At 41.2% G+C, this 144,179-nt stretch overlaps 2 protein-coding genes across 3 annotated transcripts; both read right to left on the bottom strand.

The window, feature by feature from the left end:
* Positions 1-24,255: 24,255 nt before the first annotated feature.
* Positions 24,256-79,557, bottom strand: TTC17 (tetratricopeptide repeat domain 17; the record flags this gene model as incomplete). Of its 2 annotated transcripts, XM_084208442.1 has the most annotated exons (25): positions 24,256-25,312; positions 26,618-26,761; positions 28,937-29,056; positions 30,525-30,608; positions 31,086-31,245; positions 31,566-31,686; positions 34,062-34,227; positions 34,753-35,003; positions 35,356-35,526; positions 51,831-52,017; positions 54,171-54,395; positions 56,531-56,608; positions 57,100-57,274; positions 58,382-58,497; positions 58,938-59,078; positions 60,006-60,118; positions 60,429-60,589; positions 60,816-60,955; positions 61,310-61,454; positions 61,749-61,858; positions 62,547-62,678; positions 63,808-63,919; positions 64,919-65,088; positions 66,428-66,517; positions 79,342-79,557. In XM_084208442.1, the coding sequence occupies 25 exons, from the start codon at positions 79,555-79,557 to the stop codon at positions 25,181-25,183; spliced, it is 3,660 nt and encodes a 1,219-aa protein (XP_084064568.1). In that variant the 3' UTR covers positions 24,256-25,180. The 2 variants fall into 2 exon arrangements, 1 of the variants encoding a protein (XP_084064568.1); XR_014616272.1 differs by lacking the exons at positions 24,256-25,312; positions 26,618-26,761 and having other exon boundaries at positions 29,002-29,056; positions 31,086-31,214.
* A 1,700-nt stretch (positions 79,558-81,257) lies between these two features.
* API5 (apoptosis inhibitor 5) lies at positions 81,258-98,473 on the bottom strand. Its single transcript, XM_084207472.1, has 14 exons — positions 98,297-98,473; positions 94,640-94,801; positions 93,762-93,855; positions 92,721-92,786; positions 92,208-92,359; positions 90,658-90,864; positions 90,017-90,121; positions 89,237-89,326; positions 88,479-88,660; positions 87,208-87,301; positions 86,643-86,699; positions 85,508-85,584; positions 85,035-85,171; positions 81,258-83,431 (listed from the first exon to the last, which is right to left on the bottom strand). Exons 1-14 carry the CDS (start codon positions 98,363-98,365, stop codon positions 83,352-83,354), a joined length of 1,572 nt encoding a protein of 523 aa, XP_084063598.1. The 5' UTR covers positions 98,366-98,473; the 3' UTR covers positions 81,258-83,351.
* Positions 98,474-144,179: the final 45,706 nt, after the last annotated feature.

Genomic DNA, 144,179 nt, shown 5'->3' on the forward strand with positions numbered 1-144,179 from the left:
CTATGACTATTGGAATTTTCTAGAAGAGCAGGGAGTTACCACACCACCTGTGCAGCAGCAAATGTTGTAAACACTAAATAATAGTGAAAGGAGGCAATTCAGTGCACACAGTGCTGTATGGTTCAGTATAAGAGAGCGTGCTGTACACAAGGAGATTGCAGTCTGAATGAAGAACTGTACAAAGAAGAACAATTAGAATAGAGGAAGAAGGATGGACAAAGTAAATTACCAAATTTCACTGTGGGTGGGACAGATACATCTTGCTATTTTCAGCTTTTAAATCAAATCGGCATCCTGTATTTAAAGAGTGCTAGTGATTACTCCAGGACCTTCAGTCCTGGAAGAAGAACCAGCAGATTTTCAGTCTGGATAAGCTTCATGGCACATGGCTTTAGGGGCATTAGAGGCCACAGGCTACAGAGAGCACATGAGCAAGTGGCTGTATCTAGCCTCAAGTTAAAGGAAGATGTCTTTTTTTCCCATGTGTAGAAGGATTACCCTTGGAATTTCATGTCCAAAGGAAAATTTCTGGTCTGCATGAAGTGCAAAGAGTCAGATGGAGGATTTATCTGAAATTTAGCAAAAGCAAAAAGTACTACCAAAGGCCTGACAAACTGGTAATGTGGTGAGAAGTGACTGTCCTGCATCTCACCTAGCCAAACATGTCCCAAGGGCAAGCTAGGCTTCCCAAAGCTTTGCCCATGCCACACACAGGATGTTGAATGGCGTGGTGTTGCTGTCAACATCACGAATTAGCTTCTGAAAGAGACTCTTATGCAGCAGCCTTGGATATGATGTCCCAGGCTTTAGGCTGAGTTTATTTCTGCTGATTTCTCTAACAAATGTTATCATACACACATGCCACTGTTTTGTCAGAGGATCTGACATGTCAGAAAGCCCTTTGCAGCTTTATTTCTACCTCTGCTGCATTGTACTCAAAATTTTCAGACATGCCATTTTAGGAAATTCATTCAAGACAAAAATCTGTTTCAGACTACAAGTAAATCCAGCCTGCTTCCCCCTCATCTTTTTTTTTTTTTTGAGGGACCCAGAGGGAAATGTTACCTTCTGACCTGCCTAAATAGGCATTCCCTGCCTATTTAAAATGAGATGATGGGGCTTGAAGACTGAATTACTGAAGTTAAACAATGGTGGCTGTAGGCCTGGTTCTCCCATGCCTTGTTACTTGAGGAGGTGTTCCTTGTGACACACCAGTTTGTCAGTATGGAGTAATCCAGTATCTCCCCTCTGCACGCTGTAGGGACAGCACTGGTACTTCTCCTTACTTCCTGGCTTTCCCCCTCCCCCTCCCCATCAAAGAAAGGAATGGGAAGTGGGAAATAATCCAGGGACCAAGGGAAGATGCACTGTCTGCAACCCTGTCCTTTGTTTCAGTGCGGTCTGTAATGACTGGTAGAAGAGCCCTTGACTGTGCCAGCTGGTCACAGCCCATGGTGGGTGAAGGCCTGACAGCATTGCCCAGACACTTGGAACGGAAGGGCTGCAGAAGGAGGGCATGGGCTCACAAGGCAGGCAGAATGAGGGTTGTCTTCCTGATCCTGATATTGCTTAGGATCATCCTGATGAACTCACTTTTGTCAAATTCATTCTTGGCTGAACTCCATATCCTGGAAATTTATAAACTGACTCCCTGCACATCTGGCTCCATTTTGGATTGAGAATATAGGACTCTAAAAAGCCAATAAACCAAATACTTATTGTGAGGTCCTCAGACAGAAAAGCTTCTGTTCATCTCATATTTTCTTTTATCCATTTCATTGGGAAATTTGTTTGAAAGCAAGACTTCACAGTGGTCTTTAGCAGTTCCTAGTGCTTTAATTCATTAGACTACTCACACACACCTGAGACCATAGAAGGGCTGGGCTAAAGCATCCCCAGGAGTCCATGCTTTCTGTTCGGTGTTCAGTCCCTCTCTCTTCTTTCTACACTGGTTGGCCTTTGGAGAAACCACCCAAGCCCCAACACAGTGCTCTAGGGCAGGAAGAGACAGCAATAGGTGGGGAACTTACATGGTGAGCCACACCAAGCTGGAAGGTGGACGTGGATGTCAAGTTTGCTTACAAGTAAATATTCTGCTTGTAAATATTCTTCTTAGCCATTAGTCTCCCCTACTGTCACCTAGTGAAGGAATTAAAAATGTTTGGCAGCTGAAAGCATTTGTTACAAAACCTTAAAAAACCAACATGGCATTCCCAGAACCAGCTCGAGCCTGTGACTATCACTAAGATCTTACTGGCTTTAGAGTTGCAGATGTCATTACTTTCAGTGGAATCTGGGAGCAGAATTAGACTCTGACTCTCCCCTCACCAGAGCTCCCTGCTTCAGCAGGAGAGAGGCACAGAGAGACCCCAGGTGACCTTTAGGCCCACACCACTGCTCCCTATCTTTCTGTTTCCCTGGGCATAAGCCCCCTGGCCAAAGCTCCCCTGTCACTATCCGTGTGTTCTCCAGCAGCATTAACTTATGCACACACCATTCACCAATTGTTCAGCTTTTTTTGTCAATGAAGGCACATTTTATGAATTAGAAGAGCACATGCCCCCTTGTGGCTTGACTTCGCTCCCTGCTCCACGCCGCCAGCCCCTCTGCACCCCGGCGGGGGGACTCGGGCACGGGGAGGGTTCGCTCGAACCTGCACAGGGGTTAAAAATAGCACACGGCACCCGAAGAGATGGCCGGGGTGTTTAAAGGATGAGGTGGAACGACAGCATGCAAAAACAGAAAAGAAAAAGAATTCTTAAAAAAAAAGGAAAAAAAAAAAAAGCAGTAGCTTGAGCAATACAGGGATATCTATTTCTACAGGGTATTAAGAATAGTTTAGCTAATTGAACCTAACTGAAAAGTAAGGCAGCTGACACATATGCAAAGTGCAGTCCCCTGCTCTGCATGGAGCAGGTACAGCACAGCAAATGGCTTCTGCCTGACCTATATGGCTCAGACACTCGCTAGAGATCGTGAGTGGAGCTGATTCCTCACAGCCTTTTCTCTCCTCACCCCTTCCAGTCCCTAACACAGGATTTTCTGGGGTCGACTATGGTAGCAGTTTAATCACAAGAACCAGCTTTACTGAGAACTGAAATTAATCCCATGACCTAATCCACAGAGGGACTCCTGAGATGATCCGGGTACAACACTTTGATTTGGGAAATACAGGATTAAAGACCAGAGGAGAAGAAGCAAGACTGACAGTGCATAACTCACCCATAGACCTCATTTACAATCAGAGTCACATCCTGCAGCTGTTATTCATGGCAAAACCAAAGGAGATGAAGCCAGAACAACCCTCCAAAAGCCAGCAAGAGCTCTGGCATCATGGGTTGTGGGATTGCTGTCTCTGGGATTGTCTTGGGTTAGGAACTAGGAATGCTAGAGATCCAATTCCAGCTATCATATCACTCCTTTCCTGGGAAAGTCTCTGTAAAACGAGGATTTAGTTCTCCACCTTCTGGGAGCTATGTGGCTGAATTATAGATGGGGAAGGTGAAAAGCAATAAACAAGAAATCAACCAAATTGCTAGCATGAGGGAAGAACAGGTATTAACGTAATTACAAAAAATAAAATCTTTGTTTCTGCAAATGTAGGAGGGAGTGCTGTTTCATGGTTACCGGAGACAGGGAGAGGCAGGACTCCTGGACTGCAATGCTGGCATGTGTGCAGCATGTTCAGCTCAAACTAAGCACTCAGGGCAGTTTGATCCTTCCTTGCAGTTGCACATTCTTAGGTCAAGGATTTCCCTGTTATTTTGGGGGAGTACCTAGCACAGTGGTGCGCATGGGTGGCATCGTGAGCAGGCTGGATGCTAGACATAAACCACACAGGCACACTTGTGCATGCGTATATTTGCAACCCCTTTCAGTGTAACTGTCTGTCTACATCATTACAAATATTTTTGGGTTGGTATCTTACCTTTATATCTGTACACACAAAGACCTTGATCATGATTAGGACTTCTGAGAATGGACATAATAGAAGTTTAAAATACAAACAGTAGTGGGTGTTATGAATAACCTTTGTTTCCTCTGCCTTAGACAGAAAGCCTTGTTTTTCAGTAAGCCTTACACAGTCTTATATAGCTTGTGGGATGTTTTAGTTCATGTGACTGTCAGTTTAAAATACTTGTGTGGAATATTTCACTTGAATGCTTTCCACCTTCTTCTCTCGTACTTTGCAACACAAGTTTCTTCTCCTGAGTGAGCAGAGTGTCTCTAATACAAGCAGTGGCAGCTAAACCTGAAATTGCTGTGTATTCTCCTTCCTTGGTCTTGGTTCAAAACATTCAGTCTAGCAAATAAAGCCCATTCACATGTAGGGAGAGCCAAGCCAGTAAACTAGATCTCTCTTTCCTCCTCAGAAATGCAGAAGAAAGCAGCTTGTTAACTTGTCTTTCGTGGGTCAAGGGACCAGCTCCTTTGGCTCCCCAAATGAGAAGGGAACTCAACACTTGGTGAAAAAATTGTCATTGCCACCTGTTCACAGGAGCAAATTACCAGGACTGCATCCTAAATTTCTTCAATATGCTTTTCAAAGGTGATTCTATCCAGGAGAGAGCAAAGAGGCTTTTGTCTTACTAGATTTGGAGCTCCTGTTAGAAATGTCTGGAGGGTTAGTCCAGTTAGTGAAGACATACTAAGGATACAACATAGCCCAAAATATCCTTGCTTCTCTGTGCTACAAAGACATCAATTCCACTAAGTTGGCTGTGTCATGCCCAGCGAGCCCCCATCAAACTGACCTGATACAATGGGACCTGCTGGTGATCAGGGCTAACTCCAAAGGGCATTGGGAGCTCCCACCATCACTGGTTGTTTGCTGGGGGGAGATGCAGTCCTACTTCTGTGGCCACCACCACTCCCAAGTGCAGTGCAGAGAGCTCACCACATTTGCCCTGGTGTGGTCCAGGGATTTTGACCCCTGTTTGGTTCATCTGGGGTGGCTGAGAGTCCTTGCCTACCCATGCTGGGGAGGCTCTGAAAGGAAAACTGTTTTCCCCTGCCTGTGTGTCTGGCACACCTGGTGGTGCCTGAGAGGGTGAAGCTCTTCAGGTCTTTGCATCGATGCAGCCTTAAACAGGGAGTGGGAGGAAGATGGCTGGTGATGGGCTGCAGAGCTCTTTGTACTGACGTTATTTCTGCATGATAGAAATTATGAATCCAGGTGGTTCATTCCTGTTGGACCCAGTGTTGGAAGAGTGGATGGTAAGAAAGCATCTCATAAACCAGGCAAAGGTACAGGTACAGAGGATAAAACTGTCCTATCCATTACCCTGGTGTAAACCCCTGTGGGGTCAGAGCAGTCATATTGCCAGAGTTACTTGAGCCCACTGCAGCTACAGATGTATTTTGTATTTTACCTTCCCTCCTTTTCAGTTCCTTGTCACAGTGGGGATATGGCTGTTTGAGTCAGGCAGGGCAGGGAGCCTGCCGTTACTCGGGAATGGAGGTGGGCAGGGGCACGAAGCGCCGGGGCCGGTGGCGGGGAGGAGGGCTGCGGCGGGGAGCATATCCTGCCCCTCAGCCGGGTAACTACATTTACCTTGGGGATGTTCGGGTTTGTAACGGGTTTGTTTGGAGTTATTTCCCCCCCCAGCATGCAGGGCTTACGTGCCTGTGCCTAAAAATAGAGTCGAGCTCGGCAGGCCCTCAGTGCGGGGAAGGAGGGCAGAGGCTGAGCTGCCCCAGCGCGGTGGTGCCGCAGGGGCGCGCAGGGAGCGTGCCGCTGATGTAACCGCGTGTGTCCCGGCCAGGGCTGGGATGTGTGCCGGCTCCGCGCTGGGTCTGTGTGCGGGGCTCACGTGGAGCCACTCCCGCAAGGTGGTGGTGTGGGGGTGCCTGGGGCATGAGGAGGCGGGGGAGGGGGCTGCCGGAGAGGCCACCCGGGCTGTGCTCCCCCGGAGGGAGCAAGGGGCGGGGGTGCGGCTAAGCTGCGCTGAATCCCCTTTAAAAATCTGCAGTTTGGTGCCTTACTGGCTTTTATTTCTCTCTCCTGTTCCTCTCTCGCCCTGGAGTTCTGTAGTAGCCCTGAATTAGCATGTCACGTGTATGGCATGTGGAAATGAATCAGGGGCATGTGAGGAGGAGGAGGACGCCTGTGTCTGTGTTTGCATCCAAGGATCTCCTCTCACTCTGTGTTTGCGTAGGTGTCTAGCTCCCTTCTCCCTCCTCCCATCCCTGCCTGCCTCTCTCTCCCTGCCTCCCTCTCATCTCTCCATCTGGCCAGCCCAGCTCTCCCTGCCAGCTCGAGCAATACCTCAAGCACAAACTGCAGCTTTTTTCCTGCACCCCATTAGAAAAATAGGGTGGCCCTAGGCTCTGGACATGTACTCAGGGAGAGCATGAACACACACGCACTCCCAAATCAAGCTCTCCTTCCCACTCTTCACCTTCCCTGGATTTTTGCTCCTTAGTCAGCACCTCAAGCCCTGCAGACTGCACCAAGGGCAAGATTATTAATGCTAACAACAACAGAACACAGCTGCAAACTGAACCCTAGAGCTGCCTCGTCAGTAGGTACATTGCTCTCACCCCCTTTTAGGGAACTGCCAACAGCACACGTCGGCATATAAAGCCAGGCATGAATCAAATCCACCCATGAACAGGGAAGGGAAAATGTCCCCAGTGGGGCACGGGAAGCAGGCAGGATCCCCGAGGAGAGGGGCCAGGCATGGCGAGGGGAGCAAAGGCTCAGGGACAGCTGAAGGAGCTGGGGAGGAGGCACCAGGACCCTCTTGGGGGTTGCCATGCATATGCCATGGTTCTGGCTGTCCGCTCCAGCCAAGGTCAGAGCTTGGCACCCCAAAAAAGGGATGATGCCAGGGAAGGGTTGGGAAGCACACTCTGCACCCAGTCCCCTAAGTCAACAGGCCACATAAGCCCAGAATTCCCAGTCCCATTTATGACTCTCACTGGACTTGCTACCCCCTCCCATTGGGACAAACTCCTCTTTTTTTAGATTCTCCCTCTGTACTGGGTGAGATGCGATGTTCTGCATCCCCCCAAAAAGGGAAGTCTCACTCTGACCAGCTCCCAAGTACTTCCCCAGGCAAAGGTTGCCTCGAGATGATTTCATTCAAAGCCCCCATACTAACCAGGAAATAGCTACCTGACATCTCCCTCCTCAAATCTCTTCCAAAACAGCTTCTGTCACGCACTGGAGACACCTCTGCTTGTTCACCTCCCCCCAGCTCCTCTCCACCTTGCGTGCCATGGTCCCCGACTCTGCACACCTCCTCTGCTCTGCTCCCTGCCCCTCTTTGCCTTCCAGGCTTTCCCCTGCTCTCCTCTCCTTGCCCGGGTCCCTGTGCCCTGCCCTGCCCTGTGGAATGCCCTGTCCCATCCCCCCCGGGGGCTGCTGCTGCTGCTGCTGCTGGCAAGGTGCAGCCTGGTGTGGCGAGAGGCTATAAATAGCTCCGTAAGCTCCGCTCTCACTGACACCGTTTGGACAGAGGATGGAAAAATAAACAAAGGAAACTCCAGGCTCCAAGCAGCAGCTACATTCCTCATGCTAAATAATGTCAGATTTTCCTCCAAGGTGTGTGGGTAATATACAGATCAGCACTGGGGGGCTGGGGGGGAGGAAGAATCAAAACAAATTATACACACCCAGTGCATGTCAATATTTTGGTCCCTCTCATTCTGCCCTGTAGTAGTTAAGCACACACAGATTGCCTATATTTAGAAAAGGGTATATTTTTAAATACTCTGAAATGGAGATTGTTTCCATTAATAATGATGGAGCACATTGGAGGAGGCAGACCTGGTGAGGAGCTGTCGAATGTTGCTTTAGTGACATATAGAGGCCTGAGAGATAAAGGACAGGGCAGGAGCAGAACAAATATTTTGAAATCAAGCAGTGATTACCCTGAAGTTTGCAGTTGTGTTGCTATTTTTACACAGGGGACTGTTTGCATGGGGAGACTGTTCACAGTTCCCTGGTGCAGAGACTCAGGCAGTGGAAGAGGAATTATATTATTGGGGGGTTATTTTATTTTGTGGGTTTTTTCCTTTTTTCCCTTTTTTTTTTTTTAATTGGGGACAGAATATAGCAGAAACATTCAGCACTGTAGCAGAAAGATTCAGCTCAGAATGGATGAAAGAAAGGATGGACAGAAGGGATGGCAAAAAAAATGTAGCAATTATTGCCCAATTCTAGGATGCTAACTCAGCCTTGCTTAGGAAGGGTAATGACTGCATTTTAACAAAATCCTTTTTTTTCTCTCTCCATCCTGTCATTCTCAAAATAGCCCATCCCAAACTCAGTATTCCTACAAGGATATCTGAATAGTGAATTCTCATTTATGTTATGGGAGGAAGTAAACAACCAAATAAGATCTTCACCATAACATGTGAGGAGCTAGACATGCTGGGTATTAAGAGGCTGCCCAAGGACCTCAGTATGTACAAAGAGAAAAAAAAGAAAAATAAAACAATAAAAACAAAAGGAAAAAACTAGTTTCACTTACTTTATAGCTGGGTAAATAGAAGTTGAGTGACTTACCCAAGGCTGTAGAGATAGTCTGTGGCAATGCTGGGACACAAAGCCAGTTTTTCTGGATGAAGAAGATGCTTCCATTTTTTTTCTCCTAGATGTTTCTGCTTAGCTACTTCACAGGCAGGATGATGTACAAAAGCAGAAATCCCATCAATCTTCCTATTACTCTCTCATGGAGGCACATGTACTAGTCAGAGCTGCCCTCCCCATCGACTGTCCAGCATTGGGGGGGGAGGCAGCCCCAGCAGCCTCCGAGGCCCTTCCATGTTGCAGTCACTCCTGCGCTCAGTCTGGCTGTGGCAAGAGGGCATCTGGGGCTTGGGGTGGCAGCTGCCTGTGGTCACTGCCCTCCTGCTGGTAGAGCTGCCCCGGGGGGTGTCCCTGCTCCTGTCCTCTGCTGAGCTGAATCAGCCCTAGTCCAAAGCTTCCTCACTCCTGGGGAGGAGAGGTCAGAGGAGGCTCCAGCATAGCTCTTCATATACCTAGTGCAGGGAGCTTTAGCTCTTCTCTCCAAGGGCTGTCCTGGTGACACTGGGGAAATCCACTCCTGAAGGGCCATGACCTGTCTCCTATCTCCCCCTCCTGGCCAGGGTTCAGCCCCTCTCCCCACCCCTGCCACATGGGGAAGGTCATCTTCCTCTGTAGCTGCCTAGGATGGAGCTGGTCTTCACCAGCTACGGCAGTTACCTAACTTATTGGATCTGCACATGCAAGTATACTCCCAGTCTCCTGGGAAAACCCATTCATGCACCAAGTTTTCCTCCAACTTGCATGCAGAGGGAACAGAGGCTATAACCTGACAGGTAGGAAAGCACTGGGACCAAATGTTCCTCAGGCTTTCTCTTGCTTCTCTCATGGCCTAACCAGGATAAATCATGCTCCCTTACCCAACAGCATAGAGCAGGAATAGCTGGGTTAGTCACAGGGTGAGATTAATCAGTGACTGGTAAATGCTTCTAAACTCAGAAAAAAAATGAAAGTTAGGTGATGGAAGATGCTGAAAAGTTTGGGAATGTGGGAGAGCTCCTAACCAGAGTCTTTTTTAACCTGCCCTGCACACACACACACCACACTGCTGGGAAAGGACAAAGCCCTTCCTCAACTGGTCTTCACCAACATCAGGGTGAACCTCAAATTGTCAGATGGCTTAAGAGGATCATGGTAGTTTTTCAGCTTTGTTATTTTTTATCTTGGAGTGTTCAGCTCACAGCTTTTCTCTCACAACTTTTTTACAAACAGATATAGTGAAAGGCAACAAACTGAGCTGCCTCCTTTCTCCAGAGGGAGAAGGGTGGATAGAAGTGGGCATATCAGGCTAAGCCTACTACACTTGCTGAAAAAACTTCCCTTGAAATATATGTGTGGAGTTCAAATCTATCTTCAGCTAAACCTTTGAATGAAAAATAAGTCGACAGCCTCATTCCGCCCATCTGATGCACAGGCAGCACACCCCACACACAGGAGCTTGGGATTTGGGGGAGAAGCAGTGGAGGGATTCCCATTAAGGAAACCCCGCTCACTGTCTGCTCTGGTAAGAAGCGGGGGAGGGCTCCTCCCCTTCTCAGCGATATGAACATGAGATCAGTTGCTTCATAGTTGTGTAACGTCTTTACTCATTTGGGAATTCATGTGCTAGTCCCATTTAGAGCCAGTAAGAAGAAACCCCTTCTTTTGGGGATTAGGGCCTAATGATTGCTGCTGAGCAATGTCACCGGGCTTGTGTCCCCAAATGTTCATCTTGGACCTCATGGAAATTCTTCACTCTTCTAGGTTTCCTCTCCAAGGGAAATAGCTGCTTCACCTGGGACTGGAGGTGGGAGTGAGCTAGCATAAGCAGCTATGTGTGTTGTTTGACTCCCTTGGGGAACTGGGGGCCACAACATGGGAACTGAATGGATTTGACCTTTTAGCACAACGCGGTTGCAATGTCAGCACGCTGGTAAAGAGTGACGTAGCATAGGAGACCAGCCATTTCTGGAAAACTCATCTTGATCTTCCAACCTCCCTCTAGTCTGCTCCTTGGCAACAGAGGATGACATGGACCCTGGTTTTAAACTATGGCAGCTTACCAACTTCTGCAGCTGCGCTATAGCTGTATCTACACTATCAGAGGTTTGGAAGTACACTAATTTACTACAAGGTCTCTTCCCAAACCAAAATAGGCTCTTGTCTTCTCTTTATGTTTTGGTTGTGATGGCTCATCAAGCTAATGGTGGCACAGACTGCTCTCAGGGGGTTGTGACAGAATGGCAGAGCTGGAGGGCACATGGGTTGCTTTATCTAATCTATCCATCTAGCTGGAGCAGAGTCAGCCACAACCAATGTCATTGCTGACAGATGCCAGTTCAACCTTTTTAAAGGCTTTGCCAATACCCTTTACACACATCTCCTTTTGACAGAGGACCTCCTTGTGCTCCTTCACCCCAGACAGCAAGTGCAATGGTTCACTGGCCACACTTGGAGAACCTGGATGGATCTGATCAAGGTCCAACATCACATAAAGTGGACTGGACTGTCAAACCTGGCAGACAGCAACCAGCTTCTGTGTTAGCCCAGAAACGTTAAGCAAGCATAGGCTGAACCTGCACTGCAGAGCTGTGAATCTTGTGAACAATATAACTACAAGAGGAGACATCATACCTTCTACTCCTTCTTTTGGAAACTCTTGGAATCATGAAAATGAAACGGGGGTATAAAAAGAAATACAGCTATGAAAGACAGCTCCAAGGAAGACTTGCAATAGGAGGATGAGGTATAAGATGACTCTTAGTTGAGCTCTAGGACTAGGATTTCTACTGGCCTTGATGACAATAAGCTTCTAGCTGACAATGCAGGCTGCTGTTATGCTCTGATATAGCTACAGGGACAGTGGCACCATGCCAGCTTGGTGTTTTGTTCATATTTCGCTACTCTTATAAAGATAGGCTCAAGTGACTCATATGTCACTGACCACATATTACACAATTAAAGTCATTGCCATGTATTTGATTTCTGGGGGTTAGGTTGTTGTTCTTTCTTTGCCTTTTTTTTTTTTTAAGATATTAATTCCTTTCCCTCTGCTCTCCTCAATTTAATTATGGCCATGTAATCTGGAGATCTGTAAGGCTCTAGCATGAGGTCTCTGGCTATCAAGTTCCCATGTTCACAATTAGCAAATGGAGACAAGAAGAGCAACACTGGAAGAAAGGGGTTTTAACTTAAGATGCTTAAGAGGATCTGTGATCCTGTTGTCTCACTGACAGCAGGGCCATGGGTGAGGAAGGTTTTGTGTTTCAAGCCAAGATTCAGGACACTTAAACCAGTATGAAAATCAGACTTTGTTGGACTTTCTAGAGATAGACATTAGGAGGAATTCCTAGGACACAGGAATTAGGAGCATTAAAGGGATTTTAAGCCACCCCCTGTAGTGTTCAAGAAACATGGAACAACACTGATGTCTGCCTGATCTAAACTGAGAAGTTTTCATTTCCTCTCAAATGTCAATGAATGCTGGCTTTTGAGCAACACAAGCCTGAAATAACTGAAATTAATTTTTTCACATTCTGATTATCAGCAAAAGCTTTCTCCCTTTTCTTACCCATCTCATGCCATAACACCCTCTGAGATATCTCACTTAAACTTTGCACTTGCTCCTAGACAGATTCTTGCAGAGGGCAAGGGCCTTCAGCACGTCAAGTGGAAGACAAGAGGCTTGGAAAAGTCCAGTTTGGCACCTATGGTGCTTCCCCTAAGACTTCTACACTGCACTGATGTGTGGAGAGCACAAGCACATGAAACACAGGGCACACTGATTAGCAACATCATCCAGAAACTTGTTGGCGTGCTTTTGAGTTCAGTATTGGTCCACCATACTTTCCATGTCATGTATGAAAAGTTATGTCTCATACCACGCTCCTGCAATGCTAACTAGGCATCCTCAACATGGTTTTATCTTATTTTAGGATGAACTCAAAGTATAGATTCAGAATGGTACCATCCCAGAATTAAGAAAAGTAGATGTGGTGCTTTGGGAAAAGATTTCAAGTAAGTGATTGGATAGAGCTCATAAACATTTTCCATTTCTAGAACAGATGTGCAGACATGAGAAACTCCCTTCTATAAATCTCTTCTTCCCAAGAACCCATTTCCCCCCTTTCTTCTGAGTGAGATTTTTTTTTTTAGATTTTCCTCAAAGTGCAGTAGAGTGTAAGCTAGCAAATATTTTACACTTGGCTTGCTCAGAGAAAACACCATACCTGTTATGACACACCTGTCTCCAAGGATCTTGCCTCTGTCACAGGATCTTCACTGCCATCTCACATGCTATGGAGACTCTTGCTCACGTCCTGTGCTGTACCACAGTAATGGGTTGTCAGTGAGAGAGAATCTCTACACATCGCCAATACAGGCACCCCAAGATACTGGTTGTGTCCAGTCAGACCTGAAAGTAAAAAAAATGAGAGAACTCAAAATTTGCGGACCATGGTGAGAAGGACAAGCATATTTAGGCAATGCTATGCTTTAATTGCCATGGCTATGGAAAAAATTCTTCTATGGTGGTTCTTGCTGCAGCCACAGCTGAGACCTTCTGTAGGCTGTGTCCCTGCACAGGTGGTCTCATGGTGAGATTTTGAATTGCCCACAGATGCAGGGAAAAAAACATGGGAATAAAAGAATGTGGTACATTGGGAAAAATATCAGACCTTCTCATGGTGCTTAAAAAGGGGACAGATGCAGCACCTAAAGCAAGAGATTTCTGTATAATTCTCTCCTCAGTGATGATGCTCCATTACAGAAATGAAGGATAACACAAATAGCCAAAAGCATGAATCCCCTGGTTCAGCTTTCTGAATGGCACTCTCCCCAAAAGACAGGTGAGGGTCTGGAGGCTTGCAGCCTATGTGTCCCTCCACCCTGATGTGGTACCAAAGATGACAAGAAGATGGAGGATGCTGTTGCATGTTTGATACTGCAGTGGTTTGGCACTGCAGGTTTGGGAAAAGGAGGAAACCTACCTTGAAGGTTAAAGTCAGAACTGAGAATCCCACCTCCTAATTTGTGTTCCAGGATTGTCTGTTAGGTGACTTTACACAGACAAGTGTGGCTCACTGCCCCTCTTTTTATAAGCAGGTTAGTGATACCAGCTGTCTCCTGGGAGTACCTGAGTCTGAGTGAAGCAGTAGCTGCAAAGGGCTTTAGGAACCTGAGTTAAGGGGTGAGGGTAAGAAAATATTAACTGGCTGGTAGTAAACAGGCAATAGAATCCCTTCTGCATATTGACTACAAGAAAGCAAAGGGGAGAAGGACTCTAAGAGCTTCTCCTTGTTGTATTCCTTTAGACTTCTGCTGCCTGATTCTTGTTTCTGCTTCACAGGGAATTTTTTTTTTTTTTTTTTTTTGAATCTGTCATATAGGCAGAAAACTCCTGGACCAGGATTGTGAGGGTTTTTTTGGGTGGGTAACTGCAGATAGTACTGTAAAATGTACTAAGCCTGTACATTTTAATCTCCCTATCTGGCTAGATTAAATACATTTATAGCACGCAAAATGTGCTGCAAAGTAGAAGCTAGAAGGCTGGCTTTGTTGGGCAGGAGAGAGTTAATCCCTATGGGGTGCTCATGTACGTCAGAGCAGGTTCCTGTCTGTGCAGTGCTCAGCTAGGATTGAGAGCTTTTGTTCCTTGTTGTTTTTCATTATTTCTTTGCATTTAATAGTGTTTGGATTTTTTTTTAATACATTTTAAAGAGCATTTCAAGCTGGAAAATGGGGGGCAGTCTGAGAATCCTGTAGACTGCAATCCCCTATGTATCCTGAGATATTAAACAACATCATAGACACAGGCAGGACAAGTCTCCACCATGGCTGTGGCTTCTGTACTTCAGCCTTTAGTGCCTGTGCCACACCCTGCGTGGGCAAGTTCCCAGTTCATCTCTCATCACCTGCCAGGGGGTTGAGCAAGGACTAACGGTGGTGCGACTTGGGGTGCGGATGCTTGCACCACTTCTCCAGCTCTGCCCCTCTAGGTCTCCAAAAGGCAGCAATTACCTGTCCCAGCAGGATTGGTAACCATCGGGTGAAAAGACCCGATGTTTTTCTCCCAGGTTCCATGTAAAGTCCAGCTCGAAGCATGACTCTCCTGTTTGATTTTTGTCTGAATTTAAAACAGTTTGGAAGAAAGTGGTGTCATTCTCTGAGCATGAATCCAGCCCGAAAGGTTTGAAACTGACAGAGCCTGAGGTGCTTTGAATTACAGACATTTCAGGGCAGATGCAGTGCTGGATAATGTCTCTGCCCGCTCCAGAGGCAGAAAAGGTGAGCAGGGAACTCCCTGCCAATGGGCTGTCCCCTGGGCTCTGGGGAGACGGGCTGCTGTGAGAAGCTGGAGGGCACGCAGAGGTGAGGCACTGAGCTGGTAAAAAAAGCTGGGGAGGGTCATCTGGAAAGCAACGATCGTGAGATTCGTGAAATAGATAAAGATTAACCCAGCTGTGACTGAAGTTTTGGCCAAAACAACAACCCACAGTGAAAGGCGAGGGAATCACACACCGCAGCCCGAAGGGCGGATGGCGTGAGGCTGCACAAAGGAGCATTCCGAGGGCTGGGAGGATCGCCCGGAGAAACCTTCCATGGGCAAACCCTGCCCTGGCAGAGCTGAAGTGGGTAAACCCCTCAGAAGTGCAGTGCTGGACTCCACCTGCCCCGGAGGGGATCACCAGGGCCACCGCGCCGCCTCCTCACTTCCACCCCCGGCAGCCGCATCCCCCGGGTTTCAGACCGTGTGGGCGGAGGGAAGATTCCCCCCCGCCGCCGGGGCGCTGCAGTGCCCGCGGGGAAGCCGGGCCTCCCTCGGGGCCGTTCGGCGGGCGGGGAGGCGGGGACGGGGCGGAGGTTTCCCCGCAGCCAGGGCTGTCCCGGACCCGGGGGTTCCAGCCGGCCTCCGGGGCGAAGTGCGGGCGGCCCCAAGCAGGGGGGCTCAGGAACACCCCCCGCAAAACCTGGCGCTCCCACGGAGCTACCATGGGGATTCCTGTCCCCCCAAACCCAGAACATATCAGCCCCCTGCCCCCCATCCACCCCGCAAGGGGCGAACCCGGGTCGAGGAGGGAACCTCACGGCCGCACCTTGGGCACGGAGGGGAGCGGGGCGGCCCTCCCGGCCGCCCGGCGCCGCTCTCCGAGGGCAGCGCTCTCTCGGCTGCAGTGTGGGCCGGGGAGCAGCCGGGTGTCCATGGGGGCGATCCCACCCGGCTGAGGCCGCGCTCCGTGCGGGGGCAGAGCGCGGCGGGGGAGCCCCGACGGGAGCCCCGGTCCCGCGGCGGCAGCGCTGCCCCGCCCGGCCCGGCCGCCTCACGCCGGGCTGCGGCTGCCACCTGCCGGCCGAGCGGGGCGAGGCGCCGCCCGCCGCCCCCGGCTCCCCCCCGCCGCCGGGGCCGCCGAGCTGCGGCGGGAGCGGCTTTTGTCCCTGGCGGCAAAGGGCCGGATCCCCCCCTCCACGGACGGGGACAGACCGGGATATCTGCGGCAGGACATCCCCTTCCCCTTCCAGCATGAGAAACTCCTGTCCAGGGTGTTAGTTCAGCCCGAAGCTGGGGGGTACTGAGGAATCAGCGTCAGCCTCGGCGCGTTCCTCAGTGTCCATCGCCAACACTTGTCGCGTCGGCAAAACCTGGCCCAGAAAAGAATACAGGGGACAGATAGAGGGCTGCCATGAATTCAGCCCTTTGGAGGGCGGGAAGGGGGCTCTCAGTGTACCTAGGAGGCTCCAGCGCTGCAGGTGTGTAGGCTCAAAACTGCACTACCAGGGAGTCACAGGGCCAAAGCTGGCACGCAGAGAAAGGCAGAGCAAAAACTGGGCCCTGCAAAAGTAATTCTGTCAATGGAGACCAAGACTGCCGTGGCAGAGGAGGAGAACAGGTAGTGTGACTGTAACAGGGCACTCAGCTCAACAAACTTGGTGTGCCCAGACTGACAAAGAGTTGCAAGACCCTCGCATCACAGTGACTCCCCCCGGGTAGATGCTGGGACGGTCCGTGGGATGGGATAGGAGAGGTGTACAGGGATAGTACAATCTTACCTGCTCCTAGTAGGATAGACCATCCATCCAAGTCCAAATACGTCCCAAGAGGAGGCAATACTAATTTTGTCCTTCGCCACTTCACATCTTTGCTTCAGCTGCCCATTCATTAACTTGGAGGTAGAGAGAATAAGGTGTGACAGCGCTGGAGTGGTTCAGTATCAGTGACAGCACTTTTCCTGGCATGGAGAAAGACAGAAGCACGGCAAGGGGGAGGGTGGTGGTAGGCATTGCCCCACAGCCACTGCTCACACCACTACCTGCTCCTCAGCCCCTCTGGTGTTACCTCTAGCTGAGGAACAGAAACACAGCTGGAGGGGGCTGTGAAAGGGAGCAGACAGGCTGGCTCTCATCCCCCAGGTGCTCTTCCCTCTTCTTCCTCCCACTCCTCCCACTTTCCTCCAGCTGCTGGTGCTGCTCTTTTCCTCCCACACAGCAGCTCTAAGAGGCTGGAGGAGACAGTAAGGAACAGGGGAAGCACTTACAAGCTGACAGATGCCACTGCCTGGTTTCTTTCCAGAGCCCCATCTTCCCTCGACCTTCACTGTCTCTTGCATTTGCTCCAAGTTGGCAGCAGCACTCACAGAGGTGGCCGAGCTGCATGATGCGGATGAAATGGGGCACAGAGAAATGTGGGTGCCTGGGAACTAAAGCTCGTTACTGAAGCCCTGGGGAGAAGTCACTTTGCTGCATGTAAATGAGGACTAATGTAAACCAAAAAGAGTAAAGCTCATAGGTTCTCCCCCCAAAAACCAAGCCATGCCATCCAGGATCCATTTTGCTGGAGATCTCGTGAGTAGTGTGCAAGCAAGGCTCTGAGATGGTAATCAAGGGTTGCTGGTGATACTTTGAAGTGAAAGAGTCACAGGGATGAATTAAATTACATTTTATCTGCTGTGACCTTGCTGTTCGTTCTAGTAATACCAACTTTTAAATGAATATTGTGAATTCATTCACACTTCGTATTCCCCTCTCAAACTTCCTAGAGTCATGCTGACAATACTAGAAGGTCTTGTTCTTCTTTTTCACCCACTTGAAGGGTTGTGTGCTGAACAAAGAAATCACAGTAACCTGATATGCTAGGACATGCTATCCAGGCTGAAAGAACTACAACTGCCATGCAGTCAGTAAAAAAGACTAAAAACAACAACAAAAAAAAACCTCAGGGCTAAATGAATGCATAAAAAGATGGAAGAAAAGAAAAGCCCCGTCCCTGGATTCACAGACGTAATGGAACAGGCAGGCTGTACGCCTCTGCCCAGCACTGAAGAAAGTTGAAACTACAGGCAAACAGAAGGGGTTTGTCTTGGCTTCTCTTCTGAGAAGTTTCTTTAGAAACTTCCACCCATTTGGGGTTTTTTTCCTTATTTTTGTCTCTTGCAGGTCCTCCAACTGAAGAAAGCAAGACTTGCCTACACTAAAATACACCAAATTGTTTGTTATTCTGGTCAAAATGTCTTTGAAACATTTTAGGAGAAAGTGTTTCATAAGAAACACTGTAGGCATCTAAAGGCACAAAATATCTTGTTTATGAAAAGGGACAGAGGGTCTTTGTCAGGGTACCAGAAGCAGTGCTGCACTGATCTGATCTGCTCCTGAGGAACTGCTGTCACTTGGGTTGCAGCCACCCAATTTTCTAAGAGCTTTTAGTGACGCTCCTGCTAAGGTTGGTTATTGCATGCAGGTGTAGGGGGTGTTGCTATAGATGTTCAAAGGAAGGCTCGTGTAAACCCACAATGACAAGGATAAGAACTCTTGTAGAGCTCTTGCAACCTGATGTGCTGACTAAGCTGCTCCAAATAATTAAAATTGCCCTATGATGACAGTCAGGAATTAACTAGGGTTTGGAAGATCATTCACTTCACCTCTCTCAGATCACTGAAAAAGACTGTAAGGCACTACTGTATTCAAGAGATAACACACATATTAAATAGATTTTAGACCCAGTTCTCATTATGGCAGTCTAATAGTTAATAGAACTGGTTCAGTGACTGAGGTAGGGTACATGATGTACTTTTTGTTGTGCAAATGTGTGCATCCAGCCGTGCTTAGGGACATACACACCATGCCATCATGCCTCCCACTTGCACAGCAAACTTCCCACAGGCTGACAGGTCCCAGTGTCACACAAGACACAGAACTCACTATTTGCAGGTCCCCAAGAAAGAGGGCAAGAGGAGTGGGCCAGAAGATGCCTCCCTGTGTGTGAAGTGGTTTCCCTGGTGTTAACACATCAGTTACTGGAATCACATTCTGACCTTTTTTTTTTGAAAGGTAATGATCTTTTTTTAACACAGAAGTAGCAGGCTCAAAGGGAACAGATACTTCTTCACTAGAAAGTGGCCTCTGGAACTCCCAGCCATAGATGACCAGGGGAGCCTTCGTTCCCATGCTCACAGGACGTTTCTGCACTTACGCTTGTCCCTGGGCCAGGGAGGCTGAGCAGCTGTGGCCCTCCAAACTCCACGGGCACACCGATGGTGCAGGAATGCACATCAATGTCAGGTGCCCCACTGTCTGCAGTGGCTTTGCAACGTCAACTCATGCCTTCTTAGATGTCCTTCTCCTTGTTTTCTGATGCCTCCAGACAACCAGAAGGAACCACCCACTTAGGCCACTGCTTTGTCCTTTTTACCTTGCCTATTTGTGCCACCAGAAAGTCTCTGATGCTACAAAAAAGCAAGACTCTTGTCTTTCTTGCTACTTCTACCTGTAACTTCCTCTCTCTTCTTCAAGAGTGTCACCATTAAAGCCTGGTTTCTTTTCTGTTTTCACAGAGAAAACATTTTCCTACATTAGCTTCTAGCATAGTAGTGGGATAATACTGGCTCCTCCATCCATTTAGTTTGTATGGATTGCATCTGCCCACAAGTTGGTGTCCCTTAACAACTTCTATATACCAATTTTTTGCTCCTCAGCAAGAAGGCTCACAAGAAGGGCACAGCAAAACGCAGTCCAAAGACGTGGTAACTCATGCTACCATACTGTAATCTGTAACAGCTGCAGCTCTGGGAAATAATTTCTTTAAAAAAAGAAAAAAACAAGCCAACAGTAGAATTAGACTATTAGAGAGAGAAGACATGATTTGATTTAGATAAGAAGCAAAACAGACAAACATTTTCCATTGAATTGTAGTAGAATGATGATTGATTTGTCAGAGTATTATTCTCAGAGATATACGGATGGGTTGGATTTCAAAACCAGCAGTGGTGTCACCATGGAGGGACTGTGACCAGAAGATTTGACTCAACAACTGTCTGATCCCTGGCTAAGGCACCATTAACCACTGAAATTCTTCTGTGGACCAGTGTCTGGGGCTGTACACCCTTCAGAACAGAGACTGGCTCTTCTGTGAAGTACCTGGCATGCCATAGGCACATATAAACATAGGCACATATAAACATGCACAGCAATAGACTGTTGGACTAGTAATAACCCGATTCTGAAGGACTAGAAATGGAAGGAGAAGGCTGAAACCATATTAAAGAATAAACTCTACACATCAAAACACCTGCATTAAGAAAATACCCCTAGATTATAAATATCACAAAGCTAACTCCTGTTTACCTGTATTGGAAAGCATTCCTTTGGTGGCACTGTCATTGCATCTCCTCTGGGACTACTGAACTTGAATACTATTACTTTTGCTCTGGAATCCAGAAGTAGATCATTAAAAGTTTAAAAAAACAGCTACTTAGAAAAGTTTGAGGGAATGCTTTTTAAAGCAGTTAGCCTTATCAAAACTCCGCTCCTAATCAATCCTGAGCTTTTCAATACTTAAAAATAAAAAAGCTTAAAGTACAAGAACCCTCTCCCTTAATTCAGATTGTCACTTTTTAAACTTTGTGTGGAATATAGGTTGTACCACTCTTGTGCAGATTCCCTAAAAATGGTAGTGAAAACAAATTGCCTTTAAACTTACTGTTCCTTTGTAGTAGTCATTTGCACAACTTTCTGTTGGCCCTCAGAGATCACCAACCATTGAATTTCAGCAAGAAGACCACAAATTGATAGGAAAGCTACATACACCTCAGTGTTCATAGACTCAGATTGTTTTGTTTGAATAAATACTGGCACACTTGAGTACATTCAGCAAATCAAGAGTAAAAATAAAATAAACTAAACCAATCCCACACATGACAAAGCCTTCTCTTGGGGGATGTTTCTTTTAAGAGAGTCTCATTGACTCAAACATGGCCAGCTGGTCCTCTAAGAATCAAGACAATTTGCAGCACTACAGAAGGACACATCTAAGTAATGCTTGAGATGGGAGGATCAGCTGAACCTGCCACACAACATCCAGTAGCTCTGGAGAAGAGGAGCTTGTGTTTTTCTGAATAGCCAGGCAAGCCCTTCTAAAGCATTTTAATTCTTTCATTGCTGATACAGACTTAAACTCTCCCTATTCCCTGTTTCAGAGGTTGTTTTTAATTTGGATTGTTACTATTTGTAACCTCTGACATTACAACAGTTTCTCACCCAAATTCATAAACAGCAATAATTTCAGTCCCAACACTCCCTCCCCCCATATGTTCTAAGAAGACATCAGACAATGTGTGGGAGGGAGAGGTACAGCAAAGAGGGAAATGTGTTGCCCTAAAGTCATACAGGAGGACAGCAACAGGGTAGGAACATTACTGGCTTGGGTTCAAATCTGGGGGTTCCTAAATCGGTACCCAGAAAAGTTAATGGCAGCTACTGCAACAGAACTAATTATCATCTTCAGCTATACCATACTACTCTTAGGGAGAGGTTGTGAGTTTTTTGTTTGTTTTTGACCTTTTTCCTGTGAGGGATAAAGAGCGAGGGTTATAGAGTGGGGAGTGAAGGTTGTGAGCTGCATCAGAAAACTTTCTGATGGCCATTTTCTATCATTGGTGATGCAAGGCATCAACAGGTGATCTCAGTCTCAACTGCATTTTAAAACCTCTTGTTTGAATATGATCCTATGGTCACACTGGATGCCAATATGGTATTTTAGTGTTCCTTTTTCTGTATGGCATCAGTGCAGTCCTGACCAGTACAACTAAGGCATCAACAGTGAATCAAATCCAACCACTTTATAGATAGAAGTGTCTGATTCTTTTCCTGTACCATTTTCCCTCAAAAACCCCTGAATGTCAGGAGCTTTAAAGGCTATCTGTGAGGATGCTGAGGATTTTAAGAATGCTATCTGTGAACAAATGGAGACTTTTTTCCCCCCATTTGTACTTCATTCCTGGATAAGCTCTGAAAAAACTGAGAAAACCCAATCTTTTTGGAGAAGAGAGGATTTTGCCATTTACCTATGGTTATGTCATCCCTAAATCAGACTACTTTGGTGATATGTTAAGCAGAGCAGTCAATGTGAAATGAGTTACCAAGCCTCATTATTAGAAACCATACTGAAGTTCAGTTCCAAACAGTCAATGGAAAGGAACAGGCAATTTGTCACACTCTACAACAGGAAGTGCAGATCACCCTCTCAAGGTATTCACCTTTTCCATTCATGAAACACAGAGCCTAGACAACCACCTGAGCTTATTTTGAAATAAGTAAAATGGAAAGAGATGCATGTACTCTCTGAATAGGTAACTTACCCTGCAGAGAATCACACCTTTGCTCCTAAGAATTCAGTGGCCTCCATTTCAGCATGCTGCCCAACTTGTTTTCTGTTCATAGGATCAGCATAATTAACTTCAATTGACTAACATTTCAACACAGTCAAACCACTGAAACCCACCACTTCTTGACATTTATACAGAAGGGTTGAAGGCATGGAGATGAGAGTGTTCCATTAGCCTTCTCCAAGGGCAGAAGCCAGCATTCCCCACAAGATCATCAGTGGGTGAAAGACACACACTGTTTCTAGCATTAGGCCAAGTTTATGCTCCTGAGTAATCTTTCTACTTCCCTGCTTCAGTTGGATGTACTGCTTGTGCACTACACATCCAGGAATTACCTAAAATTTCAGGAAATATAGTTAAGAGAGAAGCATAGGCTATTTTATAATTGGCTGTATGGCAGAGAGAGCACACAGCAGCCAAGAACAAATGACAATCTGCACATACAAATTTTATGGGACTAAGGCAGTACACATTGAAGTACTTACCCAAGATTCAGAAGAAAAACCCCATCATCAGGCTACTGCAGTTTTCAAGAACCATTCAAATGGGCAAATTCTCTGAAAATGCAAAGATAGCAAGAACAGCAATGTCCTGCTACCTCCTTGTTGCCAATTTACAGTATGGCCACACACAAACTTAGTCTTCCTACATTTTGCTTGATGTCTGTATACAGTGCATCTTGATGGATTTCTTAAATAAATTAGTAAACACTGCAGCAAGAGAGATGTAAAGCTGGTGTGAGTATTAATTACCAATTTCAAGTACCCAGCAATATTCTCTATGAGCATAATCCTTGCTGATCCAGAAAAGGTCTATTTAAATTCCATCTTTTGTCAAAGCCGTGGATGACCACCAGTGCTCCACATATTGGTGCTTTAGGTTCTTAAGGACCAGCCTTACTCTACACTTAAATCTCAGCATCTCCCAGTAGCAGTGAGACAGATGCAGTAGAAAAGAGCTCAGCACATGGCAACCACTTGATTTAATCATGTGATACATTAGAAAACCAAGTTGTAAGGTACATGCTCTGTACCAAGCTAAGATTTCGCATACTACATTTTAAAACTATTATATGAAATGGAAGATTTACCAAATGTGTTTAAGTGACTCCCAATACTTATCAACCACTATAGAAGTGAAGCAAACCAGTTAACAAAACTGAATAAAAGCAGCTGCTCTGCACATTAAGAAAAAAGGAGAAGCTTTTGTTCTTTTTTCCTAAATCAAATGGAAATTCTTCCCATTTACTTGCACCTGCCTTGCTATTTTCCCCTCCCACAGCTCTATGTCAGAAATCTCTGTAATTCATTATCCCAGTCCATGATCCTAGTGGTGGTATTAGCCCTTTCAGGAAGAGATCTTCCTCTTGAAGTTTATACAGAGATACAGCTATGCCTGTCTCCAGCCAACAACATTCAGCTTTCCAGTAGCCTTGGGAGGAGCATAAAATCTGACATGCTGTTGACTCTGTCGACAAAAATTTGACAGGTTCACACACTTTTAATAAAAATCTACCCAACAGTAGTACTTGCTCATGCCTCTGTCAGGATTCCTAGATACAAAGAAATTACTTGTAATAAAACAGAAGTAAAATTTGAATTAGAACTGCTCATCTTCAGTCATACCTAAAAATATTCAAGGATCCTTTTATGAAGTAATAAGTTCCAGAATTATAAAAATTACACTGATGCCACAGTTTCTACCACTGCCATACTTACTCTTAATTTGCATCAATGAGACAGGAAAAATATGGGGAAGAAAAAACATCAAGTAAGTTCATAAGCCTTGTTAGTTCTTTAAAAAGAATCACGAAGAAGCATCTTTAACACTAGAAGCTGCAGAGTGGCTTACATGACAGCTGAGCGAGTTAACTTTTCCTTACTTCCTTTTGCCACAAACAGAGTCAGACACAGAGGCATGAGGAATTTTCCAAGGGTATGCAGGAAATCATTGGCTGATCAGGATTGTCCAAGACTTTCCTGGCTCCCAGCTCAGTCTGCTCCCCAGGAAAGGCTGTAGCTCCTCCAGACTAACCTGGACTCTTACAAGTGGCGCATGACATACACAGTACAGGAGAAGCTGTGAGTTGTTCATAAACAATTTATTTTATTTCAAGTATGTGCCCTTTTTGATTCTGGAGAATCGTGTCCTCCACCAACCAAAGACAGAACTGATTTGGAAATCTTCCATCTGACTTTTTTGCTGTTGATACCTTGACACCATGTCCCTCCTCCTCCTTGGCAGCTGAAAGTATGGCTCAGGGTGAGCATAAACTTGCACCTTATTCCAAAACGGCTAGAAATACAGTGAACAAAGAATTAGTAAATCAACCACTCAGGGAGGCAGAGGGCTATGAATATACAGACAAATATAAAACATCTTATTGGGATTTTTACCAATTTTTTTTTCCTGCAAGTATGATTAAAAACTACTTTGACTTTAGGGTCCTGCTGTTACCTTCTCCTCATTCCCCAGCAGAAATGAAGAATTCCAAAAATGCTTCATGTTTCTCATGTTTTTTAATAAATATTTAAAAGTCTGTTCCTCTCCTTCCAAAAAAGCAGGTAATGTGGTATGGAGTGAACAAGACTGGACAAAGCATGAGTTTCACATGGATGAATTGCTGATTATCTCTTACTATTTGGTATGGTTGTGCGCTTTGCATTTCCAGTGGCTTAGATTATAAGACATGAAGCAAGTTATTTTGGATGCTGATGCCAATCTGAGCATTACGGAAAAACTAACAGTGCCTAGGTCCTGTAATAGGTGGTCATGGACTCATGGAAGTTTCTTGGTTTAATATTTACACGGATGTTTTAAAATTATGGTCTGTGAAATATATTTTCCAAAGATGCTCCTCTATTTGACAAAAAAAAATAAAAGAACCCTTGATCCAAATCCCATCTCTTTTTAACAGTCTTGTTAAAAATTTCAATTCATCAATTTATCTTAGCACATTTAAGAGCAGAATAGAGAATAATGACATTTTTAAAAAAGAGAAAGATGCTGATCTCTAAGGAGACCGTCGCTCTTTTTTCAGAAGTAAATGACACTGAATGGTGCGGATTCGGTTCTTTGCTGGGGCAAACTCCGGCTGAAGCTTTAGTGTTGACTCATACCATTTCATGGCCTTTTCAAACTCCTCCTGTGAAGAAAGAAACCAGAGTGCAAAGAGTCAGATTCTAAAAACAGTGAACACATTTTCTCTGCCTTTCCCATCCCAACCAGTTGTGCAGCATGAGATACACAGAAGTAACAAAACCAATCCTTGTGATTTAGGACTTTTTTCCTTCTCCCAAAAATAACTGATATTTTCTTGGGCTAATGACTCAATTCTGCATAATCCATGGAAAGGAGTTGAGTTATTGCTGAGAGTTACTGACCAATGTTCTCGTGTTTTCTTTTTAATAGTACACCTCTGTATTCTTGCTGTGAAAGTTTCAGTCAGAATTTGAGTAGGTCAAAGCTTTAAAATAATGAACACTGCAAAGCCATCAACTTTTCTGAAAAGCTAACATTTTTAGAAACAATGTGAAATTATTTTTAAAAGATTACCCAATAAAAAGAGTAAACCTGAACAAAAAACCCCCCAAAACTTAAAGAGCATACAATACTTAGACAATTTCAATTGATAAGCTGGACTGCAGGCTGGTACTTAGAAGCATTCATGTGGAAATAGCATCTATTTTTGTATAGCAGAAAACTCATTACCTATGCCACCCTGCTTTTTTATTAACTAGGAAAGCATGCCAACATCCAATAGTGTATTAGAGGAAAAATGAGAGGAGAAAAGACCCAAAACATTCTGGGGCTTTCAGTCAGTTTCATCACTTATTTTTTTCTCTTAAGTTCTTTTTCTCCCTAACTTCAGTTATGAAGTAGAGATAATATGAATTTCTGGCTATATCATAAAGACTAACTAGATCAAGGTGAGTTTTAAATCTTGATTTTTTAAAAAGGTGTGTTTTAATAGTATATATAGAGTGTATAAAGAAATTTGAGTTCAATCTGCAAATTATATTGGGCATTAATAATCCAGATACTGAAAATGAACTTCCCTTGTGTTTGTTCACCACAACTGAGAGTTGGGTTTTACTTATTCCAAGCTTTGCTCTTCAAGATAAATACCAAATTCATCATTAATTTTCCAGTATTATAAAAATATCCTGTATTTAGATGGGTGGATAACCCAAATTACCAATTGTTTGCTACTGTCTTTACAAAGCTTTGCACACAGCATTCTTAAGCCAGCTTATAAAAATGTTGGCCTTAAAGTACTAAACGATAAAATAAGTAACAAAAGTTTTGTCTTTCTAAAGATACTGCTTCTTGATGATCATACCCAATTTCTTGACCGTTTCTCCTTCAAAATTATTTGTGAGAATAAGACTTGCACATACAGGTAAATAGTGCCCCAAAGACAGCCACACCGGGGCAACAGCACACTCACCATTGCTACATAGACATTTGCCAGTGTGAAATGATTCACCACGAAGTGCGGCGCTATTTCCACTGCCATGGTAGCCACAATGATGGCATCATTCCAGAGTCTGGCGTTGTGGAAGATGTTTGCTAGGCTTATTAGTGGTACATCCTGGAGGAGAAGAGCAAGCAACAGTTTCTTTCCATTGCAATTGTCTCAGGATCAGAAAGATAAACAGAAGAATCCAGCACCAAAACACACTCATATGGTTCCTAGCCACTTCCCTCTCTTTTGATGTTGAGAATAATGATCCAGACCTCTTTAAATACAAAACTGCATTTGAGCCTGAGTTACAAACAAAACAACCTCACATCCACTCACAATAGTGACAAACATTACTCTTGGACAGAAAAAACTCAACAATTAACTCACTTAAGTACATTTAGTTTTTAGAAGCTCTGAGACTATTTTTCTGTCCAAAGATGAGGTGCACTCTTTAGAGACAAGAGAAGCTGTTTTGTTTGAATACCCTCTTTCAGCTCTTGCATAAAAGGAAAGGGAATATGAACAAAGGGGACAGCAGGGAAGAAAACATGGTCTAACCATTAGTGCAACAGATGCATCATTTTTTGTCCTGCCTCTGCCACAGAATTGTTATTCTGATGCTGAGTAATAGCTATAAATAAAATTTTCTCAGCTAGACACTGATGGTATGTTCTTTACTTCCTGGATTTCCAGACTGTGACCTTGTCTGACTGAAAAAACTGTAGAGCCCTGGCAGCCAGACCAAACTCTCTGGGAGCTGGGTCTCAAACCTTCAAAGCACAAAATACCACTTAGTACCAAGGCTTAGGCGCCTTCAACAGGACAATAAAAAGTTCTGGATGCATGTGATCCCCAGTTCCTTGACCTTCACATGTCAAGGAATACCTGTGCTGGACAAGTTATTCATGTTTGCAAAGCAGATATTATGGAAGTCAGAATCACAAGAGAAGTTCACAGGAAAATTAATTATCTTTTATTTGCATGAGGAAAGTCAAGAGAAAGTAGCCAAAATGCATAAAAGCAAAGAGGAGGATAAACCAAAATAAACAAAATAGCTTTAATTCAGTGCTAACTTGGAGTAGAAGTTGCAGCTCTATCTTTACAAACAAGATCCAGAGTTTTCTCTGGGGGCAGCTTCAATATGGAGGACAAAAACAAGGCACAAATTTGGAGAGTCACACTGTCTCAAGCAGCATTATATCATGCTTCTAGAAAAAAGCACTACTTCACCATAATCTTGACAAACTGTAGTTTCCAATCCATAGTCTGACCCTTACAAATCACACAGCTAAGGACTCCTTTCCTGAGTAACCAATTTCATGGAAAGACAGGAAAATAAGCAAAAGCTGGATGTGTTAGGTCTTGGTTCCAACCTCGTTTTAAATGGATAATGCAAATAAATAGAATTATAGGAAACATACAAAGGATGTGCAGTGGGGATGTGCATTTCTTACTTGAGGCATTTCTGCTGTTAATGGCTAAATCTTCCTAATAATGTTTTGAAAGTGTGAATTACTTCATCTCGCAATTTTCAGAGAAAGGTTGAAGACCAAGATTCCAGTGGAATTTGCATTTTTCCAGGCTGTACAATTTGTTGCCAAGGTCAAAAAGAAAAATCTGCTATGTTGAGTAAGGAGCCTATATTGCATTTATCAGTTTGCAAGGGTGAGCTTGGTGTTTAAGAGCAGACATTACAATGCTCAGCACAGCACCTGGCAAGGTGAAGGGTACAGAGCACTTCAGCCAACTGAAACACTGAAGAGAAGACTGTGTCCAAAGTACTGCCTATTTTTTTGGAGCAAGGAATTGCTGCACAAAGTCAAGGACTAGTGTACAACTGAGATTCACAGCCCCAATACTTAAGATTCAAGCACTTAAGTAATTCCTTTAGATAATCACCTCCCACCCTCTAAAAGAACAACCAGAAGACATACTCCCCTCTCTAAAAGCATAACCAGAAAACATACACCCAAATCTTAGGTTAGAAGACTTGTCCAGACAAAGGCTGATGAAGACTCAAAGTCCTAACAGGAGGAAGTTCAAGTCTGGGATGCCTAGAGGAGATGTCACACCCACTGAACTGCAGGAAATTCCACAGAACCTTTTCTGCAGTTATCTTTTTTTTAAGAGACAGTCCGTACTAAACAAATGGTGAAAATCTTGGTTTCACATCAGCTATCAAGTATCCAATACATTACAGACACCTGATACAGTGTTGGCCTTAACAAGAGTCTGTGAAAGCTCTGCTGTGACAAGAAAAACATTCTTTCACCTGCGAGGAGGGCACACACGTGTACCCACCTTCATGTGATGGGGTGCATAGTGCAATGCTTGCCGTAAACAGTCAATTGCCTTCTTTCCTTGGCCTTTCACCCTCCAGTAAAGAGCTGCCATGCTAGAGAGGACCCATGAAGTCTGATTCTGGCAAAAGAAGAACACAAAAAAACTGTCATGTAAACTGAATACTCTTCCTACCTTTCACTCTTCCAATTTATTTGATATACTGAGGCAGAGGATGTTACATTTTAAAAGAGCATTAAACTATTTCAAAGCAGCAAAAGGTTTCTGACAACATATATGCAATAGCAAGGTATATGAGACTGCCAAATGAAACAAATTCCAATTGCAACATCATTTCCTTCAGAACAGAAGAGCAGTTAATAGCTTTCAACAGCAACAACAGTTTCAGCAGCCACAACAGCTTCTAACCAGCTCTCTGATGCTGAGCATCTATATGTGCACACACATTACCCAACATGAAGGAAAAAACTTAGCTAAATTAGCTGATTGGCCTGTAGGCTCCCTGCAGTCATTGGAAAGAGAAAGGATGCCCTGGGATGCAGCTCAGTCCAGAAGGCTGCCAAAGCCCAGCCTCTATCTGGCTGACTCCCATGCCCTGTGTTACAAAGGAAAATACTGAGAATTCTGTTTCTAATCTCTGCACTAAATATTCAGCTTATTTGGATAAATCTTGGCGCCTGCAGGGAAAACGAGCACGTAAGCGAAAAAGCTAGTAGGCCTCTAAAGTGACAAGAAACTAACTCTTGTAACATGAGGATAAGAGTAATGTCTTTACTTTCAGGGGATGGAAAAAATTATATTGGTAATAATTTCAAAGCACAGCAAGTACCTCAGACAGCTTTTGGTCCAACAGGCTAGGGGCACCAAACTGTTTTCATCGAGCCCTCTTTTCTATATGAGTTTGGGATACTGTCCCTACAAGTTGTAAATACAAAATAGTAATCCCTGACATTCCTGTCTGCTTCATGGATCCTGTGAAAATGATGTCCCTAATCCTCTCATCCTAGGGCTCACAGCTGAGGTCCTTTAGCTAGGAAGCTTGGATTTCTCTGGGGAGAACAGAAGTGCAGGCTTGCACATGGTACAACACCTCTGCCTGAACACATCTGACACTTCCGGCCAACACAGCACCAGGTAGAACCAGCAGGCTGAAACAGGAAGCCCCTTTGAACTGTCTGACAGCAGCATGCCAGGAGTGTTACTGCAGAGGGGAGACATGGCTTAACTCCACTTTCCATAAGCTCCAAGTGTAGCATAAAGAGAAAGAAGAGGGCTGAGAACTGTTGAAATAGTTTAATAAATCAATAATCAGCAATGCGGCTCACTACAGGGCAGGAAACACTGAGACATCTGACAAGCTTAGGTTTCAGCAGAGAGATACAGAAGACACTTGATGGTATAAGCATAGGATATACCTCCACAAAATACCTGTAAGGGCATTACAGATGCTAAATAGACACAAATCCCTAGTCCAAGTACTAATACGTTCCTTGAGCAGGATTTCAGACAAACGATTGGAGACCGGATTGACCACTACGCCAGTCATGAGCAGTAAGCCCAGACTTCTCATCTTCTCCTTTACACATACCTTTTCCAAAGCTTTGGCTATTCGAGTACCAACTTGTTCTAGCGACTGTGGTGAGTAGTGGTCTTTGCCAAGATTCTGTAGGACCTGTGGAAGAGGAAGTAAAAATGCTTAGATGCTGGAACCTGGTAAGAGATGTCCCCTTGCTTGCTGGTTGCTTTTTTGCCTGATGTTTTACAAATGCTGTAACCTGCTTCAATGTAAACATAACTGTCTATCTTGAGTTGATACTATCCATATAACACAGTGCTATAACTCCATGGCACCGAATACTAAGAACACTAGAAATTCTGAGTATGCTGAGTTGGACTTTACCTTCACTAATTCATCCACAAAGAGCTATAAATACAGAGACACTAATGGTGTTTTAGGATTTCCCTCAGGGCAGACTGTAGATGGCTGGGAAAGCATTCTGGTATAATTTCATGCTGCACTGTTCTTACAGTTTTATCCAGGCATTCACTCGCTGAAAGTCACCTCTGGAGACAAGGCACTGAGCTAAATGCACCTTGAATCTGCCACGGTATGGCCACTTTTGTGTGACGGCCTTCAGCTCTGGCATACCTCTTTCAGCTGACTTTCTCCAGTGTAATGCAAGCTGGCCCGACTAGAGACACCTTGCAGGTGGTCCAAAGTATGCATACTGGCTGGGAGGTTTGGGTTACAAAGGGGCTCCACGGCTGGTTCCTGCAGCTGTGTGGCAAAATCAATGTGTTCTGTAATGCTACAAATGTCATAAAACAAGTCAAATTAGTTAAGAGAACAGAATAGTCATTAGAAAGCTCTCTAATGAAAGTAAACTGCCCAGAACCTGGCAGAATCTCATCTGAGTAGCTCAAGAAGCAAGAGAAACTGATCTTTCATCTGCACTTGCACTTTTCAAGTCTAATTGATGAAATTCCACATGATGCTTTCAAACGTCTTAGAAATCCTGCAAGTTCTTTCTTACTAACATAAAATCTTCAGTTTACACACACTGAAGACCACATAACTGTCCTGCTTTGTGTAAGTAACTTACTTAGGGCTCATATCCAAGATACTCACTCAATGTTTTTAGCAGAAACAGCAAGCCATGTACTGGCTACAGTTGTAAGCTCTACCCTGCGGAGTTTCAGGCATTCATCAGGACTTGGCCAGCCAAGGCTCCGGTAGTCACGCCTTTTTCCTTGATAAAATAAAAGAAAAATAGAAGAAACTTTTTTTGGAAGGAGAAAGACATTCTACTTCAGTACAATGACTTAAAATACTCTTTGCCAGTGGATACATCTCCTCCATTATAAAAGTTACTGTCTTGCAGAGAGATTTCTTTAAGAACGTTCCTGAATCTAAATGGACTGAATGGGACTGGTAGCATGCACAGACAGAACCAGATTGGCACAAGACTGATTAGAAGATGAAGTTTCAAACCTGTTTCATTACACTTTTTCCAAAACTACAGATTAAGAACAATTGCCAATCTTGTTTACAGGTAATGTTTCTACTTAAATGTCCCTAAACCAAATTTGTGAGTCATCATTAATGTTCTACAGTGACTGTTAGAAACTAATAAAAGTTGACTGGTCTACCTGTTGACAATTCCAGGCAACAAATACTGCCAACAGTGTTCAATGAGTATTGTCTAAGACAGTCAGTGGCTTTTACCATGTTCTTACACTCAAGATAGAAATGTTCCTGAAACTATAACAATTACACTTTAGCTCTCTCTCACTTTGCAGAGGAGCAAAGCAAGGCAGGGAAAGGTTAAATAACTTGCTTTATGTTAACTAACAGATTACTGAGAGAAACATGAACCTGATCTTCACATCTGAACTAAAGCCTACTGAAATCTTTCCCTCAAATTTGGTGGATACTGTATCAAGTCCTAGGAAACTAGCCTGAGTTATATGTTAGGAAACATTTTCCTCTGGTATCAGAAACATCCAAACTATTTGGAAGGTTAGAAAAATTCACTACAGCAGTAGATTTGTACAGTTGGAAGCCAAGTTTAACAACATGACAGTCTATCAAACCAGCTACCTAGACAATATTTCAGTATTTATTTCTAGTTATATGAAATTTTGCCCATTTGGATGCAATGCCTATTTCTCATCTAAGTTACAGTAAACCATTTAATCATATTTTGCAAATAATGAAGAAACTGCAATACCATGAATTTTATAAAATATTGTGATAAAAAGAAAATTTATGCCGAGATATAAAGAGAAATTTCAAAGGGAAATTATAAGTTCTCATTACCACCACTGTGAACTATGTGACTGCAAATTCCTACTGGCATGAACAGAAAGGACATAAAGAGGTATGGAAATGCTACAGACACAGTTCAATAGTCTGGGAAGGAGTGAAACACAAGACAGATATCATCATTCCTCTGTTCTACCAAGAACTCCCCACGTGATCTTCAATTTGTTACTTAAATTTTGATGATTTAGCTCTTGCAAAGAGGATGCCAGCAGACCCTGCCTCACAGGAATGTTGGGAAGATTACTTTACATTTGAGGGATGCTATGTAATAGAGCCACAAAAGTAACTCAGAGGGAAAGAAGACATACATTGAGGAAAGGACAGGTGTGTGTTCACAAATGACAGTCTGTTTTCATGTATTCCTCCCCCCTCCCCATTTAAATATTTAATTCAATAACCTACATTTGTCAGTTGCTAAAAAAGGTGGCTGTTAAAGATTTAATGTAAAAGCCTTCAAAATGTGAAGTCACTTTCCAGGTCATCAAATCATCAAGAACTAAGATGCACTGCAGAACTTTGCTCACACATCAGCCCCACAACATTAAGATTTTAGCTCCATTGAAAGGTAAGACAAGAAGGATAGGGGTCAATTACTTGGGTTTTATTCTTTGGCACTATATTAACAGATTATCCTCCAATTCCTCTTATTCAACCAGCAAAAACTCCATCTGCCTCTCAAAAGCTCAAAATCTCATCTGTGTTGGTGCAGAACTCTACTCTTCTGTAGCTACACTGTTTCAGAAGACAGTCTGCAGTTTTCAGGCTGAATATAAGTTTTCTCTTATATTACTGAACAATTATAGCAGAACACTTGATTTTTATTTATTTACTTCATTTTTATTAGACTAAGCTTTCAGCTCTTTCTGTCTGAGTTGTATGTCTTCTGCTTAGCCAGAAGTCAGAAGTCTTATTCTGCATCCTGATAAACTAACTCCTCTGCCCATTAAGTTTATCAAAAGAGATCAAAGTCCCCCCTCTCTTTTACAACTTCTACTCACATTATCTACCTCTTTCATTCTCCACTCTCACCATCTCATCCCCAGAAGTTTTGGAAATTAGCTAGGAAGCTTTCATTCAAAAGATAAAGTTAGGCTGCACGTCATCAAAAAGGTGCTGCTGGAAGAGATTTCTTTGTTTTCCATGTACTCATCTAGAAGGGACATTTTGGTACGTAGTTTTTGTGATGCTTATTTTCAGTAATAAACCGTAATGAAGTGTAACATAAAGGCTGCACAGGAAATAAACCACAGTAATGTAAAAGCTACAAATTATTTGCTTTCTCTAGAAGTTGCAAGTTACCTATTGGTCCAGGAGAAGGTATCTTTGGTCCACTGATCTCTAGAGCAGTTTGGTAAAAGTTTTCATTTTCTGCATTAGTCCCTTCTTCCACATTTCTCCCAGCTGGCTCCTGAAGATCCAAGCTTTCAACTTTTGGTTTCTTTAAACGTTTTACCTGAAAAGTGATCTACCAAAAGAACAGTATCAGCAAGGTTAACAGTAAGAAACACCATGACTGTTTTGCACTACTTGTTTTAGCCCAAAGATGTTACAGATGAGACCTTTGTCTCTCACTTTTCCTCCCCATCTCAACTCCTCATTCTCAAAGCCTGCTCTCTTTCACTGTATCACACCATGCGAACCAAGTATACAACTTCTGACGCAAGAGAAAACCAATTTACCTGCTGGAGAACTGAAAGGCATTTTTGATAATATATTTTACTGGTAACAGGATGACAAGAGGGATTCCCGTGTTTTCCTGCTAACTAGAACTTTTGGTTAAAATATATTTTTTTTAACTGTAAGAAAGAAGTTGGTGATGGATTGAAATTACTTGTTCATTTCATACCAGCCATCAACAACTACATCTTTTAGGCTCATAGGATAACTACATAGATATGTATCTCCCAGTGCTAAGCCCCTTGAACTGTTCTCATCTTTCCCTTGTCCGTAACACTTAGTACAAGCCTTAAGTAAACTAACTCAAACTTACCCATTCAGCTTCATCATCATCACCACAGTCTCCAAAACAGGAGCTAGCTAGTCCATCCTGAGATCCCTTCTTCAGGACCCGGATTCCCTGCAAGTCCATCCGACGACCTTTTACTTCCAGTGCCCCTTCAAAAGCTTCCTGAGGCCAAGAATTTTCAAACTCATCCACCAAAGCCAGCATCTCTTCAGACATCTGATCATCTTCTAAACCCTCCACTCCTTCTGAACCATTGCTTTCTGCAGTGACTGTGTCTAAGAGGGAATAACATAAAAACCTTCAAAAATTATTTTCCCTGTGCTTTCACAAATTGTGCAAAAAGAATCTTTTTTCTGTGACCTGACTTTTCCACTTGCACAACCCAAGTATCACTGACAACTTACTGCACAAAGAGAGAACTAGTCAAAGCACACCTCCTCATCACAAATAAGCATCCCTGTTGTGCTTGGAGAAGAATGGTGAAGAGAACGAAACTAGTTTATGGTTACTTGTTACTTTATGGACAGAGAGGGGAAAACACAGCCTCTCAGTGGAAAACAGACAGCTCTTCTGAAAAATCTAGAAACAATTTTATTTGCCAGAACTTATTTTGTAAGGCTGACTTACTTTCCAGTCTCAAGAAAGAGGGATCCCTTGCTGAACTCTGAGTAAGGACTTCTGGATCTTCTGTACCTCCCTCAGAGTGTCCTTCTGTCACCGCTGTAACTGACTCATAATGGTCATCAAAGTATTTCTCCTTGCCATAACTGCCATCGGTATTTTTCTCATGACAGTGGCCTGAAAGAGAGAAATTTAATTATATACCATGAGATAAAGCTTCTCCTGGATACAAGTACAGAAGCTGTATTGTGGAAGCTACCATCTTCTAGTTTTCTGTGGATTTTCTATATTTTTAATCTATGGATTAAAAGAATAATTCTACGAAGGATGAAAGACTTCATTCAGTGATTAAAAACTGATCTGCCCACTGACAAGGGAAATAATGGAAAACAGTTACAGGAAACTATGCTATTAAGTATATACTGTGAACTACTAATGTAAGAAAAATCAGCTACTTTTCAAGGGAAAGTTGCACAAGAGATGAGAAATTACTGTGTGAGAGTACCCACTCCAGTGAACACTCCCAAGACACGCTTTAGTGACAATGCACTGTATGAGGTGTTTGCCTGCCACAGGAATTTTCACTTAAGACACCACAGTGGTCACCATGCTTGAGAGAAGGGCCAAGGCAGACTGATCTGGGAATGCCAGACTGACCTATGCCAGCATGTTGGTACAACCAGCTGATAAAACAGAAGACAAAAGCTAAGAGCATTATTCTATGCAGAAAATCAGAAGTTTATACAGCTGAAAATTAAACATCTATCATTTTGTACTCAGGTTACAAGTTCACATTCCACCAAATGCAAAGATCCAGGAATAGCATGGGAAAGAATCCAAAGGTAGAGTCAGTAATAAGCAGAAATAAAAAAAGAGCACACTTGCAACAGTAGCCTTTGAGCATCCATTTGTGCCACATAAGCATTTAGATACTTTTAAGGGTGGCCACCTGCACCTTTGTAACAATGCTTTTCATAAAAAGTACATTTTAAGTACAGATCTGCAATTTTCTAATACTTACTACTTTCCACTTAGGGAATACAGGCAATGACACCATTCTCCTCCACATGTGTGAGAGGCTGAGAACTGCCCTGAACCCCAAGGTGCAGCTTTGGGGCTGGGACACGGCCATGTACACAGCTACTGCTCTAAAACCCTTCCTTCATTTCAATCACTTGTGAGTGAAAATGGTATACATGAACAAATGAATTAAGAAGCCCACAGCTGAATAAAAGAAAAATTAAATGCATTAGATTCTCAAGTACATTCTCCATTCTACCTTCTCTGAGTGCAAATTGTATTTCTCCATGCAAATGGGAAGCATTATTTTTTTCAACCAAGAAGCATCAAATAACAAGAACGTGAATAAAGTAGATCAGTGACCCCTTTGTACTTCACACAATGATCCTATGGTACAAAGGATAATTCTAGGTTTTATGCTTTTATCAGGCCAGTGGGATGAGAGGATGGTTCTAACTCTCAGGTAAGGGTAACCTGTTCCACTGCTTCTCAGCAAAGTGAAACTACAGCTTTCAGCTCTCTACTTCTCCATCTGGGAACACTCAGGTGTCATCTTTGGAGGAGAAACAGACCAGTATTTTCTCTCTCTGTGTATGAGTAACCAAAATCAAACAAATTAAACTAGATTTATAAATCTTTTGGAAAAACTATTTCTTGTCCTACCTCATCTGCTGTATGTAAGAAAACAAACAATGTTATCAGTAAATACATAGAACAGAAGTAGTTAACTTCATAAACTCTTCTAATATCTACCATCCAGTTATACTCAGCCTTTCCTACTCTATCAGTCATTGATTTTTTCTTCAATCCCCTGCCCACCTCTCCCATTCTGCCAAAAAAAGAATCGGTTTCATTAAAAAAAAAAAAAAAAAAAAAGAAGAAAAAAAAGAAAAAGATAAAACAATCACTTCACTAAATGGAGAGCCTCACATTTAGTTATGAGAGATGGTGCACATAGAACACTTAAGCTGTCCCCACCTGACATCAACCCTGCCAGATTCCAATGCAAGCCAGGTGCTTCTCAGAAATGTGAAGGCCACAATTCCCTTTGCTGAAGACCCACTCATCATTAGTATAAAGAAATTATTACTCATCATCATTAGTATAAAGAAAGAAGCAGAGGGGCTCAAATCTAGACAACTATTTTTAAATGAAATAAAAATGCTAAAAAGAATTAAAAAAGCTGGAAAGCGCAAGCAGAAGGAAAAAAAAATGATGGCACTTAAAATTATACTTAACACCAACTCTGTTAATATTAATTTACAAACACTGACAGCTAAAAACAGGCTAGATGACTGTGCTGGCTCTCTTGGGATCTGAGAGCTGCTATATATAGAAACCTGAATGACCTAATTTTTTCAACTTGCTGCTTTCAGTTGTCTGATATTGCTGGAGACAAAAATGCTAGTTGAAAAACCAACGGAAGTTGAAGATCTCTAGTGAGTGAACCATGAAGATGGTGGTACTGAAACACTCCAAGTCAGAACTTCACAGTTTCTGTCAGCCAGATGCCTGAAACCCACCAAGTCCAGAGGGCAGGGTGTGAGACCAAGGGAACAACACAGCACCAAGCTGCAGGCACATTCTCTGTCTGTAGAACTTTGGCTGTATCACTGCAATACTTAGAGCACCTCTGTTACGTGAAGGACAAAAGTGACCACTGACCTAAAAATGCCCAGCTATTTATTATTAATATTTCACATATATTCTGGCTGTCTTAATCTGCATGTGTGAGTTTTAGGTGTAAATTCCTGACACAGTGATATTACAAAACTTGGAAGTCTAAAATTTCTATATTGTACTTGGTAAGTTCAGCTTACTTCACCTTGAAAATTTACTAGAGAAGGATCACTTTCTTGCTCATTTATTTTCTGAGAGCAGCTGTTGTCACTCTTCCCATTGATTCTGTAGAGCTAAGAAAGCTCAGTGGGAAGTGGATCAGAGTCTGCCTTACCTTATGTATTATGAGATCTGGTTACTAAATTCTAGACAGCGAAATAAAAATCATACAGATGATATAAAAAAGTGTCTGGGCCTTTATTTAAATGATGCAAATAACACAAACAGTCTGTACCAGGTTAATGTAGAAATTGGCAGAAAAAACCCACACAGTAGCTCCTAATTTACGAAGGAAATCTCCCGGAGAAAAAGCAAATACAAACTCCGTATTTGAGACTGAAGCCTTGAGACCTTGGATATTAAAAGCAGAACACAGTATTGTTTATTAAGGGACTCAATTCCGATATTGTTATAACTTGTAATTTTTTTGGCCAATGTGAACACACTTGTGCAGCATTAGCACAAACCAAACTTTAAGTATAGGAAAGATTTGCTAGATTATCCATCCCATTTAATACCAACCACCTTCCTGATTTTCAGGACTCCTCTCAAATGTCCACTGAAGTTGTGGTAACTACTGCAGTTGGTAGGGCAGAAAAAACCCTAGACAAAAAGTCAGACACAAGTTCTTCAGGAATGGAGTGAACTCTTAAGCTGAAATCCACTAAGCATAAGGAGGGAAGCACCCAGAGTGCTGACATCTGTCACAGGGATGGAGAAATATTAGGAGGGAGAAGCGATGCAGTAACTGAAGTTTAAGAGTTGCTCCATTTATGAATGGGTAGCAAATACTTATTCTGAAACATATTTAATGTTGCCACATTTCTCAAAAAGTCACACCTGGAAACCATTATGAACTTTCCTCATTACCTATGAACTTTTCTGGTGCTACGTGTTGGGGTTTTTTTTTGTCTAAGAGCAAATTTCTGTCAATTTAGGTGATCCCAGATGCTCAGATTGAAAGCCACTTGCCTAAGGCAAGGAAAGAAACGTGGGAAGTACGGAAAAGAGGAAAGATGAGCAAACAACACTCCCCGAGTATCCACGGAAGTGGTGCATCTTGAGTAAGGTCTTCAAAGTAATCAAACCTCACCATTAAATTAGGCAGTGTTTGTTCTAAAAATGAAAATTAACTGCCACTGTAGCTGTTTGTTTCTTGTGGCACATGTGGCAGAGAGAATAAGGCCTCATTAAATACTTTCACTATTTGATTCCTATATACCAACTAAAGATACATTGTTTAGTGTCATCAATAAAATTAGGAATAAAAAGTAAAATTATCTCCAAGTGTCTTTGGTCAGCACAAAATTTTTACTGACACTTAGCTCTTTGTCAGGGCAGAACCTGCAGAAAAAAAAAAAAAAAAAAAGCATTCCTAACTCCACCACCTATGTTCCAACATCCTAGGTTTATGAAAATTATTGGGTCTCCTAACTCGTAATGTTATACGGACTAATTCCCTTACATTTTTTTCGGTACATAATTAGAAATTACAGTGGCAGAATAATGCCTCAGAACTAAAAGTTAAGCAATTTTAAATTTAGGTACTGATTTTTTTCCCTACTGGTTGGAATAAACAGAGCTGCATTATCACCTGAATTATTACAAGAGTCAAGGACTGTTGCTGTAGTCAGTGACTTGCATTAGGTTAGGCAAAATGCACGTTATCTGGAGATATGTGTCACTTAAATAATTTGCCTCTTTATGGGTAAACACAGCCGAGAGAGAACTGTACTTAATACAGATGTAAGTCAGCCTAATACCTGAGTTGTCAGAGTAGAGAACAAACTGAAACCAAGCTGCTAACACAAGTTATTAACTCCATACTTATTTTTTATGAATGCTTAAAACTAGTATTCCACACAGTGAAATACAGTAAAGATAGGTCTTTTTTTTTCCTTTCTACAGCAGGAATGACATATCACTGAGCTTAATGGAAATAAGTTTCAATCCCTACATGCAGATGAACCAACTCATCTACAGAAATCTCAGTAGTAGTGCATCAATAAGGAGTCTTCTCTTTACTTTTGCACTGCTTATGCAGATGCAGAGACACATAAATAAAAGGGGGTGGTGTATTACCACTTTACATATGAGAATGGGCAATGATACTGCTTAGAGGTCCCATGAAAAATCTGGGTGTGCTCACTACCTGAGTGACATATATTTGCAATTAGGCTAAAATATATTCATTACAGAAATTAAACTCAGCACATTGTCATCCATCACTTTTATAGAAGCAACCTTGTTCAGTGCTTTGTGTCACAGGCAATATAATTTCCCAGGGTTTACAAAAATAATCTAGAATGAGAGAATTCACCTACCAGAGCCTTTTGTGGATCTAGAACTATGGAGATCTCATCCATCAACACTTAGGCTAAAATGAGCACCTTAAGAACTGTCTTAGTTTCTGCACCACAGCGACTTTGTTGCAATCTGACATCAACAAGCTAGGCAGGGTAACAGGGAAGTGCTCTTTGGGAGACCATCCTCTAGACAACATATAAACATGAACTTTGACTTTCATGGCAACCTTAACACTGGTGATTAACACACTGCATACTCTAATTACCCTGATCTTTCAAGGTGAACATGGTAATTTCCTAAAGATCTTCTGAGACATTAACAACAACCATGTTATTCCAATCACGTATAAACATGTATTTGATTGCAAAGCATTTGCTAAAGGAAAAAATCCAAGCCACTTATTTTGACATGAGTTTTAAAAGCAGTAGGATGAGCAGTAACTACAGAAGAGATCTATCTTTAGCAGCTCTTGCTGCTCTGTTCACCTTAATAATAAATTAACATGGTTTTATTTAGATTTTGCTCTAAAATTAATGCAGTCCCTTTCTTACTGTTTTAATAAAAAAAAAAACAAACATGTTTGTACTTCAAAATGAATCCCATGATTGAGCTCTGAAAGCAAAAACTGCAGAACACTTAGAACTAGACAGGATTGCCATTAAAAATGTTACACATAGGTCACAGGCCATAACTGCTTAAGTGCACAACAGTGCTGCAATAAAACTCCAGAAGCAAAACCAAAGGAATTTGTTGTTTTCCATACATACAAGCATAAAAAATACAACTAAAAAAATATCCACTTAATTTTTAGTGAAAAATGATCACCAAATGATAAGAGCAGGTAAGTAAAAGGAGAAGAAAACTAGAAGTTTCAACTAGAATTAGCTGGCTGCGCAATACTGATCTGTGAATGCTTGTAGGTCTGTATTTAGTTCAAGAGAAATACACCAGACCTACCACACAATCACTGTGATTTCAGCCATGCACGACTCAGCTCCGGAACAGTAACACCAGTGGACCTCCAGAGCCTTTTACAGTTGTAACACGCTGGATAAACCACTAAAAAGATGTATCTACTACCCACATATCATCACAGATTCTATTCTGGTTAACAAAAGACAGATGGCAGTGAGTTCCCACTCTGAAGAAGTTAAGTATCCATATGGGTACTGGAAAAGGATGAGGAGTGTAATGCCCAAATTCTGAACTAAGCTTTTAATGTGTTTTCTCCCTATGCGCAAACATTATTTGTTAATTTTTAGCTTTTTCCTTTAATATAAATCCTCCTTTGAAAAGCCAGAATTTACAGGACAAAAATAAACATTTTCAAAGGACAGGACAAACTGCTGATTGAAAAAGTGAAGTATGGAAAACAAATAATGAAAAGCAAAATGAAGTATTTTAAAAGTTGACTTTCATAAATTCCTCCCTTTGATAGCCAGTGGCCCTTCTTCAAAGATGATGAGAGGTGTGCTCATGAAGAAATAGTCAAAGAAAATACGACATAAAAAGCTTTTCATTTGATGCATAGCAAAAAGCAGGATGATAATTTATGCCATCAAAATTTAGACCAAAGCACACAAAACGAAGCATAGAGAAGTTCTTTCTTTTTTATTATTTATTCCAACAACAGTTTTCCAGTTAAGAGGCTTAAGTATATGGTAAAACTGTTCTCACTTGTAGGAAGTTTTAAAATCTGATTTGTAGCTCTAAATTGGTTATCTATTTGTCTCATCACAGCAGTTCTGATTAAACCTTTCAAAACATACAAATGCCAACAATACATAACCAGATTTCTTGATCATATTGAGAGAAATACCTCACCACTGCGTAACAGACCAGTCCCTGATGAACAGATACAAAAAATTTCCTCATGAAATATAAAGAAGTGATAAATAAAACATGGGAGAGAATTAAAGAGAAAGACAAACCTGTTTAAAATAGAACATAATGCAGTTTAATAAGGGACATGCATGCAAAACATCCTGAAGAATTAGGTAGGCTACTCTATAACAGAGTAGAAAATATCAAACTTCCTCCCTGCATCACAGAGGGAAAAATCAAAGAGAATGATTACCTAAAGCCTTCACTTTCCACCCACTAAAATAGGAACTTATTTTTTTCATGATGCACATCTAGAAGCAGAAACTTACTGTATGATGCCAGGAATAAGGCATAAAACACAGAAACATCTAAACATCTACATGTAGACCCCCCCGCCCCTAATCCTGTCAGTGACTAAAAGAAGTGTGGAAAATGTCTCTTTCAGAAGACCCTGTTTCTGTGTATACAGCAGAAAGGTAAGTAGCCCTCCAGTCTGAATTTCAGTCTGTGCCACAAGGGTAATTACTTTTTCTGCTTGTTTGTTTTGAGGAAAGAGAAAAAAACCCAAGAGAAATAAGAACATAAAAGTTCTGAAAACAAGGGCTTGTCCTCAGTGACTTCCCCCTGGGCCAGATTTTTTTACTGTAGTTAAGAAAACACTTACTTATTATTATTATTAATTTGTTAACAATAAATACTCACCAGCAGTGGATCCCAATATAAGGCTTGCTGTGAATATTAAATGACTAATATTTACATCCCTGTACATAACACAAATCTGAAATCAGTTTATGATTAAACAAAAGACATTTCTTAGTTTAAGTATCAATAGCATAAGCAAAGCCTATACAGTGGCCTGCTTTTTTTTGAGCTTTCTAGTCTTTCTTCTTTTCCACATCTCTGTTACACTAGGCATCACATATTTTGTAGATCCTGTTAGATCCTAAGTATCTATGAACTCAAGTCAAAAAGGACTTTAAGTACAACAGTAACCTTCTACTGAGAAATGGCATCATATAGTTGAACTCTATGAGAGTTAGTAACTCCACCAGAGGTTACTGTTAGCTTCCCACTTCTCTGAATGTGTATGTCTTGATAACCACTTTGTCTGTAAGATTTGCACCACGTACTGGAATTTAACAACATACCACAGGGACCTGTTTACATGTTCTTATTCTGAGAAACTATTTTGATAGGCTGTATTTATGGTTATCAGAATATCTCTTCACTAGGTATACTGCTCAGCAAGAGCAGATTCATAGTCAGACTTGATCCATGACAATTTATAGATTTGTTTGGAATAGATATCCATGCAACTGCTCCTCCTAACTGGACACAAAGCAGACGTACTGACACACCCAAACAGCATACCAGTGTTAACTGGTCAGGTAGGCCTGTCCCTTACTAATCTAAGAGAGCTTTTAAGTGCTTGGCAGTTTGCCTGACAGGGCAACAGTCTACACAAATCCATTAAAAAGCAGAACTGTTCTGTAAACAGGATAAAAAAAAAAATCCTGGTGTCGATGGCTGTGATGATCAAGATTAGCCTTAAGTAAGGAATACCTGCAGAAGGTTATGTTTGACAAGAATACTGCCAACCATTCGAGATTAGAATTCAACAAGAGAACACTCTCCTCACACTGCCTGAACAGTACAAAGCCAAAGTCTTTCTACAGAAAGACTAAAAATTTTTGCAAGAATGTCCCTTCTCCCCAAAATGGTTACATTCAAGAAGGCTCAATTTCTTCCTCTGGGAAATGCTGAACTGTCCTAGTTTCAGTCTCTAGTAGCCAGGACAGATGATAGATTTAAAGCTTTGAGGACAGTCAGAGCACAACACAAACTCACATGAACCAGGCAACCAACCTTAAAAGGAAAAAACAAATCAATAAAGCAGACAGATCAGGGGTAGTTAAGTGCCTGGCACTCCGTGGCTCAGCGTGCAGTGCTCATTTTAATCTGAGCACATGGCATTGCATGCTGCTTCCAGACAACCTCCACATGACTCATTACAGGCTGAGGCCACACATCACCACTTTACAAATTCTCAGATTTAGGCCAAGTGAATACAGCCTTCGAGGTCTCGGCCAGCTGCTAATGACACTAAACTACACATTGTCACTTTCCCATATGTGGTTCTTTTCCCTTCCAAACATGCTTTAACCAACTCACTAACTCAGTGTGTACAGCTCAACTATAAACACGTTTGTGAAACCACATCTCCCTGCAGATGTAGCTGAGGAATTACTCTTCCTCCTAAAAAGGCTGCTGAACATATGCTGTTGCTGGAACTTTTTAAAATAGGTCCAGTTCTAGGTGGTGCATCCAGTTAAGGTTTAGTAAGAAATTTTAGCAGCTACGCATAAGTAACTGCCACTGGCAAAGAAAGCCTTCAAGAGAGGAAGACACAGTCACAAATTTCTCATTTTCTCTATATTCTTGTCATAGAAAAGCACAGCACACACTGCAGAGAAATGGTAATACATCTGATAACTGAAGGTATCAACTTTTGAAAACTTAGTTGGAGAGGGAATCTTTTCCCTTTGAGCAATGCCTGATGTTTCTCCTCCTACATGAATATGTAGCTATTGCTCAAGTAAAGGAAAGATCCAGGTAACATATGAAGAATAGTCTTTTGCACTGCAAAGGCAGATAAAAATGGGAAATGTCATATTATATTTAGTTTAATACTGTACTGCTTTTTCTTCATACTGAACGGTTTTGCATCAGTAAACTCTCACTGAATTCTCCTATGGTTCTAAATTCACTTCCAGAGTGCAATTCTCATTTCCTCAGTTACTACAGCACCTGAGGCCATGATTTTATCCTCTCTCCTCTGCTAGCCAATGGCTTTCTGATCTTAGGAAAAGATAGAATGCATACAGAACACTAAATATTGCAGGCATACCATTCTTAACAGAGCATGATGCAAAGTGAGACTGATGACTGTTAGGAGAAGCTGTCAGGTACACTGCCAGGCATCAAATAAGCAGGCCATGTGTGTAGGATAGCAAGGCATACTCTGCATGATGAAAGAAGCTGCAGAACAAACTCACTCATTAGCATATTTAATGCATGCAAAAGAGAATGACTTTTGAGCACCACAGATATACTTAAGGAATCATGCATTGTTTACAGAAACCTTTAAGATTCTCAGTGGCTTTCCAGCAAGCAGCAGCTTGGAAGCAATGTGCAGAAGCAGTGGTTGCACAGCCTTTGGATACTGACGTAGCTAAAAATGCCATGTTCAACACAGTACCACATTCTTTCATTTTCAATTTAAGAATCTCTATCTGTACATTCTCTATATAGTTTTGACAAGAAAAATACATGGAAAGAGAAGACAGGTTTCAATGAGCTTGGCACAGCAGTATTAGGGCAAGGTCATTCACCTTCAACTTCCTTCAGCCACTCAAGAGACACTAAAGAGACACTGAAGACTTTTCAGGGAAAAGTATGATTTATAAATCAGGCTCCAAGGAGTGAAAAGTACCAAGAAGCCTGCATCTGGTCAACTATCTTCAAGATGACATCAATATTCTTAATATTCTAAGATTACTGCAGCAAAAGTGGACTGTGGGAACTGCTTCTTCCCTTACTGGGCTCGTGGTGCAGAAACATGAGCACAAACCCAAAATAACTGGGTCACATTATTTACACAGAGCACATTCTCACATGGATTTCTCCAAGATCTTCCATTCAGAAGCACATCTGACATTTCTCGACACCCTCACTCCCCAGGGATGATGGATTCCACCAGGACAAAAAGCAGACATTCTCCATGTCACCCACCTGCCTGTATTCTGCAAGATGTTTTCGCTCTACACAACTACAATTTAACCTCCTCTTACTCCTTTAGCACTAAAGAGCCCAAATATGGTGACCTAGATCCACCTGTGCGGCACCCACCAGAACTTTCACATGGACGGTTACTGTACGATCTTCAATGACAGAGATGCTTGGCTGCCAGAGGGAACGAGAATCCAGCTTCATTTTCAGATTCCAGGTGGAACTTGCAGGGTGAACAACAGGCACATGGGTGTACTCCTGTGCATGTATGGGGCACCAATAAACAACTGAGTATTTAATTTCAAAGGATAACAATGATCTTAGAACTGCCATTGTTTCACACAGAACCCACTTTCTCCATGCTACTGCTACACTACCAAGGCAAATGATTGCCCTGATGTGCTTCTGAGAGCTCTGACAAGCTGTTCATGTGCTTCATAGAATTCTGCTTGTTGTTTAAAAACCCTACTGGTGTTGACTCTTCTGTTCATATAGATGAACTTTACCACAAGGCGAGAGAGAGTAAAAGCAAGAGAAACAAATGGTCACAGATCCCACCCCTTGTACAAACTCTAAGATAAATAAGAGTACTAATACATGCAGTATTCTCAATAAGGTTCAGGAGCACTCATGAATGATGCCTTCTAATATGCAAATCAAGGTGAAAAAAAAGCTGAATTTTAAACATACAGAAGTGGTCCAAGAGTAAACACCTTAGGGAATGTTTACTCCGTTAACATTAATGTAACACCATTAACACTTTAAGTGATAAGCATTCCTTGGACAAACAAGATACAGCAGCTGGAGAAGGAGGAAACTACTTTTACAATAAAAATGTCTAAGAGGACCTCATTCTATAGGAAATGGAACAAAAATGTAGCTGTCTGTTGCTGGGACTATCAAGTCAGTCATAACTAGTAGGGAAAAACTGAGTTAAGTGAAAGGTGCATTTTAAAATGCAAAGTATTTCACATCCCTGTGTCTTAACATATTATTGAAAAGAAAATGATGTTATCCTTTTGCTTAATGTTTGTGCATCTCAAATCACTAAAGGGACCTGAGGTGGTTGCAGCTGTCAAACTAGTGTCAGATGCTTGCTTAAACTGAGATGTTGATTTAAGGAAGTTATTTAATCTGTCATAAGCTTACTATTAGAGTTTCAAGTAGAGATTCTCCTTTCAAGTCAACCTCTCCCCTTTGGGTCAATTTGCTTAAAGGTATAAGCTTATTAACTTTAACTTGTAAGAACCTAAGTGCTGAGGGATAAAGGGAAATCCACATACATATAAGCTGAAGCACCGTTTCCATGTTTTATTTTAAAGGGAAATAGACTGAATAAACCAGGAGTTTTGATTTCATGTGGCACGGAGCATTGGTACCACAAGAGGGCACTACAGCCACGCCTAAAGCGGATCCCCACTTCAGAACTCAGTCCGAGGAAGAAGGATGAACTGCTCTCACAAACTCTCCCTCTACATACTAGGATTCAGGTTTCTCGGTGGCGTACACATACATTCATAATGAACTCACACTCCCTCGACTTTGCACAGAGCAGCACAAAGCCTTTTGTAAAAGCACTATCCTACCAAGGATGAAAGACAGTGAGACTTGAAGTTTGAAACAAGTAATGTTTCATGTTTTAAAAAGCATCAGTCTATTAAAAAGATTTTGAATTTTGGTCTTGTCTGAAAGAATCTGAAGTGCATGAGCTCATAACCAGATGGAACTGTGAGTCAGAGATAGATACTTAGTCTGATAAAAATATTTTGGGTACAAATGACTTCTGTTTGCCCAGGCAACAATTCTGTTTACACACATAAAGAAAAGTCTTATTCAACAGCAACTAAGAAATCAGTATGTTTCAAGAGCCAGCTGACCATCACGCTAAAAATATGCTTCTCATACTCTGTAACCTTCGTAATATGGCTTGGCAACACCTGAATGTCCACATTAGCCAGTGAAGTACCACAGGAACAATCCCACAGCTGGACAGTCCTCTACAGACCTTAATACCTGGTAAAAGCTACTTGCAATATTTCTAGCCATAAAGTGTGCAAGACAAATCTCAGCAATACACCATTTAATATCAGACAAAAAAGATCCTGGTTTTCTCTGCTGGCTTAATAAGCAGCCCAAATATTTCATTTCTGTACCTTTGAGAGTGTCCCTGTTTTTCACATTAAGCTTTTCACACTTGTTAACACACATCTCTTGGTCCTGTTATATGTGTGTCAGACATGGGTGCTGAAGTTATCTGTCAAGCAACACGAAGTTTCTTAACCTGCTTCAGGAACTGACTCACTAGTAACCTAACAGCTGATGTAGCAACACCCTTAACACCGCCAAGTCACCTCTAGAAGGATCACCAGAGGATAATGCTGGAAAAACTAAGCCTTCCAACTGTTTTCTCAGTTATTTGGGAAAAAGGCACTGTGTGAGTTCTTGCTGTATATATCATCTATATTAGATGCAACTGCCTGAACTCCTGCAGCTGTCTAAAATACATGTCACAGGTGATAGGGTTGGAATAACAATGGACACTTCACACACATCCTCCATAAAAAACCCCACCAAAAACCTCTGCAATTTTAGAAATTCTTCTACAATGACAAAAACCATTTATATAAACTTGAATACAGGAGGCAAAAGTTAAATAAAAAAGTGTTGGTCTGAGATTTTTAATGCTCATTCTCATGTGCACAAAAAGACTTGGGTTTGAAATATAAATTATCTGTACCAGAAGTTAGTTACTAAAAAACAGTACCAGGAAGTAGTACAGACAGGAAAATATAAGCAAGCATCCAAAAAGTCAGTGTTAGTCTGTCACACTTCCAACGTCCTGTGCTAACAGCAAACGTCCCAACATGCTTGAGAAAATGCCTATTTCACTTATTTGAAATAAACACCAAGCACATACTGTAATCAAAAATCAGGCCAGGAATTCAGATTTTTGATCCCATATTCCATCTCATGCTAGCATATAATTCCCACTGACCATTTGCTGGATTCTGCCGAAGGCTCACGGCAGCAGAGCAAGGAATTCCATGTCTCGCTACTCAGTTCAGTTCTCATGAACAGAGGCTTTTGACAGGCGAAGCAAAAACACAGCTATCACATGGGCCTACAACCCAAAGCACAGGAAGCCTACTGCTGTTACTCTCAGAAATACTGAAGGAATGCTCATCAAAACGATATTAAATCAGAGAAACATCTGACATTCCAAATTCTTGGCAAATTTTTCAGCATAAGATATCGATCTCTAAGGAAACAAAATACTTCATGACAGGCCATCAAGTGAATAATAACAATCTCTTTTTAACTGTTTTCCTTGGACTGAAGGAGTGACAGAAGACTCCCAAAGTTTCAGGATACTTTTAAGGGCAAAATATGATTTTGAGTACACATTCTTGAAATTATTCTGGTTTTGGAGACTTTACCTCACTTTCATATAGCCTCTCAAGGGTCCTCTTGAGTCAGCTGAAGTTTACAGTGGGGGAAAAATATTTACCCAAACTGTATGCAAATAAGATAGGTAAATCTACTTTTCAATTTTTAAATTTTGAGTTTGGACTTAAACCACAAATCATCATCAAGGCTGAATTAACCAATATGTTTATCTTACACTCTGCTCAAGAATGCACAAAGAATATTTATATTATTTGTCAGCTTTACATTTTCAGGTTCCTTGCACTAAATCAAAAGATGACCTAAAGAATAAATAAAAATAAAAATAAAAAAATATTAAGAAAAGTCCTAGAAAAAGGCAAGTAATATAAATACAGAGTAAAATACCTTAATAATGGAATACTGAAGTTTAATCAGCACATGAACATGCTAAGGCATATTCTGCTCTGTCTTGATTTAGCAGCTTCACAACTTCCTTATTGACCTAATCCCAGCTCTAATGTACCAGATAAATCTATTCATGCTCACTTTGCTAACCAGTGGCCAAGCTGGCAAAAAAAAGGCAACACTTTTCTCTTAAGCACTTTTGAGTTGGGTTTTCCCTCAAGATTATACATTCAAGAAACACAAACTTCCTAAACAGTATATGCTGTAACAGCTGACCTCAGAATGAACATCCTGGATCAGGAACCAATGCAAGCAGAAGCCAAGAATCAACCAAACTACATTATGACAAACTGAAGGAAGAAAAGCATATAAAACAAAAGATGTCAAAGATAACTTTGGAGTTCAGATGCCACCACTGCTTGTTACTGTTTAAGTTCTGTGAATATACTTTTAAATTGCTTTCTGCTTAACTTCAAAATAGAGTAGCTATGACTAAGGTTTGACTGGAATAACTTTAACCTTGTGAGTTACAGACTTTTAAAAGACCCTAATTAACGTAAACAAACACTGTTTTGTTCTTCTTTTTAGAAGAATGTGTCTCTCGTGATGAAATGTGCAAGTTCCATTACTGCTTACAGTATCTCCTAGGATGTTTTTAAGGGCATTCTGAAGTTAAGAGATTCATTGTCAGGTACCAGCATAGGAGTTGACACTATGGATATCAGCACGAGATCTATCAGCTGGGTTGCTACACCATTCACTACAGCCCACTCAGCCAAAGAGCATTCATTTCTCTGCACAGCTGATGGGCTCTCAAATGCACAGGGCCATAGAAAGTACTGTTATTTTAATGGCACAGTCCTGGAATTTCACCTACGATGGCATCATCCGTATTGTACCAGGAGACAGGATGGCCTCTAGTCTGTGTTTAGACAGCACAATTCTAGATGCTAAATCAGAGCAGGCTTCTTCATGTCTCTCCACTGGAGAGGGAATTTTAAAAAAACATCAGAGTAAGTCCTAGCAATGCTAAAAATCACAGGCATTTATCTGGTGAGGTTTACATTTGAAAATAAAGAAAATATTAGATGGGAAGTTACCTCAGTTTCAATTTGAGACAGAAGGGATTTGAAAATGTATTAATAAACCATCTTCAAGATTGCTCATGAGTATCATATCGGCCATATTCAAGTACAGACAAAATACTGAAAATATTCAGTAGGATTGAATAAAATGAAAGAATCTACCTCCAAAAACTATTATTTTCTAAAAAATATAAGTAGCCATTAATGACAAGAAATCATTCTGTTGAAATATTTACAAGTTTTTTTTTGGGGAGAGATTGGATTATAAATCATTCTTACAGATTTTTGGAGTGTTAAGAGCAATGATTGCAGGCCCTACACAAATAACATAATACTGACACAAGACTGAACTCTAGAAAATGACAACCAAAGTACTGAACACACTGAAAGGATATGAATTAAAACTAAACTACTCTTCATTAAATTCTTCAGCTTAAGGAAACAAATCCAGCTGACTGTAAAACCTGAAGGGATGTACAAAGGCACTGTTGAGCAGCCTAGCAGTAGATGTGCACTTTCATGAATGCTGAATCCAGCATTCCTTGTTAACCAGTAAGAAATACTGGCGGTGCTGTTAAGGTATTACTGACAGTCAGGAAGTAATCTGCACTCAGTGGAAGCCCTCCAGATATTCAAGAAGTCATCCTCAAACAAATATTTAATGGACTGTAACTTTTCCATTAAAAGCAACATCTCAACCTTGATCCTTAAAGGTAGAAAAGCACTGTGAGGCAGAAGGGTGGAAACTTGGAAAAAAATTATCTCCAACACCCAAGGCAAATAGACATTATTTCACTTGTGGTCCATCTTTCAGCAGTTGCTTACCACTGCACACAGAAGAGGTGATGTTGTAGAGGAAAGGATAAAACTGCAAACAGCGGATCATCTTCAGGCTGCTTTCGCACTCCAAGCACTTGGCTGTCAAATCCATTGCACGTCTGAAGGCCTGCAGTGCTCCACTGATGTTGTTCTGAGCCAGGTACGCATTTCCTAGGCTCAGAAAAGTCAGGGGCTGTGAACACAGAAGCAACACACTGCAGTATAAGTATGTTCACTGTTTTAAGATTGAAGCCAACTAGGAAATACCCTTGTCAAGTCACACCCTCATAAATTTGGTGGGAAAAGAATTTAGAAAACTTCCTGAACAGGCACTGCCTATTCTTACAATGAAAAACTAACGGCTTGATGCATTGGTGGTAACCAAAAGCTGTTTTGCCATAGGGTTATGTTAGGAGTTCCATCTTTCTACAATAAAAACACAGCTGTTAAATACACACAGACTGAAATGAAGCATTAAGTACTTACTTATAACCATCAGAAACATAATGCTTACTGCAGAGAATGCCACAGGACTAAACTGAAATGCACAAAGGCAATTTAGAATAATTAAAAGTCAAAAAAAATTAGATTATCACTAGTGTTCTAGCAGGACAGATGCATTGCATTTGCCAAGAGTGCTCAGATTTACCTCAGAAAAGCTAGGTTACCGAAAACACCAGTGTCACACTAGCCTAGGGGTACACATATATGCTTTCAATTCTTTGTAAAACAATATTTTTGTCTACTGCTTTTGTCTACTATCCCTAAAATAAGGGGTTTTTTTTGAAAAGTAAAGATTATAAACACCTTTTTCAACGGGTAGAACTCAACACTTTCATACAGGCACACAGTAAAGCATTACATTTACTGGTTGACTGAAAAGCCTTTCACTTGCACAAAGTAATTTGCTGCAATTAAGAATTCGCTGCTAGAATAAAGACTATAGCATTGTAATTTAAACAGTCATTTTTCCCACTGAAACAGTTTTTACATTCATTATCTAAAAATGTATAGACTGCGCAGTAGCTGAAGATTTTTCCAACTCAGCTTGCATTACTAAACAGCATTCAGAAAACTGTGCAAGCTAAACAACAGGATTTTTTTTCTTTTTAGGAGCTTTTGTTGAGGGAGCACATCTCTTATTGCAGTAGCTATAATTAATTTTAACTTGTATTTACTTTCCATTATATTCCAGGAAATACCATTCAAGTGCAATGCCTCCTGCTAGTTTTTCTGGTACAATAGGTATTACAGGACTGAGTACACCTGAAAAAAACACGAACAGGTATTACTCTAATGAGGCTGCATTTACCAGTATTTTTCAAGAAAAGCCCTACTCACACAGCATGGTCCTAAGGATTCCTAGGTTCCTCCCCTCCAGGGCTGTGTTTTCATATGTTCTTCTAAGGCACACCATTCAAGCATAGTTCTTTCTGTAGTTCCTTTTTGCACTCTTTCCTGCCACCCAAATGGGCTACATTCCTTTCCAACACTTGAAAATTTGTTTCTGAATGCTACTCTGAACAAACTTACTCTGCTTTTAGTTTTTTTTTGTGTACTAGGTGACTGATGGCCTGGCAGGTTTAAATGCTGTTAATCTAACTAGAGAACTAGAAGCACAGGAAAGAAGTCATTGAACTTCTTATGAAGTGTCCGTGATGTGAGACCAAAATTATCTGCTAGAAAAATGGTGTTTCCTGCTATGCCATTCCCTCCCCCTTTCTTTTCACAACTGTTCTGGCCAGTCCAGTAGTTCAAACAGCTTATACAGAAACTGCCTATGTGACACAGGTGACAACCTACAGAATGTTTATCACGTTACTGTTCAGAAATACAAAAACCTGGTTTGAATCTATGGTCGGAAGTAAAGCCACCAAACAACTCGAACACATTTTCCTTTACGTAGATAGACAAAAGCTAGGGACAAATAAAACTGTACAGATAAAAATCGAGAGTCACAAAGATCTATAAAGATCTTGGTGGCATACACACTACTTTTAGGGTTTTAAGAATCAAGATACAATGCTGACAGCTTGACAGATCTCTGTTTTAGGTTAAAATCTTGCCAAACACCAGGATTAAATTCTTTGGAGGCACTGCTGATAATACAGGTTTTGGGAGGCTAGAAGTCTGTCACTGATTTACAAGAACTTCTCTAGATGTTTATACTCTCAACAATCAGTGTCACCCCTGGTGCAGTCAGGAAGTTATATGGAAATTAACATCCATTGCAAATCACCAGCTGGAAGATGAACTGCATGTGAAGGTAAACACAAGTAACACGTACTTAGAAAACGAGGGAAAACACATTCACTGCTGGGCAAACATAAAACCTCATCATCTTACCTCAGAAGCATTGATTGCCAAAGCCTTCAGCAAGAGTCTGCTGGCATCCAAATGAAGACCATAATGAAACAAGAGGTTAGCAAGGTTGACCAGAGGGATGTCCTGATACTCATGTGGAGCCAAATTATATGCTTTTTGCAAACAGGTGATAGCAAAGGTGCTATTTCCAACTGCACGCCAGTACAATCCAGCTTCATTAAGCACAAGCCATAGAGGATCTTCTGGCTACAGGAGAGTCAGGGAAAAGGATAAAAACACCCACAAAGAGGTGTCTCAGGAAGACAGAAATGCCTGCTCTTTAATAAGAAGCAGACAGAACTCACTCTTTCATACTACATTGCTTAATGGATACAAATTAGACTTTGCTGTAACTATTAGCAGATTATTCAATCTGCTCCATTCTACTCAAATGGACATGATTTACAGGCTGAACTGCAATTTAGTAGCAGCTGTTGCTCACACTCTGCTCATATGAATGCTTTGTATCATGACCAAAAAATCCCTTAAAATGTACAAGCGATAATGGTTAGTTCACTACAGGAAGCAATGCTTGAGGGCCACTTCAGAGTCTTAAAATGATACAAGCACAGATTAGTGTAAAATGCTAGAATTTGAAAGTCAGGCAGCTATTAAATTACAGTTAGATGTGCTTCCAGGTCCTCTGTCTAACATTACCTTTCCCTGTCAATTTCAGGTTTCAGAGTTGTTTTTTCTTACATTTAGTTATCTATTTGTCTTATGAAAGTTGACAACTGGCATGAATTAGATACTGTTTAAAGATTATAAAATAGTAAGCAATAAGTGAGAGCAGGTGAAAGAATGGAGGAAGTTTCAAATACACCCTGAAAGTTCCTTCCTCCTCTTTAACCTGTAACAGCAAAAAGAAGCACTCAACTTAGAGGAGAAATAACAGAATTTAAAAATACTGACAGGTTGACAGAGGTAGGTAAAACATCCACTTTCAGATGCACTTTGAAATTATTTAGAAGCATGTTCTAGTTTTTAATATTTTCATCATTCTGTATTACCCAATTCTACAAAACATTTACAGCATAAAACTAACACCTGAAATAGATGTTCAGTTCTACCTACATGTCTGAAGCCTAAATGCATGCCTGAGTAGGAAACATGCAGCTAGGATTAAGGAAACAAAACAGTGATACTATGTTGAGTTAATAAGAACATTTTTTTCCCAGGTTTTAGAAAACCCCTCCCACAGAAGGGCTCTAGATGAACTCAAAGATATCAGTATGATACAATATTCTTCATTTGGAGTACCTTGCACAATCTGTGATTTCAAGATTGTTAATGATCCCTGTTTTGCAATGCACATACATAACATTACTTGCATGTTCTTCATTCCAAACTCCTCAGTGAATTACTCTCCATTCACAGGTCTCAATGACCTCCTAACTAAATCCTCAGCAAGTTATTAGCCATTTTGTCTTTCCCAATACAAAGATACTAACTGTGGCATTCCTGCTCTAAGTAGTTTATCATTAGCAGAACAGGTAAAACACAAGACTGTTCTTACATCAGCAGGCAGAAAAGTTCAGGCTTTTAGCATGACAGTAACAGAATACTACAGTTAAAACCAAAATACTCATGCACTGCACAGTAAGACATTAGACATGTATAGGACTGTTCTGAACAACACAATAATAGGAATCAACTCCTACTGCTCATTTCTTCTCCTGGTTAAGACAGATGCACATAGTAAATGGTACTGATTTTAGACTAAAAAAGTATCTACATAGAATACTTTGACACAACTTCTACAAGATAGTTAAATTGAGAAATATCAGCTTGACATGTCAAAAAGAGTCAACGTCTCTCTCAATGCTTCCTGTCATTTGACTCTCCAAGGCCCCACGCAAGATGGAGGTGGCATTCCACAGGGTTCTATACAGAGGTACATTCTTTGCCCCAGAGTGCTAATTATCCTGACAGAAGATTGACAGAGGGTTGGTTTCCTTGGAGGGAGAGTAGGGGGAAAAGCAGGGTAGTGGGAAGGAGGAGGAAGAGTACAAGGCAGGCATGCAGGAAGGGGTGGCAGACGGAGGAGTAGTTTCAAGCTACTTCTCCCAGTTAAGCAAATGGCTGCCAGAATTAGCTAATATATTGCTACTCCATATCCTAACAACAAGAACAAGCAACTACAGGGCTGTTTGGTCCACATTAAGCTAAATTAGATACTTCTCTATGTATTTCTGCTTTACTTGTAAACATGGCTTTTAAAGTTAGTTTCATCTCAGTTACAGACAGCAAATAAACTCCTTTCTAGTGTGTCACTGACTAAAGTATAAAAACAAATCTCAAGTAAGAATTCTGAATTCATCTCATGTGACAGACAGACATACCTTTTTCATGGCATGATCTAGAAACATTCCTATCTTTGCCAGTGTAATAGTTTCATTGTTGATACGAGAATGCAAGACCTGGAAGACAAAGATTTGTTTTACCCCAAACTACTGAATAAATTTTACAGTCAAGATCTACAAGGGCCATTCAACACTTGCTTCCTTAAATCGTCTCTTTAGCAAAGTACAAATATATTGTACTAAGAAGAGGATGTGAACAACCAACACTTAAAGCAACCTATCTCCAGAATGCACTATGAAATTACCAGCATAGCTTAGTAGAATGCCGTAGCTCTTGGAAATGAATCATATCAAGTGAGATTTAAAAGGAAGATGTGATTTCAAAGAGTAAATTAAATTTCCCATTTTGTGTGCTTTTGGTCAGCATCTGAAACAAGTCAGACAAGTTAACCCTTTCTCCAATACTATTAGAAAGAATTTGCCCACATTTTTCAGAAGTACTGATTACCTTGAAATATCAAAATCTTTCATGATCTGAATAACATTTTTAAGGCAATAAAATGGAGGACTTTAAACTAGAAGAGAACCAATAAGAAAACATCTCTTACCCGTCTTGCTTGATTATCTGGCATCCTGAATTTCAAATCTAGATTAGTGTCTAGTTCCTTGACCAGTATGTTTAGAGATTCATTATTACGAGCATCAGTAATGGAAGAACAATCTGGTGCCTGTGCTTCTCCATGCTCAAGAGTATCTCCTGGAATATTCAGTAATGGCTGGATTCTAGCAATAAGGAGAACCAAGACAAATTAACAGCATGTGCTGCATGTCATCATGCAGAAATACAAGAATCTGCTAAGCCTTGTACTACAGACTCCTATGAGACACGAGCTGCAAACATGAAGAACTCAAGGACCACCCTTCCCTTGAAAAGTAATTTATAAGGTCTTTACTTTCCATTTTTAAACACAGAATAAACAAGAACAATGAACAGTGAAGTAGAAATAACAGAAGGTTCTCATATTATGCTAATAAGGATTCTATGAAGTTTAGGACTAAACAGATATGTGATTAAAAAAAGTTGAATTTTTTACACTAGAACTTGATTTCAAGAACAACAAGAGGTAGCCAATTACATACAAAGAACATTCTAAGATGAAAACTGTTTTTTTCCAAAGGAAGTTGCCGGATGTTTTTAGATGGGGACCTTTAACACGAGCTCAATACTAGTATTGTAATGACCAGGTAGAACAAAACAGCTTTTTTACTACCACTGTCATAATTTAAGTGACTAGGGTATTACAACACTGCATTGATCTATGTAAGTTAGCTATTGCAGTACAGACACATTTATTTTATCCTATATAATAAGAGATATTACTGACTCTTTCATGACTAAGCTGATTTTCTACCTCCGTCCCAAAGGAATAAGCTGGAGTTTTCCACTCCTAATCCTTTTTTACTGTTTTCTGGTCTTCATAATTTTCTGTCATCATAACTAAAGCTAACAGGATGTATGTTATGAACATGAGTTAACTGTAGCTATTAAAGAGATGCTCACCTCATTCTCTCTCTCAAGGTTTTTTTTTTGTTAATACAGTTCACAAGACATTCAGACTTGTGCTTAAATCCTCATTCTGTCTGTGTTTAATGTGTTCACCCTGGACTAACAGTCAGGGAAGAATCACCATGAAACTGGATCTGGCTGTTATACTTACAGCAAGACAACAATCAAGGAAAATGCCTTCCTTCTGTGGAAAGGCCAGAGAAAGAGGTTTCAACACCTCTGTGCTGTTGATTACTAATTGCATCCATCCTCTCCAGAAAGAAAACACTCTTCACTCATAAAGTAAAGATTTACAAATACAGCTCTTAATAATCATCACTTGCCTGAAGCCCCTGTTTTCTGGAGGCAAGAAGTAAGTTGGCAGTTCTTCTGGGTCAGGAATTCTGGGGAAAGATTTCATGCATTCTGACCGCTGAGGCCAAAGAATATGCTGTTTGTCCTAAGTGGGAAAGGAATTATTTTTTAATATTTTCTCAACATTTTTAATATTCTAATTAACAAGGTAATAAAAGGGATATTAAAGGATAGTCTGAAGAAAAAAAACAAAACAAAACTAAGATCTTTATAGCTGTTATTTTTCCATCCTTATATTAACATCAGCAGTTGAAATTTCTATCTTTACTTAGCTGTACCACTTTACTTGCAGCAGATGTTTAGACACCAACTCCCCCTGTGCTCCAGTAATTTCAAAGGATGGGAAACCAGTACAGAGAAACTAGACAGATGCTTGTATGTTGAAGAAATTTGGAATGCTACATTCTCCAGTGCTGTCACACATCAAAACTGTGGCCCAGAAGCTAAGAAGTTTCACACAAACAAGGAGAGGATTAACTTTCACCCCTCCTCTGTGAGAGGGCAAAGCCCATCCTCTTCACTCACTCTGCTGGGTTCCACACTCCACACTGAAACAACAGAACGAGCAACAGGGGAAGACTGCAGGGACTGGCTGTGAACACTTTGGTTTGCACGAAGATCCAAATTCAGGGATGTCATACTAGAAGTTGAAGAGTCTTCACCAAACTAGAAACAACAGAAAGACAAATTTTAATAAAGGAGATGGTACAGTCCTTGTTGAATTTCTCCATGTTATTTCCCCTCCCCACTTATATAGTTAAATCTTACTGATAAGCTGAACTGTGGGTAGCAGAAAAAAAAAAAAAGAACTTAAGCCTCTTGATCCACTCAGACCATGAAACAGTAATATTCATATTGTAAATAAGCCAACAATGAAAACACAAGTGCAAATCAAGGAAAAAATGCTAAAAGGTACCAAGCAGACACTTGTAATAGGCCACAAATAAAATCTATTTATCTAGATTGCACAGCTCGAAATCAAGTCAGGCTTTCAGAATTATCTTAATAATCTGAATTTATAATTACTATAATAGGAAAAACAATCAAAGACAACAAGAACTCAGCAGAAAAATTAAAAATAATTATTCCTGTTTCTTAAAGTAGTTAAGGGGAAACTTCAGAACATACTCCACATTGCAAAATAACTGAAATCATAATCCTTATCTGCAGTTCTAACACAGCAGAGGTGTTGCTTAGGTGCCTGTCATTCTGGATTTTCAGTATTAGTACACACCTTGCTTCCAGAACTACTTAGTACTCTGGTACAAAATTTCCTTGGTGCAATCATAGGGAACTAAGGCTTTGGACTAAAATGAAGTTTTAATTTCAAGTAATTCTCTTTTCTAGGTAAACAAAGCTTTTTACAAGAAATCCTCTCTATTTCTATAGTTCACAGTCTCTCAGCTTTACTAGTATCAAAAGAAATATGCATTAAAATACTTTGCACTCCAGAAAAGAAAGACTAAGATTTCTCACTATAATTACCACACCCAAAATGTAACCTTTTTGTCGACCCTGAAAAAATTGAAACTATTTTGCTAATAAAGCAAATGGGATCCAACTTGAAGCAGTGGTATCAATTCACAGACAAACCTGAACATATTCCACATTTTCAAAAATGTCTCCGCGGTGATAACGAACAGGTTGATCCCACTGACAGTGCAAGCTATGCTGCTGGTTGCCCAATCTGCAAATCTGATGGTTCCCTGCAGAGCACAAAATATTTTTTTATACTAGAGAAGTGTGGTTTCTGAGAAGACAAAAGACAGCACACAGTCAATCCCTCTGCCCCCCAGTTTGGTCAATCCTTTTTATTTACTCTATCAGCCCAGAGGAAACTCCAACCTCAAAAGAAAATCCCTGTTCAAGAACATACTGCAATCTCTTGTTTTAATAAGCAAAACACAAGAGCCACTCAGGGCCATCTTAATATATGAAGAAGTTTTATCCTGACACTTATCTGAATACGTACCATATTTCATTGCTTTAATGAGCATGAACACTAAAAAGTTGTACCTAATTGAGCTTCTTTTGCCATCTGTGTCTCATGAATGATGTTCCTCAAGATTTGTTCCTCCTGGATGAGCTTGTACTTGTCTAAAACATCTTGTTGCCTAAGGTAATGGTCATGCTGCTTTTGATATTCCTTTAATTCATTTAATGTTCGCTGAAGTGATCTAGGAAATTAAACAGAGAAGATTTACTTTAAATGCTTTTTAGAATATCACCTTTTCCTACACTCTTGCACATTTTTAACTCTAGGTTTCTTTAAGTATTCTTATGCTTAATTCTATTGCATAATCAAAGAAATTTAAAAACAGCTCTTCTTGAAGTGTAAACAATTGCTGCAACAGAACTACAGAAGTTAGATTGTATGAATTGCCACTGGGATATTTTAGTTACCTATGCTGGGCTTCCAATTTTTGCTCAAGTTTTTGCTGACATAGGACAGCATGCTTCCTTTTTACAGCTTGCTCAAACCCTGGTTTGGCCTGTAGAGCATGATCATAACACAGGACTGAGTGGTTGTACTCTCCAAGCATCTGAAGAATGACCGAGAGAGAGAATTAGCCATTGTGCAGTAATATTTAATAAACAATACTCAGTTTTTAAAGAAGGCATTAACTGAAATTTAAATTTATGGTAACAAGAAGCCTGTCATTAAAGAAAGGCTGCAAAAGAATTTTACTGGCATTTATTTCCAGGCGCAGATAAAAGCCTTTGCTAATAGACAGACTTTTGAATAAAAGTATCTTGACAGATTCTTAAGCATTATGCATGAGATGCACATGGAGCAAAAGAAACACTGTAAAGGAGTAAACCATTACAAGTCAACCCCAAAAGATTAAGTAATATTTCATTTTCTTCAAGTCTTGGAAAATAAAGATTGTATTTACTGCGTATATATTTCCTAAAGTGTAATAGCTGGTAAAGAAGTCACTGTAATCCAGAGCTGCATGAACCACAATAGCTGCATCTGCAGAGAAGTGAGCCCGGTGCAAAATATTTGCCAAATTTACTAGTGCAATGTCTTTATTTTGCCTAAAAGAATAAAAGAAAATAAATAGGAAAAAAATTAAAAACTAACATTAAAGGAAGGTAAGACTGTGTAAGAATCATGCACAAGGATACATTAATTTGCCAGTCACACATTAAATACCTATCACTTGCTAGAAAAATGTCCCAACTACTTCTATGTCTAGTATAGCACATAGAGACCAAGAAAAAGTAACACAGATTATTCCTTAGTATACTGTCTTAGAAACTAAAACCTTTTTACTAACCAGGATAACTAAAAAAGCAATCTGAGAAGAAATCCTTATTAGCAATTCTTACCTTGAAGAAAAATGAAGAGCACGCATGGCACATTCTACTACTTGGTATGGCTCATTCTTTATTCGCCAATAAAAAGAAGCCATGTTATAGAGTACCCAGGAAGAAGAGTTCTGCAGTAAAGAGAAACACACAACCTGTACTAACTACTAACACGTGAACGAAAAGGTTAATCAGGCTTTTAATTACTACAGGATGAAAAGGTGAGCAACAAAGTTGGTGCTCAGCTGCTCTAAGCTACCATCCTCCACTGGAAAGCTGCCATTTGGCAACAGTTGTCAATGTTTAGGAACACAGAACTAGCATACTGATGTATTAAAGAAACAGAATTTCTGCATTTCAGGCAGGTAAAAATACAAAATGTGGTGAAATGAGAGGTGACAATAGTTTAAGCATTGGCATCTTAGCTGGAGTTCAATGAGGACTCCTAGATTTTGCAAGAAGACATTTAACAAAAACATACACACTTCAGTACTGCTGTTCTTTTCTCTTCAAGTACCTGTATTTTTTGTTTTAAAACTTTAATTACCTTGACAAAGCAATGAATGTGGCTTGCTAGACAACAAACCTACATAAATCCTTGAAGATGACAGGAACTATCTATTTACTGGCTTTGCTGATGCCTTCTCCTGATTCTACATGCCTATCAGAAAATGGTCTCAGTTTGCCTTTTGAAACTGAACTACAAACCAAAAATACATGTGCAAAAGTGGATCTGACTGCTTGTACGAGATGTATCTAAACATTTGAGGGATTTCCAGCACTCTTTTTTGTGCACCCAGCAGAATTATAGTTTCATACCTTCATAAGCCCATCATAAATACGGTGACCTATTTCCTCTATACTTCTTCCCAGTCTCCGTGATAAGTATGTGAAGATTGGATCTTCTTTAGGTAACAGGGGTGCAGAAAGATTAACCCTTTCTTGGACACCCTGAAATAAAAATTGAATACAGGTATTTGCTGACATTTAAGGGTAGAGAAATACACACAAAAGCATGACTCCAGGAAAACACGTGGCTTGGTTAATTTACAATCTTATCTTCCTTTCAACATCTCTGGGAATTGACAGAACAATTTCATCTCTGACAGATAGTAATATCTGTTATTGCAGATGGGAAAACAGTAGAAGCAGCCAAAAGCAGCCTCTGCTTGCGAGTTCTACAGGGGAAATATTCAGTTCTGGTAGCACTGTGTATCTGACAGCTACTGATTTCACTAATGACCACTGAAGCACTAAAGTCAGGGTTGTAAGGTTACATTCACACAGTAGAAGTATCCCTACACCTCTTCTCTTTCTTCCTTCCCAAGCACAAACATACTTCTTTCAAAAATACATCCAGACCCAGGAACAGAGCTAAAAAAACTCCACTTAGTATTTAGCGGTAAGAAAATCCTTATTTGTTGATGAAAAGACTTGCAATAAAACAAAAATCAATATAAAAGCACTAAAGCTGTATCTGCATTAGAAAATCTGCTCATATAATGCTGTTGACAAAACCAGTTTTCCTACCACTCTTCCACCGTAACTTTTCTAAAGCAGCTGAACTTTTTACTAGTAGGGAACAATTATCTCTTCTGGGTTAGGCCTTGGGATTCAGATACCAAACAGACATTCAGGTTTGTTGGGAGCTACCAACAAAACTGCAAACAATTTTTTATTCTGAATCTTCATACATTTTAATGACCCTGTTTAGCACTCTCCAAATTTCAACTGAGACAATTCACAAACTAGTAGTAGTCCCACTGAAAGCTACCAATTTGCTAATGAAATGTGTTATGAAAACAAAAGACTCCATTTTCCTAAAAGTGTCCTCTAAAATAAAGCAAAAAATAACAAAAGAGAAACTGCATACCTGATGGAACAAGTATAACCTCTGATACACAGGTACTTTAATCAGGGCCCATCTATAGTTTTAAAAAAGTTTAATCAGGGCCCATCTATAGTTTTAAAAAAGTGTGAAGCAGTCTTGGAAGATTACAACCTTGAGTGAAACTGCCAGTAGCAGTTTTCTACTCCTCTTTCTAATGGGGAAAAATACTTACTGCATTTGCTCACTCACCCGTAAGTGCTGAAAAGCATGAATACTGTATGGAAGATCTAGAACTTTTGTACAGTCTGGCTGCTGCAGGTCTGGAGGCACTGGGGACTTTGTGTCTATATAGTCTTCAGGGCTGAGGACATAATAACATAACACAGCAGACTGCAGATTAAAATACTGCTGAAGCTCCTAAGAGACAGTATGATAGCTGATACAGAGTGCTCTCATTTAATCATTACAGAAATCCCCTGTTTGGGCTCATTAGCCCATTCCTGTTGTATTCTGTTTATTTCAGTTGTATTGGGATGTCATGACTATAGGATAAAGTTAATAAATTTGTCTGCTTTACAGAAAATCTCAACATTTGGATAGCCTCCAAAATGTATCAGGGTCAACATAGTGTATCACTGCTATGATTAATGATGTGTCTGCCAGGCAAATGGCAAGGCATGCAGGCTCTTCAACTGAAACAAACAAACCAATCCCAAATACAGGCAATGAGAAGTCCAAATAAAGGTGTATGATGATAAAATTGATCTTTTCCCATTTCAAGTACTCATGTGCTTATGATCAAAAAACCAACTAAAACGAAACAGTCATTCCTGAAGATGAATTATCAAGGAAGCTGAATGTCAAGTACACTGGTTGCTCATCCTTCACTTTGTAAACATGGGATGAAATATGACCAGAAAATTCAACAGCTTGGTAATCAACGGAATTGCATTCAAATTTGAGTCAAGACAGTTTCCACTAAAATAAATATCTAGCTCAAAACACTGAAAGCACACTCAAGCAAATTCAACCCCCTTCTACATGACAAATTTCACTTTAATTCACATGTCTGGTCGTATCAGTACAGAGTAACAGTGGTAGAACCGGGAAGAAAGGAAAAGTTTCAGGGCAGGGCTAGCATAGATAGTTTGGGGGAAACAGCTTTTGAACATTGTACCTGCTAGCAACTAGTGGCAGATGTTGTTTCAATTTTATTCCACAGTAGCACAAAACAAAAACTGCCATCTAAACAAAGTCAGTGCTGGTCATTTTTCACTTGTGTTTAGAGGCAATGTTGATTTTTTTTTTAATTCAGTAAAAATCTCAGAATATAAAGTACTTTATTAAAGTATCTTATTACCGGATATCTTTGCTCTCTAAGGTGATGTATGTGCCATCATACAGATCTAGGTCTCCCAGGGGCACCTTTGCTTTAATGCAGTCTGGATCTTCTTTATTATGCCTTTGTTCCAGCCCTGTGTCTCTGTCCTCATTTTCCTCTATATGAATCTTTTGAGCAACTAACTGTTTCTGTAGGAAAAAAAAAGGAAACAGAAAGCATATAACACCGATGAAAGCAAACACTATAGTTGTTACAATTCAACAGTCCAACTTTTCCCTTAAAATAAAGTTCATCTGAAAAAAATCTAAAACATTCTCATTAAATTTTGGGAATACTTCCTTATCTTTTATAAGATCTGCAGTACTTTTTTGGATTTGGATAGCACATAAATGCTTTCTTTAGAGATAATACAACTGGAATGAGCCCTTATTTCTCTTGTTTGCCTAAAAAGTGGGCTAGTAGTGTTCCAAATACATGGTAGGCCATTTAGGAAAAGAAGAAATGGTCGCTACAAGTACATCAAATTTTTTCACATTTGACCCCTTTTTTCCACTGTAAGACCTTGTGAAAATAATACGAGGCATTGCAAAAAATCATCATCAATATATTAACCAGTCAGAGTGCTAAGTACAACTGAACATGAGTACATGTGAATAGTACTGTACATGAATACCTGTGAAATGAGAAAACCTGCATTTTTAATTAAAGTCATACACATTTGATTACATGCTACTGTGAAACAATAGATACATATACTAGTAGCAATTTGTACAAGAATTTTACAAGTTACAATACGTAACTGCTGCTGAAAGTCATTTGTGTACCAGAAGTTGGACATCAGTGATTTCCACACCCAAAACCTATGCCCCAAAAAGCTTGCAAGTATTAATCTATCCACAGCTAAAATGACCATCACCACAAAAAAGATTGTACTGTGATGAGAAAGTCTGGCTGAACACAGTCACACCGGGGCAGTCCTGCTTATTTTCCTTTCTCCTACTTTGCCCATTCACCTAAAGCTACCTCCGGTGTTCGTCTAGCTCTCCACTTAGTTATCCCAATCTGATAAAACCAAAGCTGGCACAAGAAAGGAGTGCATGGCCAGAAGGGCTTTGAGCTGTTTGCTTACCTAACCCCTATTATATTTAAACTCCAGTTTATCAGTTCAAAGTTCATTGAAGCCCTTTCCAAAAGGGTGGTCTCAGACCCCTTTTCAATAATAAACGAGCTTGAAGAAAAACAGAGATGATTTGATCTTCCAAAATACAATACATCAAAATCTAGTGACTTTATCTAAAAATGTTAAGATTTACGGCTAACAACAAGGAATGATACAACTGGAGACCGACCAGTTAGACAAACTTGAGGCAAAAAATTCTTGAGATCTGAAAAATTTTTCATCCTTTCATTGAAGGAGAACTTTGCCAATAATAAATTATTTCCGTAATCTAAAACTATCACCATAAAGTCTATGGAAAAAAAATCTTTATTTTCAGAATTAGTTAGTACTTAAATGTTATGCTTTACCTCCAGTTCTTTGAGGTAGTTAACTGTTGTTTCTTGTCTCATTAGTATTACCAAATCATGTGGGTTTCTCAAGTTCATTGGTGAATCCACCTGCAAGACATTTTAACAGTCCATCATGTAAGACATTCACCTAATTACAGTGATTTTAAAAGAAGGCAGTTTTGTTCATTCAATCACAGATTGTCTGTTCAGAGGTTTTCTGTCCAGTCAACATTCATAATATGTCCACTATGAAAATCCATACTTCAAACAACATTGTCATTTGAGAATCCAATTCAACCCATGCTTTAACTTTAAACCTATTTTAATTAAATCAGGCACACAAGTCCTAAGTGTAAGCAGCAAATAAATTCCCACAACAAACATAACTAAGAGTACTTACTGCTGAAATACCCGATATCTTAAACTGCAATCACAGAAACTTATTTTGTTTTGTAACTTTAAAATTCCTCCACCACATCCCTCAAAAGGCATGAAGGAGTTCAACTTCAACTCCTCTCTGCAACTAATTTAACACACTGACCTACCATTAGGATCTACTGCCTTCAAGACTAATAAGTAAAGGAACAAAATCAAGAGGGAAGCAGGGGAACACTGAAAACTCTGTTTTCATGTAGACCATGCTACAACTTCCATAGCTATGCACAGGAGTTCACAGCTCCATGAAGAGGGACATTAGAGGCAAGTCACAGATAAAGCAGTTACACATCAGCCCCTAGCTGGGCTCAGTTAACTGCAGCACTTTCCCCCAGAGCTGAAACAACCCAGCCTTGTCCTCATGCCAAACTCTGCTGTGTCACTGGTGGGAGAGGGGGGGAGGTCCCTACAGTGGAGAAGGTGGTGTAGCAGCCGCTGAGCTGATGCAAAGGCTCACTTCCAGGCTTGCAGCCCTGTTTCCTCTCATGTGTTGGTGTGAGAGCAGTACACTTGGCTGCACACCAGCTGTGGTAACCACCAGGATCTCTTGGAAGCCAACCCAAACTTGAGTTGAACACAACTCCCTCCTGGTTGTTTTGTCTGAACTAGTAAACTAAATTAGTTCATGAAGGATCCAATGAGCATGAGAACAGAAACAAGGAAATAGGAAATGTGATGACAGGATGAAAAGACAAGGTGACAAGGACAGCAACATCTCCCTCTTTTAACATGACTGTTAGATGGTCTACATCAAGATGTTTTTCCTGGATCTGGTCAGTTTCTGTTCAAGCTTTCAGGATAGAGAACCAGCTGCTGCATGAAGATGCGAGTGCTTACCTGTTAGCACGGATACCTCTAAATGGGCTGTCCACCCCCATGACATCTGTGCCAACTTGATGACAATACCATTTAATGGGAAAGTCTGCCATATATACAGGTGCAGGAGAACATCCTGAGCTATAGTTCTTCCTTTTTGTCACCTTTACAAATAGCTTGGACAAATTTCTGTTACACTCTCTTACTGCAGAGAACTGCATCTCCAGCATATTTTCTGGTCATCCTAACGTGTCCTGTCAACAGCTTAAACCTTAGGCTGTACTCCTTTGGTTGTGTGCCAGATAAGAAGCTCAAATCTACTTTCTCTGGACTACTGACTGTGAAGTCTACATTTGTTGCAAGATTCTTGACTGAGTAAGGACCTTGTCCTCTCAGATATAAACACCTGTTCCTTTTACTAAACCCTAAGTGTGGTTTTGGCTAAATTTGGCTAAGTATTCCTTTACAAAGCAAAAGCTTCTTTTAGTATGGAGCCATTGTGATGGGTGGCTACCTATACAGTCCAAACAGTTATATAAAAAACTCAGTTTCTTCCTTAGCAAATTAATGCTCTTCTATCACCAGACAAATAGAAAATAATGGGTGCTACTGACACTAATCCATTTTTACACTGTGAATTTGGAGATTCTGGATTTAGCTGTTGCAAATAAAGGATGACCAAGTATTTACCATGATGCAGAGAAGCACAGAAAATACCATTTCAAAAAAATCTCAAAAGTTGAAGTATTAAAGCCTACAGCATTTTATTCATGGTCATATTTCCTCCTGTGAGCCCCACCTCACTCTAAACTGGTTGCACACAAAGACGAGTTATGCACTGAATGTAGCACTGGTTTATGCCTCACTTGCTAAAGAAACTACCACAGTATGTGCAAATGAATGAGAGATTAATTTGCAAAGAAAATAAGTTTCACTGTGTTTAAAGCACTTCATTACCCATTCCAAAATAGCACTGTTCATCTGACATCTAAAGGCTGCTTGCATGATTCCACACAGTCACTGAGGGAAAAGTCAACTATCAGCTCTACTTTCAGTGACAAACAGCATCTGGGTATTTTTGGAGAAAGTTATGCAGACATCACCAATTAGAAAACCTTATTCTGAAAGAGGAAGGATCTTGGCTTATCATTCATTCAGAAACCGAATGATATTCAGGGTCGCCTTCTGTTTTTAACTTTTGATAAGACAGTCTCACGAGAAGTCTGAATTTAGTATTGGAGAATTTGGAGCAGTACATTACCAACCCAGTGTGCGTGGGTTGACAGGAAAGCAATGCAATAAGTACTACACTCCCACAAACTACTATCTGGCAGCAGAAACCAAAGTTTCAACAACCAAACAGCAAATTATGGTGATCCACCCGGAAATTATCCCAGTTAAGGATATTTTTCTTTAGTGTTGAGATTTTCCCTTTCAGAACATCCGACTCAGTTGGTCACCAGCAAATAAGTACTTTTTAATAACAGCAGAATCCTTCAGCCTAGTAGAAAGTTAACCTTACCAGTGTGTAAACACAAAGCTCCTAACACAGAATTTTAGTAGTTGCATTGAAACTGCATGGCAAGGGGTGCCTTCTGGGAGAAGCTGCCAGAAGCTTCCCCTAAGTCTGACAGAGAAGACTTCAGCTGGCTCCGAGATAGATTCACTGCTGGCCACGGCCAAGCCCATCAGTGACTGTGGCAGCACTGCTGTGATAACAGATTTAAGAAGAGAAAAAGAAGTTACTGTGGCCAGAAAAAAATAAGAATATGCAAGAGAAACAGTTCTGTAGATACCAAGGTCAGTGGAGAAGGAGTGGAGAAGGTGCTCCAGGTGTCAGAGCAGAGATTCCCAGCAGCCTGTTGTGAAGAGCACGATGAGTCAGGCTGTCCCCTGCAGCCCATCAGGGAGCAGAGACACAAGTGCAGCCTAGGGGGGACCTCACACCACAGCAGGTGGATACCCAAAGGAGGTTGTGAACCTGTGGGAAGCCCACACTGGAGCAGCCTCTTCCTGAAAGAAGGCATCTGTGGGAGGGACCCTGAGCTGGAACAGTTTGTGACAGCCCATGAGAGGGAACCACACTGGAGGTGTTCATGCAGGACTTTCTCCTGTGGAAGGGACATGACATTGGAGCACAGGAAAGAGTTCTTTCTTGGAAGAGAAGGAGTTCTACTTGGAGGAAGTTGTGGTAAAACCTCTCTGTGATGAACTGACCACAATGCCCATTCTTCATCCTCCTAGCGGGGAGGAGGTAGGAATCAGAAATTAAGTTCAAAAAGAAAAATATGGGTTGGGGGAAGGTACTTTTAAGATTTGCTTGTATTTCTCATTACCCTACTCTGGTCTGATTTGTAATAAATTCAGCTGAGTCTATTCTGCCTGTGGTGGTAACTGGTGAGTGATCTCTCCCTGTCCTTACCCAAACTTTTGAGCTTTCTCTTGTATTTTCTCTCCCCTGTGCAGCTGAGGAGAGGAGTGATAAAACAGCTTTGGAGGACACCTCATAAGCTCTTCATTACCCCTTTCTCTGTAGTGATAGACAGAGGGCTTTTGAACTGAAACTTATTAATCTCAGATCAAGTCAGCAACACTGTGAAGACTTACAGTTCATTATCCAGCTTTTTACAACACCCATCCCTACATCAAACACATTTTCTTCACAGTGCCAGCCATTTCTACAGTAGGAAAAAGACAAAGCTGACATACTGAGCTGTGAAGAGCACCAATACAGTGTTTGCCACTGAGGGCAGGAGCGACACCTCATGAAGAATACAGTGAGTAAGTTGTAAACTAAGGTTTGCATCTGCATAACTTGCACCGCACAGATATGAGCAGCAGCAGTGATAAAGATAAGTGGGAAGCAGGATGTGCTGAAATCAGGAAGGCACACTTGAAGCCCTGCAGGGCTTGTTACATGGATGCTCACACTTCCTTCATGCTGCTTGTGCTCAAGTTCCACCTGGCATCCTCCTGCTTTTCTGTGCAGCCACATCCCCAAACCAGGAAAATTATACCCTGAACAAAACCACAAAATAATCAGAACTTTCTTGTGAGCTGCTGCTTATTAAAATTCAAAGAGAAGGCAACATACCCCAAAGATTTGGAAAAGCCCTCAGAGCTTCACTCACCTGTCAGACAATTCTTTAGTCAGAAATACAATAGTCCAAATAAGATATTTGATGGATACCTAGAGAATGTTCTGGATTATGCCCCTTCCTTCCCACAGCAAGACTCTAGGTAGATTTCAGAGGATACTGGTTTCACTCAGACTCATGTCATGCTTGTGCTTTTACAAACACTTGCCACCTTCACCCCTTCATACAAAAGCTGTTGCGCCTTGTCACCTGATTTGGGAGCCAGACGAGTGAAAAATACTCAGATATTGTGACTTGGATCATGTTTTTCAAAATGTAAGCAACTCTCCATAAGGCTCCTCTGGGATGAAACAGAACAGACGTCAGCCTACACAGCAAACACAGCCTCATGGTGTGGAGAGTGGAGACTCCTGCACCAGAACAGATGCTTTGTCCAACTTACTCATTTTTAACTCTAAGTGTTTGGCTGACAGCAAAACACCACATTCATTTACTCTTCCTCCAAAGTGCTGAAACTGTGACATGCAAGATGAAGTGCTTGAAATGCAAGAATTTGACTTCAATTCCAACACAGTAAACAGGGAAAAAAAGTTGTGCTGAAAAGCTTTCTTTGAACCTTTGACGGCTACTGTAGTTACACTGCAGAAAGCCTGCCAGTAAAACACTTTTAGAATAAGTGTTCTCTGTTCAACTTTGCCCAAAGGTGAAAGTTTCTTTATAAAGCACAGTTCAAATTTATTCACTGTCACAAAGTACACCAAGAACCTGATTCAGCAAGAAACACACAGAATTTGTGTAATGAAAAAAGGCACCAAGTTGAATCAAACCCTGAAGTTTTAGAGTCTCCTATGTTACCTCCATATATCAAAGTCCCTCAGCAATTAGACTTGCAAGTTTTGCCAAACCTTCCAGTATATTTTTCCCAACAAACCAGTTACATTGCACAGGAAGATTTTAAATTTTTTTAAAATGAGGGTTGATGAATGCTTCAGTCATCTATTTTAAAGTAAGGCTTTTTTTTTGAAGTACTGTGGAAACCCCACTGTTAACTGAGGCACAGGCACATCAGAAGTGCTGTTAGTGCCTCTGCACATCCTAAAAGCATTATACTACATGCAGAAGGCAGATTATTGGAGAAAGAAACTGAAAATACACTGTATCAAATGACAGATACACAAAAATGAGCTCCCCATATTTGTTTTATAGGCAGAGGATGTCTTGTCTGTACAAAATAAAGGCAACTCCCCCTCCAACAGGCTGGAACTTCTTGCAGTCTTGAGGGGGAGCCAAGGATCTGAAAACTGGTGCTTGTCTTTTGGTATATTCTTGCTGTCTTGAGATACTTTACACTCCAATATGATGCTACATGGCATTTCTGAGTAAGCCACAAAAAAATCTGTACACGTCTCAGTGCAAGACAAACTACAAAATTTGAAAATGCATTCTTTGACTTGTCCAAATGATGACTAGGCAGTGTCAGAAGATACTTGTTCCAAGACTGTCACTGAGAAATTAACACAGAAAAATGATGTTGAAATGAGTTTTTGTAAGTATTGAGCCATTTAAAAGTTTACTGCTGCAGAACCTGTAAGCAAACAGCACTAATATATTATTATATTTTGATATTATTAATACTAGCTGTGCTACAGGGAAAACACAAATTTTAAACACTTGTAGCACTTCAGAAATAAAACCTAACAAAGCTGCAATATTACTGAATAGCTCAGCTAAACTGAGATCACATAAGCTATGAATATCCTAGGTAACAGATCTAAATACATCTAAGGGAAACAAGACTTTACTTGGAACACCATGTGTCCAATGTGTTGCTAGTCATATTTAAGGGTACAAATTTCCAACCTGTATATTCTAGGTAAGGCTTATAGTCTTCAGTAGCCATATGTTCAGCTGAATCAAAACAAGAGATGGAGAGATCATTCAGATCACACCTGTAATGAGCAAGTACGTTTTTTTCATAAAAGCAGACTGGTTCTTGATGTCTGCTCACTGCCAAATCCTAAAAATTTCAAGTGTTCTAATACTGAAAATACAGACAGGAAGACTAATTATTAGACTTACAAGATATCTAAAAAAGAATAACCCTGAGTAGTAACTTCTTCAGCAAATGAACAACAGAAAACTCATTTTTTTTTCTGTTAAATTTTGAGGGAAATTACTTTATCCAGCAATGTATTTTTAAAGCAGGCAGGTACATGTAATAACAGTGGATTTCAGAGTCTTGCTGACTTTGCTCTTTTGGGCTTTGGTGGGATCTTCATGCAAACATATGCCTGGGCCAATTCCAAGGCTACCCTTCAGCTGTGAAGCTCACAATACAGCGAAGGCATTCCAGGCACCAAACGTAACTCTCACCACAGAACAGCCAGTTTGAAACAGTTGATTTGTATCATCTTTTCAGATTGTCCAACCCTGATTTCAAAGGTGACAGAAAACAGGAAATCAAAGTGTGAGGATCCTCAGAGAAATGAGACCTGGGAACACAGAGTGCCCAGAGGACAAAGGCTGTGTGAAAACCAGGAATGAGCAGGACACGGCTACACACGGTCAGAGTCACTGCTACAGCGTTCTGGACTTACAGCATGAACTGCCTCAGTGTGTATTACCATGCTCAGCTAAATCCAGATATCTCTGCACTAAAGCTTTTCTGTCAGCAGTCAAAACCTGGCATAAGATTACCTGCTGGACTGTGGCAGCTGTGAGGGGCACAGCAGCTCAGCAGCCCTTGGGATCTGCCTCTTAGCTCATCCACCTCAGATGCAAATCTCTGACTGCTGCGTTGAGAGCAGTGGAAGCTACTTGTCTACTATGGCTCCACTGAATGAAACATTTGCATTTCTGATGCCACATACAGGCTACCACAAGGCCCGTTTTTATAAATTTGGGTCTAGTCGTGATGTTCACAGTGACACAGACATACACAGGCTGTGCTCTCCTGGGAGCAGGCAGTGCTGGTGAAGTGCAGTTTCTAAATGCCTACCCAGGACAAGGACATTAAGCAACTCAGCCATTCACAAAACATTCAGGTTAAAAAACTTTTTATACACTTATGTAAAGGCAGAAAATTTAAAGATATATATTTTTTAAACTACTATTTTTCATAGCACATGAAGGCCTATGGTCCCCTGGTGATTAAGAGAGAAGTTCTAAACCAGAACGAGTTTCCCTTTTCTTAAAGAAAACCTTACCTCAGAACCATTCTGCTTCAGCTCATCCTAGAGATAGGACAACATCTAATAAACTACAGAACATTCAAACCAACTAGCCCAGGTGTCTTTGCACACCCTCATAAGGAGGGACTGACAACAGTTTTGAGGAAGGCATAGCTCCACCTTATGCACCTCAGTAAAAATGAACAATTTTTTTTGTGTATGTGGGGAGTTCTGTTTCCTTTTTTTTTTTTTTTTTTTTTTTTTGTTTTGTTGTTGTTGTTTTTGTTGTTTAGCACACAACAGACTTGGAAGGATAAGAAATTCAGTCAACTAGGATTTCATACAACCAAGCAAACTAGAGTAAGAGCAAAGCAAACATTCACCTGTCATTTTCAAGATAGGACTGAGCGACTACTTAACGTATCACAGAAAATGCTTTTGTAACCAGCAAATAGCTTTTTATTTGGCTGCACTAGAATCTCAGCTTTCCTTGGGTCTGGATGGCTGCTTTTCCTGTATTCTAGAGCACATGGACCACTGCACTCATCTCAACCTGTCAGCACACATGTGCACTCAGACACCAGACAGAGTAATGCATTAACTAACTCTAAAGCCATCCATGAATCAACTTGCCTTGTTGCTGCTTGAGGTACACTTGCACTCAAATCTGCAACCAAATGAACAACTGGTAGGTACTGTCTCTTCTCTCTACTGGACTAAGCCACAGTGAAGCACACTATAGCACTGCAGGAAATTCAGATGTCACATTCACTGAGCAGCTGGTTCTTAGTTCCAAATAAGTTAGCCAGCACTGCTCTTTGACTCTCCTCTCCACATCATCTCTCATGAACTTCAAAACACATGACAACACATTAAAACTAAAACAACTTTTTGCCAACTCAGATTTCTTGCCAGGGGCTCTTTGCTCCTTTCCCAATCCTGCTTTGGATCATCTGCCTGGAAAGTTTCTGTGCTTTGCTTAATTATTCTGACCTAACTTCTTCAGAGTTTACAGCAGTCCACAAAAAGGCAGCCCTTTGAGTCCCTACTAGCTTGCTCAGTTTTAATCACCTCCATCAAAGCATCTCTCTACAAAGAGCCCACCTCTGCTCTCGTACGTCAGGTCTCTGAGCCACGGTAGCAGCTGGTCCCCACCATTAAAGCCATGAATGACTGTACTCTGCATTGCATTTCATCTGACAACTGTCTGTCCTCTCTTTACACCGAGTTTCTCTCTTCTCTGGAAGCACACTAGTATTTCTGTAGAGTGACTAGCTTCCCTACTGGCAGACAAGCACTGTCAAAAATCAGTTATATATTAGCCTGAACTTTATACTGTGAGTTGTGAAATGGCTTATAAGCATGTGCACTGAGCAGATATAATCTCATTAAAGAGAGACGATTAGTCAGTCTCTGGCTTTGCAAGAGAACACATTTGAAGGTAGACTCAGACTAAAAGAAGAACATGAACTGATCCAGAGAATGATGTCTTTGATCTGAAAACCAGCTACTATAGCAACAGATACAGCTTGATGGCTTTTTTCTTGATGGCTGAGACTCTGAAATATTGTATGAACTGCTAGCAATTTGTTTTATCATTTAGAAATGCTCACTAGAAACCTGAACAGTGCCTACTTAGCAAGTACTCCTGTTTACTAGATGAGATCCTGATGATACATGGGAAAGTGTTAATTTTGACACTGCTGCCAGGTTTTTTCACCACTAAGAAATCAAGGCTAAGCCAAGGTATTCCTGTGGTCTTGCGTCACAGAGAAGTCAACCTCACTTGAATGCTTGAATATAGTCTCATATTAAATGCTTGCACCCTTGCTGCACTGTAAGGAGAAACAGCTAAGAGAGATTTTAGGTCAATAATATATAATAATCTCACCTTTCTTCCCTCAAACACATTCCAGCAACTGTATTTTGTATTTAGGTCAGGAACCATGACTCCTGCTGTCTGCTCCTCATCCACAGGTTCCACACTTTGGTAACAAGGAAAACAAAGCTCACAGCAGCAAACTCAAAGCTACAAGGAAGTCACTTGTCACTGGTGCTCATCTGCACTTCCACTGATAGTGGCTCATTTAGCAGTGGGAATGTCTGGTCCTACTATCAATTAAGTTTTGCCTACCTCTTAATTATATAGGCTTCATTCAGATAAACTGAAGTAGTCCAAGCGAAGATCAAGCCTGTGCCTCTCTAAAAAGCTGGTAATCTTTGAAGAGGTATTTTGGACCTTAAGAATGCTAGTATTTCCAAAATTAAATCATAAGAATGCTGATTAGTATCACCACTCTTTGCCACCAGCAGCCACTTCCAGTCAGAGACTGCTGCGCTGGAAGCACTGCAATGAGCAGTCCAAGGTCCAACAACGGCTGACCACCAGCAACATCCCTCAGGGATCAATACCAATCGTTACTAACACAACTCTTTACTACTGACAGCAATAAAAAAGAAGCACAAGCTTGGTGTCCTCTGCAGATGTGGGGAAGCATGGCCATTGCAGGGCTGCAGCAAAACAAGGTGGTGGAGAATGGGCTGACAGGGACCTGTCTCATGAAGTCATCAACAGCGGCCACAAGCCCATGGGATGAAATAGCCCCATGCAGCAGGAAAGGCTGGGGCTGAAAGAAAAACAACTTTCCAGAAATGGCATTTGAGCTCTGGTGGGGAGAGAGCTGGTGGTGAGGCAGCTGCGAGCCCTCGCAGCTGAGGCAGCCAACTGCACCCTGGGCTGCAGCAGCAAGGCTGGAGCCCACTGGGTAAGGGACTTGATCGTGCCCCTCCACCAGGCACCCACATGAAGGTGCCTGCTTCAGCTCTCTGTCCTCACTTTGAGGGCCAGCAAAGCCCATTTGAGGTGGTGAGGGCCCTGGAGCATATAACATGCAGAGGTTTCCACTGCCAATGAATTACAGAGTATCTCAGTTTGGAATAGACCTGAGAGTTGTCATGATACATAACAACTTAATGAAGAATATTCTGAAAAATTAAAGCAAAGGAATGCTCTGTAGTGAAGTTGCAGGCCTTCATCCTGTTAATAAGTTGTTGGTATTAGGAGGAGAGCTTAAATATTTCGGAATGTTGTGATTCTACCAATTAACAGATAAATCCCTTATGAATCCTCCAAGTGCTGCTGAGATAGTACTCAATCTTGGACACATTTGGGGCTGTGACCACTTCCCTGGGGAGCCTGTTCCAGTGACTGACCACCCTGTCTGTGAAGAACCTTTTCCTAATGTCCAGTCTGAACTTGCCCTGGCACAGCTTCATTCCATTTCTTCATGTCCTCTCACCAGTCACCAGAGAGAGGAGATCAGCACCTGCCCCTTCACTGCCTTGCTTGAGGAAGTTGTAGGCTTGGACGAGGTCTCCCCAGAACTAGGCTGAATGACCTGAGTGATCTCAGCTGCTTCTTGTAAATCTTACCCTTGAGACCTTCCATCCTCCTGCTTGCTCTCCTCTGGGAGGGCACACAGTCTAAGAGTGTGTCCTTATCCTGAGGTACCCAAAACTGCATGCAGCACTCAAGGAGTGACTGCACCTGTGCAATGTAGAGTGGGACAACAATTCCTGCCTGTTGCTGAACTTTTGCTGCTAACTACTGCACTTAAAACAACATTGAAGTTCACTAAAAAACTTGTCCAGTGATTCCCCAAAACACAAGTAAGTGAAAAAAATCAAATTCAGAGGTACCATGCAGAGTTGGCAATAGCAATAACCACAAATTTAAATACAATTTTCACAAGAGCCAGGGACATGACAGTAACAGATGCCAAAATGCATCTAATTACAAAAAGCTCACTGGACAATCCAAGGCACTACATTCCAGGTACCGAAGAATCCAGCTTCTCATAGTCCAAGTAAGAACATACTTATAACTGAAATTTCCTTGCTGGAAATGAGTGAATTAATTTTGACCATGCAAGTAAGGGAAGTTATTCCACAGATGCTGTTTTCTCACCTTACCTACAGGCTTTGAGAACTTGACAGAGGGAACATGCGAATGCCCCTGCTTACAAAGCATTTGGAACTGTAAAAGAAAAGACTAATGCATAGCAATGGTATAGTGGAAGCTTCTACCTGTACCATCAGTTAGCTGACATCATGAAATGCCATTCCTTAAAATAAGTAATGAATTTAGCTAATAAGATTTTCATGATTTTTATCTAATCGGATTTTTTCCAAGTCACAGCTGCTTTTCTTATAATAATCAAAATCAACACTTGGCCCAAATTTCACAATATACACTCAGTATACACACACAGATGCTTCCAGACCATTATCATATACTTGCACCACTTCCTCCCTATGTTAAGTGGGGAAAGGAGATGAGATAGCACTGGAAGTGGTGTCATTAATTAATTTATTATTAATTAGGGTGCTAGAGTGCCTGGATCCACCCAAACAGCCGAAGTGCCCGAGAACCATAAAGACAGCAGGAGTTTCCTGCAGAGAAAAGTCGGCTCCACCTGTCTGAGGACCTCACTGCATTTTGACAGGAAAACCCGACTAAAAATCCTCACAAATGGAAGCTGATAATAGACATTCATGTCTCCACTCTTTTGTACAGGGGGAAGGCCACATTGCTTGCTACAGAGATCAACTCTTCCATTCCAGAGGGAAACGGACAGATCTGACAGAAAGTTAATTTCTAGTACTGCTCCCTTAACAACAAAGAGGAAGGCGAGCAACTAAGAAGAAGCCTAAATATGAGATACAGATCGACTCTTTCAAGCCGCTTAGTGAACACGCGGCACAGCCCACTAAAATAAGACATTTTGACTAAACCCACAGGGCGTGCGTGTGCTCCTGCATCGAGCACACACGCCACCGTTTCTCTTTCCTACTTCCAGCAGGAAGGAAAAGCGGCTGGGTCGGGTGCGGCTGGATGTGAAAAATCGCAAACTCACTGACATCTCCTCCCCCCGGCAAGGAACTCGCTGGGGTCCCGGTTGCGAGCCGGGGCCGCGGTCCCGCTGCTTTTCGCCACCAAAGCGGGACCCGGCCTCGTGCCGGAGGAGGCTTCCCGGGAGCGGCCCCTAGGCAAGAACCGCCGCTGCTCCAGAGTTCCAGCCCAAATCCATCCTGGGCTCACCCCAACCCACCGACCGCCCCTCCCCGTTGCCTCGCCCCGGGGCTCCGGCGGATTCAAGCCACGTTTCACAAGCGACGCCAGCTCGCTGCGGGAGATCCCTGTGCCGGGGCCGCGGGAGCTACCGGCACCGGCGCTCGGCTGCTGCAGCGGCTGCGGGAACAGGCAGGGCTTCGCACCGGGCCGAGCAGCCCCGTGCCCCGCGCCGCACAGCTCGGGGCAGGCCAGGGCTGTGGGTGAGTGACGGCGCGGACAGGGGCTCTCCGCGCCTCCGCAGCCGGCTGGGAAGCGCCCCGCGTCCCTCGGGCCCCTCACCTGCTGCTGGATCTTCCCGTCCTCGGTGACCACCCAGTGGGTGGTGGCAGCGGCGGGCCGCGTCCCCGAGGCCAGCAGCGAGCACAGGCCCAGCGCCCAGCCGGAGAAGACCCATACCCGTCCCAGCCCGCCCCGCCCGGACGCTCCAGCAGCCGCCATCTTCCCCAATCCCGGCCTGCTCGCACCCCCCGGAAGCGGAACGGCGGCCGCCGCCATTTTGGGCGCGGGCGGTGCCGCGCGCTCGGCCCGGTGTGGCCGCGCCGGGGGGCGGAGCGGGGCGGGGCGGGGGCGGGCCCGGGTCAGGGTCGGTGCCCGAGGCGGCGCCGGGAGCCTCCGGCTGGAGCGTTGTCAGTGTTGGAGCAGCCCGGGGCTGAGGGGCGGCCCCGCTGCAGGGGCGCGTTCCTGGAGCACCGTTCCTGGAGCACCGCGCACCGACTGCCCCACGCGGGGAGCCGGGGCCGGCCAACGGCGCTTTCCCGCAGCCCTGGCAGCCGCCGGTAACGGCCGAGCTGCTGTCCCAAGCACAAGGCCGGCGTTAAATGCCAACAAGCGCCGTGTAGCGACACGCTGAATTTCAATGTGAAAGGGGTGATTTTTGTCCGGGGCACTTGAACATTTGCCATGACGGGTCGCAGGAACGACTTTGTGCCCAGCGCAAACCAAGCCGTACCTGCAGCCATGCACACACAGTTAATGCCAGCCTTCCCACGAGCTGGGTGAAGAGCGCTCTGAAGGCCACATCCCTTTTAATGCTTTTCAGTTACTCAGCAAAACCTGAACTTTTCTTTTCCTGTTCTAGTTGACAGTAAATACCAACCCAGCAGCGGGAGCCTGTTTCCTCAGTACCGAGAGAAATCTAAAAGCTGCCACGTTCAAATGTTGTTTCTGCTCGATCTTTCTGCAGTCCAGCTTCTTGGGAACATCTAACTTCCTAGCATATTAACAGCAACATTCATTCGCAACTCAAACTCATTAAGTAGAAACAAGAACAAGTTTATAAAATGGTGTCAGTACTTCAACAGATTTGGTTTCTATCAGCCTAGAGAAAATACCACCCAAGTATGATAGTTTACTACTGGCAGTTTTCAAATCAGGCGTATTAGATTCCACAGAAAACCCTAGGCTGCCCTTCCAAGTGGCTCTTTCTCTATTATAAGTGTTAGGAAAATCCACAAATGCCAGAGGCTGATGTCCAAAAAGGAAACAGGAGTCCTGCAACTTTATTCCAGTAAAAGAAGGGAGGCCACTGAGGGACACATCCATGGGGTTTTCTCTCTAGGGGTTTTGGAGGGTGCAGCCTCCTTTTATCCTAAACTAGCTGCATGTTGCCCTCTTCCTTTCCCCGCTGGCTGAGGTAGCAGGAAGGTACAGCCTTCCTGAACTGCCTTCCACATATTCCTCCCTTGAACCTCCCATTTTACACTGAAGTTCAGAAACTCAGGTTTGTGCAGACTGTCTGTTTCAGGAGCCAAGTTGTCCAGGCTCTGCAACAAACCTGCTGCCCAAAGTTAGGAGAGACATTGGGACCCATTTCAAAGACCTTAACACCCACCTTCATCCATCAAATTGTTTGTATTTGCCTTCCTCTCATAAGGAACTCATACTAACAAACTGTATCACACTGTCAACATCGAGGAGCTTGAGTAAGACAATGACTGACTCCTTTTCACTGAATTTCCAAAGAAGATGTAAGCATGCAGCTTTTGCCAAATATTTAAATTCCCCCTTGAAATTCTGCATTTGAAAGTTGAATTACTTAAAACTTGAAGCAGTTATTTCAGTCTTATTATGATTCCTTAGTGGTAAACAGCTTTCTGCATCTACAGCAACTTAAGCAGTAACTGAACTACAACAAAAAGGTACCACAGAACTTCTTTTACTAAGGTGACAGAATAATTGTGAAACAATGAGCCAAACAAAATTACAAAATGAATTTATTCCAAAGCTGTAAGGGAGCATTTACAATTCAACAAGATGGTAAACAGGTGTTTCCACAAGAACTCACTATGTTAAAATTAGATAGGAAACTGGGGAAAAAGAATCTAACTACTTCCGAGGCCACAAGAGCTTTGTACATCACCTCTGAAATACAGGAGTCGTACAAAGAAAACTCATCCAAAATTGAGTGAGAAAAGAAGCTGCTAGTACCTAGTTCCTAGTCTAAATACAAGCTATGTTTATTTAGGCTTTGGGATTACATTATTAAATCCCCTCAAAATACCAATTATAGCCACAAGTGCAAAATCTCTTTTCTTTTTCCTTTTTTTCCCTCCTAGTAGAAGCTTATTACATATCTAGTGCCTATTTTCAGAGTGACATTTTGACCTCACAAATTTTTCAAAGCTTTTAGCAAAGTTTCATGGTTTTAATGCCAAATCAGAGTTTAGCAGCTGGCATGTAATGAGAAATACAAAGTCAGCTCACATGTCCTGGAATGTCCAAAGTTTCCTACCTATTGTTCCAGAGTTAAGCAAAAACAGACTTTGAATTTAGCATCCTCAACAATGTTTTTAACTTCGACATAATTTTGGTATTCTGGCCTTCTGATTGTAGTTATAAATATCAAAGAGTATTAATGAAAACACCTGAAAGAGATTCACAAGCAAATACAAATGGAACTAGGGTGGGGAGACATCAACTTTTCTGTGGATAGCACTGGGCAAAAAAAACGAAGATAAGAAGTATTATTCACTCTTCTAAAAGACTAAGGTATTTTACATCAACATGCTCTGGAGCACTTAATTAAAATTCTTTTCCTGCTTTGACTTCTTTTTATTATATACTAATTCCTTTACAATGTTCAATGACCTGAGGAGTTAAAATTTTGAGTGGTGAGAATTAAAAAAAAAAAAGCATTGTGCTCTTACATTGTATTTTCTGAGTGCACATCAGTAAATAAAAATCTCAAATTGCTATGGAAAAAAAAATAGCATGGAATTGTTAACTTTTCCATCTGAATGGAACTACGTAGCTGGAATTTTTCAATGTTACCCAAAATACAATTTTATTTATATATTTTTAAATGCAACTATTGGTTAAAAAAAACCCCAAAACACACACACACACAAAAATCACAAACCAAGAAAAACCAACCAACCAGCCCACCCTCAAGTGCCAACTAATCCAGAAATCTGCATAAACAGAAAAGAGCCAGAAACACCTATGGTCCAGCTCCAGTCTATGAAGCTTAATCACTGCATCAGTCTTTACCCATTCCTAAAATAATTCGTCATTTATTGTTTTGGTTTTTTATGCTATTCATTTACTGAGATTTCACGGCATAACTATATGCACATATTCATATTAAACATTAAAAATTAATTTTCAAAACATCACTTTTGTATTACAATGCACGGAGAAGAGTAAGATGTGCAAACCAAAAAACACCACATTCTCCACATCTCTAAGTAAGAGGACTGCTTCATGCTACAAGCAGGACAGATTTCCAGCCACGTTGCAAACTTTAAAAAACTAGCATGTATTTAATTTAATTCAATTCAATTAAAGAAAGTAAATCAAAGCAAATTTAACAATGGTACTCTTCTCCACATATTGCAAAATATAGTTACAGATGAGGAAAGGATAACTTCAGCTGCTAAGCTTATCTAACACATATCTCTGTTGTCATGCCTTTCCTGTCCATTACCCAATACATAAACTCAATTATACATTTCAGTTATGCAGTAGCTGACTTTTAGGTTAATATACAAACTGTCAAGATGCAGCTTTTGATGAAACATCTATGCTCTTTTCCAATTTTGAATCTTGAAGACACTTCAAAAGAACGAACCCAAAACTGCTGACTGTAAGCATCCAAAAATACAGTTGTAGTTTCACTATGGACAAGTTGTAGTCCGTTAGAAAAGTAGATCATACATACAAAGGTATAAAGAACATTTAAGTCAGTCTCAATGGAAGGCAGTCCTTGAAGAAAACAATGCTCCAAGCAAACTTGCTGAGTAGCACTTTCACTCTAGCCCTACAGAGGCATGGAAGATTTAGCAGTCTTCTCAGTAGATTCTTCCTCGGCTGCGATTGCCACGTCCTCCCCAGCCTCTTCCTCGTCCACCTCGGAAACCACCTCTTTGCTCTGAAATAGAGAGTCAAAACTTTTCAGGAAGGTTTTATGCTGTATACAGACCCAAACTGAATAGCAGGATCTGGAGGTATCGAAGGGTAACTTCAGTCTTTGAGGCTATGCCTCCTTATGGACCATGAGATAGCTGAGTTATTTTCTGATGGAAAATGGACCCCACTATATTTAAAAGGAGGTCAGGAGAATGAGCCCATCCAAATTAAGTGCAGCCTTTCTGCATACTAATACTATGATACATAACTGTCCCTGTAATTTAGGACGATATTTGGGCCAATCCATCACCACAGAATTGAAAACTCGCTGCCTAGCTCTTCCTCCTGTTCAATAACACAATATTAACCTTGAGGTGTCAGTCTGACTTGCTACTAGGGATTTTTTAAAACTATGGAAAACCAGAACTTTGTCTTTCTATCAGTCCTTTCCTATCCTTAACAATATCACCAGCATATTATTCTTTTTTCTGGGCTTGATATCGTCATTCAGTTACAAATCCTAGCTAGAGATGGATACCACACAAACTATTTGCATACTGTAGAAAGTTTTTCCTTTCTCTTTTTTAAGAACATATCTGATCACAGCAAAAAAATTCCCAATGACACAAACCCTAGTAAGTTTATATAGTTTCTTTGGAGTTGTTTGAAGATGTACCAAACCCTCATTCTCCTTTCATGATTTTTCTTCATGTACAGTCTTAAAATACAGTTTATATTCATCTACAGAGAGAACTGCACGCTGGTTTTAAAGGCTATAGAAATCAGAAGCTGACTGATGAGGCTGAAGCATCTCACTAACAAGAAACAGTAGCAGGCAATAAAACATTTCTGGCTGAAAGCTTCTCAATCTTTAGACCTGCAGGATTACAAGCTTATCTTGAAAGACACAGGTGTGTCACCTCAAGTCTAGAAAAAGAAATTTTCAGATGGTGTTACCTCTTCTCTTTGCTTTATATATCTGCCAAAGCTTTATAATAGTTTTTCAACCTGTGGGAGTGGGTGACAATTTGTCATAGCAGACTCTTTACTTGCCAGAGGTAGGACAAATGGGCTTACAGGAAAGACAGAAGGGGTTGCCATTGCTGGTCCTACTCATTCAGTCTGCAACTGCTCTTGCACTTCACCCAAAAATATGACTCGCAGAAGGGCAGATTCAGTGTGACTGGGAGCACGAGGACGTAACTGTGTGCATGCACAGTGAACCTGGCAATTCTCAGAACTTCAGGATCAGGTCTGCAACATCAGCAGTGGCTGTAATAGGAATGCAGCACAGGTCCAGTCATATGACAGGAAGTGACCCAGCTCTGCCATTTGCTGCAACTGGCCTGTTCGGGGGAAACTGGTGGACTGTGTGTTTTAACAGAGAACACAACAGTTCAATTACTAACTCTGGGTATTAAAACACTACTAAAACTAACTTGCAAATGACCTAAGTCATAGGCTGGTAACATTCAAACACTGCAATACATGAACAGCTAGGAAGAGACCAGCACAAAAAAAATTCATGATAGTACAATCTGATCTTCCATGAATGTGTTATTTATTCGCCCCAGCCCAAGACACAACTGTCACTAGACAAAGTTTTTCCAAGCTGCCTAACTTACCGTAAGAAAAACTACCCAGGTTACTGCTGTATTTTCCACTGGGAGGATTATATATTTGCCTGGCATCCCTTTTTGGTCCTGCAGAAGCTTTCTTTGGGGGTGAACTTGAGGTTGTATCTTCACTTGCTCTTTTTTGACTGACAGAAGAAAACAAAAACATATCATTACACCCCTATGGTGACAAGTACAGTAATAGTAGCTCAGCCACAAAGATTAACCACTGGAAGCCAGCAGCAGCCAATGACAATGCCCTGAATAATAGTATCTTACAAGAGCCTCCAGATGATTGTCTTTAGGATCCCTAAAGCAAGACTAAGAGCATCTCTCCACAGCCACAGGATGGGTGTTATTTTTGATGTGAAATTTTTAGCTGACATGCCATCTGTATTGTACAGACACAGCTTGGAAGGTTAATCTTTACTGTTTACAAAATAAACCCCACTATTTTCTTTTATTGTATGAAGAACTCTTACCTTGCATCTGCCTTCTGTACTGGTTTCCAGGACAATGTAACTGTACTTTTGTAAGAAGGAGGAATGTGGAAGAGATCCTATGGATGCAGAATTGGATAGTTTATTCTACAGTTAAATTTATGTTGATTGCACTTCAAAATTTTAGCTACTTACTTACTAGATTCCAGAATAACCACTACTTTCCAATAATTTTAAACCATTTAGTCCCATGGCAGAGAGAGAAGGCAGCAGAACACTGCCTTATCTGACTGCCTTTAACTAGGAAATTCAAGTAGGATTTATCTTAGCAGAATAGCGTCTTCCACTGACCAAATACAGAATCATAGACTAGTTTGGGTTGGAAGCGATGTTTAAATACCATCTACTTCAATGACCCTGCAATGAGCTGGGACATCTTCCCACTAGATCAGGTTGCTCAGACCCCCATCTAATCCAGTCTTGAATGTTCCAAGGAATGGGGCATCTACAGAGAAAGACCAGGCTTTCTCTCCTTCCCTGTGCACATCAAGCATCTTACAATGAACTACTCCTGCTGGAAGACATCTGATATCCCTGTGATGGTACAAAATAGGCTTCTCAGTATCGTGGGCCAAGTTTTTGGTTTATTGTGGGAAGTGAGAGTGAAGAAAGAGAGGAAAAGGGGGTTAGAAGAAATCAGAGTGGTTTCATGGGCTCCAGATGAAAGTCTCTTTCTTGCAGCCCATCTCTTTTAGGTGTTTTGGAGAAACAGGTTCTATACAGAAGCTTGCTTTGCCTCCTTCCTCCTTTATACGTCCTTGCACCTCTTTGAACTATTCCGTACTCCTCACTGACACTGCAGGAAAGGGAAATGACAAGAAAATCCAGAGACCCTAAAGAAGCAAGGTGGTCTTTTTCTGAGGACAACTAGTGATGCAACAATGTGTGTCCACACCCTGTCCCAAGAAAATTAGCAGCAAAAGCTAAGCTGCTAGCACGATCAGCAAGATTGATCCACTTCTCTTCAGAAAAAGTAAAGCGGCACCAACTCTGAGCTGGCTGCCACTAACTAACACAATACTCAATAACACAAAACGACTTGGTTCAAATCTATCCCTTTCTTCTGCATAGGTTACTCTGCAGTGGGAATTTAGTCCTTCATAATGTGAGGACTTACCTTAATTAAAACGTTAATGTTATTGGTTATTTTCAAGGCAACCACTTTAATCTTGTTCTGAAAAAAAAACAGACACCAATGAGCATCTAGTAGCTTTATGCCAACTCCAACCTCATTACATGAAGCCATAACATTAAAATCACTGCTCTTGCTAGTGCATTGCTATAGTAACAGTGAGAGTGAAAGGTGTGCACACTTCCAAATTTTTATCACAGCTGCTTTTAAGATTCTTGTAGTTTCACACTAACTACTTGCTTTTAATGTTCCAGTGTAGTTCCCACTGTGTTTTTTTTTTGCTCAACATATGAAAATCTCCCCTTCAAAACAAAGCACAAAGCACAATTAAACCAAATACATGTGGCTGCAGCAAGCAACTAAAAGTCAAAATGAGATCATCTTCACTTGCAAAATATAGCATAAGGTAACATGCACTTGCAATAATGTTAGCACTATTATTTCCTTAATCTATTTGCATACTTAAAACTGACTGCAGTCTATTAATATGTGCCAATGGTTCTTTCAGTAAGCTCAATTAGAAAAATCAGAATTCCTGAACAATTCTTACCTCCTCTGTTTTCAAAGCTTCTCCTGTTTTTCCTTGAAGTGCCAGACGAAGCTGTCGAATATACACCTGCAACCCTCGAGCAAAATACTGTAGCCTAAAACATTTAAAAGCAATCCCTTAGTAAAATTTACACAGTCCTGTAGAAATAAAAGCATAAGCAAAGGGAAGCTGTAATCTTGTTTCTTCCCCTTTAGGAAAAATGCTCAAAGTAAGTTTTCCATCTGATTTGTGCTTCTTTAGCATCCAGACAGTAATTCACACTTCATAGAGTCAGAGCATTATAAAGATTAGACAGGACCTACAGCTAATCCAACTGTAACACCTAAACCATACCCCCAAGTGCCACATCCAGATGCCTCTTGAACACTTCCTGAGACAGTGGTTCCACTACCTCCTAGGGCAACTCATTCCAGTGCCCAACCACTCTTCCAGTAAAATTTTTTTCTCTAGTATCTAATCTGACCCTTTCCTGGTGCAACATAAGACCATTTCCTCGTCCTTTCAGTTGAGACATGGCAGAAGAGACCAACTCCTACCTCACTACAACCTCCAATCAGGCAGCTGTAGAAGGCAATGAGGTCCCCTCTGAGCCACCCTTTCTCAAGACTAAACAGCCCCCACTCCCTCAGCTACTCCTTATGAGACTTGTGCTCCAGACCCTTCCCCAGCTCCACTGCCCTTCTCTGGACACACTCCTGCACCTCTATGTCCTTTTTGAAGTGACGGTCCTGAAAATGGATATTGCATTCGAGGTGAGGCATCACCAGTGTCGACTACAGGGGGACAATCACTGTCCTGGTCCTGCTGGCCATGTTATTCTTGATACAGCTCTCTATGTCACTGGCCTTCTTAGCCACCTGGGCACATATTGCTGGCTCATACCCAGCTGCCTGTCAACCACCACCTCCAAGCCCCTTTCTGCTGATCAGCTCTCAAGCCACTCCGGCCCAAGGCTGCAGTGATACATGGGGTTGTTGTGACCCAGCTGCAGGACCCAGCACGCCACCTTGCTAAATCTCATGCAGTTGTCCTCAGCCCATCGATTCAGCCTGTCCAAAACCCTCTGCAGAGCGTTCCTACCTTTCAGCTGATCAATACTCCCAACTCAGCTTGGTGTTGCCCACAAACTTACTGAGGATGCAGCCTCATTCAAGTAATTGATAAAGATGTTGAATAGGATGGGCCCCAGTACTGAGCCCCGGGGAACTCCACTAACATTTTTTAACAAACACCTTGTAACAGAACATGAACACTTGCCTCTAAATCATTACCTGATTTTGAAGTCTTTCAATTTCTCTGCATTCAGCTTGGCTGTGAGGAAGTCTGGAAGTTTGCGACCCAGCTGATGGAAGCTATATAATAAACACTCCACATAACTGAATTGCAACTTGGGTTCTTCATTGCCAGCATTTTCCCCATTTTCTGCTTCCTCTGGTGGGAGGGGCATATACTCCTGTAGAACAGAAAGGAAAACAAATGCATGAGACACATTAATGCTGAATGACTGCTCTTTCACAGTGTTTGAATTGGATGGTTTATCTGTGCTGACAATTTAAGAAGTATCCACCATCTCTATACTAATGGATGAAGTACTGAATAAAGTCCTGGTGCAGGTGGTTTACCTACACTTCTGTGACTTGACTCTGAGGAAATATTATGGTGGCACAACTACCACAGGAAGCAATAATGTACTGCATCAATGCTTCTGAAATAGTGATGAATTTGCTTGGAATTGTCAGTACAGATACAGTGTTCAATGACATCAACACGAGTCTCTCATGACTATGAAATTTAAAAAGAAGAAACACACATGAGTTTACTGGATTAAAAACATTATTCAGGTAAGAGCTCTCTATCTAAAAAGGCTTGAAATGGCTAAATTATGTTCAACCTTCTATCAGTGGACAGGACTATCTCTGAAATAGCCACTTCAGAAAAAGGATAAAGAGATGAATACATAAAAATAACTTGTTTTAATCAAAACTTAATTTCTTACTGTTTTCATGAATAAAAACTGAATTAGTCTTACCAGCAATTTATCAAACAGCTTCTTCAAATTTGATTCAAGCTTTTCCATATCACCACAAAATGAACTCATTTCAGCAAGAAGCTTCAAAACCTACACGTAAGGATAGCCAGGTTTTTATGTGTTAACTGAAAGTACACAAGCTTAACATTCAACTTAAAATCAATTTCACATCACAGTAATGGCTGCCACAGTAAAGGCCAGCTATTACATCTAAACCCCTCCCACAACAGCAGGAAGCAATTCAAGGAAGAACATGCCTAATTTGTTTTTCCTGTCTGTAAAGAGAAACACAGGTTTGTGCCTCTAATCCCAACAAGCATTAGTCAACAAGTAAACAAAACTTAATCTCCCACATCTGCAGCACAGCTCACCTTCAAGTGAGAGCCACAGAGATCTAACTGAAGCCGTAGCGCTGATTAATGTAAACAAAATTACAGACATTAAACCACTCCCTTAGGACGCTAAATTAGCCCAAACTATGCAACCATCATTTCAATAAATGCTATGTGCTTTAAAAAAAATTGAGAGTAATATAAAAATGATTACACTGATCTACTTATTCTACCTTGCTTCAAAAGCTTGGGACAGATGACACACGCTTTAAAAGGCAATGCTCAGTCATGCCTCAAAAGAGCAAATGTTTTTTCTAGTGCAGCTACTTTTCCTACAAGCCAAGAAATGAAAACTACTTGAAGAAAGAGCTTGTGATTTTTAAAATAGCTGTCTTTATCTAGGATGGTTATTTTTCACTATTTGAAAGATATTTTAGTTTTGGCTTACCTCTAACTGGATATCAAGACCCTCCACTAGAGTAGTCAAAGAGCTGAGGTTTGGCAGAACATGCTCACAGAAATAAGTAACAAATTTTGTGGAATGAACATTTTTCTGAAAAAAAAAAATCAAACCCACAAACAAATCATCACACTTAATTCATCTTAGTCTTGAGTCTGAAGAGGCTAAATGTTTTTCTCCCATCACCCCTCCACCCTTTTAAATGCCTGCCTCACAGCTGTACCTTAAAGCTTTATGAAACTTCCCTCTTATTCCTAAGACACAGACCTCCTTGCAGGTAGCCTAAATTCAGAGGATGACCACAACAGCAGCTGAAAAGATTGCTTACAACCCAAGAATAGGCCCTTAAGCTCTGCAATTGCCTGGCCCTAGACTTGAAATAATCAAATTAATACAAAATAATGTGAGAATCTTGTAATAATTCAGTGTAAATTAAATTTGAAAAGAGAAGAGAAAAACACAAGGGTATCTTTGCGTTTGGAGGCTTTAAGGATGTTTTCCAACATTTGGATATATTAGAGGTTAAAGGTGAAGAAGTACTGATTTGTGGTCTTTCAAACATAATCATTGGAAACACTAAAGCCAAGCTCCAGTATGCATGCAGTCATGCAAAGCAAACAAATACATACTGAGAACAATGGCACTGCCTGCCGAGTGCACTGCAGAAGTCTGTCCACACAGTCCGTATCTGATGGATTGAATGTTTGTTCCAGGTCAGCCTGTTCAGCTACCAGCTCCACCAGTTGCTGCCTCCCACTGACTGTCTGTAAGCTTTTTAATCCAGACAATATTTTCATGAACAGAACAAATTCCTCGCCTGTCACATCTTCCAGAACCTTAACAGAAAACCAGAAAACATATTTTTGTAGTGGCAATTTGCAAGCCTCCAAGTCAAACCTCCTGGATTTGAAAAGGTAAAGTATGCAAATATTTAGCATTAAATTTAACATTTAGTAATTTAAAAACACAAGTTTGAAGGAAGACATGAAAACATTCAGAATAATTGAATGCACCTACAAATCAAAGCAATTGTCATCAAGTTGTGCATAGGAAACAGTTTTTTTAACTCTAAACCAAATAGTTGTTGAGAACAAACTCCTATCTTAACAAAAATTGAATGCTTCAGGTAGAATAAATGTTAAACGAGTATCTACTCATTAGTGGTTGTCTTAAAACTTCTTGCATCTTTCTCAGTTTAGGGAATGCATGGAACTCTCCTAAAATTCTGCAAAGACAAATGCCAAGTCCTGCACCTGGGATGAAGCAACTTCCCTGCATCAGCACATGTAGGGGACTGACTGTCTGGGGAACTGCTCCGCTGAGAAGACTGAGGGTTCTGGGGGACAGCAGGCTAAACACAAATGATAGCACCATACTCTGGCTGACAAGCAGTGTTCTGGGCTAAGGACAAGAGCACAGACTAAGGGAAACAAAGGGACAGAGGACTGACATGTCCTTGGCTGGGCCCTCGTCTGACCAAATCTGGAATACGGCACCTTGTGTTGGGCTCTCCTGTATGAGGAAGTGCTAGATAAGCTTTAAGAAGGTAAATCAACAAGGTGATCTGTGTCTAGAGCACATTAGCTATAAAGAGAACCTAAAGCAATTGGGCTTTTCCAGCCTAAAGGAAGAGAGCTGTATGTGGGTGGAGCAAAAAAACTGATCTTCCAACACTTCAGAGCAAGACACTGCCCATAGCAGCCAGGTTCTTTGATGAGGTGGATATGGTCAGAGTGAAACAATGACATAAAACTACAACAGGAGGTCTCAACTGGATAGAGGGAAAAAAAAGGTCTCTTGAGGACAACTAAACATTGAAGCTGGATGCCCAGAGAGTATCGGAACTCTCCTTCGTAGGAGGTTTTGAAAACCCAACTGGAAAAAGCACCAGGAAGTCTGATCAGAATTCAGCTGAGCATGATTCACTGAGCTGAACAATCTCTTAAAGACCCTTTCCAATGTGAATGACTGGGTCCAATACTTATCCAAATAACTCTTACAAAATTAGAAGAGCCATGATTTTAGCATTACCACAAAAAACTGCTGCAAACTTTGGAGTGTATCAGAATAGATAAGTACAAGATCCCATTTGTACAATGCTCAAACAGACCTCCAAAGCAACACCAATGACAAGGGATGGTTGAACAATACTTGAATTTGAACTGAAATAGATGCTCACCTTCTTTGATTCAGTCAATATGAACTCCTCCACCTCCTTTGTCATCACTTCCTCTGGTAAGGTTTTCAGTTTTGTTGAAAGGAACTTAATGGCTCTCTCTCTCACAATATCCTCTCCCTGAAGAATCTGACTGAATAAACCTCCCAAAGTCCCTGAATGGAGAATAAATTGGGTAACACAAATTATTTTAGAAGTTATGACCTGGACAAGTTACACAGAAGGAAGAAGTTCCTTCTTTTAATATTCCATGACACATTTTAAAATAACTGTTATAAACTTTTAAAAAAAATTACAATTTTCATGTATCTTGACATAAAAATTCACACTTTTTTATTAGTCTGCATAATTCAGATCCACAGTTATTAAGTTCAGTATTGTTTGCAGAACCAAAGAATTAGTGTGAGTCTCACTTTTGCACTGTATTAAGATGATACAAAATTGAGTCCTGTTCTCATCCTACTACAGACCGGAAAGTATTTATAAAAGCCATGTATAGAGAAACCTGTCCTTTACCTTTAGCATCCATCTTAAATATACTGAGCAAGGCATTGTTCACCAAATTGAATTCTGCAGAATCATCTGGAGAGAGAAAAAAAATTCATATACATACACTTCAAATGGAAAGGTAAGGGCAGAAAACCAAAATGGCTAATACTGCACAAGAAGTATTCTGTCCTCAGCATTTACCTATAAACAACATAACCTGTATTTTTAAAAACTTAGACTGAGGAAGTTCAAAACCATGATTATGAAAGTTGGAAGCAAAAAATAAGAAGCTATTTGTCACTTTAGTCTCCCTGCCAAAACTAAACCTTAAAACTTGATAGTACTGAAAACCTGAAGGGAAGTTATTAATCTATATATTTAGTGATTTTAATAAACAAGCTAACTTTCACTTAATTAATGATGTAAAATACATAGTTATTTATTTTTAAACTCTTAATTAAATCTACAGTATTTCTATGTGGCACGAACTATTTCTCTCTTAAAATAAATGAAGAAATGCATAACTCTCAAAAAACCCAAACCAAAATCTGTATTCTTGAGAAGCCCACAGTCTTAACCATGCAGTTTTAACAGAAGCTTCAACACCTAATATTTAGTAGTTTATAACTTACTGAGATTAAACATATATTAAATTCCAAATTTACCCCCAAAATATTTATTTTGCACCAGAAATGCAACTGTATGGAATAAAATGCCCTCAGGCCTTTTCAGGTTCTAGAAACTGGATCAGAAATTCAGTAACTCTTTTTCAGAAAGCAATTTGCTGCAGTCTGTAACTGGAAGGTTCCACCCCCATGCCTTTTTCTGCTTTCAGAGAACTTGAATGAAAAAAAAAAATGTTTTATCTAAAAGAAAGATTTTTGATTTTGATTAGAATAATTAGTGCCCTTTCAGCCTAACTGTACAGCAAATATAAAACAGGAGAAAACACAAGAAGGACATGAACAGCACTGGGATAAATTATGAATCAATGAAAAATGTTTCTCAGAAGCAAAACTGCATACATATTTAGGTGTGCCATGAGATCAGCCAGGATGTGTCTCCTACCTGACTGCAGAAGCTGGGTCAGTATGTCTGCTACCCGAGGAAGATTATCTCCAGTGGCAAACTGAGGCAATTCCTTGATTGCTTGTCGCCGGATCTGTTGAAATTGTCAATAACGTAAAAATTTAAAAATTTTTAAAATTTCAGGAATTACGTAACACCCCAAATCCCCCTATTTTGACATATTTATGAAGAAAATAATCTATTTTTCTTAGAGCTGGCAGCATTGGAGAAAAATCAAATTCAAACAGCACTTCTGTTCTCAAAATCATTCATATGATCAACAAAATAGAGGCTAGAATGTGTGTTATTATGGAGTTTTACTTACTGACAGGAAGGACAGTTCTACAGTTGTGCATATGGCACAGATAAACTCTAGGGTTCATTCCCAGAACTGAAAAAATCCTTGAATGATCTGTCCAAATCCCTTAAGACCTGATAAGCAGAGATGTTTCAAAGGTACAGCTTCGACCAGCACCACAGAAGCTGCACAAAGCATCTCAAGAAGCACAACAGTCAGAATCACATCCCTGTGGTTCTCAGGTGCAATCAAGATTCTGTCTCCCAGCAGCATTTATCAGAATCAATTACCACAAAGTGCCTTTTGATAGGAAGCCATGTAAATGCTATTCAAATAAACTGTTTCTTTCTATAGAGATATTCCTTTGATCAGTAGTGAGAGCTAAAAAAAGGATAAATGAAAACTGATGCAACTTCCCAAACCATCACACAATGAATTAAAAGCAAGAATACAATTAAATTTATGTTTTCCAAAGACAAACCCTGCCCTCCCAAAACACACAGCTCATTAAACAAAAAGAGAAAACAATAGCCAAATATAAATTCAAAGTATCAACTTGCTATAAGGTTCTTATTCTTACAGAAACATCTTCATCCTCGCAGAGGTCCAACTGGGCATTGATAGCCGAGTCAGCTAGCTCAGGAAAATGCTTGAAGAACTTAGGAATAAACTGGGCTGCAAGTCTCTTCTCCTTGGCACCTCCTTTCACACCATCCAAGATGACCTGGTAGGCATCCTTATGCTAAAAAAACAAAACCAGAATACATAAATGGAAAAATCCTGCCTTATTCTCAAGACAAGGACTTTTTTCTCCCATTCTCTGAAACTATTTAAGTGAACCATATTATACAAGCTTCTTACAAAGGAATATATTTTTCTCTTAGACTGATATAACCGTGCCAATTGGGTAATGTTTGCCTCTCTTGCCTGGCTTTTACTATTATTCTGGCTCCTATCTGTTGAAGTGTGTACCGCTCCAGCTGCCGGCCCTAAGGGTAACCGCTCTTGCACAATGTCATTAGATTAGAGCAAGAAATTCTATGATCCCTGCCACTGAACTTGGCCAGTTTTTCAAGGAGTTTCTGCCTTTTGTATGCTCATGGATTCTCTACTTCATGTCTTTAAAGTAGAGATTACCTTTCCCAGTAACTGTGCCATTGCAGTGGATCATGAATTCTTATTAAGATACATGGTGCTAAAGTATCTTTGGCATCTATTCAGGTAATTAACTTCACCTGGAATTTCTGGTATGTATTCAGGTAGCTAATCTGGAATGAAATACAGTGCTTGGAAGAACTGTTAAGGGAAACTAGATTTTAAAAAAAGCCCAGAAACCTCCAATTTTAAATACAGAAAGATATATTCCAAATACAGGAATAAACATTTCAACAACAGTAAAATTTTCTCTAGCTGCTCCAACTAGAATCACACAGGTGCTTCTGATTCTCTGCCTGCAGAACCAAAGCTTCAAATTGATTGAAGTCTTTGTGGTCAGCTGTGTTTTTGTGAAATAGAAGTCAGCATTATTAGGATAGTAGTGGAAATCAGGGCCTTCTAAGATTAATTTTCCTCATGGTTGTGAAAAAGAATGCTTAAAACAGCTTATTCTACTTTGAACAGCAACCCTGACAGCACAGGACACTTTCTTTGCTTCATTTCCCAGAGCCACATACGTCATCACCACTACTTCACACGAAGTTGTCCCATAGCAAATACAGATACTAATTTACAGAGCAGTACACTGTGTTAGTGCCCTCTAAAGCAAGCTGCTTTTTAAAATTTAGTCCCCATGCTCCTGAAGCACTCCCTACAGCTTGTTGATAGCTGGGTTGCCAGAATCTGGAGTGGGATACAGATCTGGATGAAAAACAAGCAGTGAAAGAATCAGTTGCCTTTCAGCTGAACCACATCACCACCCAGTTCCCTCTGTAGCTGGGCCAATGCAGTGCACTCAGCAGCAAAGGCAAGAATGAGCCAGCACAAACTAGCAGTGAAAACACACATCATTACAGACATGGGTTCTCAGGCTGCATGTTAAGAACAAGTTCTGTTGTAGAACACGTAACATAAAACTTAATACATATGAAAAAGCATTCATGCAGCACTGGAATAGAGTGCCTTCGTTCCCTGCATTTGTGTTCCTGTATGCTAATTACTCCTACCATGTAGGCAAAATACAGTTCAGGCAGGAGTTTGTTTTATCTGTACCTGGCAGCATGGAATGCTCTAGAAAAACCACAGGCAATTACAGAAGCAGTGTGATCCTTCTGTTTTGTGCATTCCCTTCCCATGTGTAACAAAGGAATGTCCTAAGCTGGAGACAGTGTCCAGACCTTTGTTTTCAATTACTGTTAATTGACCAATTAACTTCTCTAGGTTAGTTCTTGAGTCAATTCATGCCCTGCAGTGCCCTGTGCCAAGTTTCACAATATGTTATAAAGAAATGTTTGTCTTCCTCTTTATTTTCAGTCAGCTTCCTGATAGTCTTTTTTCAACTTCTCACCTTCTTGTGGACACCTCATTCTGGGCACCCTTCTCAACTGAGACGCTTTTTTACAAGCTCAGTACTTCTCTTGATGCCATAATTCTGGTGGTCCCCATGCCCAATGTTTCTTTGTTTGAAACAGGGTGACTATGATGTTTTGCAGTAAGAGATCACGTTCATGATGTTGTTAAGAGATAATAAAACTAATGAACATGGAACAATTACTCATGGCTTCTCAGAATGCAGAAATTTGAGCCACCAGGCAAGATTATGAAACGACAAATTCAACGAGGTAACTCCACCACAAAGGTTAGTTAACAAAACAACGAAATGTTTTAGCACAGAATCTTTATATGCCAGAAACACACTCAGTTCAACAGAGCATCAGAAAAGTTTGCTGAAGAATAACCTCACAAGCTATGCTTGTTACAGAGACACTTCCTCTGGCTCTGGGAACCCAAAAGCTAGAGAAGGGCAAAGCTGGGAGAGTGTTTTAGCAATCCCCATTCTATACTTACCCTCAGAGGTTCTTACACACCTACCCTGTCACAGGCCGCATTTCTTAACCATGCTGGAGTTTGCTCTACCAGAGACTTCCTCACAAAATCTACTCACAAGAATCAAACTGAGGTGAACTGTGCGTTTCTGAAGTGGCAAGGTAACAACATATGTTACTCTGCAACTCTCCCTGCAGTTGCCTACATTTTATTTGCACTTTGATTTTGGCTCTGAGGTGATGTTTTGGTTGGACGGTCTGCAAAAATGCTTTGTTTCACTATGGCATAACCACTCAAGCAAAGTGAACGGACCTGAATTAAAACAAAAAAAACCCTTCAACATTCCCCTGCCCCCAACCAACCACCAAAATATTTATTCTCTTAAAGAACTTTTAAAGTGACATTGTATAGCAGTGTTTTCATTCAGTTTTAAATCCACTGTTAGATACAGATATGGCAACTAACTTCCTACTTATTGACTTTATGACCAAAAAGAAAAAAAAAATCTTCTGCTTTTTCAGGGGGCTATTTGGGAAAATGAGGGACTAATGCAATTCCAAAACTACTTGTAACTAACCAAGAATATTTTCTATTGGTAATACTCTAAGTCATCCTCTTTTCTTGAATAATTCAGGAATGGTGTAAACAAATGGCACATCTTGCCAAAATTTTACAGAAAAAAGTATTTTACAGTCTTGAGGGTCAACCTTACATTCTTGCCTCAAGGAAGAAAAAACCAAAGGGCTACGGGCAGCTTTCAAACCATAACAGACTTCACCTTCCCTCAGCAAGCCTTTTCGCAAGACAGCCGGCCAGACGCCTTCCAGACCTGCAAGTGCGGCGGATCTGAAAGTGCGGCGTCAAAGACTTCAAGGCCCGAATTCGCCAGGGGAAACTCCCCGCCCCCTTGGAAAAAACAGCCTGACTCTAGGTAAGAACCGGTTAATATCCGAGACGCCGCATTTATAGGAGAGCTACCGACACGACGCGGATGCGGTAAAAGCGACGGGAGCTACTGCGGTCCTTGCAGATCCGCGGGCGCGCTGCTCATGTCTACCTGCTCGGCGCCGCCGCCGGCCTGGAGGAAACCCACCCCGCCCCGGGGGCTCGCCGGCTGTGCGGCGAGGCGAGGAGCCCCTCTGACAGCACCTTCGTCCGCCCGCCTGCCCGCACCCCCTCGGCCCGGAACTCCTCGCCGTGGCCCTACGCAAGCCCGAGGCCTAGCGAGGCCTTGCAGGCCGCAGCCACACCGCACCTGGCCCGCCGTTTCCGTGGCGTCCGCCAGGATGCCGTAGTTGCGGTAGAGCTCCTCCACGGTGGGCATGGCGCGGCGGAGAAGGGGCAGAGCCGCCGAAACACCGAACGCCGCCGCTAACGCCGCCGCCGCTCCGGCCGCCGCTCCCGCACGGGCCGCGTCGTCAGCACCAGCGAGGCGCCAGTCCCGGAGCGGCCGCGCGCCGTCGCCGGCGCGCCGCCCCCTGGCGGTGGGCGGTGGCACTGCAGGGCCGGGACCTGCGGGCGCCAAAGGCGGAGCGGGGCGGGACCGGGACTGAGACCGGAAGCGCGGAGCGCCGCCCTTCCGCAGCGCCCGGCCTGTGCGGCTGCTCACCGAGCCCTGCGCTGTCCGCGCCGCCGCAGGCTCGGGCCCGCCCCGCGCTACGGGGGCGTTCTTGTGCTCACAGATGCGCCATGGCCTTCACCTCTTGCAGTTTTTTTTTTGTTTCCCCCTACCTCCCCCCGGGTCTGTGTTCACACTCCTTCTCCTTCCGTTCATTGATGCTTTTCCCCAGCACCTCGTTTCTGTATCCCTTTTTGTCTGTCCTATACAACTACATTGGAAGATGCTTGGGAAGTGCCTGTTGCACGCTGAGCTCCTAGTACGAGACTGCTTTCCTGTGATTTGGTGGCTTGCATCTTTTCCTGCAGAGGAAGATGCTCCCTAATTCCAGAAACTGAAGTATCTGCAACTCATGCCAATGAAGGCAGCATGTGTTCATCAGGCTCTAATCGCTAAATAGAAATTGTGGCAAAGGTTTTAAGGCTGTAGCAGTGTCTTCTCCGTGTATATTAATATGCTTTGGCCTCCTGAAAATTTCACAGGCACTTAAAATGAAAGAGGATTCCCCTTATGTGAATCTGAGGCTGAGCTACACAAAGCACTGGACCTTTCTTGAATATCCTTCCCAGCAGCATGAAGGATGCTGTTGGAGGCATCAGTCACCTTTCTCCCCTTCCTTGAATTAAGACCCCGTGCCTTTACCTGGGCATTCCTCCACCAGCGGATTCATGTCATTCCTGCACACTGATGGGGTCTGAGAGTGTGGAAGCTTGTGGCTGCTGTCAGATCCCAGAGAGCTGTTACTACATCCTGCCCCTCGGTGTGCTTGTGGCCGTCACATTTACCCAAAGTAATCTAAAAAGAGTATGCAGGGTAATCTTAGTAGTGGGAACAAAATGTAACATGAGAGAAGAAATATTTTTAATATAACAAAAGACCTGCATGCTTAGAAGGACCTCTCATTTTCTAGGAAGGGAGAGTTTCCTTGGGCAGCCTGGCGGATATTAAGAGATGTCAATCTCTTGTCCTCCAGCAGGCAGCATTGCATCTGAATGCAGATTTAAAAATTCACTATAATCATTTTTATCAGCACTACCATGGCAAACTTTTACAACTTGGCCACAAAGGAGGAAAGATGAACATCTCATTAAACTGCCTTTTACTCTCCCCTGCTGAAGTGTTTATATAGATGGAGCTGTCTTGTCATCTCATTTTCTTGCCTTTTTTTCCGTCAAGAATGCTCCATCAAACTGTGATAACATTCTATAGCAAGCATGAATAAATATGTAGCATTTATGCATTGTTGTATGTATGACAGTTGTGGAGAAAAAAAGAAGTGAGCATGAATGAAAATGGTTGTGAGAAGGGCTGTGTACCTTCTGGCTCTGTATGTAGCAGAGCAGAAGGGATGCTTCAGACAGTGGAACATGATGGGAGATGAACTCCAATGGACTTTGGCTGCGTGGCAGGGAGATTAAGTGGTAGGGTGGGATGGTAAGCAGCTTCAAAATACTATGATAGCATTATGTATTTTGTTACAACTAACCATTTTATTCACATTTTTATAACATCTATTATAGGCCTTGGAATTATACTTTTCTACCTTCTGTAGCAGTGATATAATCAGCTGTTCTCATTGTCTTTCTAACAGAGAACACACAAAATGAGAAGGGGTATTCAGAGCCACATTAAAAATTGTTTTCTCTGAGGTTTGTTCTATTTCCATCCTTTGATCCTTGAATTTTATTTCCTCAATTACTTCCGTGTTTCTTTAAATCTTTCATTTTTTCTCTCCTGACAACAATTTCCATTTTCTAGTCTATAGTTTTTACCTATTTATGAAATATATATAACATTTTTTATAATGAACCTCTTTAAAATTAGTCACTATTAGCCTTAGCTTTTATATGAAAGGAAAATAAATGAAGAGCTGATGGTGTTACACATTTTGAAGAAATTGTTTGAAATTATTTTTCAAAGTTAGTAATGGATCTCTTTATTAAAGTTGTTTTTTTTTTGAAAATGCATTTTTAGGAACTCGGAAGCTTAAAATGCACATTTGAGAAAAGCGCACAGCTTTTTTAGACTTTGCGGTTTCACAAAACAGGGTTAATCTGGCCATCAGTCAGGATTTTACTCTCTTTTTCCTTCTCAATCTCTGCAAACCCAGGCATGTGGTGATAACCCTCTGGTAAATTTGATAATGAAGTGGTGTCATTATACATTTGACTCCCATTCCTGTGCACTGCCCGTAAACAAGTACTCTGGAATCACTGCAGGTTCTCCAGAGGAAAAAGAATTTACTTGTGAAATTAATTAAGTTTTCTGTTTTGCTCAGAGGAAAAAAATTATTTTTCCTATCCCACAAGTTCTCTGGTTTTTGGTGGAAGACCAGCATCAGACAAAACCATAGATGGGGCATGAAAAGGCTTCTATTATCACAGAAGGAGAAGATATGCTTAATGAAAACTTCACACTGGAACAGTGGTCTAATCCCATGGACTAAACCTGGCAGGTTTCTGTGAATAATAAAGTGACTGAAATAGAGTCCATTTGTTGGCTTATGCTGGATGAACAATTGCTCCTGAATTCTTCTAATCTCACTTTTTTGAATTGGGCTTGAGTCACTAACAGAAGTTTTACATGTGAAGAGGTACAGCAATTACCCTCCATCCATCTTAAAAATCTGTGGAGAGTTTTTCAGAAAAGGGTGTCCAGATATCACAGGGAAATACGAGTGCATAATTATGTTTGCAGATGTAATGCCTTTTATTGGCACACACTAAAGGTATCCTGCGTGGCTATAAGCACCTAGCTGCTGTCTTCAGACAAGCGCGCATTTTCCACGAATTCCTTCTAGTGTGATCGGGTTTTCTTGCAAATGTTCTCGCCTGGTAAGGCGAGAAATTTTTCCCATAGCAGCGGCAATCCCTGCGCCTGCTGCACGGACGCGCTCCCAGGCGGTGCCAGCAGGCGGCGCTCGGTCCCTGCGGAGGAGCCGATGCGCGTTCCCGGCGGGAGTCGCTCCCGGCCGCAGGACGGCGCCGGCCCGTGTGGCGCTATTTCCCTGCAGCACTAGGAGCCGCTCTGAAAAAACGCTTAGTCTGTTCCAAGTCACATCTCCAAGTTCAGCCGAAAAAAGGGATTAGAGAAATAGAGCCAGCTTTTTCTTTCTCCCTGTATTTTTTTTTTCCAGGTTGCTGTCTTTGTACACGGTCTGCTTGTACCCCTCTTACTGCTTACCCTGCCACGGTGTGTAGGCAATGTAGAACATCCTTTTAAATGGTTTGTGAATATGTTAGTAATGCTCCTCTCTTCTACAATCCAGAAGCTCCCACAAGCCCCACAAAGCGTGTGCGGTGCTCATTAACTGCTCAATCAGTGCTCTCGTTTGCAGACCAAAATGCACGTCTTTCCACACTGGCAAGACTGGCTAAAGATTGAAAACCTAGCCCTCCTCAGAGTCTTTGATTGTCTTGTTTGTGTGGAACATTCATACAGCAATATTAGAGACAAAATATCTTGAAGAGTAAGAAAATGGGACTGTGAAATATGATATTTGGCTAGAAGACTTGAAAGCAGACATAGCATCCACAAATTGTTTAGCTCAAAGGGCATCTGTGAAAGAGGGACAGATAACTGGTTTGTACTGAGTTTATGCTACTTTTGTTGAAAAGATCCACAATGTGTACAATGCTGGCTAGGACAAAATAGTAAGACAGATAATGGGTACTCCATCCTTCATTGAAAAGACATAAAATGATTGGGATGTTACTTTTATACAGGCTGAATTTTGGATACATTGTGCCTCTTTGCTATGATGGTCATAATTGACTTGCCATGCCATGATTCCTACCTCCTGGGACATTTCAGTCTGAGTCTGTTTCTTCTTTGGGCTTGCTCAGAATGGGTTTCATATCTGAATTTTGCCTCCAAGCTTTTGCATTTTCATGCTTCCAGTTGACGGTCCCCCACAACATCCTACTCTTCAAACTGGAGAGTGATGGATTTGATGGGTGGACTGTTAGATGGATTAGGAGTTGCTTAGATGATTGCCTCCAGAGGGTAGTGGTCAATGGCTCAGTCCTAATGGGCATCAGTGATGAGTGGTGTTCCTCAGGGGTCTGTATGAGGATGAGTATTATTTATTATCTTCATTAGTGACATAGCAGATGGGATCAAGAGCACTCTCAGCAGATAACATCAAGCTGAGTGGTGCAGTTGATGGGCAGGATGCCATCCAAAGGGAGCTGGACAGCCTTGAGATGGGCTCAGGGGAATATCATGTCTAATAAGACCAAGTGCAAGGTGTTGCACCTAGGCTGGGGCAATGCACAGTATCAATACAAGCTGGGGGATGAACAAATTGAGAGCAGCCCTGCTGAGAAGGCCTTGGGGTGTTGGGGGATAGGAAGATGGACACGACCCACTCATGTGCCCTTGCAGCCCAGAAAGTCAAACGTGTGCTGGGCTGCATCCTAAGCAGTGTGGTCAACAGGGAGAGGGAGGGGATTCTGCTCCTCTGCTCTGCTCTGCTCTGCTCTGCTCTGGTGAGACCTTACCTGGAACTCTGGGGTCCTCAACACAGAAATGACATTGACCTATTGAAGTAAGTCCAGAGGAGAGTTACCAAGTTGGTCAGAATTTTGTCTCTTGTGAGGGAAGACTGAGAGAGCTGTGATTGTTTAGCATGGAAAAGAAAAGGCAAGGAAAGGATTAGCATGGAAAAGAAGGGGTGAGATAATTGCAGCCTTAGAGTACTTGAAGGGAACTTACAGGAAAGATGGGGCAAGAGTTAACAAGAGTGTGTAATGACAAAACACGGGTGAACAGAGTTCAAATTGAGAGAGTGTAAGTTTAGATTAGATATTAGGAAAAAATCCTTAACTATGAGGGTGGTCAGGTACTGGAACAGGTTGCTCAGGGATGTTGATCCCCATCCCTGGAGATGTTCAAGGCAGGTTGGATGGGGCTCTGAGCAATCTGGCCTGCTTAAAGGTGTCCCTGCCCGTGGCAGGGGCGTTGGAACTGGATGATCTTCAAGGTCACCCAACCCATTCTATGACTGTATGAAATTCCCTACCACTTGTCTCCTGCTTGATGAATTCAGCCACGGATGCTGACCCAGCTCCCACACTGAGCAGCTTGACATCCTGTGCCTTCCACTGCTCCTGAGGCTGCTGCTGGTGAGACAGCTGTTGCCGCTGCTTCTGAAAACACGTGAGAGTTGCTCTGCAGCACAGTGACAGATTGGAAGTGCTAAAGCCACATGGCAGCAAGCTGTGAAAACTTTCCCACAGCTTCTGTGTATTTGCAGTGGCATTTGCAATGGCATGGAGCACTGTTTTCTTCTGTGCTGGCTGATAAGAGTATAAAAATGACTGTGGCTACACAGAAGGAGCTAGATGGTGACAAAAGAGACAGAAGAATTTTGAGGACTGAGATTTGTTTTTAGTTGGTGCTGGCAATGTTATCCAGACATACTTCAGAAAAATCCCAGCAGTGTGGATGAAATACCTGGAATACTGGAATATATGCTCAAGCAGCACTTAATTATGGTCCGTGCCACCTGGATGACACACTGTGGGCTGTAGCAAGCTGTGTAAACATGACTATGGAAATCACAGTCTGCAGCACTTGCTGTAGTCCAAGTCATAGTTGAAATAGGATCTCTAAACAGATTATTCTTTTTGACTTGGAACTTGACTAGATTAGAATGAAATAGTATTCCTCTGGCACTTTGAGCCACTCTAATGTGAAAAATCATCCTAAGTAGATGCAGGCCTTTGTTATAATGGAAAGAAATCGATGGCAAGTTGAATCTCTAATTACTCTGAAAAAAGAAAAAAATATTCTTTTTTCCTTCTCCCATTTCTTGAACTAGAGAAATTAGATTGCCAAAGAGGTTTTTTTTCTGGCATAGCTCTAAGACTTCTGTTGTCATGGGGATGTCAATTAATGGGGTTGTTTTTTATGTTCTTAACCTAGCTGTGCCAACTAAGCTTTTGCATGCAGACCAGGTCTTACACCAATCTGAAAACACGTAATAATAGGAACTGGGCTTTCTGTATAACAAAATCTCTTCTGAAGACTTTACTGTATGCCTTAATGTTTTTTTTTTTTCTTCAGTACCATACTTCATTAAGTAAATGAATGGATGGACGTGTATTGCATACATACAAGTTGGAAGATGTCATAAACACAGGTTTTGTTAATGCACACAGAATATAAGTAATCTGAACTTTACTGGCATGTCTGGCTGTGTGCAGGTCCTGCAGGTTGTGTTGTAAGGTGCAGGTCTTGCAGGTGTGTTGTAAGGTGCTTTGTATGATCTGGAAAGACACTCATATGCACAAATATGTGCATATGCACAATGTCTGGCAGCATGCATGTGTCAAATATATAGGCATGTGTGTAGTGCATGCCTGAGTGCATGATTGCATATTTTGTTGGGTAAATACAAAATGTTTTACACTTTGTATACTCATTTGTCATAAATGTGCAGGAGTCTATAGCATTCAATGAAGAGATTTTAGAGTGTGCAGTGTGATGCATACATGAGACTTAAAGCCTGGAAAGCACCTTTTTGAGTATGTTTATATTGCATAGGCAATTCTGCCTTTCCCATGAAAAATATTTTAAAATGATTTATATTTTCAGTTGGGCTCTGTGTCTACCATGATTGCTAAAAATGCTGAACAGGAATAGATATTACAACAGTTTCCTAGATATTTTGCACTGGAGCTCTTCAGCTGTCTCCTCTACCTCAAGAATCTGTGCTTCTTGAAGCACATGAATATCCTGTGGTGAGTAGAAACCCTTGCTGTCTGCCAGCAAAATGTTGGTAGTGCCCTTCATTGGCTTCCCTGGGGAGTTCATGCAAATCACTTTGAAATACAACAAACAATAAGATCCCTAAATGCTTTTAAATAAGACCAAATTAGAAAGAGCCTTTACATTGAAAACATAATTTTCAATTAGTATCTATTCAGTGGGAATGGGAATGAGGTGGGGGAGAGCTGGCATGTGAGATAAACTGGATTTGCTAACGTGCCTTGAAAACACTTGCTGGCTAGCCTGTCTTTTTTTCCCTTGTGAACACCTTGCTGTAATTTGGTGACATTTCCATAGTCTCTCTGCTCTTGTACTTCAGATAGAAATGAACTCTGCCCAGCAGGAGGTAGACTTGAGACAATCACCAACCTGCTGTGTTTATGCATCATGGGCAGAGCTGAGTGTTGCTGCACAGGCTCAAAGTTGGGGAAGGAACAAGTATTTTCTCTCCTCAGTCCCTACCTATTACTATCCCCCAGTTCATATAGGAGAGCACTGAACAGGGAGGTGGATAATTGAATGGCTAGAGACCAAAGTGATATCTCATTCCCTCAGAAGCAACTCAATGTGTCTTTGGTGGCGCTGATGTGGGAGGTGTTTTTACATGGATAGAGAATGGTAGTCTGCAGGAAATGCACTGGGGACCCTTCACTACCTGAGTGCATTTTGGCAGTATTTCTCTCTCCTAAAAGAGGAAGTGCAGAAAGTTTTTTGCTGCTGCAGTTGCTAACTACTATAGGAGAGGCATGAAATACACCATAATTAGCTACTGTTTCTTTTGCCCATTATTAATTTATTAATTTATCCTCCCTACCCTCCAACAATGGTCAATGTGGCAGCATCGACCATTTTTCTTTGTTTTTTTTTGCATAAGGGTGAGTGCACCCTGGTCCTTTTCTTCCTGCTTTGGTTTGCTTACATTGGCTTGGACCTTCTTTAGACGACCTCCTTGCCTTATCTAATTTTTTCTGTCCATTCTCCCTTTCTTTTGTTTCTTGTTTTTGCTCTTGTTAGGAAATATAATTTTCTTCCTCTGATCTCAGGAAATATCATCCCTGCCACATCTTGGCATGGCTATACCATGTTATTTTGCCCAATGTATGGAGTGGCCCATCCCTGTGTTCCTTTGTATGTGCTGTGTAGGTTACCTGCCTCTCTCTAGCATTTCAAGCCCAATGCTAGAGATGCTCTTTCACATCTGTCTGTATATCCCTGGGACCACAGGAACTCCTCAAACCAGTGCCTCTCAGCTCATCACCTGCTCAGAACAGACCCTGGGATGAGCAGTGCTGCCTCAGGTCCATAGCACTTTTTTTCTCACCTTCATTTTCTGTTTTGGCAGCAGAGACTGATGGTATTTGTAATGGTCAGAAGAATCAGCACAGCATCTACTGGAAAGAGGAGTCTAAAAATTCCTTTATCAAAGTGAAGGCCAGTAGCATCTGGTATTTTCAGGGATTTTCTGTCAAGACATGGAAGTTCTAGGACATTCATTTTGCTAGTTGCACCTGCTGTGCTGAAAGTGTGAAGATTTTGTCACACTGCTATGAATACTGTACCTAGCTGAGTTTCCCTGCTTTTTCAAAGACAAAGAATAAATTAAAATATGCACCTAAGCAAGTGACAGAGAATATGCATATCATGTTTGTCAGGGAGTGAAAGTACTTTTTTGGGGGTATGTGATGAATAGACTTCAGTGAAGACAAGGGGATGTCTTAATTTCTAATAGTAGCAGTGAGAACAAAAGAACCTTATACTAAAAAAACTTCTAAGAAAGTACTTTTAACATTTTAAAACTAAAGCTAGCATGTGGTTTTGTCTTGGGTTTGTGTTGGGAAGAGTGTTGATAATGGGGAGTTATCAACAGTGCTCTGCTGAGGAGTGCTCAAGGCCTTTGCTCCTCCCTACCAGTGGGGAAGCTGGGGGTGCACAAGGAGTTGGGCAGGGATACAGTCAGCACACCTGGCCCCAAGGGACCAAAGGGGAGGAATGTTGAAAGTTATGGTGTTTTTTTACCCAAGTAACCAGGGTATGATGGTACCCTGCTCTCCTGGGGATGACTGAGCACCTGCCTGCCCATGGGAAGCAGTGAATGAATTCCTTGCTGTTTCCTACTTACGTGCATGGGTCTTGCTTTACCTTTTAAGCTGTCTTTATTTAAACCCATAAAGGATTTTCTCACTTTTACCCTTCCGATTTTGTCCCCCACCCCATGGTGGGCAGTGAGTGAACAGGTGTGTCGGGCTTGGTTGCTAGCTGTGGTTAAACCACAGAATTCTCTCTGTGGGTAAATCACAGAATTCTTTGTTTCTCTCATCTCTTTTCACAGGCTCTGAAGCCAGACATGTTTATTATGTACATCTTCCTGTTATTCTCTGACAAATTGTCCCTCAACTCTATAAACTGGCCATTTTCCTCTCTCCCAACATCTCATCTGTAATATATTCCGAATGAGGACCAACACCTTGATTCAGCGCCTCTTTCCTCTCTGCATCGTTCAGAAAATCCCAAGCAAAGGGTTATCTAGTATAACTATATCCTTTCATGATGGAAATCTGAAATTGCAATACAATCTTACACATACTATGGAAAGCTGAGTATAATATATAGTAAGAGTAAAAAACAAATTCACTCTAGAATGATGTTGCAGACATCATATAATCTCATGACAGTTTGGAAGAGGCTTAGGCTTGGCCTCAATTTGTATTTTCTAAAATAGTGTGAAACAGTGACTAGTGGAGACATGTGAGGGTCAGCAGAGTTTGTGGCAGTTTGTGGACTGGCTAAACTTTCTCCCTTACCAACTCACTCCTTTTTCCATTCTGAATTTGTGACAACAGGAGACAACTGAAACACCTTCTCAACTTTGACTTAGTATTGCCCAAACCATATATTTTTAAGTCCAAACTGAACAAACCTTGTAAGAAGATTCTCTACAGCTATATATTCCTTCCTGCTTCATTTGATGCCGTACTGAGAGCTGTCTCCTGTAGGGGACAAGTAGGGAACAGCCTGTTTCTCTTTAGCTTAAGAGACAGTCTGGACCTTTTCTTCTGGCATGGGTTTAAATTCCTTGATCATTTACTCCTTTTAGTTTGGCTAATAATACAGTCTGCAGCATGAAGAGCTCTGAGAGACCTATGATTCCCCTATTAAGATACAGACAGAAATATCAGCCACTATCAAGGAAACAGCAAAAGGTTAACCTTCTGGACATGCACTCTTTAGAAGTTTACAATATGAAGTGTTTCCTCATTAGCTCTATTGGTCCCAGTGAGGCATTCCAACTACTCCCTTTCTCTTGCCATTGAATTTGTACCTTTGGCAGCCAAGTCAACTAGCAATTGATTACTTATATGAAACTTACCAAGGAGCAGGACAAAATTAAATGTCTGAATCACAAATGGAACAGAGACAAGTTTCTTGGAAACACCAGTTGTTTTCTCAGAACTCTCCATGTCGTAGATGAGTGACTGATATCCCATGCAAAAGAGGAATTAGGTTGGGCTGTTTTCTCTTCTGGATTTATTTAGCTGTTCCTAGAATCAACAGGCACCCCAGTCAAATGTCATCTTGAATATATGTCAAGTGATAGATAAAGGGGAATTTTGAACCAGTCTTGATTATTCAAGATCCGTGGGCACTTTTTGATGATGCTGGTGCTCAAATCAAAACTCAGATCTCAAAGTACCTCTTCAAATATGAAAGAGGTATGTGAATCTCTTGAATGAGATATTCACATATGACCCTTTCCCACTTGCATACTAGAAAATGTTGGAGTAGAGCTGAAGGAACCCAAACTTTTTGATTCATCCCTATTAAAAGCCTATGTAACTTCAATTGCATTTTTAATTGTCAAAAGGCTGTGGATTTTTCTGTGCTCTTCTGAACAACTGCAGTGTTCTCCCATGTGTTTCCTGTGTTTTATTGGCAAGTCACAGGAGTTATGAAAGGGATTAGATGATATTGTTGCCTGTGATAGCCGAGGACCAGACTCAATGACCCAGGCAGACTCTGCCAATCCTATGTCCCGATTTTCCTGTAGACGACGTAAATGATATTAGGGCTGCTGGCAAGAAAGCCACAATGCTAATCTTTTTTATTATTGCTTTATCCATTTTGAGCTAGCATATCCAAATCACAGTGCTTGATTTTCTGTTGTCTAGATGCTTATGCTGTCATTTAAACTAACCCATAAAGGATGTCAGAACTCATCTGAATCAGACTGGAAAGGCTTGAAGTTCATTTTACGCAGATGTAAAATGATTACCTGGGCTGGGGGAAATCACCCCCCCCATGTATATTTTGATATACCAAAACTCCAAAGGCATTCTTGTACTGTTGGTCTGTGAACTTTTTTCAGTGATTTAACACTTCAAAGTACAGACATGCCTGTGCAAACAAAGGATTAGGATGGTCCAGGCAGAGGGTTATGAATGCAGGAGAACTTTCATGCAATGAAAGGCTTCTTTGCAAGAGAATTACTGTCATATATAAACATGTGTTTCTGAGACCAAGTGAATTCTGATTTCCTAAGAGTTTGTATATTGTGGTTGGATTTCCCAGTATCCTATAATGTACACGCTGCAGGTGAGGCGTTTCAGACAAGTTTCTTCATCAGAACTCTAATGCTGAGGGAAGATGATCATATCTCAAAAATCTTCATTATCTCAGGCATAAGAAATATCAGGTAAGAGCAAGACTTACTTCCCAGCATTGTCACTAGGGCACACTAGCCCAAAGAAGCTGGAGTCTTTCCTCCCATCTGTCCATTTATATGACCTGGTACAGTGCACTAGTGGTAGATTCAGGAAGAAATGTGCTGCTCTGCAGCCCGTATGTGTCATGGGCCACATCCAGTTCTTCAGCTGTTTAGCTGTGAGAAGCTAATAATTCAGAGGCAGGGCTGCACATACTTTCTGTGTGATGTTGGCTGCTCCTACAAGAGCCTCTGCCTGCTCTTTGTCACCCTGGAACTCATTACAGAATAAGCATTTTTTTTGTAATGACAAGCATATAATAAAGCACCCATGACCCACTGAAACACATGAATCTTCAGCTTGGCTCTAAATAACTATGCAGCTCTTTTGTTTTATTAAGGCCCCAAAGTGGGCATTTTGTTGGCCTCTGTGAGGTAGGGAAAATTAGATTGCTTTGCACTGCATAGCTCTTTTATTATAATAAATGCATTGAGGATTGAGCTCTTTAATTAATATCTGGAAAAGAGAGGGAAGGATCTACTACTGAAGCCCTTGGGCCAGCTCAAGGAGAGGGCAAGAGTTGGAATTAGCTGGAGAAAAAGAAATAAAGCAGCTTTCTGAAAAGAATCCTCCTTGATACTCACTTTATGTCCAAATACCATGGGAAACAGGATTTTTTTAGTGGAGGAGACATTCCAGGACCATCACAGAGAGCAAATCATGGTGTCATTTGGGTCAGCATCACATTTTATCTTTTCTGAGTCACTTTCTCTGAAGGTTCTGAAAACAACTGAGCAATGACAGTTTGGCCTTCTGCCCTCTGGAAATCTATGTGTAAAGGTTGTAGTTTCCTTTTTCTACCTGGCAAAGTGCAGCACTGGAAAATGACAGAGCAAGGTACACAGTAAGGAGGTCAAGAGCCTTAGAAAGAAGCATGCCTTTACCCTCTTCCCTTCTGTCTGTGGTGTGCGTGCAGTTTTGCCAGTTATTTGTATTTTCAAATTTAGGAAAAACCCTGCCTTTTTCTTGCTGGACAACCAGAAAGAAGGTTGGACTGGCAACTTTCAGACTTTCAAGTGAAGACACTAGGAGGGAGTATGCTTCTGACACATAAAGCTGTTCTCCCAGACTGGGTGGCCAGGACTGGAATGTGTTACAGATGTAACCCACACAGCTCAAACACACAAAAAATTGGGAGGATTAAATACCTCACAGTGGAAACTTTGACAGGCAATACATCTTTCGTAAATATTGAATTTGCATGTAAAATAAAAGTGTAACAAAAGATAGGACAAAACTAGTCTTTGGCAAAATACAACAAATCATGTTGTATTCTTGAAAGAATGTCAAGAACATGTGAGTGGTAAGTACCAAATAAACTCTACAGTCTCTTTGGCAGCTCTTGCTCATTCTGCTTCCTAACTTGCAAGCTTAAATTTGCTGGCCTAAATATTTAACTTTTAAGACACCCATTTTTTCACTGGACTGGAAGAATCCACTTCCACGAATCATAGAATGTTAAAGGTTGGAAGGGACCTTAATGATCATCAATTCCCACCCCTGGCACAATGGGCAGGGACATCTCCTGCCAGACCAGATTGCTCAAGGCCTTATCCAACCTGGCTTTGAACACTGCCAGGGTTGAGGCATCCACAACATCCCTGGGTAACCAGTTCCAGTGTCTCAACAGTCTCACAGTAAGAATTTAATCCCAACATCTAGCCTAATTTCCCCTCTTTCAATTTGTACCCATTACTCCTTGTCCTAGCGTTAGACTTCCTGATGAATAGTTCCTCCTCAGCTTCCCTGTAGGCTCCCTTCAGATAGTGGAAGGTTGCTATGAGGTCTCCATATCACCTTTTCTTTTCCAGGCTGAATAGCTCCAACTTTCTCAGCCTGTCTTCATAGGGGAGGTGCTCCAGTCCTCTTACCAACTTCATGGTGTCCTCTGGAATTGCTCCAACAGTTCAATTTCCTTATTATGCCAGTTCTATTCCTTAGAACTGGATGCAGCACTCCAGGTGGAGTCTCACAGGAGTGTGGTAGGGGAACAATCCCCTCCTTTAACCTGCTGATCGTGCTCCTTTGGATGCAGCCCATGATTGGTTTGGCTTTCTGGGCTGTGAGTGGCTCATGGTGGGTTTTTCATCAACCATTGTCCCCCAGTGCTTTGCAGGGCTGCTCTCAAGCACTTCTCCACTCAGCCTGTAGATGTTTCTGGGATTAGTGCTATCCAGGTGTAGCTCCTTGCACTTTGCTTTGCTGAACTTCATGACATTTGCCTCAGCCCACCTCTCAAGTGTGTTAAGGTCCCTTCTTCATCACTGACTCCAGAAGGTATCCCCCTCTGTTCAAGAGATACTTTGCTTACCATCATTCGCAGTGGTTCAGCTCCAGTAACTGTTGGATGGTACTGCAAAAAGTGGATTTTAATTTTTGTATGTGTTTCATTTTTAACTTATGCCATTACGACAGAACAGCTGTACTGCTTCTGGATTTGGTGCCAGCCAGGTTGGCATTAGTGGGGGTCAATGCACAAAACAGCATTGGGCAGTGCAGACAGTATTCAGTCATTCTCATTCTTACATCCATGAGCTCTTAAGGAGTTGATTCATCTTGGCTGCATTTAAGACAAAATCAACCAAAAATGTTCATGCTACCTGGTTGGGTGAAGTTTTAAAAGTTTAAATTTGTGGTCCAGCCCCACAAATTTAATTCATATGAGTTATTACAAGGAATCACTCACCCTTGGGAAAACAGGCTTATGGCTACACTGTGGAAAGCTGCCTAAAATGGCACAACAGCTCCTTCTTGTTTTTTCTTCCAAATCTGTTCTAGAAAGGCATAAGGAGAGGCCGGATACACAGGACTGACTTGAAGTAGCATCCTTTGGTAATTAAGATCTGACTGGTTGAATGACTTTGACAAATCTCTGAAGCACTGAACTGAAAAAACAGGAGCAGATTCTCTTTTGGCATGCTAATACAAGGCTCTGCTATGAGCAGCTCCAAGGAACCATGCAAATACAAATAAAGTCAGAAGATGAGTTTGTGAAACAAATACCAAGTTTGTCTTTCATTCTCTTTACTTTGATCTCTGCTACCAATTAAAAGATAAAAAAATTTTACAGCACATATAAGTCCAATTAGATCTTGTAATGAAATCCTCAAGTACTACTGAGGTGGAACTTGCAATAATTAGTTTTGATACATAAATAAATTTTCCAAATGCAATTTTGTTCTTTTAAGATCATGTTCCACTTTGAGTTCATAGTGTTTTATTATTTCACTGATGTGTGAGAAGTAGCTTCCAACTGTTCCCTTGGTTCTTACAACCTCTATGCTAATGCATTAAAAATAACTGGAATTAATGACAAATCTAATAAGTAATTATTCTAGTGGCAATGCTATGAGCTGGAATTCTAACTTTAGGAATAGGTGAAAAATATTCATAGTCCCTTAGTTTCACACCCTCATCCATCCAGAGGACAAAGAAACTGGATTATCAAGGCACTGAAGGCTTAATGTAGATTTTACAAGTGAACAATCAAAATTATGGCTAAGATGCTGGGCTTGAAGTCATGATGAGTTTTGTAAGCAGCTAATAATTTCACAGGCTGCAGTAAAGATTGTCTCCTTAGTGAGGTTAATTGAATAAAACCCCAAATATCTGTCCCACATCCCCTTTTCTGGAGAAGATTTAATAAATTTATGCAGGTAGAGCTCAAGCCATGCATAGGTAGAACTTTTACACTTGCTGCTTTGCTACACTTGTCTAAAATTTATTTTCATTTAAACAAAGTAGGGTACAGTCTCATAGTTTACACTAGGACAATACACAGAAAGGATGGTTTTCTGGCTAAAAACTATTACCAAAAGTGAAGATCATGAAAGTCCCCTTTTCCATACTGCACATTTCTGAGTTGATGTAGACCTTCACGTAGAGTGAGTTTTTGGGGCATTAGCCTATACCTTCAGAGGGTCACAGCCTGTCCCCTTTTTGCTGGCAGTTTATGTTGTCCAGGTGTTTAAATCCTTGTTTTGAAGGAGCAATAAGTGTGTTGTAAAAATAAATACATGAATATTTACAAGAAACATATGGAAATTCAGATAAAAGTTGATTTAGCCATTTTTAAACAGCAATGTTTTCAGGTGTTTGTACCATGGCACTGGGAACCGAGTTACTGCACACAAAAGATAGGCAGATGCTAATTACCACTGCTCATGCCTGGCTTATCTTCAGCAGCCATAGACATTCGAATGACAGGGGCTTTCCAAGTCTTGCAGGATGCAAGGCATAGTGTTGCAGCTGCTACCAGGTCTGCCTCTTCTATAATGCTCTAAGCCGGGTCTACTGACTTTTCACCTCAAAAGACTCTTCTCTGGACTCCAGTCTTGGCTGCCTTATCAGTGTACTTCTCATGCTGTCTTCTTGCTTTATTCTGACTCTCTCTGGGAACATGATCCTAGCTCTGTCAAAATAATTTAATGCTACATCCTTGCTGCACTTCTTAGGGTTTATCTTTGCTGCCATAGAGGGAAACTCAGGTAAGGCTTGGGCACTTGGGCATATATATTTCAGACCCAAGTCAGTGCAGACAGTAGAAGGGGGGAAGGCCAGGCTTGTTATCCCACAACACAGTCTGTGGTCAAAAGAAACCTTTCTGAGAAGAATGTCAAGCTGCAAGGGGCTGGGAGTTGGTGGACATGATAGAGTAATGTGTCTTATACTCCCTGATAGTTTCTGTTGATTAAAACACCTTCCTGCTCCAAGTACCACAGAAGCCCATGCAAAGGACTTTCTCACCCAATTTGCTCTTTATAGATATTTACAGTTAACAGGCAGGCCATGCTAGGCACTCCTACCTGGCTACAATGCTTATTCCAGTGGGAATATTTTCAGCATCACAAATTGTGGATCCATCCTGATGCATGCTGCCTGCTTTAGCTACCGTGCTAAAAATCTCACCGTCTTTATATTTCTGACATTAGGATTACATAAATTTCTATGGCTTTCAGTGGGGATGCACAGACTGGCTTCGTTCCATCTAGTCTGGGATGTTTAAGTCAAGCACTTCACTGGGGATCAAGGTATAAAGATATCTGTAATCAAGGGAAAGAAAGTGATGCGCCTCCAAATGATTACTCAGGTATAGCTAGTGAGAGGTTGTTTTGTAGCAACATCCCTTAGATTAACAGAACATGACAACTAACTGAAGTAACACCTGTAGTCTGGAAGCCTTATAGTTACCTTATAGTTGCTCTGTATCCCAAATTTACAACAAGAGCACATCTCTGAAATGTGGTGGGTTTGAATCATGTATACTGTTCATGTACTTCTTCAAAAGTACAGCTGGAGCCAAGCCAGTTTACAATGTTGTTTCAGTACCTTAAAAATAACTGTCAGCGAACTCCCAGCTCAAAATATAGCTAATGGCAACATGGCTACAAAAGTCTGCTTTTCTCTCTGCTAGCAGACAACAGGCATTTTTCATCCCATGACTGTTTAGGCAGTGAAGGTATCAACCATTTGATGGGCTGCTCTACCGTGTTATTTGCAATAAATTAGTGAAAACACAAGAAAAAACTTGTTTGTTATGACTCTTAGCAATTGTGACCATAATAAAATGTCTTTTATAAGACAAGTCAATTAAAATCTTGCTTCTTAGATGGCAAAATAAATGTCTGAGTATCAAGGATACTAAATCCCACAAAAACACATGTGCTAAGGACACGTTACAGACTACCACTTGCAAGAATAAGAAAGTTCAATTATCTCAAGAATCATGGGGAATCTGAATATTCATTGCATATCATCCTCACTGAATCATTTTAATTCAGCAAAAAAAAGGTGAAATGTCTTTTTCAAAACAGCTGTCAGGAGCCAGGCAGCAGAGCAATCCAAGATGTCTGATCTCAGTGTTTATTAGAAAGTCTGTAAAATAGGCCAGTGTGTGGGAGCACACAGAAGCAGCACATCAGCATCTTCTCAGTCCATGCACAGCCCTGGCAGTCAGCAGGGACACAGTTCAGGGATTGTGATCCCTGAACTGCCAAGCCAAAGCAGGGCATTCCTCAGCTTGAAAGAGGAGTTACACCAGTGGTGGCATTTCCAGTGTTCTCAAAGAGGAAAAGGGAGCTGGATGATAATACTCAAGAGCAGAAATATTTTCTTACACTTTTAAAAAATGCTTAGACCTGTAGTGACACACAGCTTCCCTGAGTTTATTCCTCCCTAGGCAGACCCTTAGAGAATGATGAGATGGGTGACAGAAAGGACCAAAAACAACTCAACAATGGCAAAACTTCCAGTTCACACTCCATTTCCCCATGTCCTTGGCAGGGTGCGGTGGACACTATTCTGGAGAGGAGCTGGGTGTCACACCTCTACCCAACAACAATGTGCTGTGGTGTCTTGTCCCCTTGGTCAAAAACTGAGTGAATTTAAACAGGAATGGAGATGCTAATAGGCGGAGAAAATAAGGCTTTCTTCTTTACACAGAGCTCTCCCTTTTCTTTCATCCCAAAGATTTCCTCAAACTGCAAACATGCTTTTAACTGAAAAGTTTAAGTGATCAATCATATAAAAGAGCTTGCCACATTCTGCACTGCCTACCACCTGCTTATGAGGAAAAAATGGAAAGTATCAGAGGAGCATATGAATTGAATTGTACTGAAATCTTACTCAGTCAATCTTTTGGGACCCATTTTTGTCTCTCAAAACTGATTTCACTGCACTATTTGTCTTGGTAATATAACCAGAAGTGTTTTCTTCCTTCTGGGAATTGAAATGCCTCTTGCTCTAACCTGCCTGGCATCTGAAAACATTGGGGCTCTATTACCTACCGAACAAAGTCTAAGCCATTAAAGCCTTTCTATCCTCCATTGTGGCCCACTTTCAGGTACCCTCTGCTCTGAACAGAAGAGACAGCTGTTGAGCTCAATAAAGCATTCCTTCAGAGATGCCCAGTCAAGTGCATGCCCTACTGTCCAGCAGTGAAAAGAGAAGATCGTGATAGACCATGAAACAGTAGCCTTTACACAGGGTTTGAACACCACAGCGCTTAAATATTGCTGATGTTTTACTCTGTTACTGAAGAAAAACTGATTTACTTGTAGCTAAAGACTTTAATAAGAAACGTCATTCTGAAGCTGAGATTTTTGATGTAGATATTGAGAATGAGGCATTAGAAACATAGAACTACAGAAAGGTTTTGAACTGGGATGGGATTTTAAAGATTACCTAGTTCCAAACTCCTGGACATTGTAAGGGACATCTTCTACTAGATCAGGTTTATCAGGGCCCTATCCAGCCTGCCCTTGACCACTTTGAGGGATGGGGCATTTGCAGCTGCTCTGGGCAACCTGCTCCAATGTCTCATCAGCCTCACAGTAAAGAATTTCTTCCTTAGAACCAATCTAAACATGCTTTCTTTTAGTTTAAAGCCATCTCCCCTTGCCGTATCACTACATGACCTTGTAGTGTCACTCAAAAAGTGCTTCTGGCTTTTTTAGGCTTCCTTTGGTACTGAAAAGCAAGTTAAAGCCTGGTGTGTAGGCAGGTGACTCTGCAGTTAGCTCTCAGCTATCAGTATTTTTGCAAAGACATACCTCTAAAATGTTAGTATTGATCTTTGAAGTACAAGAAAACCCTTTTGACAAGTACCAGGCTTTTTTCCTGTCTTAAATATTCCCCACAAAGGATCTGTTCCCAAACATCCTTGGTATCATTTCTTGCCTTTTCTTGATCCTTCTTTCAAGTCTTATTCTAGAAGATTGATTTGTCTGTAGTGTGCATGGGAAATCCTCACATGTCCACTCCACACAAGCCTCTAGTCCAAGCAATTTCTCACCTGCCGCTGCTGTGATCTATGGAAGCAATATATATTGACTGGTGGCTGGACATGAAACTGTGCAAGGCTGAAGGACGCTTCTTTTATTGAGAACCAATTCCCTGCTTGCTCCATTTTCCTGTTATGAGCTCCAGAAGCAGAGATTAATGACAGCCGTTCCACTTGTTTAAACAGCTGATGTCTCAGGCCTGGATCCCACCTGGGGCTCCCGTCTGGACAATAACAACACACCATTTCTGAGCAAAGCAAAAAAACACTGTAAAAAACAGCAAAGTTTTAGCTTCCAACTTGGCAAAGAAAATAATTTCTTCAGGAGCAGAAAACCAGTTGAAGGACAGAAAATGAGGATGACTATGGGCAGCCACAAAATTTTTACTATAGTCCATTACTACTGAATTTTCATAGACACAGATTGCAAAATGCAGACATTGTTGGGGTGAGATGCAGCAGTTGGTTATGAAGAGACAAAATTGCCATAACTGTATGATGGATGTGTTCACAGTGAATGAAATGTAGAAGATGACAGGGTCAATAATAATAAATCTGTAGATACAGAGGGAGAAGCTGGAAGAATGTAACAACAAAGAAGAATAGGAAGAAGCATAGGGAGCTATTTTGGGCCCCTATAGCAAGTGTTTTGGACACAGAGAATAAAGAGGATATAGACAACAGACCAGCAAAGCTGGACCATGGATTAAAACCAGTGCTTTAAAGAATGCTAACCTAGGAACAAACTTGGCATTTCTAGTTCCACACCAAAAGACCTGGATAAATATGTATAGTCCAGAAAAAGATGTAAGCTGCTTTGCTGCTTCTTTGGCTACAAGAGAAAGAGGCTGGCAATATTAATGAAACATAGAGAGATTGTGTTGCTGCTTCATGTTCTACAGTTATTCTTTGTTTAGGGGACTTTGGATTCCAAGGTTCTTGTTCTGGTGCAAAAATAAAATTATTGGAAAAAATGGCCAAGAATTATAGCTGGATAAAAGGACTACTTGAAATACTCCTGCAGGTGAGTACTAAAGGTTCATTGCTTTCTATTCAAAAGTTCTATAGTCAGGTAATTTTAAGTAGGTTTTTTTTTTTTAAAATATAACATATATACATGTTTTTTAAGTGCAAAATTTCACAATTAACTCTCAGGTGCAATCATAGAAATAAGAAATAGGCATCATGCAGCCATCAAGCTTTCCAATTATATTTTTGTTCCTCATTCCACATGAAAAATACCAGCTGCGCCTTGAGTTACATACCATTGTTACATCCTGTAGCTGCCCTTAACTTGCAGAGATGGGGGAGTTTGGAGAGTGTTATTTGGCTGCTATTTATTTGACTAAGCAACAAATAGGGAAATGAAATACTCAACCCTCCACCCCTGTCATCACCACTTTGTCTATCTCCATCTGTCGTCCTCACAGGCTCTTAGTGATAAAATTTATACTCATTTTCAAAAACATTGAGTGAGTACTGCTGAATCAGGAGAATCCCAGTCTGGTCTCAGCAATGAGTTAATATTTTAAGCCTCATGTTAGTTAAAGGATTTTTACAGCTCCTTGATAAAAACCCAGCTGTTATTTTCAGAGATAGTGAGCCAGAAGAGAGCTCTTAGATCCCGGTTTCTGCACTCTGAGACTCTGGGGAGGAAGGATGAAGAAAATTTTATTTATCTGCGATGACCTGGTTTGTATCCTATTCCTTGTTTTGGACAAAGAAAAACTACTAAACCTCACCAATGCAGTGAGAAGGCTGGGCTGGGCTGGCATAGCCACTCTGAGGTGTTCAAAAGGACAAACAAAAAAGTCTGGAGGGGGCTTACTCTGCAAAGTACTTTGGCCTCAGTTAGCTGCAGAGCAGCTCAGCATCTGGTGATGGAACCAGATGCTCTTGTCTGCTGACCTGATTGTGCTGCTCTGCAGTGATTGCCCAAAATGACAGAGTGCTATTCTTGGTATTGACAACTTGATAAAGGCTGTAATTACCTGGGCTGCTTGGGAGGTAAATAAAGATGGGAATTTCTCCCTGGAAATTTTGTAGTTTTTATTGATATGTCAAAGAAAACCCTGTCTTTTGTGTTTACTTCGTACTGTTGCTTTGGGCTTTTGTGTAACTATCAGGCTTCCCTGTGCATCCTGATGAATCAAAGAGGTTGCTATGTAAAAATCAAATAATGCATCTTCAAAGGCTGAAATTTTGATATGTCAGATAAAGGATTTTAAGGAGAGAAGATGGTGGCAAGCTGTATAAACCCCACATTTCTACTGAGAAGCAGCTTGACAGCAATTTCAGGCAAAGGAATCCTGGCTCTCAAGTTAGGACTATATGAAATAAAGCTCCATTGATCCCTCCTGAACTGTCTCACTAAATCTAGTTTGACTCTTCAAACAGCATTCTTCAAATAGCTCCTGATAAAATGAAGATTCAACCTCCAATGTAAGTCTTTAGCCACTCCTTTCCTTTTGCAAACAACACATAAATGTCAGAGTGGTTTTACTGACCTCAATAAATGCTTGCAGGCAAGCAGGGATGATCCCAGACACTGCCAATAGGAGGCCATTAAGATTGATGTGTTTCCACAGACTCTGTCAGCTGAGAGAACCTTTGCAGTTTTACAGTCTTGTGGTAAGATTGAGTCTGGTGTTGTTCAGGCAAGAGAAGCATGGGGGGAAAAACCAGGTGATTGTCTTCTTCCTTTCCATGTCTTGTAAAGGCTGAGCAGCACTTGACAGGCAGCTCCCATACAGTCAGGTGGGATGGCAATTGGAAAAAAGCAAAGTGAAAGGGAGAAGCTGCAGAGATATTGTTCTGCTTCCTACTCAGTACCAGCCAGTAGAGTTTGCTCATTGCGTGGGTGAGAATACATTATGCCTCAGGATGGATTTTAGGAGCAGGAGTGATTCTTTGCATTCCAGAATACTCTGACTGCTTTCTTTAGAGTCCTGAGGGGCAAATTTATCTCTTACATGAGTAAATGGATTTTCACAAGAGCTGAATAAATTCCACTCTCTTTTTTAAGAAGAGTAAGAATGTTTTCAGCAGCTAGGAAAAAAAAACCAAAGATAGGTCTGAAATCAAGTTCACACGAGGTATATTTTTTCTGAGTGACAGATACAAGTGTCTTTCCCCTGTTCTCTCCAACAGCTTCATCCCGAGGATGCTCAAGGTGTGCAGCTCCCAAGTATTACAGGAATGGTCCCTTGGTAGATAATGGAGTGGCAGAACAGCATGCACACTCTGACCAAGGAAGGGCTGTGCTACAGGACATTTGTTTGCTGTGCAACTGCAAATTCTCACAGGCATTTAAGAGACAATTAGGCTCTGCAGTGAGGAATCCATCATGGCTGTGTTTTTTCTGATGTTAGAGACAGAACATTGTAACACTTATTACTTGCTCAGTTTCCTGGCGCTCACTTTCAAAGCCTCCACAGGAGAACTTTGCTTTGTTAGTATGTTTCTGGCATTGCCCTCTCATTTTGGATTTTCTACTGTGCTTAACAGAGATTAATGGAGGGAAGATTGAGCAGAAGGTGAGAAAACAGGATGCTAGCTCACATTTGTTAGTGAAAAGAAGGATGACCTCAGCTGGAGAACAATGACTTCTGTAGCAGGATAGCATATGAATGTTAACACTACAGAACCTCAGATTATTTTTAATTTTCCATCTCAAGGACAGGAACCCCATAGTGCAGGTAGAGTCTTTCTCTGAAGTTGCTAGACCACACAAAACAGGCAGTTGGATTCTGCTCTCAGTTACAGCAAAAATTGAATAGGGGTTCTGATGCCAGTGACATAATTTTGGATTTTTTCCTGAACACTGAGCAAATCTCCAGCCCTCAGTCTTCCCTCCTTTATGTTCACAGGAACTTTCTACTGGGAGCATGCATTAGTTTGTACCTATCTTTTCATCTTTCTTTCAGCATGTAAAATCCCAGACTCAAAGTAGAATTTGGAAGTAGTAGTCAAGAAACAGATGGATCCAAAGAAGATGTAGAACTCATAGGGTGATTTCGTCCATACAGATCTCAGCATACAAACGTTAGTGAACCTGGTGAATATCTTTTCCAAGTTTATTTCAAAGGCTTCCAGTACTCTGAGGAAAGCTGGCTTTGGTCATCCCTTCTTTCTAACATTGTATTCAATTGTGATCCTTTGAAATACTTCACTGTTTCACAGGAGCTTTTCTCAGTCTAAGACATTGTCTTTGCATCTTTGAACAGAGCATGGACAAAGTAGAAACAGCTGCTGCTTCTTCTTTTGGTACCAGAGTGAAACTTACTTTCCAAGCAACTGCATTTGCTACCCAGACTGTGGGTTTGACAGTCCTGAGAGTGAAGTTTCCTGTGGAGCAGAGTTATGTGTTGAAAAGCAGTGACTCTTCAGAAATCTGGAAAGAAAACATTCCCAGAGAGACATTCTCTTGCTGCATCTCATCTTCCAGGGAACTCCAACTAGTCAATGTTTTATCCTTTCTCAATTGATTTCTTTGTCATTTCAATGAACAGCTACTTTGGAGGAAGCTCTTGCTTCTTTATGTTTTAATCTAGTTTAAGTCAATTCCTTGATTACAACATACCAATGATACAATATTTAGTGTATGCTTATTGCAGGTTGTTTTCAAAGACTTCCAATATTTTGTGAATCTTCTGTTTCAGCCATATCTTCTTTCCTATTCTTTTTCTTCATACCTCATTTCCATTGGTTCTTCAGCATACCAAAATGCCATATTTAAATCTCTTGTATTGTCCCTTTCTCTAATAGTGCCCTGACAACCGCTGTTGTCAAATCCCATATTCTCTTTCAGTTTATTTTTAAACTCTCTGGAGATTTTGAACTTCAACATTTCTGGCCCTAATTAAATGACTTTAATAAAGCCATCCACATATTAAAATGTGCTAAATGATTTATCTCAGGAGAATTATACAGCTGCAGCACTTCCTCCTTTTCTGCAGACAGAGTCTTACGCCAACAATCCCAAGAGGGCTATAGCCCTCTGACAGCCAAAATATAAATCCATATTCTGGGGAATGTGAATGGATGGAATTTTGTGAGCACAATACTTGTAGGGAATGTTTTTGAGATTTTGGGATATATCTGTATTTTAATTAACATCGTTGTCCTACATTCTCTTCTGAGAGAAGGGCAAAAAAGCCCAATTTTGGTGAGCTACCTTAGGTTCTTTTCCAGGTAAGTGAAAATATCCAGAGTAAAAATTCACCAGATTAGGTCAAGGGAATAATAAGAAAATATCTGGTTAATCAATCTGATTTTGTGTAAGAGGGAAGCTATAGGTTATATGTGAAGAAACTGTAAAAGAGACTTAAAGATAGAACACTGCTTTGTACAGGATTGAAAGCGACTCTGACAGTAGTAGGGAAACAGGAAAGAGGTATCAAGTTGAATTTAGGAGATACATGTGAATGGAAAGGTAAGAGAGTTTCCAATGGTGAGATCAAGAAGATATGAAGTATTGGAAGGAGAGTTAAGATTGATGAAAAGCACCATCTGTCCTTTTGTATGTTAGTTTATTTGAAACACATATTTTCACTTATATATTGGTTTATGTTTTCCTCAGCTTTTCCAAGGTAAAATATTTTTCAACAGAAATTGGAACAGAATTATATTGTTTTAAAAATATACTCCTTTTTATCTGAAAAAAAGAGAATGTTTCTGTAAATATTGTCACTGAAAACAGTATGGATATAATTTCCCAACAGAAAAAAATGGTTTGAAATCCAGAAATAATTAAACCTTCCCAAGGAGTGAAGAAGAGCGCCTTAGCTATAAAAGGGAAGAAAGAAATTGAGCACTAGGAGTAGAACCTTGGTCTGGATGTTTGCCATAGGTATATGGTTCTCTTGCTGACTGCAACCAAGCATTCAAAAGTCCTTGTTCTTCTGCAGTAAGAGGACAGAGGTGACTTTGTTACATTGCTAATAACTGGAGACTTATCTGTCGTTCACTTGGGAGAAGCTTTTGGTTTTGAACCAAAAGCCTGTCTGAGCATTTTTCAGTTACAAAGGGGTTAATCTGCCTGACCAGTGGATTGATTCACCTAAGGACAGACCACAGCACTTGTGGTTTGCAATGTCAAGTTCAATACTGGCATGCATAAAGTATTATTACCAGGCAGCTGCTTGCTGATGTGGCTAATTGTCTGACTAACAAATTGTTTGCTAACAGCAAAGCACAGAAGTCAGAAGTAAGAGATGGAAGGATCCCAGTGGCAAAGTAATAATTTATCTAAATCAGTCAGTTGGGTCTACGTGAAGAATCAAGACCATAAATCATATTTTGATTTGTTGTGTCTCCTTCAAAAACGGCTCTATTTTAATTTATAAGTTTCTGTATGAAATACATGATACATTTTGAAGTCAGCTTTGTTTTCCTTTTCATTGCCATTTATTATATCTGAACAATATATTTCTGGTCCTAGTTCAGTGAAAATCTCAGGTGTGTCAGCCTAAACAAAGAATTTTAGCCTAAACACAGGAGTAAAACTTAATAAAATTGTGGCTGGAAAACAAGGTGTTAACACTGTCCACCTGCTGAAAGCTCTTTCCATAGGTGAAAAATAGATTTTCCCTCAGTCCCCTCAGTTCTGATTAACCTCATTTTGTCTGGAGTGTCTCTATTCACTTTAAAAATGGAGAGGCAATATCTGCAAAATCCAAGGTGTTCGGAGCCTGGGGATTGAAGCTAAGGTCTGTTGTTCCAGAGCAGGAACATGGATTGTGCTATCAGTATTTTCTTCCCTTTACCTGTCTTCCCAATGTTTAACACCAGAGTTTCAGGATTTAAAAAAAATTAATAATCAAGCATGATATTTCTGAAGCAAACTGACTGGAAGATTCATAATGCCACAAATTCAGGCCCAAAACATATGATTTAGAGTCTTATGAAGCTTTTTTCAACAAATTATATAAAGCATCTGGTGGGTCAAAATCTTCAGAGCTTAAATATTCTTGCTTGTTCCTTGCTTCTCTTCTGAATAGAATGATTTTTTAAATTTACCCTTGCTGACCCTCATTCCTCTATCTGCTTCTATAATTTTTACAGGAGTTGTGATTTGTTTTATGAACTGCCTTTGTCTGGGCTGCTTCTGTCTTGAGTGCATTTTGTTTTGGCTTGCTGTGTTGCCTAAACCATTCCTTGTTCTTTGATGATATTAACAAATCGAGCTGCCTCACTGGATTGACTTTTGTCCTCATTTATTTCAGAGAGCCTTTTGGATTGAAATCTCCAAGCACATCACAACTGCCATTGTAAATCAAGCTGACAGTCAATTACAAGATGGACTATGTATTCGAACAAGGCCAGCTTTGAAAGCCCAGCCATTTCTAATACACTTACAGACCTGCAAATGCTTTTCATTTGCAGGACACAGGGATGTCCACAATGTGGTGGTGCTGGGGTGTGGTGTGAAAAATCAGCAGCACTTCAAGAGAACTCAGAGGAGTTTAGTCAAAACAGTAAGAGTTTTATCTGCCTCCCAAGGCATAAATCTTAGTTGGTGGGATACTATTTTTTATGAAGCTTTATTGTGTCTGATGCATTAACACTTGCACTGCTGACAGAGCAGACTGGCTGAGATGTACCAAGGTGCTTCTTATCTACTCCAATGTGCTCCAAGGGCACATTGGAGTAGATAAGAAACTTGTGATCCATGAAGAGATGCACAATAATGCACCTCGCACCATTTTTAATTTTTGTAGAAAAATATTGCAGCAAGACAGTTTGTGATATGGGTGTATGTGTCTGTGAGTAAACTCCAGTTAGCACTTGGCATAGTTGAATTCCTCTCCATTTGGCAATTCATCTGGTGTTCTCCCTTCTGTTGCATTTCTTGGAATAAAGTTGGAGGGGCTGTCTTCAAGTGTACAAAACAGAGGGAGCTTAGGCTGCACAATGACCATGCTCCTAACGCATAAGAAATGAGAGGAGTTCTAATAGATTTACCATTCTGTTATGGTCAATACAAAACTGCAGAAATGTGAAAACAGCACTGGCTGGACAATCCTGCAGAAAGCATACCATGGTACTCAGTATGGACTTTCCTCATGAGAGCTGCTTCACTGGGGTGGTGTGTATAACTCTGTATAACCTTGTATTGAAAAAGTCCTGACAAAAGCAAGGAAAACAGCTCTTACTTCTGGGAAGATGTAGTCAGTCTAGCCCAGGCATGGCAGGACATAAGAAATGAATACACTGTGTGAGTCTCTGTCAGTCTTCCAGTTTATGGTGCCAGTAAATCTGCTGGCTTGATTTTAACAATAATAAGAATAATATACAATAATCTAAAGAAAGAATGGTTTTGTGAGCTGGTGGGGGAAAGAGAAGATTAATTTTTTAAAAGTGTGACTGTTGAAGCAGTTGAGGAATATTTTCTTGCCTTGGGAATCAACGTATATTCTATGACTCAAAGACCTGGACTAGAAATAAAGACAGAAGTCACAACTCACATGCTGTGCTTATGTTACAAGCTATCTTCTCTCCATTGCCTGCAGGAACTTTCACAGCACAAGGCAAAGGACAGGAAATATAGTTGTGAAGTGTGTACCAGGATTAGCGAGGAACAGGCCTGTCCCCATCTGCTTCTATGGCTCCTGCTGCTATGCAGGAACATCCTCTCTCTGTATTGGTTTAGTCTGGGGCAGAAGAAAAAGGAAAAAATACCATGCGCTCAAACATGATAAACTGCAGTAGATGCAGATAGTGAAATGGCCCAGTGCTGCTCTTCAGGTGCTCTACCACTGACCTGTCTACCCTCTCCAGGCTGGTAGGGGAGAGATTAATTGAGATTCCTGTCTCACATCAACTCTTTAAAAGCCCTCTTCACCATCTTGGCAAGACGCTCTTCCCTTTCTGTGACAGGTGGACCACATCACTCCCCTCAGTGGATCAGGTTTCCCAGAGCGATTCCCATGGTGTCAGTAAGCAAACATCTCAGTAGGCTGTTGCACCAGTCCTGTAACCCTTTTTTGAATTTCCAGACCTGACTGACTGACCCTTTCAAGCCTTTGATTGGTAGAATTGATGAAAAAACTGCCTGTGCTCCAGAGTCCCTTACCATCGCTCTCAGAGCTCTCTAATCCTTGACACACCTCAGACTGCTCCTGGCTGTATCACTGGCACCCAGAAGAAGCAAAAGCAGTGGGTAATAGTCCGGACTGTACAAGGCTCAGTAGTTTCTCAATGACAACCGTGACAGGAGCCTCTGCATCACACATTTCTAGAGAGTGCGTCAGGCTAGCAAATGGGTGCCTGCATAGATCTCAGAGGACAGTGGCCTACTTCTTCCACCCACTGCCTTTTCTTAGTTGTGCTGGTTGTTACATGCGGAGATCACACTGCCTTACTCAGCTCCAGTCTCTTCTGATGTGATGGGTCTTTCCTTGTCCATCTGCAGAGCCATCAAACGATTCTGCAAGGCACCTTGGGCTTCAGGGAAAGTCTTTTCCTCCTGCAGGTCCTTGCTGTTGCAAGCTTCCATTCTTGGGCTTTACTGGCTACCCTCCCTTCTGTGTATGCTTGTGAAGGAGTTTTTGGTGGTGGGCTGTGAGTCCACTGCAGTCTGTGCTTGGAACCAGCTGTCCAGTTCCTTCTCAGCCTTCCTGATGCTAAGCAGCTCTCTCACTGCCTCCTGCAGCTCAGCCACTTGCCACACAAAGTAGAGGACAGAGTTTCTTCCTGCCTCCACATTCTTGGCAGCTGGCAGCTTTGTCTGTTGACGACATTGTCACCAAAACTGCAGAAAAACAAAAACTCTCCAACAACATTTTTTTTGTGTTAGAGAATTAAGACATTACTTCATTCTGGCTAGGATGTTTTGACCAGAATGTGCAATAGAAATCACTTCATCTACACATTGCCTGGGTTGTGCAGAGAAAGTAATTCCATCACACATGGTCTTTAATAGATTTTTCACATACTTATTCAGTCAAAGCCAAGAGAAATTAATTGGTTCAATGTTCATTGGTCCCAAGTTACGCAGGTTTCAGTACTTGGCTTCCTATTAATTGTTGACTCCTTCACCTTTGATGTTGATTAGATTCTCATTCTTCATTCTCTTATCTATATTTTCCAGGTGTTTCCATGCCAGGCTGATGTTTGGAGTTGTTGTTTATTAATGGTTGTTATCTTGTTGTTATGTCACAAGAGGCATGATAAACTGTTCCTGGTAGCTACTCAGCATCACCCACCTATTGTGTGTAGTTCTTTGTCTTTCACTCAGCTGTAACTTGAATTTGAGCCATATGTTCTGCTGTGTGTATGAAAGAAAGACTCACTCTTGGACCAACAGTAGTTGTTCCAAACTTGCCTCAGGTAGAAGTTGTACATTGCACATTTATTCTGGCAAGGTTATTGCAGGCAGTGCAGTCTGGTTATTGGAGTCAATTCTCAGGACAGGTGTCTACTCCATGCTATGATTGTGTCAACATCTCACCTAAAAGCTCACAATGAGTTGTGGCAGGGCTGGGGATGGATCCATAAATGCTCCCAGAACAGGAGGCAAAGTCTCCTGCTGTTCCAGCAATGCTGCAAAGAGCTGTAGTGGCCCTAGATGTGTCTCAGGTGTTGAAATATTCCTAGTGAAGAAATGCCCATCACTCCAGAGGCCATACAATATGCTTTAAGCAACTTCAAGGACCTATTCACTCTTATGACACTGTTTAAGGAAAGAAACGTCAGACTTGTGTCATGGGTGATAGTGCGGGCTTCAGATAAAGCTTATTAGAGAAACCCTGTTGCTGAGCCATGAGGTGCAGAGAGGATGCCCTGCATTGTAAATCTCTTCTCAGAGAGGAGTCTGGTGATAGCTGAACCCAGTCTTAGCCCCAGAGTGTCAACCTTGTCATGCAGGATTAAAGATGGTAAATCAGATATATTTATATAAAATGAATTATTTATTATGATGAATTATTAGACCAAAATATTGATCCAAATTAATTACTGCACAGTGTAAAAGTTAGAACTACTTGTAGTGTATAGTATAGTATAATGCACTATATCAAAGCAATAATATTAAAGCTATCAAAAAGAAACAATTGTTAAGCAGAGATTGATGTACCTCACTATACCAATGCTAGTATGCAGATCTCTTTCACTCAGCCTTGAGGAGCATCCTTGAAGGGCTGTCCTCACTTTAAGGGAGAAAACTTCATACACACTCTCCAGGAAGGAGTATCTCAGAATAACCTATCATATAAAAGTGGACTGGACTTTTATGGTGTAAAGTGATATGACTGCCAGTCATATGGATTTTGTTTATCCTGCAGTTTTGGTGACAGTTTGTCTCCCAGTCAGCCTGGCTGTTTATCTGCTAAATCTTTGTTTCACTATACAATAAACAATAAACTGTTTATTGGGAGTTGATGCATCAGATTGGTTTTAGTAGAATTCAACACCAAACCCAGCATGACACCCCCTGTCAGTACACCACTGATAGCCTTGCAAGTAGGGTTGTTTGACCCCATTCCAGGGCAGAGTTTCCTGCTACAACCAGCAAACAAAGTCTGCTCTGTATGCTGCAAACTGCTTATGTACTTGTTATAAAACTCACTCAACAAAAAGCAACTATGCAAGTGGATCAGAAGGTTGGTTTTGAAGAGGGTGTGCACAGAAGGATCTCTGGAAATATTACTCTTTTTGTTTGACATACCAGAAAGGAACGATGCCAGTAAGCTAGAATGAGATCAGGTAATAAAGGGATGAAGAAAATTACTTATTATGAAAAAGGGAGGAAAAATATACAGACTCATTCTGGAATCTTTCTGCAGTAGTAGCTTATTGCAGTTAAAAATAAGGAATGTGAGAAATACACATGCCTCTATGTCGAGTTCCAGGTATTTGTACCCGTTGCCTTACATTTTCCTTGTCCCCATATATTTTAGATAAAATTCGTGAATTTCACTTTTTCCTTATCTGAGTATTTTATGGCTCCAGCACTCTTCTCCACCTTCATCTTATGTTTTTTTCTTCCCTTTTTTGGTCATTTGCATGAAATCACAGATACAGCATTCTGGAACAATTAATGCTCACCAGTTCTTTGGCACTTGCTCTGACATTCTTTTTCTGGTGCTTTTATATACCCACATTTCCATTCACACGTCATTTTTACCAACATGAACATTTCCAATGTTAATAATCCTGTAACAGGTTTCTTGAATGAATGGCAAAATCAGTCAATTTAAAAGTATACAGTATCAAAGAGTGAAATTTATACTCTTGCAGAGAGCCACTGCAAGCTTTAGGTACCACTCGAGTTCCATTGTCATGGCAGAAGAACTCGCTGAGACTTAAGCAGAGAGAAAAGTGAGATTCATTCAACAGCCCTACTTTGGCTGTCAGATCTCAGCCTGGAGGAGGCAGAGCTACAGTAACTCCTAAGTATGACTAAGAAGTGAGAAAGGAAAGAGCTTTCACATGTAGTTGACAGCATTCCTGGTGCTGCTGCATGGCTGTGACAAGACTGCTGCCTGCGTTGTCAAGCAGGATATGAGGATGGTCCCTTCATGCTTGCTGCCAACTTCTGAACTATATGAAACCTCCTCTTGAACCACCTCAGCATTATTTCCTTTACTTCAACTGCATCACCAGTTTTAATGAATATCACCTAATGTCATGATGGGGAGGAGAACTCCAAGAAAACAGTATGTTTGCAAATTTGATCTAAAGTTTCAGTCAATTCCTAACATGGGCCATCTGGCATCCATGCTTTGGGATTATTTTATGCGCTTGTGATTTATAGACTTCTTAGTTGTCTAAATATTTTGTTAGTTAAAATTCCTAAACAAAGAGATATTTACAGGTATCTAGAGCTTAAAATTGACCAGTGTAAAACTGCACCTTATACTGGTATTTAATTTTTCAGAAGTTTAAATTATCTATACACTTGGAGTTTTTAAAGACCTTTTTTAAAGGAATAATGAAGATGCATGCCCAGATTTCTTCCCCTATTCTTGGATATTTTCTCTACGTCCCATTTTCTTTTCTGCATTAGCAATAATAAAAAAAAATCCAGCATCCTTTCCAATCATTATGTCTTTGATCAATCTTCATGGAACAGTGACCCCTAATTAATACTAAGTTCTTTTTCCTCCCATGTTTTTGTGTAAGGCACCTTGTTTCATGGAAGAAGTGGGTGTGCTGGGAAAGTAGTGGTGCTGTGATGCTGGAGTAAGGGAACAGGCAATAAATCCCATGGAAAAAAGGTAGAATCAAAAATCTATGCCCCTCACTGCAGGAGAATGCATCTTTTGGACAAAAGATGAAATGTAGGTCTTTTTCCATGATCTTTTGATCTTCACCTGTACTTGAAGAGATATTCCAATACTGCTGCCACTCTTTTTACTGAGACATTTTTCTTTCCATGCTCAGCAAGTAGAAATGGATTGTGATCCTTGGCAGTCTATCTTCTATGCCCTCATTGTCTTTCAAACATGTCAAACTCAGGACCCAGTAAGAATTATTTTCAAATCCACAATTAAGTATTAAATTGATTTTTAATCCTCTAGTCTTTACCAATCTCATCTGAATTTGCCATAAGTTGAATGGATCATTTGGTCTTAGACAAGGCTCACTACTTGGAATGAACAACTGTACACTTGGTAAGCTCAAGGCCTCTTTTAATACAGCTCCACCATTTGGATACTCTTTGTAGGACTTAAGCAATAAAGAGACATTGAGTTCAATTTCCAAACAAGAAGAAACCCACTCCAAATAATTACACAGAGGTTGTGAACAATGTATCCTTCAATCTATTCCACTCATTTTCACCTAGTGATAAATGGATATGGGTATCCATTTACTTCTGTGGGCTCTCTGTCTAGTTTTCTTTCACGACTGTTAACTTTTTCTGAAACACCAGAATGGATGTATAGGGAAGGAAGAGGAAAAAAGCAAAACCAATAATCCCATTCTATCTTAAAACTGACAGACTATTTCTTCATGACATTGTTCTCTTTCTGTGTAATTATTCCATTTCAGAAGTATGGAAATAGAAAATAAAATCAGTTGTAGTATTCAGCTTTCATAATTAATAAAAGACTTGGGCGGGATTTTTGTGGGTTGGTTTTGGTTTGGTTGGTGGGTTGGTTTTTTTTTCATTTTTAAAATTTTGTACAGAGGCATTTTAGCTGAAAGAAGGCATGGTATGCTTAAATATTACATATCCCTTGAAGAAATTGGCTGGTCTAAAGATCAGGAAACTACTGATATTTTTTCATGTGGCAGGGTGACTTTTTAATGTATATTTTAGATAATTCAGCAGTTTTTGATAATATTGTAAATTATTATATTTCCTTCTTCAGGCTTTATATTAAATGGATAAACATTTCTGGGCAAGCAAACTCTTCTCCAGTTCCAAAGTTTTTTCTCTTTGTTCTTTATGGCAATGTATTTCAATTAAAAGAGTACTTATGACTCTGTTTTTTTTCTTCTCCTGTCTTTTGTTGTGAATGATTTTTCCTGTGGAGGTAGCAGCACAAATCCTCTCTTCCCCATACTGGAAAAGGACATAAGACCTTCAGCTCCTTTTATGGAGGCAGGGGATCTTAAACTTGCCCTCCCATTCACGAAACCAGGAACATCTCAACTTTATCAACTTAGTCAACTAAACATTGCAGTTCCTTGTGCAAAGTAGCTTTACACCAGTGTACATTCATTGCCTAATATGTGGTTTCTTAGATATGGAAGGCTGTGGCAGCAGCTCTCTGGCCACAGAGAAATGCACAGCTTTCCCAGGCATTGTTCTGGGGAAGGCTGTGAGAAGATCAGAGAAAAGAATGACAATTCTCATCTTCACTTGCTACATGCTGTTGTGAACATGTGGAATGTGTTATAGAGATTTGTTTACCAAAGGGTAGTTTCTTAGTTTACCAAAGGGTAGTTTCTTAATTAGCCAATGGTGGTAGTGTTTAGATTCAAGGACCAATTAAGTCCACCTGTATCGTGACTATCTGTAAGAGCGATAAGTTTCTTAATAAGTATAGTATTGATAAGTGATTGATCAGCCTTCTGAAAAGCATAAGTCACTGCTAATTATTACCCTTTTGGGGACCCCTAGTTACAACAGAAGACAGTTGAGGAAGATATGTCGATATGGAAAGTCATGTCCCAAAAGGATGGACACACAGTATTTGTGTTTCGAAACCAGTTCCTCTTTTCTGCAGCACTTTTAAAATTCAGGCACTTACAGTGACAAACCACAAAGGCACCAATTGTTCTGTGTATGAACTAGCAAAGAATGTGAAGTGTTGGGTGGGCATCATCTGGAGAGGCAAAAGAGAGCTGCACTAAAGCCAGTCTATGTTTACAGAGTTCACTTTGCACAAAAGCTGTGACTCACTTGCCTTACAAATGCTTTCCATGGAGGTCCTGAGCAACAGAAATCTCACCTACATGACACTGGACACTGGAGCATGGAACTGAGGTCTCTGCATGCCTGCTAAGTAGGTTGTTGCACATAGCTAGGCCAGTAACTCTGCCTGGAGATACTGTATTTTTGTCCTGAGAGCAGTGTGATCAGCTTAGCAAGAAGCACTGTACGAGGCAGGTAATTGTCTCTGTATCTGGGCTGGACTGAAGTGCCTGGGGAGCTCTTTGCATGAGTGTCTCTGATTTATGGTGTAATACAGTCATGATGTAAAGCTCTTGTAGGAATGAACAAAGTTTTCACCCTGTGCTCACACAAAATTTGATCTATTAGAGAGACACAGTCTGCTTATGATGTTCCTGATCATTCCTTCTGAATTTCTAAACTGCTATATTGCAGTTCTTACTCATGAACATGAGAAGTTAGGTACTACCTGTTGTATAGAGACCAAAGACCCTGATGAGCAGGAGACTGTAGAGATGAGGATCTGTGCTGTCACTTTGGGTCCTGAATCTGCACACAGCCTGGCAGATCTTCAACCCTAGTGCAGGTAGGGACCTAAAAGACAAAAAAGGGTGCTTTTGCAGAGGTTCATACCTGGCATACATAAAATACCACATAAATTATCATCTCCTTTGAAAGGATAGAAGCTGACAGCCCGTACTAAAGAAAATGATTTACCTATCTGAGTAGATAACAGTAAATGCCTCGCAGAGAGCTGAGCTGTACAGGTCTGGGTCTAAGATACTGCAGCTGTAATAGAGGGATGAAAATGCATGAGGTATGTTAATTGAGCAATAAATGAAATGTATGATTAAATGAAGAGGTAACCTTTCTAAGTTAATGTGTGTTACTTTGCATTATGCCTTTGGGCTTTTCTACGCTAGAAAAATAAGCTGAAGTAGGGTCATGTTGGGTTCAGTTAACTCTGACCTAAAGATCACTGCTTTGCTAGTGTAGCTATGCTGCAGTATTTTATGTCTCAAATGAGCAGGTCAAGGTGTAGCCTTGACTCCTTGCAGACTCAGAGTGATCACAGAAACAGTGTTTTCTACCACCTGTGCTTCTGTCTTACCCACTGCCGGCGCATACCACTGCAATCTGTCCATTGTGACAGGCATCAGGCATTTGGGTGAAACACATGACTGTGAGCAAGAACAACAGCAGGTGGTTAATTCACACTCCTGAGATTCTTCCCAGAAGAATTGGGGCATGGCTAGGAAATATGTAGGGAAACCCCCAGTCTGTTTCACCCTGCTGATGGTCAAAAAGTTTGTGAACATTGGCAGCTGTGAAGCTATTCTTATGTCCAAAATCTACAGTACTGAAGAACAGGAGACTGGCTGAGAATATTGTTTCCCTTCTTGATGATTATCTGATATTATGGGTAGCATGAATATATTTTTGGCAGACAGTTGTCTCATGGCTTTCTGAGTCCACCTTTGATTGATTTCTGTCTCTCTAAGGAATTTTTGACATTTGCTGTTTGGATTTAATTAGGGTAATGCAATGTCCTTAAATGGACTACTCACAGCATGTCGTGTTCTCCCTAGTCTGGAAGGAATTTTTCTTCCTTCTGCTAGTGAGGTCCTCTGTAACTCTATGGATCATGTGTGCTTCTCCATGCCTGAATGGGTAACTGCTGCGATCCCCTGAATATTGCTGGTATAAGTTCAAGCTGCCCTGCTCTTCTCTGATCAGCTATCTATAGGTACTGTTGTACCTGCTCCCACAGAGTCCACCATTTGCCGTTTGCCTTAGTGCATGGGTGGCTCAGTGAATTCCAGCTATTTCCATACCCACATTTGGACACTGCAGCTCATCTTATGTTTGGCATTTCTTGTTCTTCCTAAGTGTATGTGCTCACACGCTCCACAGGCACTCTGTGATAAGACTGAGGAGGATTAAAGTAACTCAATCTGCAAATCCAGTTGTGATGCTGAGGAAGAGCCAAGGCAGATAAGCATAGCAGTCTCCATGGCTCTGTGATATGAAGCAGACACCCTTTGTAGTAGGTTTAAAAAGACATTGGCAGTGAGGTGTTAGGGCCACAGCTTCATGCAGATAACTACTCATATCTTGCAACTCTACAAAGGCTTGTACATGATCTCTCTCCTTCAAGAATCATGATTACATTCACTCTGCCATGCCTCTGCTGTGTTCCAGATCTTGGTGTCCCTTTTAGCCTTGCCAGGAGCAGACCCACTCGGAAGCAGCTGGGCAGCCTAGGGGAGTTCAGAGCACCAGGAATGTGATGAATGCAGAATTCACTGACTTCTGACTGTTGTGTCTCAGATTTAAGCTGCACCAAGGTCAGTCAGGGGAGCTCAGACGGAAGAAAAAGGAGATCACACTGAAGGCAGTTTTATTTGGGGGCTGTCCTTTGAGTATATATGAGGACTTTTTAATTTACAGCCAGTAAGTGGAGCTAAAGCTCCATGAGAGTTTATTTCTTTAAAAAATATATGGTTGAAAATTGCTGATGGAACTTCTTTCTCCCCATTTCCTTGTATTTATTTAGTCCTTTTGTTGCACATAAACAGTCACACTGCTGGAAGCTCACGGTGTGAGCTCTTAACTTTTCTATTTCATTCCTTGAATCATAGACAGAACACAGGATCTTTGCTGCATTGACTGTGCAGTTAGCTCTTTCCCATGTTGTTTGTTTTGCAATAGTTCTTCTCCTTGCTAGTTTCACACACAAATTTCCCCTGTCAGTTAAACACAAAATAATTGCATTTGTGTATATGTGAGTAGTCATGTTTGCAAGGGGACTTTCATACTCTTATAAATCTAATTAAATTAATTTCCTCAGTGGCAATATTGTGTCCAAGCTTTTGGGGAAAGCTGTCCTTTGGCTACATTGTTAGTCAGTATTGCAGTTCACCTACAATATCTGATGTTTGTATCTCGAATTTTGAGTTGCATTACTTTAATGCCTCTGTACTTCCTCTCATAATTAGAAACATTTTGCAATTGCACTTATTGGTCTCCATTTTTGCCTGGTCTGAATCACTTTATGCTTTTATTCATCTTGTCTCCTGTTTATAAATATTAGCTCCTAATTTGAAAGATTTAGGTGGGAAAATACTTAGACTTATGTCTGCCTTTAAGTATTGGATTGGTACAATATATTCCAATGTGACTAGTTATAAAACCAAAAGTTAGGAGTGTGATTGAGTGCTTCCTTGGATCAAGGTCATTAATACTTCACCTTGACTTATATGACTAAGACCCCAGTTCAACAGTGGACAACCAGAGACTCAGACAGTTCTGTGATGCTTATTTTCTCCAAATCTACTAGCAATAATACAACTACAAGTCCTTTGTTGACTAAATGCTGACCTTTCTTTTTTTTTTCTAACCTGGGCGATTGCTTGAAGCCATAAAATGTATTTTATTGAGCTCAGCTCAATCTCTACTGACTTTGACAAACTCTTATTTTACTACTTCCATGGCTGGCCATTTAACTGGAGTTCTTGGCCTGTGTTCTGGGAAAGCAATGGTCACAGAACAGCCCAGATCTATCACGTGCATTTGGAGAAATTCATGTCTGACATTAGCAGACCCACAGTCCATTGAATCTGCCTTTTGATTTATTAAATCTGTAAAATGAGCACCTACTATCCTGCAAAATTTTAGTGTGATCCTTTAAGCATATTTTGGTGACACAGAATGGGAAGGAGAGGTCTGTGGAGTGTTGAAGAAAATTTATGGCACTTAGTTTTTCTTTAAAGTTGAGTAATTCACCAGTTTTTGCAGACATTCTGGATCTTTTCTTCTGGGTCCCTTTCTACAGACAGTGGGAAGATGTTTCAAAATCATTACATGAACTCATGAACGCTTGCTTCTATCCCTAAAATCTCTCTGATAGGAACAAACATTTTTGGCATTAGGGTAACACTAGAGCAAGCACCACAGCTGTTTGAGATGTCAGGGGATGGAAAAGATGACTGGCATTGCAGGGTGAGATTTTTACATGAGAATATTTTTCTGCCCATAAAAATGTATTAAATCAAGTGAGAGCCTGCCTATCCCTGCTGTGTGCTCCATCCACAGCTGTGCCTGTAGCAACATAGACATAGGACGTGTGGGGGCTTCTCTTCCTTTGCCTTTCACTGGACAGGGCCCAACAGTGACAACTGGTCAAGCTCAGTGGAGATGGCAGCAGCTTCAGGAATACCTTGCCAGAGTCAACAGAAGAATAAGAATAGTTTTAGAAGGCCCTTGTTTGTTGAGGCTGTCTGAAGAAATAGTCTTTCAGGATAATCAAGTCAAATTATGAGGTGTTTTAGAAACAATAAAGTGAAAGTATAAAAACATTTGGGTCTGAAATCTTTGTAGGCTGATTAGAAAGCATAATTTTATTTTGAGAATTAAAATTCTTTCTTTCTTGTCCATTTCTGGAGACTGGGGTAATCAAAATTATTTAGGAGTTAGTTTTCATGAAAGGATGGAATTATGTCAGGGATGACACTCTTTAGAAGTTTGCTTTATTTTCTTTACAGAGATTTAAAGTCATGCCTATGCTTTTAATACTTTCTGCCTTCCTGATATGTTTTATTTTTCCCTGAAAATTTCTAATACAAGCACTGGCTATGAACAATTGCTTTAAAATATGTTTTGACTTGTTCAGTACACCACTCAAGCCCCCAAACAAAACCTTTTTTTTTTTAGACCAGTTTTATCTTCTTGAAAATGACTGTACATTTAAGCTTTTTCCAATGAGAAAAGATGATTGGGGCATCATCTGATTGTCACTTCCATCACAGTTTTGTGCACTCAAAGCACTTGAAATACTCTGCCAGCTCTGAATTGGCACTTCTGTTGTCTTTAACGGCTGTTTGGACTGGCATCAACACTACTTCTTAAACTGCTGCTCCCACACCATGAACCTTTGTCCCTTTTCAGACCATTTCACCAACATCCAAGAAAAGGGCTGATTGCTACAAAGCATGTACTCGTAACAAGTGAGCATCTGTAGATAGTGGCAGGCAAAATGTCACTAGCCTCCAATGACTGGCATTCCTTCTGCCAAGATGAGCCACTCACAGCCAAAATTACTTGCTACCTGACAAGCCCAGGCTGTGCTTTTGCAAATGCTGAGCCTACAGTGGATCATTTGCTCTCAGCCTGGCCTTGGACACTAGCAGCCTAGCACTGGGAAATTACAGCACCCTTGCACTCACCCAGTGAGAAAATAATATGCAGCAGCAGAGTTAAGAAGCTGCTCGGATCTGGCAGAGCCCGGTCAGAAGACCTGGCCATAACATGATGGTTCTAAGGATGAGGGCAAACATAAGGATTGCTATCTCTCACCTGCAGCAGGCTGAAAGGCAGCTCAACATGTAGGCCCACACTACAGGATGAAAAGAAGATGCTTATAATAAATTCCAATTTTGAACAGACAACCTCTTATTATTTTTGACATGCTGTGAGTACAACACAAAACTTTTTACATGGCCAGGTAATGTACAACCTTTTTTCCTCTCTATGAATAAATCCCCTGGACTCAGTTGCCCCAGGACATGCAGAGGCATGATTATTATCTGCTATTTCTGTGGTAAGAACTCCTAAGATGGCAGGCCATTTTTTGCTCACTGCTCTATGAACACAATGGCACACCATAGAGATGGCACAAAGAAAAATCTAGGGAATGGAGGACAGGTAGAGCAGGCAGCTCTGATCCTACCTAGCATTCAGAGCATTCAGAGTGTGTACCCTCCAAGATAAATTTCAGTCAAACAAGGTTTTATCAACATTATCCTGTGCTTGAAGAGGCACCTCTTCAAGAAGGACAAGAGAGTAATTATTTTACAGATTTGGTCTAGGTCCTATGGAGCAGATTGACATGCTTGAGGGAGCATCATTCTCACAGGAGATCTGGCCTTGCCTCCACAGAAATCAGTGAGAATTTGCTTTTCAGCTCACACTCTTGGGTAGCATCTTTTGAGAAAAGCTTCACACAAAACAGGAATAACATTAAGACTGTGAATTCCCCTAACCAAAAGCCAGTAAATGTTGTATTAATAAAGGTTATGTTTTTATACTAGCTCAGGGGCCTAGGTAGCACTCAGGGCCCAAACTAGTGGATTTGCACACTGTGTTGTGTTTGCTCACCTTTTCACTCTAGGTCAGTCAACCATCTGGGCAATATAAGTAGGACAGCTTGGATAATGGGGTCATAACCTGCACAAGAAATGTAGATGTGACCAAACTTGCCCTTGAAATCTGAGCTGTCCTTTTATGTCTCACAGTGTGTGCTTTGATGATGCAGCGGTGGTACCTTTCCGTATGGAGCCTCATTCACAGCACAGCATGGGCCCTGCTTGTGGACTGAGTCAGGCTTACACAGGACATGAAATCATTTCATGTGAGATGCCTTTGTTGTGTGTTGGAGATGTTAAACAATGTGCAGCCAATAAGACAAGAACTGTCAGGAAGAAAAGCAAATTCTTGTGACTTGGCAGCTGCCTGACATATTACAGACATAGATGTTATGCTTGCTTCTCCATTACTTTATCTATTGTGAAAAAAAATCTTTGTAGGAGATTTCTATTAGGAAGTTGGCAAGTCATTTAAAGCTTTTTTTAAAACACAGCATGTGTGTGTTTCTCATTTTCTGGGTGCCTAGCTTCTAGCTTATTTTGGCCTCAAGCCATTGAACATGTTGAGGATAGAGACCAAGACTAAGAACTTAATTTCACATCCTCTGGGAAGCTTATCTACAGAACTGAAGACTGGTAGGTGCATTTGCCATAACCCCTGTAGCTGAACTAATGTGCTGTAGCTTTCTTCACTAGCTGGATTTTCCTACGAAGCACTGTGAGAGCTTGCCATTGAAAACTGAGGAACCCAATTCATGCACAGCATTGACCAAATGGGCTTTTATATCAGTAGCCTTGGGTGCCTGCACCAGAACTGCCAGCTCTGTGGGCTGTGCACTCTGCCAGTTGGCCTAACTTGCTTGAATTCAACTTCAAGCACCTGTTTTTCATCCACGAGCTTTGGATGAATGCAAACAAAACAGAGCTGCTCCTCTGATTATCACTGACAATGACTGAACGTGTAGTCTAAACTCTCCTTGAAGCAGTTAAGCAAATGAAGAAACATGATGGATACTTCCAAAAAGGTACTGCACTGCTCTTTAGAGCTATATCCAGCTTTTCTTTGTCTTTGGAGAGAAGAGGAAGAAACCTGATGGTGTGAGTGAACGGGGGAGGAAGTAATCTCAATCATATACAGTATTTTTGCATTTAGGGTAAAATTAAATGTGCATTATACATAGATTCTTATGAATTACATGGAATATTTGCCACAGGCCTGATTAAACTTCTCTGGCCAATTTTTTCAGCCATCTAGTCAAATACACTTCTTTAGAAAGAGGGCAAGTACCATCCACTTCCCTGGATAGTTAATATTCCTGTGGTTAATTTCTCTTCATCCCAAGGACTGAGCACCTCTATGTAGAGTAGTGAATGTGCCTTCTATAATCTTTGATACTGCCAGCGATAAGATGGGTTTTATTTGCATGGTCTTTCACTTGAGATTTTGATCACAACCAGCAGCTGGGTGCTTCTCTGTGTACCATATTGTCACTCCAGGCTGTTCAGAGGCCAATATTTCAAGGCAATAACTGCTGATCCCACTCTAGTCTTTCCCTTATAAGCAGTTGAAGCATCTCTTTTGCTGTTTTTGAAACATAATCTGAACTACTGGTTTTGATCATTAGGAGCAGAAGCAGCTGGTACACAGAGAGTTGTCACGTTATCTGCCCAGGAAGCTGAAGTCAATATCAGGTTTACCTAAATCGGAAAGAGAAGCGGAGCCAAAATCCACAATTGCCTTTGATGTTTTGTTGGTTTTTTCCCTCTGAATTACTGTGGAACACAAAGGCAAAAAACAATGAGGGAAAAGGTTTTTTCTGTAAGCGGCAGGGGGCAGTCCTGACTCTACTATGGTAAGAGCTCCCAGTTGAGATAAATGGGGCTGCTGTTGCGGCACCAAGCTTTATCTTGCCTTCTTCTTGGCTGTAACATGAAAGTGAGTCTGGATCTGTCTCTGAAATTTTATGTTCTGCATTTGGCCACAACTTCTTGGCTCCTAGTCCAGTGCTGCTTCATGCAGGTGCTCATAGCTCTGACTTATTTGTCCATCTCTGGTTCAAAGTTGAGCATTGAAGGTAATAGTCAGCCTGTTCAAGTTTCTGCAGTTCTGTCAAAAATATGGGAGTTTTAAGGTGCATCATATTGGGGAAGCAGAAGGGCACTAAATATTTAATACCAAAAAGTTAAATATTATCATAAAAGTAATTTAATATAAATGGCTTTCAGGAAATCCTTATCCATATTTCATGATTGAAATGGGTGTCTGGCTTCTAATGTTTGGAGGCAATTAACTTTAATGGGTGCAGCACATTACTTCCAATCCTTTGTCCCTCAGAGATCCTGGCCCTATCAAGAAAAGAAAATAGCAGGACATCAAACGTCAGCGACACTGAGGGTTATGCAGTGTCCTGTATATAAATCTGAAAATGACAAGTTAATAGGCTATTGATAGTTCCTGAAGTGTATCAAGACTAATTATTCTGTGTATCTGGGGGTAAATGAGAAATGTCAGGAACTCCATAAGGTAAAGATATCTAAAAATATGAATATGCATTAGCAACACATAAAGCTTCATTTTCTCATGTCTTTGTAAAATGTGAGCTGAAGTCTCTTTAAATAGGTGGTAGTCTTCCCACCAATTTGACAGGATTTAGGAGAGGTCTTCAGTGAACTTCGGAAGTGTATCAGGGACATCATAACCAATTTTGCTTGGGTGAGGTCAAAGAAAAGTTCTATCATCCTCCAAACACCTTCATGCCCACTAAGATCTCCTGTGAAGGGCAAGGCTGCACAATTAAGCAGACTATGTTTTGCAAATGATTTAAAGTGCAGAAATTGCTGGATGTTCACAAATGTCCCTCCAGATTGTATGAAGATGTGTAAGGTGTCTGATGACCTCTAAAATAACAGCAGAGATTTTAAAGCTAAACAAATATGTCTCAGACCATTAAACTGGACAGAAGAGAGGTCTGGCACATTTGATTCCAGAGGGAATTTCTGAAATAGTAAAAGTGAATAAAATAGGTGGTGCAAAACACATTCTAACACTAAAACTGATTTCATTGTGGGCTTCTGGGGATGAAACTCTCCAGCTTTAATTAGCATCAAACTTTACAGTCTTCTATTTCAAACCTGAATATTAATTAGTGATGCCCTTGGGGTAATCAACCCTTGTGGATCTCTGAGAAAAATGAACTGATTAGTAGATTGACCTTGAGAGTTCCAATGGAAGAGGATGAAAATACAGATTGTTCAACTGTGTTGCACTGTAAGCTTAACTTAGCGTAAACTAGTGAATTGGGAAGCCCAAAGGAAGAAGGACGAACTCTTAATGAGGAGGTTAGTTACAAAGGATGCCATTCATTTTTCCACTTAAAAATCCAAACTCTTATTGCTTTGCATTCAAGCCATGAATCTTGAAATTCTTTCAGAAGAATCTGACATTAATTGTGTGAACCCTCAAAAAAGTTCTCTGAAACATATCTCAATAATTTCAAGTTTAATTTTTGCTGCTTTGCAGCAAGCAGTTGATGTTTTCAGGAAATGGAAATTTTGGAAAAAAATGGAGAGATACCTAGTGAAGTACACTACCATATTTGGAGTCAGGAAAATCTGCCTGTAGCTCTCTCATCATGCTACGGATTCTTTGCTAGAGTTTTCTTCTCCCTTTGTCAATAGCTGTGCAAGCCTGGACAAATAAAATGTGTCTGCTTGCCTTTTCTGAGTGGGGATGAAGGACAAAAATCTCCATTGTCCATTATACCTTGTGATCTGTTGATCTGAGATGCTCAGAATGCAAAGAAAAACTTCAAAAAGTTTCTATCCCTTCTTAGCCTTTTGCATTAAATTTTGCCGCTTCTCCTTGCTAAAGCCTCTTTCTTATATAACAGTTTATCCTTGAATAACTCTCTTACGCCATTTCCAACTTTCTTGTCTTCCAAGTACATCTTACAAAATGGAACACCTCCCCTGTCTTTGTTGTGTCTTTCAACATCCTGAAGCCTCAGCTCAGAATTCCACTGCATAGGCACATGACCCAAAGTTGCCATTCAAATGTGCTTTTCAGTTTTGATTTCCCAAAAGTGATCAGAAGATGTGAAAGTGTCATTATTGCAAAGCCGTAGGTTTGTATTTCAAAGCACATTTGAAGCTAGATAAGCTGTAAAAAGTACTTTAGGCAATGAAAGAATCTCAGGCTTACATGGTAAAATAGAAAAGATAAGTAGTGATGTGCTCTTGGCGCATAGTTAGGTGGTCTGGATTTTTGTTTTATTGTTATTGTGGAGTAAAATCAGATAACATGGCAATGTGCATTCCCTAATAGAAATTTCTAATATAGGACATATAGTGATACTGAAGGGTAGATAAGAGAATTCTAACCTCTGTAAAACTCATTGATGTCATACCCCTAGGAACAAGTCAAACAAAAGGCGTCTATTTATAGCATTTTGAGAAAATTTGATGCCAGTTGAAGGTGCTAGCTTTTCTTGATATCCTTGAAGACTCAGACTCTCAGTTTGTCAGTTCAGGTATAGAGGAGCTTGAAGCAGTCAGAGGAAGTAGCCTGCTAAGGTGCCTGCTGAAGGATATGGGCTATTCACTCCACCTTCCTTCCTGCAGAAGAAATCTCCAATGTAAGAGCTACCAAAGGAATTTTCTAGTGTCAGCTTGTTGTCATGATTCAGTGAAAATATCACATATGTTCAGACTGAGGCTT

The sequence above is a fragment of the Fringilla coelebs genome, assembly GCF_963513975.1.
Source record: "Fringilla coelebs genome assembly, chromosome: 6".
Taxonomy (NCBI): domain Eukaryota; kingdom Metazoa; phylum Chordata; class Aves; order Passeriformes; family Fringillidae; genus Fringilla; species Fringilla coelebs.

What these genes read in the sequence shown, in the direction of transcription:
- API5 (XM_084207472.1), bottom strand. Translation starts at nt 98,365, where the DNA reads ATGCCCACCGTGGAGGAGCTCTACCGCAACTACGGCATCCTGGCGGAC. An exon ending in GCGAGGATGAAGATGTTTCT is followed by an intron (nt 93,856 to 94,639) that starts GTAAGAATAAGA and finishes CAATTTCAACAG; the next exon opens with ATCCGGCGACAAGCAATCAA. An exon ending in AGGCAGTGCCATTGTTCTCA is followed by an intron (nt 90,122 to 90,657) that starts GTATGTATTTGT and finishes TTTTTTTTTCAG; the next exon opens with AAAAATGTTCATTCCACAAA.